Consider the following 144179-nt stretch of genomic DNA (forward strand, 5'->3'; position numbering starts at 1 on the left):
GGATTAAAAATGAATACTTTGGTTTTTTAGGCAGGGCTGCTTTTGAAGGTCTGCCAACACTTCACCTATTCATATCCAGTGGAAAACTGATACACCAGTGGGGATGGAACAGTGGTCCTTAGGTAGCGATAAAATTCAGGCCTTATTAGATATACAGGAGCAGCTTGACCAAGGACACTTACAACCTTCTCTAAGTCCTTGGAATTCTTCAGTATTTGTTGTAAGAAAGAAATCTGGAAAATGGAGGATGTTGACTGATTGAAGAAAGGTAAATGAACAGATGGAAACTATACGAACTCTTCAGCCTGGGCTTCCATCTTTCATTCAATTGCCTAGAGAATGGCCTCTTTGGGTTGTAGATATTAAGGATTGTTTCTATTCTATCCCTCTAGATAAGGAGGATATGAAAAGATTTGCCTTTTCAGTGCCCAGCGTTAACTTAGCTGAGCCTTATAAAAGTTATGAATGGACAATTTTGCCACAGGGAATGAAAAACAGCCCTACTGTCTGTCAAATGTATGTTGCTGTTGTTCTTACATCAGTAAGAAAAGCATTTCCAAAAGTTATGTTATTACATTACATGGATGATATATTGGGATGTGTACCTGAGGAACAAATGTTAGAAGCATGTCTACAAAAGACCATAGATATCTACTAAGGAACTACAAATTGCCCATAGCTCCAGAAAAAAATTGAAAGACATGCTCCTTTTCAATATTTAGGATATGAATTATACCCTAAGATGCTTACAGTACAAAAATTTTCCTTAAGAACAGAGAAGCTAAAGACCTTAAATGACTTTCAGAAACTGATAGATATCCAATGGATGTGTCTAGTGTTAGGCTTGACTACCTATATTGCAACCATTATATATTTTAAGGGGAGACAGTGCTTTAAACTTACCACGTCAGCTTACAAAAGAATCTCAAGAGGCTTTGAGAGAAGTTGAACTGGCTTTATCCAATGTGTTTGAAAGAGTCACTCAAAAACCCTTAGAAATACCAATTTTAGCTACACAAGAGGCACCCACAACAGTCCTTCATCAAGGAGACAGTGTGATAGAGTGAGTGAACCTCTCAGCACAACCAGAACCAAGTCTTACTCCTTAGCCAGTGCTTGTATCTAGAATTATATTAAAGGCCATTAAGTGAGCAGTACACTTATCTGGGATAAGACCTGACAAGATATACACCTTTTATACTAATGCACAAATTAATGTAAGCTGTGAAACCATCCCAGAGTGGCACATTTTATTAGCCACAGCTCCATATTTTACACATGGGGCTCCCTTAAAGATAACCAGACCATTTGATAATTGGCCATAAATTCTTGAAGAAAAAGTTTCTAAAGTTCCTCTTAAAGAACCAACTGTCTTTACAGATGCATCAAAACATAATATTTGTGTTGTATACTCTCGTGACTTAACTATAAAGAGAATAGTCAGAACTCCTTTTCACACTCAGCAGAATGAATTGTATGCTCTTATTATCCAGGAGATATAATTATAATATGATATTTGATTCGGCCTATTCAGTAGGTGTGGTACAAAGAATTGCCAGAGCCACAGCCAAAATAAAATTTGTAGCCTCTAATATATATCAGCACTTTAAGGAACTTCAAAAGCAATTGAGAAAACATCGAGATAAGATTTATATCTTGCATGTCCACTATCATAGTAGACTTCCAGGTCCTATTTTTGATGATAATTCAAAAACAGATAGCCTTCTAACTATGTTGGGCAATACTCCTTTATTTCAAGAACCCCAAGAACCTCATTTTAAATATCATCAAGCTGCTGGAGCTTTATGTTTACAATTTGGAATAACAAGAGAGGAAGTTAGGAGCATGGTAAAAGCCTGTACAGTTTGCCTTCCTTTCCACACTCCTACACTGCCTCAAAGGAAGAACCCTCGTGGTTTGAGACCCAATGAAAATTGGTAAATGAATGTGAGCCATTATAAGTCTTTTCGTCATCTGTCTTTTATCCATGTTGTGGTAGATACCTTTTCAGGATTCATTTTTGCAATACCAGCAGCAAAAGAGACAGCTTGAGTAGTCACTGAATTCCTTATACAAGCATTTGCGATTATGGGTGTGCCACAAGCAATAAAAACAGATAATCAACCTGCATATATTTCTAAACATTTTGCACACTTTTGTGCACAGTATAAGATTTTATACACCACTGCCACACCTTTTAATCCTCAAGGATAGGCAATAGTAGAGAGGAGAAACAGAGACATTAAGATGTTCTTTGAAAAAGAAAAGAAAGGGGGAGGCACTAACCCTAGAGAACTTCTAAATCTAGCTCTTTATACTATTAACTTCTTGATTTTTGACAAAGATGCACTCGCTTCTGCAGACAGGTTTTATGACCCACTGGGAGGGCAGTATCCAGTGTGAGCAGCTCCACTATCTTTAAATAATCACCAGGTGATGTGGAGAGACCCAGAAAGTAGTGAATGGAAGGGACCAGATAGGTTAACTGTTTGGGGGGAGAGGGATTACTTGTATCTCTACAGATGGAGAAGGAATCATATGTGTGCCAATGAGCTGTATTTGCCTTGGCCATTGGAAAGAAATGGAGCAGACCCTTGAAATGAAGGAGAAGACCCAAGAAATATTGGATGGTTCCATTGCTGACTGTGCCCACCACTGAAAGAGCGTGGTAGTTGTGGCATTTGACTGATGGACATCAAAAATTGTTGGACTTGAAAACCCCCAGGAATCATTGGATTCTCTGATACATGAAAAGATTGCTGTAGGATGTGAAAACCCTCAGGAACTATTGGATTCTCTGAGACATGATAAGACTGTTGTAGGACTTGAAAACCCTCAGGAATCATTGGATTTTCTGAGAAATGATAAGATTGTTGCAGGACTTCAAAATCTATAGGAATCATTGGATTCCCCAACACATAAAAAGACTGCTGCAGGACTTCAAAATCTTGTGGGGATCATTGCCTTCCCTGACACTTGAAGCAACAGACAATAGATTGGTTTTGAACTATCTCTTGGCTGCTGAAGAAGGCATATGTGTAACTGTTGTTTACATACCCTCCTTCTAGGACTTTTGGAAATCTTTTACAACACCATATTGTTTTATATTGTTTGTTATAGCACTACTTGCATGTATAATTCATGTTTGTTACATCACATTGAGCCTGCACTGGCTGTGAGGAGAGTCATTATTAAAGTCTGTGCTTTATTGCTATGTGCTTGTGTAATACTTTCCGTGGTGATGGGTTTGTGCATGCATGTTTCTAATAAGACCTTTCAGCCCAGAAACCGGTTAGCAATCCTCATTCCCTTTGGTGCTTTGCATCTCCTTTCCTGAGAAGTCAGGGAGGGTGTGATCACCTCCTTTTCGGGGTTCTCACCTCCCTGAGGAGTCAGGGATGGTGTGACCACCTGTGGTCTAAAACAAAAGAAAGTGGGAGATGTAAAGGCCTGAAACTCTGAATTGATGCATTGAGGTAGGCCAACCCAACACTTAAGGTGAATTACCGATTGGACAATACTCTATTAGCATATGCTTGGAAAATGGCCCTTCCCACTATTCTGTGCTGGTTCAATCTTTTGGTGTATACAGAGAGTTGTGGGAAGGATTAGGGGGTGGAGTAAGACAAGCCAGAGTCACTTGGAGGTAGAGGAGGAAAAAGGAGGTCATGGAGATCCTGTGTCCATCCAATTCACTCCTACCTCTAAATACCAAGAATAAAGACCAAGGACTTTTGTTTATCCTCATTCTGGCTCACTCTAAGGTATCCAGGGTGTTATCTTGTTCTTCACATGCTGTCTCTTTATCTCCCTCTACCTTTTGATGTTTTTCTCTCTGATTCTTTCACTGTTTCTTTGTAAATTATAAAGGAAAAATATAATTAAAAATCATTTCTGTACTTTCAACAATTCAAAAGTATTATGGGTTTACTTTGTATAGGAGATTCCTTGATTGGGAAGAGAAACAAGAGTGTATTTTTGAAGGCTTACTGGAAGAGTTGACATTTAAGTTAGATTTTAAAAGATAGATATAAATTTATCAAGCAGGGAGAGAATCTAGAATATTGGTGAAAAAAATGAGAAGAGATAGGAAAACAGCATGTGTATGGCACAGTGAGTAATCTACTTTTGGTAGAGTGAGAGGTATGTATTGTGTAGCAAATGATATAATTGTGTTGAGGTTGGGAAGGGACTCCAAAAGATTGGGGGTCACAGACACATGTTGTAAGGTGTTTCAAAAGAATTTGTAGGCTTTAACCCACATCCAAGTTAAGGGGCAAAGTTTATTGTAATTAGCCAAGAAACAGAAGCAAGGAGACACATTTATCTAGCTTGTCATGTTATTAATATACTAATACCAGAGGTAGACTTGAGGAATGCTCTCAGAAATTTGGTTATTACTGACTAAAAAACCTAGGATTATCCTTCAGAATTGTCTTCAGACAAGACTGTCAGATCAATAGTATTCTAAATTTAGAGAATCTCAGATTCACTAATAGATCTTCCCTGAAGTCTAAGGAAAAAATATTATTATATTCCTGGGCCAGAAGACTTTTATAACCATTGAAAGACATATTGCCAGTATAATAGCATTCAAAAGTTGGAGGCGGGGGAAGGGACCTTGGGATCACAGATACCAAAGCCAGAAGACTTTAGAATCACTGAACAATTGTTAGAACATAAACACCTAAGGACAGGGGACTTTAAAATTATTATAGTCTCCCCTGGAAGCTATATTTTGTCAGTTGGATGCAAAATTTAGGCTTTCTAATGCTTCCTTCTGTTGGAATCCTAGTGTCAACTCAACTTGAAACAAGGTGAAAACTCAAGGGAGATGTCAGAATCCTAGTGTTAACTCAATGGAATTGAAACAAGGCTGCAGAAATCAAAAGCATATTTGATGACAAGATGCACCAGAATGAGACATATCATTTTCAGACCTACCTGATTTGTTGACTTGTTTGGAGTGACTATATACATACATACATACATACATACACACACACACACACACACACACACACACATATGTATATATATATATATATATATATATATATATACATAATTTTTACAAGGGAAGTGTTCTATTTGGAAAAGATGGAATAAGTTAGTGGGTAGTAATTGATGTACAAAGAAAACAAAACAATAAAACATTTTGAATATAGAAAAGAAATCAAAACAAAACTCAGAAAGCAGAGACATGAGAAAATTTTGTCACTTCTATATTATATTTGATATATAATTTTAAAATGTAGGGACAAGTAACTATGTCTTATTGTGTGGGATGGGTGCTGGAATCCCCTCCCCAAATTAACTAATCAGAGACATCTTCAGATAAAAAGAGAAAACATTTATTTAGTCCTTGCAGATAGAGTCCCAAGCACATCTGGGAGGCATCTCAGCTCCCAATAAGTGCTAGAACAGACAGGCTGGAAGCGGTAAAGCTGGTTAAATAGCAAAAGACCCAAGCCTCTTCACTGGATAGACTAAAAAAAAGTAATCCTCATCAACCCAATGGTCATCAGTGTTGTCACTTCACTTATTGTCACTGACCTAGGGTCTTGGTCTTTATAGACCTCTAGGCCTAGAAAACATGTGACTTGCTGCAACCTGGGCCCAAGACCTGATCTTCTGGCTCTGCAGACCTCTGGGAACAGGGATCATATGATTTAGATCTAGTCTCATAGACTTCTTGAGAAAGCTTCATCTGTCTATCTCAGTCATTATTCTCAATGTTTTTGACAGTAAGTGTTTATGTGGACTCATAAAAAATATATTATCCAAAAGAAGTTTCTAATTTAACTTAAAGCCCTCTTTTATGTTTATCTTTAAAAACTAAAATGTTCCTATGCATTGGCATGTTTATTGTTCATAATTTAAGAAAAAAGAAATTCAAGAAAAAATTATTTGTAGTACAGTTTAATTCAGGTTAGTCTTTAATTCATGCTTTCCCTTAATTTACCAAAAAAATTAAATCAGACTAAATTAAGAGTGTAAATAACACTCCAAATTCCTCCTAAATTTTACAGTGATTAGGAATGTAAATTGAAGTGGAAGGAAACATTGGCATGAAAGTCCATGAAACATAAAATAGTAACATATGTAGTGGCACTGAAGCTCATGGTGGTTGAAATGAGGCTTATGGACTATAAGTGAAGAGAAAGTAGAATCTGACAAGTCCAGGTTTGCAGTAATGTAGAAAGACAGAAATCATTAGTTTGTAGTTATTTTCTTTGTTCCAATAAAACTCTTATTTGCCTTTCCTTGAGAGGTTTATTGCTCTGCAATTCACTGTCAGACAGCGAGTGAGGTCTGACCAAGAATCAGTGACAATCATGGATCTCAGCAGCATATATAATGAATATACTTGTTCCCCCAAAGGTTAATTTAGCTGAACCATTTTCTGTGGTGAGCCTTACACAATAACACTTCAGTTCAAGCTTATCAACAAAGACAATAGGCTACAGTGATTGATATGGAATACTATGATGATTTAGCCTTCAAAATTAATATCTGGTCATGTATTTGAAGTCAAAAGCCAAAGGAGAATGGTTATATCTTCTTATTCAAGTGGGTCAGTTGTCTGAGAGTTTATCAGTGAATAAGAGATTGTGTCTTTGAAGAGTTAATTAATTCCATCAGTAATTGATTAAAGCTTTACATGGCAGTCAAATTATTTATTCTTGATAGGACAATGATGATGCTAAGAATTATAAGGGAAATAAATTAATATATACATTTGATATATATTCTTGTAAAGATTATCTCCTGTGTTATAAATTACTTGGAATTAAAAATAATGGGAATTTTTTTTTAAAAGAGCAAAGATTTGTTACTCTTCATTCATGTCCAAGAATTTAAGGCAAAGAATTACTTTTGTTCTTTTAATACATCATTTTTTTGGATTAGAGACTAAGTGAAGTCAAAGATAATTGCACATTCCATTACAGGACATTAGAGACAATTTTAGGTGCATGTGGATAGTGGATGCATTATAAGAAGGTGCACATTTGCATAAAAATAGTTTTTACTTTTAAATTTTTTGTAATAGACTTACATTGATTCATTTCATATATTATTCTGGGAAGTGGATCTCTACCTTGTCTCCCTCTGTTTTGCTCTCCTATCTCTCTTATCTCCATATCTATTCTTTAATTAGCTAATATTGAGTAACATGTCAATATTTGGAAAAAAATGGATATAAACGCTTCCTGAAAAGTCTAGACTTCATATAAATAGTTTTCTCCTGTACAATTAGACCTATACATGGCACGTTTGAAAATGACATTAGAGAAAGTGACATATTTACACTCTCGCAAAGCATACAGTGAACTGAAAAGAATGAGATATATACCTTTGTTTACTTACTAATATTTTCATTTTTTCTGTATTCTGATTCATTATCTATTTGTGCATGTATATGTGTATGTGTATATAATATTTAATAGAAACAGCAAAGGTCAGGTGCATATCAGAGGGGTGGGAGTTTTTGCAGAATATGAGGTATTCCTTATTCTCTGTTATTCTTAATCACAAATCAAACTTATGTTCAGTCTATTCTCTTTAGAAAGTGATCAAAAGCTAATCAATGCTTTTTAGAAAATATTCACTTCTTAGATTAACATTTGGTTGAAATTGAATCTTTGGCTCTATGTTTCCTTTTTTGATAAAGAATTAGCTTAAATATAGTAAGAATTTTTATGCTTTATTATTATGCCTATTGAGGTACTAGATGGTAAGAGGAAATGTCAATACAGTGACAAAATGCTATCCCTCTCCATTTAAGGTTCTTTCTTGTAGAAATGTCACATAAAACAAAGAGACAGAGCAGCAGATAAAGCAGAGAATCTCAGTCTATCATGTACTTTGAACTATGAAAAGGATTAATTAGTCATAATTTTGACCATCTCAAATTAGAAGGTCTGAAGATGCTATTATTACGATCTCTGACAAGTTGGTGTCTTATTTAATTCATATTTTCTTAGCTATGAAATTGTTATAGTATGCATAAAGATAAATAGTTAGGTATCTATCTCTACATAAGAATATCATTATTATAATTTTTGTGTAATCCACTGAAAAGTATTGAAAAGACTATATTTGGGGGGGCGGAGCCAAGATGGCGGAGAAGACGCACGCGACTTTCTAAGCTCTTCTCTTACCCTCTTTATCAATATTATATCGAGCCTCAAAATAGTCTTGACTGCTACAATTCGTAAAGATAAGAAGTAGAACAACCACCGGCCGAAGAAAATCGCAGTCCCGCCAAAAAGGTTGGTTCCAGGGCCAGGGGAATCGGCGCAGACGGGGAGAAATTAGGTTGAGGAGATCCAAAACCGAGGGGAAAAGCAAGATCCAGCACGCCGGCAGCCCCAACCCGCATGGGCTTCCTTTGGGAGGGATCCTGCACGGCAGGAGGACACAGCCCGGGAGCCTCCAATCTGGCAGGGGGAGCTCGGCTTGGGGCCAAGATTTTCCAGGCGAGCATTGGGAGAGACACGCCCTTCTGGGGGTCTGCGTCGGGTCCGCGGTCAGCCTTACCAAGTCCCACAAGAGGCTCCGGCCTGGGGCAGTGAACTTTCAACTTAGTTTAGCGAGGGCAACCAATCCCCTCAGCCCTACTAAGCAGTTTGATAGCTCCCCAGTGCTGAACCACTTCCTGTTGGGGAAGGGAAAAACCACCAGAGCACTTTACCTGGGAGTGGAAATCGGACCTTTCACTGTTTGCAGAGGAAGCTGGAACCCCCTTGCCTAGAGACCACCCAAAGGCTTTAAACATGAATAAAAAGATGAAAAGAACGATGACAGCTTCTATGCAGAAAAAGAGCAGGTCAGCAAACCTGAAGAGACCCAAACAGCAAAAATGCATCAGGACTGTCCTCCTTTACATAATGCTCCAAGAAGAGACCATTAAAAAAGTCCAAAAGAGTTAAAGATAAATGGGGAAAGGAAAAGAGAAGCCTTAAAGAGAGCAACAACTTCCTGAAAAGAATTGGAAAAAGTAAAAAAAAATTGGAAAGTAAGAATTTGGGAATTGAAAAAATAAAGAATTCACTAAAAGTAGGATTTGTGAATTGAAAAAGACAAAGAACTGCAAGAAAGAGGATTCGTGAATTGAAAGACAAAGAACAGAAGAAAGTAGGATCTGTGAATTGAAAAAAATAATTCACTAAAAAAAATTAGTGAAATGGAAAAAATTCCAGACCAAAACAATACATTAAAAACCAATTGACATATAAGAAAGAAGTAAAAAAAGATAATGAAGAAAATAATTTTAAAAATTAGAACTAAAAATTGAAACAATGATGCATTGAGACAGCAAGAATCATAAGCAAACCAAAAATGACAAACTGAAAACCATGAATTATCTATTGCAAAACGACAGACTTAAAATAGATCTAGGAGAGATAATCTGAGGATTTTGGACTTTCCAAAACTATGATGAAAAAAGAGCCTAGATAATTTTACAAGAAATCACAAAGGAACTGCCCAGATGTAATAGAATAGAAGGTAAAATAGGATTGAAAAACATCGAAACCTTCTGAAAGAAACCCCTAAAATAAAACCCCAAGGAATATTGTGGAAAACAAACTATCAGATTAAGGAAAAAATTTTCAAGCAGCAAAACCATTTAAATACGAGGCCAATAAGGAACCCAAGATCTGGCTGCTCTACATTAAAGGAAAGAAGGGCCTGGAATATGATATCGAAAGGCAAAGAATTGGGATGCAGCTAAGAATAAACACCCAGTAGTGAGCATTTTCTTCCAGGGAAGATGGATATTAATGAAACAAATGAATTCCATTTGTTTCTGAAGAAAAACCGAACAAAACAAAATTTGATCTCCAAGAAGAACTCAAGAGATGCAGAAAAAGGTAAAAATAACTTGAGAATTGATTTTGGGATATACAAAAAAATACATGTAAAATTTGATTTTGATATAAATAAAAAGGGAAGGATATGGAAAAGGGAATGGCAGAATAAGGTGGGAAGGAGGGAAAAAAAGAGGGAAACCACATCCCCAAAGAGGCAAGGAAACTTATAATCTGAGGGAAAGAGGGGGAAAACTTGTGAACTTTACCATCAGAGTTGGCCAAAGAAAAAAAATTGAATTTGAGGAAAATTTCCCCCCCATTAAAAAAGGGGGAAGGAAAAGGAAAGAAAAAGAGAAAGGGAAGGAAGGGGGGGAAAAGGGGGAAGGGATTTGGGGAAATTTGGGATACAAGAGGGGTCATGAAAAGGGGGGAAAGAGGGGGGGGAGAATAAGAAAACAATTAGGGTTTTAAGGTAAAAAGTTAAGAATTTAACTTAAAGGAAGGGGGGAAAAAAAGGCAGATAGCAGACTGGATCAAAAGTCAGAACCCTACAATATGTTGTTCAAAAAAAATTGGGGGATACAATAGAGAAAGGTAAAAAGGCGGGCAAAATCTATTATGCTTCAGGGTGAAGCAAAAAGGGGTGATCCATCTCAGATCAACAAAAGTAAAAATTGATCAATTAAAAGAGAAAGGGGAAACTACATCCGCTAAAGGGTAGCATAAACAAGAAGCAAATCAAATTAAAATATATGCACCGTGGTATGGCACCAGCTTTAAAGGAAGTTAAAGGAGTTCAAAAGAAATAGACAACAAAACTTAAAGTAGGAGATCTCAACCTTGCCCTAGAATTAGACAAACAAACCACAAACAAATAAGAAAGAAATTAAAGAAGAAATAGAAATTAGAAAAAATTAGGTATGTTGGATCTTTGGAGAAAATTAATGGAGATAGAAGGGAATATACTTTTTCTCAGCAGTTCTGCCTATTCAAAATTGACCAATATTAGGACATAAAGACCTCAAATTAAAATGCAAGAAAGGAAATAGTAAATGCTTTTTTCAGATCATGATGCAATAAAACACATTCAACAAAAAATTAGGGGGAAATAGACCAAAAGTAATTAAACTAAAAACCATCTTAAAGAATGATTGGGAAGAGAAATTATAGATACAATTAATAATTTCATCAAGATAATGACAAAAGACATCATACCAAAATTTGGGATGGCCAAAGGGTAAAAGAGGGAATTTTAATCCCGAGGCACTTGAATAAAAAGAAAAGAAAAGATTAAAATTGGGTTGGAAACTAAAAAAAAACTAAAAAAAGACAAATTAAAACCCCAATCAAATACTAAATTGGAAATTTAAAATTAAAAAAGAAATTAAAAATATTGAAAGTAAAAAAAACCATTGAAAATTAAAAACAAGAGTTGGTTTCTAGAAAAGCCAATACAATAGAAAGCCTTTTAAAACTGATTAGAAAAGGAGGGAGGAAATGAAATTAGTAGTCTTAAAATAAAAGGAGAATTTCCAAGGAAGAGGAAATTAGAGAAATAATGGAGTTATTTTGCTCAACCCTTTATGCCAATAAATTTGAAACCTAAGGAAATGGATGATACCCCAAAAATATAGACTTCCCAGACTAAAGAGGAGGAAGAATTGTTTTGAATAGTCCCATTTCAGAAAAAGAAAAGAACAGGAATTAAACAACTTAAGAAAAAAACCCCAGGACCAGATGGATTTAATGTGAATTTTTACCAAACATTTAAAGAACAATTCCCCAATGCATATAAATTATTTGATCAAATAGGGAATAAGGAGTCCACCAAACCTTCTATGAAAGAACGGTAATTATACCTAAACCAGGGAAAAAGAGAAAGAAAATTATGAAGTTCCCTAATGAATATTATGCAAAATCTTAAATAAGATATTAGCAAAAAGACTACAGAAAATCATCCCAAGATATAAACCATGATAAGAGGATTTATACCCAGGAAATCAGGGTGGTCAATATTAGGAAAACTTTATAATTTGGCCAGAATAACCAAATTAACAAAACCATATGATATCCCAAAGATGAGAAAACATTTGATAAAACCAAATCCATTCCATTAAAAACACTTGAGATATAGGAAAAATGGACTTTCCTTAAAATAACCAAGCATCATTTAAAAACCATCAGTAAGCACATATGTAATGGAGACAAACCAACCATTCTAAAAGATCGAGGAAAAAGTGCCCATATCACCGTTACTATTTAATATTGATTTGAAACCTAGCAAGAAAAGATCAGAAAGAGATTAAAGGAAAAGAATAGGAAATGAGGAAGCCAAAAATTTGCCGATGACATGATGGTATACTTAGAGAACCCCAGAGATTCTCTAAAAAGTTTTAGAAATAATCCACAATTTAGGTTTGGTTATAAAATAAACCCACATAAGTCATCAGCATTTTAATATCATAAAAAATCCAACAGAAGTTACAAAGAGAAATTCCATTTGAAGTAACTACTGATAATATGGAAAATATTTAGGAATCTATCGCCAAGGAAAATAGAAACTTTATAAGCAAAATTAAGACCACTTTTCCACAAATTAAGTCTGATCTAACCCAATTGAAAAATATTAAATGCCTTGGATAGGGCGAGCAAAATAATAAAGATGAAATATTACCAAACAATCTATTTATTTAATACCAACGATCCAAAACTATTTTAATGACCTAAAAAATAAAACAAAGTTCATATGGAAAAACAAAAGGTCAAGAATTAATGGGAGTTAATGAAAAAAAAATCAAATGATGGTGGCTTAGCTGTACCAGATCTAAAATTATATTATAGAGCAGCAGTTACCAAAACTATTTGGTATTGGCTAAGGAATAGATTAGTTGATCAGTGGAATAGATTAGGTTCAAGGGACAAAACAGTCAACAACAAATATCGCAACCTAGTCTTTGACAAACCCAAAGATCCCAGCTTTTGGGATAAGAACTTACTGTTTGATAAAAATTGCTGGGAAAATTGGAAACTAATTTGGTAGAAACTAGGCATTGATTCATACTTAACGCCGTACACCAAGATAAGGTCAAAATGGGTTCATGACCTAGGCATAAAGAATGAAATTATTAATAAATTAGAGGAACATAGGATAGTTTACCTCTCAGACCTGTGGAAGGGGAAGGTCTTTATGACCAAAGCAGAACTAGAGATCTTTACTGATTACAAAATAGAAAATTTCGATTATACCAAACTGAAAAGTTTTTGTACAAACAAACTAATGCAGACAAGATTAGAAGGGAAGCAATAAACTGGGAAAATATTTTACAGTCAAAGGTTCTGATAAAGGCCTCATTTCCAAAATATATAGAGAATTAACTCTAATTTATAAAAATCAAGCCATTCTCCAATTGAAAATGGTCAAAGGATATGAACAGACAATTCTCAGATGAAGAAATTGAAACTATTTCAGTCATATGAAAAGATGCTCCAAGTCATTAATAATCAGAGAAATGCAAATTAAGACAACTCTAAGATACTATCACACACCTGTCAGATTGGCTAAGATGACAGGAAAAATAATGATGATTGTTGGAGGGGATGGGAAAACTGGGACATTGATGCATTGTTGGTGGAGTTGTGAACGGGTCCAACCATTTTGGAGAGTAGTTTAGAACTATGCTCAAAAAGTTATCAAACTGTGCATACCCTTTGATCCAGCAGTGTTACTACTGGGATTATATTCCAAAGAGATTATAAAGAAGGAAAGGACCTGTATGTGCATCGAATGTTTGTGGGCCCTTTTGTAGTGGCTAGAAACTGGAAACTGAATGGATGTCCACAGTTGGAGAATGGCTGAATAAATTGTGGTATATGAAAATTATGGAATATTACTGTTCTGTAAGAAATGACCAACAGGATGATTTCAGAAAGGCCTGAGAAACTTACACGAACGGATGCTGAGAAATGAGCAGGACCAGGAGATCATTATATACTTCAACAACAATACTAGATGATGACCAGTTCTGATGGATCAGGCCATCCTCAGCAACGATCAACCAAATCATTTCTAATGGAGCAGTAATGAACTGAGCTAGCTTTGCCAGAAAAATAACTCTGGAGATGACTAAAACCATTACATTAAATTCTAATCCCTATATTTATGCACACATGCATTTTGATTTCTTCACAAGCTAATTGTACAATAATTCAGAGTCTGATTCTTTTGTACAGCAAAATAATGTTTTGTCATGTATACTTATTGTGTATCTAAGTTATATTTTAATATATTTAACATCTACTGGTCATCCTGCCATCTAGGGAGGGGTGGGGTAAGAGGTGAAAAATTGGAACAAGAGGTTTGGCAATTGTTAATGCTGTAAAGTTACCCATGTATAAATCCTGTAAATAAAAGGCTAATAAATTAAAAAAAAAAAAAAGATAAATCCCACCCCTTGAGATTTCCACATAAAAAAAAAGAAAAGACTATATTTGAAGATAAAAAAGGAATATGGCAGATGAACCTATAACAAATAATCCTAATATGATATACAATCTGAATATGCTTATAAAATAAAGGTTTTTTTTTTCCAAAATTATCTCCTTTCCAATAGTTACCAGGGTAATTTGGCTGAAATTAAATTAGAAGTATAATTTAATTTTTTCTAAAACCTCTCTAGAGAAAAAATAGGACTTTTTCCACTTAAAATATGAATACAAGATCCTACAACATTGACTTAGAACTTTTATCTGTTATCAATAATAATTTAAATTTAAAATACAATGATGAAATCAACATTTTTTCCACAATTTGGTGTTTTATTAGCACACGCACATACACACACACATTCATGACAAAGCTTTCAGTTAAGATCTTTTCTGGAATTAGCAAAACTTTAGCTGAATTAGTTCTGAAATAATCCTGAAACAAAGAAACAATAATGTAATTACAGAAACAAGATATCTGCTAGTAATATCACATAAGCAATTTTCTATATGAATTCAGTAAAGTAGAAAGAATATTAGATTTGGAGTCAAAAACTTAGTTCCCAACTCTGGTGATGACTCACTGGTTGACCTAGAGCAAATCTTAAGGTAATGTTCCACATCTATAAAATGATACATTTGAACTGTTTGGCAACTGAAATTTCTTCCACATCAAAAATCTGACATGATAAAATGTTTTAAATGGACTCTTAAAAAATAGTCCCAAAAATCATTTGGAAGGATGAAAATTCAGGAATACCAAGGGAAAAAATAAAAACAAAAGATGAAGGTTTAGCAGTACCAACTCTTAAACTATATTTTAAGGCAATGATTATCAAAATTATCTGGTATTAATTATGAAATATAAAACTAGATCAAACAAACAGAGTATATAATTAAAGCAGCAGATAAATATAATAACTTTATATTTGACAAGTCTGAAGACTTATATTTGGGGATAAAAATTATTTGGTAAAAAAAAAATGGGAAAACTGATAAGTGGCATGGCAGAAACTGAACATACACCAATATCTTACATCATTTACCAAGATAAAGTTAAAATTTGGTACATGATCTAGATATAAAGAGAGAGATTACAAGAAAATTAGGAGAATCTGTAACATTATTGGGTTTTTTGTTTGCTTTTTGTTTTTCTTTTTTGTTTTGCTGAGGCAATTGGAGTTAAGTGATTTGCCTAGTCACACAGCTAGGAAGTGCTGAGTGTCTGAGATCAAATTTGAACTCAGGTCTGATTTCAGGGCTGGTACTCCATCCACTCTATCAGGCTCCCCCAATAATATGAAACATTATTTATCAGACTTACGGATAGAGTATCAATTTCAGAATAAACAAGAGATAGAGAGCAAAGTTAGATGTAAAACAGATAATTTCTATTATGTTAAATTAAAAAGCAATTTGTAACATGTAATTTGAACAAATATAGCCAAGATCAGAAAGAAAGGAGAATATTGTGAAGAAAAACAAAGGACAGTTTCTCAAAAAAAGGTGTAATATCTCAAATATTATAATAAACCTCATCAAATCTATAAGAATATAAATCTTTCCCTAATTGATAAATGGCAAAAAAATATAAACAGGCAGTTTTCCGATGAAGAAATTACAACAATTTTTAGTCATATAAAATGTACTAAATCATTATTGATCAGAAAAATGCTAATAAATACAAACTTGAAATATAATTTTAAACTTACAAGATTGTCTAAAATGAATGAAGGGGCAAACAACAAAAGTTGAATGGGATGTGAAAAAGTTGGGATAATTCGTTCATGGATTTGTGAACTGAGTGAACTATTTTGTAGTAGAAAATTAATTATTCCAAAGTTATTCAACTCTTGATACTCTTTTATCCAGCAATAGATTTGCTTTCTAAAGATTATTAGAAAAAAGGAAAAAAAAGTATATGTCAAACTACGGCCCGTGGGCCAAAAGCGACAGCTGAGGACATTTATCCCCCTCACCAAGGGCTAAGAAGTTTTTTTTTTTTAATTTAAAGGCCCACAAAACAAAGTTTTTGTTTTTACTATAGTCCGGCCCTGTAATAGTCTGAGGGACAGTGAACTGGCCCCCTATTTAAAAAGTTTGAGGACCCCTGTTATAATCTAAAATGTTTATTAGCAGCTTTTTGTGGTGACAAAGAACTGAAAATTATAGGAATTACCAATAATTGGGGAATGACTGAATAAGTTGTGGAATATGATTGTGATGGAATACCATTGTGCCATAAGAAATGATGAGCTCAATGATCTTAGAAAGATATGAAAAAAAAGTTGCAATAAATAGCAAAGAGTAAAATGAGCCAAATCAACAAAATGGTGAATACAATAACAGCAATATTGTTTTACGAATGACTTTAGGTAAATAAATCACTTTTACTAATATAAATAACCAAAATAACTACAAAGGACATTTAAAGGAAACACTATATCCAGAGAAAGAACTGATATATAGAAAAATGTATAGAATTATTTTACACATATATACACACACATAAACCTGTGTCTAATGTTAACCATTTGGGGCAGGGGAGGAATAAATGGGGAAAACCTATTATATATCTAAATGAAATAGCAAATTGTGCATAAGAGATGTGTATTTTCATGTGCATTCTTTTTAAAACTTGTATCCTGATTTGAAAATATTTGTTTGATCCCATAAATTATAAAACAAAATAAATAATAAAAAAGTTGTAGCTTAAATAAGGATACTTCTTTTATAAATATTTGCTTATATTCTCAAATACTAAAATAGATCTTTGATGTCATTTGTTTCAATATTCTCAACTTTTATAATACTATCTTTATAAATGTGATATTAAATCTTAGGTGTTACAAGTTACAAATGTTACAAGTATGACAGAAGGCACGAACAGATTAAAATCTTAGCAGAGCAGGGAGTCAATTTATGCACACATATAATGTAGTTTATCAAGGTTCTGTGATTTTTGTTAAAACAATTCTCTATTGCAAATCAAAAGCCATTTAGAAGTTATTGCCTTACTATTTAGATATAGTTTGAAGCTCAGAAAGCTTATGGGAGTCACAATGGCTTCACAGCTAATAAGTGTTATTTATTGGTGGGAAATATTTTAATAACTTGAAATTTTAGTCCTCAGTTCCAGCCAAGATGACAGAGAGGAGGCACGCCACTATATAAGCTCTGCGTTTTTTTTCAGAACTCATTTCATGACAAGTTCTGAATTAATGCTTGACTGAAAAAAACCCACAAATAGTTACCAAGAGAAGACATTTGTGAAATTCAGCAGGAAAGGTCTGGTTTTGCTCGAGGGCAGGGACGGTTTTAGATTGGGCACTGGCTGAGGGCAGTGGCAGCGAGAGCTCGGCAGACAGCTCACAGCAGAGCAGACCAGAGGGGGTGGGATGTGATGTCAACTGTCTCTGCGGGGAAAGCTTTGCTACAGGATTGGATGCTTTGCCCTGGAAGCAAGTCAGTAGCCCAGCAGAGAAGCTAAAAACACCAGGGGTGAAGAATACAACCCCAAACAGCTGGACTCTCTCCAAGACCTGGCCACCCCTCCCCCACAGTATATCTGCTAGTCCTGCTAGTGCCTCGCTGCTGTCCCCTCCCCATCCCTCTACCCTCCCTCCCCTTCCACCGCGCTGCCCGCCCCCCCCCCCCCAGTCTGTAGAGGAAGCTCGGTAACACCACCAAGCCCCTTCCCCCAAAAAAAACACATTCCATCTGGGATTTTTTCCTTTTTTTCTTTGCTAGTTTGTCTCTGATTCTTCTCTGACAAAAAGAGCAAAAAATTGAAAAGGACCTTAACCATTTATAGCTTCTAAATGGATAGAGAGCAGACTCTAAACCCTGAGGAGACTAAAAACAGACTGTCTCCAGGTGAATCCCCAAAGGAGGAGATCATCTGTTCCTCAGCATAGATGAATCTCATAGAAAAAATTTAAAAGACTCTCACAAGAGAGCTAGAAGGAAAATGGGAAAAGGAGAGGGAGACTTTGGCAAGAGAGTCTGGAGAAGTCATCCCACTCATTTAGAGACAGAGTAGATAAAGAAATCAAATCCTTGAAAAATAGGATTAGTGAACTGGAAACAGAAAATAGCTCTCTAAAAAATAAAATCAGCAAAATGGGAAAAAATTCCATAGAACAAAACAACTCAATTGGACAATTAGAAAAAGATATAAAAAAAGCGAGTGAAGAAAATACTTTATTGAAAATCAGAATCGAACAAATGGAATTGAATGACTCAAAGAGACAACAAGAATCAGTCAAGCAAAACCAAAAAAAAATCAAACAATGGGAAAAAATGTCAAATACCTTCTTGGAAAACAAAAACCTGGAAAATATGTCTAGGAGAGCCAATCTGAGAATTATTGGACTCCCAGAAAAATATGATGAAAAAAAGAGCCTGGACACTATTTTCCAGGAAATTATCAAAGAGAACTGCCCAGAAGCATAGAAACAGAGGGTAAAATAGACATTGAAAGAATTCATTGATCACCTACTGAAGGGATCCTAAAATCAAAACACCAAGAAATATAGTGGCCAAATGCCTTCAAACGAAGGAAAAAATACTGCAAGCAGCTAGAAAAACCCAATTCAAGTATAGAGGAGCCACAATAAGGATTACCCAGGATCTAGTAGCATCCACATTAAAAGATCGAAGGGCCTGGAATATGGTATTCCAAAAAGCTAAGGAACTCAGCATGCAACCAAAAATAACTTACCCAGCCAGAATAAGCATCTTTCTCCAGGGAAGAAGATGGTCATTAAATGAAATAAGCGAATTTCACCTATTTTTGATGAAAAAAACAGAACTTAACAAAAAGTTTGATCTACAAATATAGAACTCAAGAGAAACTTAAAAAGGTAAAAAGAAATCTTGGGAACTATATTTGTGCTATAAAGATGTATAAAGAATACATGTATACCTTGTTCTAGAAACTAGAGGTGGAAAGGGCATTATACCAGAAAAAGAGAAAAGTGGGGGTATTACATCTCACAAACAGGAAAAGGAAACCTATTATATCTGAGAGAAAGAATGGAGAGGGATGAATATAGTGGGCATCTTACTGCCATCAGAATTGGCTTTAAGAGAAAATTTTAGACATATTCAATATATGGTGAAACTTCTCCCACCGCATTGAAAAATGAGAAGGGAAAAGTGAAAGGGGAAGGAAGAAGCTAAGCAGAAGGGAATATGGAAACTGTGAGGGAAAGGAGTAAGATAGGGGGAGGAACTCTAAGGTGGGGAGGAGGGATACTAAAAAAGGAGGGCTATGAGAAGCAAGTGGTGCTCACAAGTTTAATACTGGAAAGGTGGGGAAGGGGGACAGAAGGGAGAAAAGCATAAACAGGGGTTAACAAGATGTCAAGTAATACAAAATTGGTAATTTTAAGCATAAATGTGAATGGAGTAAACTCCCCAATAAGGAAGGAAGGATTTATAGGAATACAATACCATACCTTGCTTTAGTGGGACTATGTTGTGTTATAAGAGACAGGTAAGTTAGAGAAGAGAATGAATTCAACTGTGGCCATGATCCATGATTTGTCGAAGGATTACCATCATCTGTCTTATCTTAACTACTGTTTCTGTTGACTAATTGTAAAGAGGATATATATATATATATATATATATATATATATATATATATATAAATACCTGTGTGTATATATGCATATATATGCCATATGTACATAAATACAAGCATGTATGTATACATATATATGCATACTTATGTGTAGGTTCAAATGAGTACACCATTTTTAAATGTACATTTTAAAAATTCTTCAGGCTAAATGTTTTTTACAGTTGCAATAGTTTACTTGTGTTTTAGATGTCATTTAGTCCTGTTTTCCTAAGAATTTGCAATATAATGTATTTGCATTACAATTGACATAGTTTAAGGATTTGATCCTTACTTTCCTCCTACCCACTCAGTAATTGTGGTACCACTGTGATCTTAGGGTAAATAAATGTATTGTTCTACAGTTGCATGATGAAAGTTTTATGTCATTTTGATAAAAGAAATGTAGAGGATATTAAGTATTGTATAGTCTACAAGGTATTAATATACACTTTAGTGTTGAAATAATTATTTTGATGTTTATTATGACATGTATTTTTGCCCAAATCCCAGTAACCTGACAATCTACCAGAAAGATATAGATATATCAATAATGACATTCTCACAAAATGATAATAATGCACTTTAAAGGTTAGAGAGAAGATTAAAAGGGTATTAGGAATGTGATATCTGATAGCCAAGGTAAATATCACTTTAAAACTTTTATCTTATTTGTAAAATATTTTAGGAGATTGTATTGCTGATTTTTAAAACCAGCTTATGCTTTTTTTAATGTAGGAAAGGCTCAGATAGCATGTGCCAGAGGCAAGAGTTAACACTAAATCTTGTTGACTGAGATTGTCTCTTTAAAAGTAGTGGAGGGGAAATTGAACCATGTCAAGAGATGAATTTACAGAAAGAAGTAAGAAGAGTTGAAAAAATAGATAAAACATAAGATAAAAGACAGGAGATAAAGGACATACATACTTATATATTTACATACTATTTATACTCATACACATATGTGCGTATACATATATACATATGTGCAGATGCATATAAATACAAATATATAATTGTTTTGCCATAGGACAATGAATCATAAAGGACCAGAAAGAATTAGAAGAATTAATACAATGCATAATTCAGAGAACAATCACAAATCAGATACTATCACATAATCTCAGTGTTGAAAGGAATCTGAGGCTTATTGAGTACGATCCTTACCAAAAAGAAATGAAAATATTTAAAGATGGTGACCCTTTTTCATCTCAGTTCATTTCACTTTTGGATTGCTCTAAATTTTTTGGAAGATTTCCTTGACATGCAGCCTCAATTTTCTGTTTGTCTATCTTCTATACATTTCTGAAATTTAAAAAAAAAATCATTGGTTTTTTTTTTTTTTTGTAATTGTTAATTGTTTTAGTCATGCCTAAATCTCTGTAACCCGATTCCAAGTTTTCTTGGCAAACTTTTATGTCGTGTTTAGCTACTTCCTTCTCCAGTTTATTTTATAGATAAAGAAACTAAGTTAAACAGGATTTTGATTTGCCCAGGGGTAAACATCTGAGGCAAAATTTGAACTTAGGAAGATAAATGTTCCTGACTCTTGTTAAGTGCTCTATCCACTGGACCACTTAGCTGAACCCAAAAGACTTAGTCATCTTTCAAATGGATAAGCATTAAGAGACTTGAGCATAATTACTGATTTTCATTTAAGTTTTTAGGTTAAAGAGATCTAATTATTTCAATCAATCTTGGCATAAGTTTGAGGCCTTATACCTTTCAGGTAGTTATCATTTGGGTACTTTGCTACTTATCAAATCGCTTCTAAGTTGTGATACATATAAGTGAATACAATATTCCAGACATGGTTTAGACAATATTTTGTAATTCTATTCCATCTCATTCCAGAAGATATGCATTTCTTAATGCAATCCAAAACCAAATTACCTCTTTTAAATGACACCTCACAGTGTGGAAAGATAATGATTTTCAAGTCCACTAATCCTTTGAAATTATTTTCAGACACATAATTATCTATCTATAACTATCTTGGGAAGATAATTTTTAATCTATCAGTTTAATAAATATAATTTAGCCCATTATTTCATCCTCTCAATATTTTTTCTAATCCTGACTATTTAATATTCCTCCCTAATTCACTGGAATGACACATTCCTTTAGAAGTCACTATTGGGAGTCTGAGTCAAAATGACACAGTAAAGCCAGGAAATAGCCAAACTTCTCTCCAAAACCACTTTAAATTTCTTTAAATAATAACTCTAAACAATTTTTAAAGCATCAGAACAACCCAAAAAGATGCAAGAGAACATTTTATAGCTGAAGGCAAGTTAGAAGGTCAGCAGAAAAGGTCTGTGGCACCAGGATGAGAATCCAGTGTGCAATCTTGATACAGTTCATACCAGCACACTCATAGCCCCAGTCTTGGTCCTGGCCAAAACTCAGTAAGGCAGGATCTCTAAATCAGAAACAATGCTGTAGGCTTCTGAATATCTTGACCCAGAGACACCAAGGAGGACTTGGAAGGTCAATAGAAAAAGTCTGTGGAACTAGGGTGGGAATCCAGCATGCAATCCCAGTGCAGGCTATACCAGCAAAACCCTGGTCCCAACCCTGAAAAATAAGAATTGGGCTCAGGCCATAGAAGAGCTCAAAAGGGATTTTGAAAATTAAGTTAAAGACATAGTGAAAAATTAGAAAAGGAACTGGGAGTGGTGCAAAAGGAAATACAAAAAGCTAATGAAGAGAAGGCTACTTTAAAAGCAAATCTAACCAATTGGAGAAAGAGGTACAATTTTGCTCATTGGGGAAAATAATTTCTTAAAAATTAGAATTGAGACAATGGAAGCTAATGACTTTATGGGAAATTAAGACACAATAAAAAAAACCAAAAACAAAATGAAAAAAATTAGGGAAAAATGTGAAATATCTCTTTAAAAAAACAACTAACCTGGAAAATAGATCCAGGAGAGATAATTTAAAAATTATTGGTTTATCTGAAAGTCATGATAAAAAAAAGAAACTGGACATAATCTTTCAAGGAAAACTGTCCTGATATTCTAGAACCAGAGGTTAAAAGAGAAAAAGGAAAAAAAAATCTACCAATCACCTCCTGAAAGACATCACAACATGAAAACTCTCAGGAATATTATGATCAAATTCTAGAACTCACAGGTCAAGGAGAAAATACTGCGAAAAATCTAGAAAGAAACCATGCCGTTAAAGTGGAGCCATGGTCCACTTTAATAACACAAGATTTGGCAGCATCTAGATTAGAGGACCAGAGAGCTTGGAATATGGTAATCCAGAGGGAAGTATAGCTGGATTTACAACCTGAAATCACCTGCCCCCAAAAAACTGACTATAATCCTTCAGAGGAAAAAGTAGTCATTCAGTGAAATGGAGGATTTTCAAGCATTCATGATGAAAAAACCAGAGCTTGATAGAAAATTTGATTTTCAGTCATAGAACTCTGGAGAAGCATTAGAAGGTAATCAGGAAAGCTATATCTTAAGGAATTTAATGAGATTTCTCTACATTCCTAAAAAAATAGAGAGAGGATGATACTTGTAACTCATTAGAACTTTCTCATTATTGTGGCAGTTAGAAGGACTATATATAGAGAGAGGATGCACAGGTGTGAGTTGAAAAGGGAAAGGGAGACATGAAATGGTGCAAATAATCTTCCATAAAATATATGCAAGAAAAAGCTTTTAAGTGGAGGGGAAAAGGGGGAGGTTAGTGAGTGAACCTTATCCTCATCAGAATCAGCTCAAAGATAAAATAATATACACATTCAATACAGGTATAGAAATTTATCTTATCCTGCCGGAAAGTAGGAGGGGGAAGGGATACAGAAAGAAGGGGGAGCTAAAAAAGAGAGGTATCTTGGGGGAGGGAAAGTCAGTAGTAAAACACTTTTGAGGAGGTACAGGGTGAAAACAGAGAGAATAAATAGATGGAATACAGTTAGCAATAATAATTGTAAAAAAGAATTTTGAAGCAAATTTCTTTGGTTAGGCCTCATTTCTCAAACATAAAGGGAACTGAGTCAAATTTATTAAAAAGAAATAAGAGCCCATGCCCAGTTGATAATCAAAAGATATGATCAATAACCAAAGGACTATAAATTCATGCATATCCTTTCACCTAATAATTCAACTAGGCATGAAGACAAAAAGAATTTTTTTTAAAAAAAAAAGGAAAAGGACCTATATGAACAAACAATATTTATAACATCTCTCTTCTCATGGGTAAAAAAAAGGAAATCAAAGGAATGACCATCAGTTTGGGAATGTTTGTGATGGAATATTATGGTTCTATTGAAAATGATGAGCAGAATGGTCTCAAAAAAACAAACAAATAAACTAGAAAGTCCTCAAGAAACTCAAGCAAAATGCAACATACTATGTACAAAGTAATAGCAATGTTGTGAGGTGATAAGTTGTAAATGACTTTGCTATTTTCAGCACTACAATGATCCACAACTACTCTAAATGACTTATTATGAAAAGTCCTGTCCATACCCAGAGAACAAACTAATTATGTTTGAATACAGAAAGTTTTCTATTTCTCTCTTTTTTTTATTTTTTTTATCTTGAGGGTTTATATTTCATTAGGGTGGGAGATTTATGTTTCACATAATTTTAAAAATTGTTATTATTATTTTTAAAGATAGAAACCACTTCTATTACCTTCAAATCCCTCCAACTACATTATGACCATTTAGTCAATTATTTTTCATTTCAGAGATGATGAAATTTATGTTAAAAATGGTTAAATGACTTATCCAAAATCATTCACTTAGTAAAATGGCAAAATTGTAATTGAATATTATATTCTGAGATCAAGAACAAGTGTTATACTTCCTTTTGTACTTATGTCAAAGAAAATACTAAAAACCTTATGTGCATATGATCAAAGAATATCTCTTCCTGCCTTGACATAATTACTTGAAATTGTTGATTTAGATTGCCCTAAATTAAAATTGTCACTTTTACTTCATAGCCTTGATACTGAAAAGACATTTTATTTCTTATTTAATAGTTTTTTATTTCCAAAATTCATGCAAAGATAATTTTCAACATTCACCTTTACAAAATCTTAGATTCCATATTTTTCTCCACCCCTTGTCTCCACCCCTTCTTCTAGACAGTAAGTAATCCAATATATGTTAAACATGTGCTATTCTTCTGTACATATTTCCTCATTTATCAAGCTATACAAGAAAAATCAGGTCAAAAAGAAAAAAAACAGTGAGAAAGAAAAAAAGCAAGCATCAATAAAAAATGTGAAAATATTATGTTGTGACCACATTCAATCCCCACAGTAATCCTCTTTCTGGATGCAGATGGGTCTCTCCATCACAAATCTTATAATTGGTATGAATCATCTCCTTGTTGAAAAGAGGCAAGTTTATCAGAGTTGATCATCATATATTCTACTTGTTGCTGTGTAAAATGTTCTCTTGTTTGTACTCACTTCACTTAGCAATACTTCATATAAGTCACCCCAGGCCTTTTTCTGAAATCATCCTGCTGACTCTTTCTTATAAAAGAAAAAATATTCCATAGCATTCATATTCACAATTTTTATTCAGCCATTCTCTAACCGATGAGGATCCACTAATTTTCAAGTTCCTTGTGACTACAAAAAAAGGTTGCTACATTTTTTAAAGATGGGTATGTTTTTTTTCTTTATTATGAGCTTTTTGACACCCAGTAAAGACACTGCTGGATGATGTGGTATCTATCTTTAAAATAACAATAATGACTTCTTTTTAAGTATGCAAAAACATTTCCATAAAAGTCATATTGTGAAAGAAAACATAGATGTTCCACCCCAACAACACAATTTGATAACCTTGTGGGCCTAGTTTACAAAATGGTTGGGTCATTTTACAACTCCATCAAATTTTACACCTCCAACAAATTAGGGCCTCAGGCTTTCCCACAGTCTCTCCAACATTTATCATTATCTTTACCTATCATCTGAGTCAATCTTAAAGGTGTGTGGTGTTACCTTAAAGTTGTCTTAATTTGCATTTCTCTAATCAAAAGTGATTTAGAACATATTTTCATATGACTAGAAATGGTTTTAATTTCTTCATCTTCAAATCGTCTGTTATAAGGGAGATACATACAGAGTAAAGGTAAAAGGCTCAAGCAGAATCTATTATGCTTCAGGTGAAGTCAAAAAAACAGGGGTAGCCATCCTTATCTCAGATCAAGCAAAAGCAAAAATTGATCTAATTAAAAGAGATAAGGAAAGGAAACTATATCTTGCTAAAGGGTACTATAGACAATGAAGAAATATCAGTATTAAACATATATGCACCAAGTAGTATTGCATCTAATTTTCTAAAGAAGTTAAGAGAGTTGCGAGAAGAAGTAGACAGCAAGATTATAATAGTGGGAGACCTCAATCTTGCACTTTCAGATTCAGATAAATCAAATCACAAAACAAATAAGAAATTAAGGCAATAAATAGAATATTAGAAAAATTAGGTATGATAGATCTCTGCAGAAAACTGAATGGTGACAGAAAGGAGTATACTTTCTTCTCAGCAGTTTCATGGAACCTACACAAAAATGACCATATATTAGGACATAAAGACCTCAAAATTAAATGCCGGAAGGCAGAAATAGTAAATGCTTTCTTTTCAGATCACAATGCAGTAAAAACTACATTCAACAAAAAGTTAGGTATAAATAGACTAAAAAGTAATTGGAAACTAAATAATCTCATCTTAAAGAATGATTGGATGAAACAACAAATTATAGACACAATCAATAATTTCACTCAACATAATGACAAGGGTTTGTGGGAATGCAGCCAAAGCAGTAATAAAGGGAAAGTTTTATATCTTTAGAGGTTTACTTGAACAAAATAGAGAAAGAGAAGATCAATGAATTGGGCTTGCAACTGAAAAAGCTAGAAAAAGACCAAATTAAAACCCCCCCATCAATTACTAAACTTGAAATTCTAAAATTAAAAGGAGAAATTAATAATATTGAAAGCAAAAAAAAAAAACTATTGAACTAATAAATAAAACGAAGAGGTGGTTTTATGAAAAAACCAATAAAATTGATAAACCTTTGGTAAATCTGATTTGAAAAAGGAGAGAGGAGAATAAAATTAGTAGTCTTAAAAATGAAAAGGGAGAACTTTCCCCCAATGAAGAGGAAATTAAAGAAATAATAAGGGGTTGCTTTGCCCTACTTTATGCCAATAAATTTGATAACCTAAGTGAAATGGATGACTACCTCCAAAAATATAGGCTTCCCAGACTATCAGAGAAGGAAGTAAATTCCTTAAATAGTCCCATTTCAGAAAAAGAAATAGAACAAGCTATTATCAACTCCCTAAAATAAAATCCCCAGGACTAGATGGATTTACATGTGAATTCTACCAAACATTCAAAGAACAATTAGCCCCAATGTTTTATAAACTATTTGAAAAAATAGGGAATGAAGGAGTCCTACCAAATTCCTTTTATGACACAGACATGGTACTGATAACTAAACCAGGTAGGTTGAAAACAGAGAAAGAAAATTATAGACCATTTCCCTAATGAATATTGATGCTAAAATCTTAAATAAGATATTAGCAAAAAGACTACAGAAAATCATCCCCAGGATAATACACCATGATAAAGTAGGATTTATACCAGGAATGCAGGGCTGGTTCAATATTTTAAAAACTATATGTATAATTAGTCATGTTAATAACCAAATTAACAAAAACCATATGATCATCTCAATAGATGCAGAAAAATCATTTGATAAAATCCAACATCCATTCCTATTAAAAACACTTGAGAATATAGGAATAAGTGGACTTTTCCTTAAAATGATCTGTAGCATCTATTTAAAACCATCAGTAAGCATCATATGTAATGGGGACAAATTGCAACCACTCGAATAAAATCAGGAGTGAAACAAGGTTGTCCACTATCACCGTTACTATTTAATATTGTTGTCAGATTGGCTACAATGACAGGGAAAGATAATGGAATGTGGAGGGGATGTGAGAAAACAGGGACACTAATACATTGTTGGTGGAATTGTGAATACATCCAACCATTCTGGAGAGCAATTTGGAACTATGCTTAAAAACTTATCAAATTGTGCATACCCTTTGATCCAGCAGTGTTACTACTGGGCTTATAACCCAAAGAGATCATAAAGAAGAGAAAGGGACCTTATGTGCACAAATGTTTGTGGCAGCCCTCTTTGTAGTGGCCAGAAATTGGAAACTGAGTGGATGCCCATCATTTGGAGAATGGCTGAATAAATTGTGGTATATGAATATTATGGAATATTATTGTTCTATAAGAAATGACCAACAGGATGATTTCAGAAAGGCCTGGAGAGACTTACTTTATGAGTAAATCTACAAAACACTTTCTACACAAATTAAGTCTGATATAAACAACTGGAAAAATATTAAATGCTCTTGGATTGGGTGAGCAAATATAATAAAGATAACAATATTACCTAAACTAATCTGTTTGTTTAACACTATACCAATCAGACTCCTAAAAATCTATTTTGATGACCTAGAAAAAATAACAACAAAGTTCATATGGAAAAACAAAAAGTCAAGAATTTCAAGGGAATTAATGAAAAAAAAATCAAATGAAGATGGCCTACCTATACCAGATCTAAAATTATATTATAAAGCAGTGGTTACTAAAACCATTTGGCATTGGCAAAGAAATATACTAGTTGATCAATGGAATAGGTTATGTTCAAAGGACAAAACAGCCAATAACTTTAATAATCTAGTGTTTGACAAACCCAAAGACACCAGTTTTGGGGATCAAAATGCATTATTTGCAAAAATTGCTGGGAAAATTGGAAATTAGCATGGCAGAAACTAGGCACTGACCCACACTTAACACCGTACACCAAAATAAGGTCAAAATGGGTTCACAAGGATAGGCAAAGGAAACTTATCATATCTGAGGGAATGTAGAGAGGGGGAAGAACATTGTGTGAATCTTCCTCTCATCAGAGTTGGTTCAAATAGAAAATAATTGACATATTTGTTTTACAGATAATCTTCTCTCACCTCATTAAAAAGGGGGAGAGGGAAAAGGAAAAGAGTAATAGGGGAATGGTATGAGAAAGGGGAAGAGATTCAAAAAGGGGAGAGAGGGATCCTAAAGAGAGTGAGCAGCGTGATACAAGTGGGGTGCATAAGTATAAAACTGGGAAAGAGGGTTGGGGGGGAAAGTAAAAAAAAAAACATAATCTGGGGATGACAAGATGGCAGGAAATACAGAATTAGTCATTTTAACTGTAAATGTGAATGGGATGAACTCTCACAGAAAGTGGAGGCAGATAACAGACTGGATCAAAAGTCAGAACCCTACATTATGTTCTTTACAGGAAACACATTTAAAGCAGGGAGATACATACAGAATGAAGGTAAAAGGCTGGAGCAGAATTTATTATGCTTCAGGTGAAACCAAAAAAGCAGGAGTAGCATCCTTATCTCAGAACAAGCAAAAGCAAAAATTGATGTAATTGATAAGGAAGGAAACTATGTCTTGCTAAAGGGTAGCATAGACAATGAAGCAATATCAATACTAAACATATATATACCAAGTGGTATAGTATCTAACTTCCAAAAGGATAAGTTAAGACAGTTGCAAGAATAGACAGTAAAACTATAATAGTGGGAGATCTCAACCTTGCACTCTCAGAATTAGATAAATCAAACCACAAAACAAATAAGAAAGAAATTAGAGGTAAATAGAATTTCATCTATTTCAGATGAAAAAATCAGAACTAAACAAAAAGTTTGATCTCCAAATATACAACTCAAGAGAAACATAAAAACATAAAAACAAATCTTGGGAACTATATTTCTGTTATAAGGATACATAAAGAATACATGTATAATGTATTTTTGAAATTAGTGGTGGAAAGGAAAGTGTACCAGAAAAACAGTAAAGTGGAGGTACTACATCTCACAACGAGGCAAACTTCAATAAAGAGGAAGTGGTTAGCAGACTGGATTAAAAGCTACAAATTAAGAGAGCTGCAAAAAGAAACAGACAATAAAATTATAATAGTGGTAGACCTCAACCTTGTTAAAGATATCCACTTTCATCAGAATGCATCCTCATACAGTATTGTTGAAGTGTATTATGCTCTCCTGGTTCTGTTCATTTCACTCAGCATCAGTTAATGTAAGTCTATCGAAGCCTCTGAATTCATCCTGCTGGTCATTTCTTACAGAACAATAATATTCCATAACATTTATGTACCACAATTTACCCAACCATTCTCCATTTGATGGCCATCCATTCATTTCCCAATTCCTAGCCACTACAGCAAGGGCTGGCACAAATATTTGGCACATATAGGTACCTTTCCTTTCTTTAGTATCTCTTTGGGATATAAGCCCAGTAGTAGCACTGCTGGATCAAAGGGTATGCACAGTTTGGTAACGTTTTGAGCATAATTCCAAAATACTCTCCAGAATGATTGGATTCGTTCGCAACCCCACCAATAATGCATTAGTGCCCCAGTTTTTCTGCATCCCCTCCTACATTCATCATTATTTTTTCCTTTCATCTTAGCCAATCTGACAGGTGTGTAGTGGTATCTCAGGGTTATCTTAATTTGCATTTCTCTTATCAATAGTGATTTGGAACGCTCTTTCATTTGAGTACAAATTGTTTCAATTTCATCTTCTCAAAAATTGTCTCTTCATATTATTTGACCATTTATCAAATGGAGAATGGTTTGATTTCTTAAAACATTAGAGGCAATGAGGCCTTTATCAGAACCTTCAACAGTTTCCCCAGTTTATTGCTTCCCTTCTAATCTTGTTTGCACTAGTTTTGTTTGTACAAAAGTTTTTTAATCTGATATAATCATAATTTTCTGTTTTGTGATCAATAATGATCTCTAGTCATTTGGTCATAAATTCCTTTCTCCTCCACAAGTCTGAGAGGTAAACTGTCCCACATTGCTCTAATTTATTTATAATCTTGTTCTTTATGCCCAAATCATGAACACATTTTAATATTAACCCTGATTTTACATGTGAGTACATGCCTAGTTTGGGTCATAGTAATTTCCAGTTTTCCCAGCAGTTTTTGTCAAATAGTGAATTTTTACCGTAAAAGTTGGGATCTTTGGGTTTGTCAAACCCTAGATTGATATAGTTATTGACTATTTTGTCCTGTGAACCTAACCTATTCCACTGATCAACTAGTCTACTTCTTAGTCCATACCAAATGGTTTTGGTGACAGCTGCTTTATAATATAGTTTTAGATTACGTAGAGCTAGGCCACCTTCATTGATTTATTTTTCATTATTCTTGACGTTTTGTTCTTCTGTATAAATTTTGTTGGTATTTTTCTATATCTTTAAAATACTTTCTTGGGAGTCTGATTGGTATAGCATTAATTAATAGATTAGTCTAGGTAGTATTGTCATTTTTATTATATTCACTTGGCCTATCCAAGAGCACTTAATATTTTTTCAATTAGTTAAATCTGACTTTGTGTGGACAGTTTTGTAATTTTGCTCATATAATTCCTGACTTTCCTTTAGTAGATAGATTTCCAAATATTTTATACTATCGACAGTTATTTTTAATGGAACTTTTCTTTGTATCTCTTGCTGTTGGATTTTGTTGGTGATGTATAAAAATGCTGAGGATTTAGGTGATTTTATTTTGTATTCTGCAACTTTACTAAAGTTGTGCATTATTTCTAATAACATTTAATAGAATCTCTGGGGTTCTCTAAATATATGATCATATCATCAGCAAAGAGTGATAATTTGGTTTCATCATTACCTACTCTAATTTCTTTCATCTCTTTCTCAACTCTTATTGCCGTGGCTAGAGTTTCTAAAACAATATTAAATAATAATGATGATAGTGGGTAACCTTGTTTCTCTCTGATTCTACTGGACATGGGGACATTTATCCCCATTATATATGATGCTTAAATAGATGCTACTGACTATTTTAATGAAAAGTCCATTTATTCCTATCCTCTCAAATGTTTTTTATAAGAATGTATGTTGGATTTTATCAAATGCTTTTTCTGCATCTATTGAAATAATCATATGGTTTTTGTTAATTTGCTTATTGATATAGTCAATTATGCTAATAGTTTTCCTAATATTAAAGAAGCCCAGCATTCCTGGTATAAATCCTACTTGATTATAATATATTAACCTGGGGATGATTTTCTGTAATCTTTTTCTAATAGTTTACTTAAGATTTTAGCATCAATATTCATTAGGGAGATTGCTCTATAATTTTTTTCTTTGTTTTCAACCTAACTGGTTCTCCCTTTTCATTTTTAAAGTTAAGAATTTGATTTTCCTCTTTCTTTTTAAATCAGATTTACCAAGGGTTTGTCTATTTTTTAAATAAAACCAACTCAGTTTTATCAATTAATTCAATTATTTTACTTTCAATTTTATTAATCTCTACTTTTATTTTTAGACTTTCAAGTTTAGTGTTTGACTGGGGCTTTTTAATTTGTTCCTTTTCTAGCTTTTTTTAGTTGCAAGCCCAATTCATTGACCTTCTTTTTCTTTATTTTATGCAAGCAGGCCTCTACAGAGATATAAAATTTCCCCTTATTACTTCTTTGGCTGCATCCCACACATTTTGGTATGATGTCTCATTATTGTTGTTTTTTTGGGTGAAGTTATTAATTATGTCTATGATTTGCTGTTTCACCCAATCATTCTTTAGTATGAGATTATTTAGTTTCCAATTAATTTTTGATCTATTTTCCCCTGGCTTTTTAATTGAATGTAATTTTCCTGGCATTGTGATCTGTAAAGGATGCATGTACTATTTCTGCCTTTCTGCATTTGAATTTGAGGTTTTTATGTCCTAATATATGTTCATTTTTTGTATACGTTCCATGAACTGCTGAGAAGAAAGTGTACTCCTTTCTGTCACCATTTAGTTTTCTCAAAAAATCTATCACATCTAACTTTTCTAGTATTCTATTTACCTCTGTGACTTCTTTCTTATTTCTTTTGTGGTTTGATTTATCTAATTCTGAGAGTGCAACATTGAGATCTCCCACTATTAAAGTTTTGCTGTCTATTTCTTCTTTCAGCTCTCTTAATTTCTCTTTTAAGAATTTAAATGCTACATCACTTGATGCATATATGTTTAATATTGATATTGCTTCATTACCTATGCTACCCTTTAGCAAGATATAGTCCCCTTCCTTATCTCTTTTAATTAGATCAATTTTTTCTTTTCCTTGATCTAAGATCAGGATGGCTACCCCTGCTTTTTTGACTTCACCTGAAGCATAGTAGATTCTGCTCCAGCCTTTTACCTTTATTCTATATGTATCACCATGTTTCAAGTGTGTTTCCTGTAAAGAACATAATGTAGGGTTCTGACTTTTGATCCAGTCTGCTATCTGCCTCCGCTTTCTGGGAGAGTTCACCCCATTCACATTTATGGTTAAAATTACCAATTTTGTATTACTTGCCATCTTGTTAATCTCTGTTTATGCTTTTCTCCTTTCCTTCCCCTTTAGCCCCCTCCCCAGGTTTTAAACTTAAGAGCACCACTTGCTTCTCAGAGCCCTCCCTTTTTAGGATCTCTCTTCCCACTTTATAATTCCTTCCCCTTTTTTATCCCTTTTCCTCACAATTTCTGTATTTCCTTCAATTTGCCCTACCCCTTCCTGTGATGACTGTGTATTTTAAAATCAGCCGGAGTCAGGAATTCAGGTTAAGGGAAAATCTTTAATCTTTATTCTCAGCATAGGTGAGGAAGGATCGGAGGTGAAGGAGGATCAGAGGTGAAGTGAGGATCCCGATCGCAATGTGTGCAGCTGCAACAGGAAGCCAGCCAGTAGTCTCTCCCTGCCTCTCTTCCTCCCCTCTGCCTCCACCCACCAAAATCGTCATTTCCTATACAACACATCAGGACTTGCACAAAGAGTGGGCAGGGCCATTCTTTCTCCAAGCATATATATTAATAGAGTATGATCCAATTACTATTTAGCCTCATGTGCTTGGGACCTCCATACATCAACTCAAGCTTCAGCCCATTACACCTTTCCTTTTCACTTTTCCCTTCCCGGTTTTCAGTGAGGTGGGAAAATTTTCTCTGTAAATTAAATATGTCTAGTATTTTTCTCTTTAAGCCAATTCTGACGAGAGTAAAATACACACTATGTTCATCCCCCTCTCTTCTTTCTCTCAGATATAATAGGTTTCCTTTGCCTCTTTGTGAGATGTAATGCCCCTCTGTTCCTATAACTTCTGGGCAGTTCTCTTTGATACTTTCCTGGAAAATAGTGTCGAGGCTCTTTTTTTCATCATATTTTTCAGGGAATCCAATAATTCTTAGATCATCTCTCCTAGATCTATTTTCTTGTCTGTTGTTTTCCCAAGAAAGTATTTGACATTTTTTTCCATTGTTTCTTTTTTTTTTTTGGTTTTGCTTGACTGATTCTTGGTGTCTCCTCGAGTCATTCATTTCCATTTGTTCCATTCTGATTTTCAATGAATTATTTTCTACACTCACTTTTTTATATCTTTTTCTAATTGTCAATTTGAGTTTTGTTCTATGGAATTTTTTCCCATTTTGCCAATTTTATTATTTAGAGAGCTATTTTCTTTTTCTAATTCAGTAATTCTGTTTTTCAAGGGTTTCATTTCTTTATTCACTCTATCTTTAAATGAGTGGGATGACTTATCCAGACTCTCTTGCCAAACTTCCCTTTTCTTTTCCCATTTTTCTTCTAGTTCTCTTGGGAGAGCCTTTTAATTTCTTCTATAAAGGTCTTGTGTGTTGAGGGCCAGATGATATCCCCTTTTGGGGATTCCTCTGGAGACAGTCTGTTTTTAGTCTCCTCAGGTTTAAAGTCCCCTCTCTATCCATACAGAAGCTATCAATATTTGAAGTTCGTTTTAATTTTTTGCTCATTTTGTCAGAGAAGAATCAAAGAAGTCAAATTACCCAAAAAATGCAGTCTGCTTTTTTTTTGTGGGGAGCTGGATGATATTACGGAGCTTCCTCTACAGACTGAGGGGGGCAACAGTGAGGCACTAGCAGGACAGCAATGGCTGCACTGCATCTGTTCTCTGAGACTCTGAGATGCTGAGACACTCTGGGTGTGTCTGGCCCGGTCCCAAGAGATCCCAAACTTTTCATGTTTATAGTCTTTACCTTCTGTATTCACAGCTTCTCTGCTGGTCTACTGGCTTTCTGCCAGGACAAAGTAGGCACACTATGTTAAAGTTCTTTCCAAAGAAATGGCTGAGATCACACCCCACCCCACTCTGGTCTACTGAGTGTTGAGCTGCCTTCTGGACTCTCACTGCCTGCCCTCAACCTGTGCCCAATCTGACCATCCCCACCCGCAAGCAAAAACAGACCTTTTCTTGAGAATTTCAAGAATGTCTTCTGCTGGTAATTAATTGTGTTTTTTATCCAGTCAAGCACAAGGCCTAGTGATGAAATAAATTCTGAGAGCAATGACTGAGATTAAGTAGGTGTGTGTGTGTGTGTGTGTGTGTGTGTGTCTTCTCCACCATCTTGGCTAGAAGTCTTATTGCTCCATAATCAATTTTTGTGTAGGTTCCATGTACCACTGGAAAAAAAAGATTATTTCTTTCTGTCCCCATTCAGTTTTCTCCAAAGTTCTATCATACCTAACTTTCCTAAAATTTTATTTACCTTCTTATTTTCTTTCTTGTTTATTTTGTAGCTCGATTTCTGATAAGACATTTTACAAGAAACCTAAAATAAAAGTAAACTTTTCTTTAGAGGTCCAATGTGAAAGGTTTAAATATTTTTTGGGGAAGCAATATTTAACATGGTTTATATAGTGTTTTTAATGGTCAAAAATTAAAATTAGATGTAATATTTATGTCTAGATCAGGAACACTGATTAATGAGACTTACATAAATTCTCCACAGCAAAACAACAATAATAATTTAAACCTCTCAAAACATAGAATTAGAATTTTAAATTAAGAAAGACACTATTTTTTATAGCTATGGAGAACTGAATTTAATAAAGTTAGCATGTAAATTATTTCCATTATTATCTAAAATACCATAATGTAGGTGTTTCTTTGATTTCTCACTTACTTTCAATTATACCTGATAACCAGTGAGGTTCTCTTTTGCTTTCCAGAGCAAACAAAAAGTTATATGCCATTCAAAATCTTTCATAAGATTTTGATCCTTTCCTATATTCTTACACTTTATTCTCTATAATGTCCAGATTAGCTAAAAGTCTGGAGGGCCTCAGATTCTTCCAGAGTCAGGATAAATCAAAGTCCTTGGTTTTTAGGGGCAGAAGTGAAGGAGGCAAGAAGATGTATCCTGTATTCTGGAGTCTGGGCTCTCCAGTTCTTCTCCCTTCATCCTGTCTCCAAATGCCTCTGACTTCTCTCCCCCAGCCCTCCAGTCCTTCCTAGGATTACCTCACTACCAACCATTCAGCAGGTGCCAATCATAAGGAGAGCCATTATCTAAATATATACTAATTGAGCCATTATCTTACATCTAATAGGTACTTAGCCTTAAGTGCTCTCTTGTCTGATTCAAGCACATCTTTTTTACAGTATCAGCCCTGTTCTCTTTTGTTTTAGAAAACAGGTTCTCACTCCCTCCCTGATTTCTCAGGGAGGCAAGAACCCCAAAAAGGAGGTGATCATGCCCTCCTGACTTCTCAGGAAGGGAGGTGAAAACATTAAAAAGGAGATGATCACACCCTCCCTGATTTCTCAGGTAGAGAGATGAAAAACACCAAAGAGAAGTGGGGAGTCAAGCCAGATATTGTTAGCGGGTTTCTGGGCTGAAGTATCTTACTAGAAACAGGTATACACAAATTCACCTGCATGGGAGGTATTACACAAAGACATAGCAATAAAGCATAGGCTAGTAGTGATGACTCTCCCCACAGTCGGTGCAGGCTCAATATGGTGTAACAAACATGAATTGTACATGCAAGTAATGATATAAGAAACAATATGAATCAACGTGGTATTGTAAAAGATTTCCAGAAGTCCTAGAAGGAGGGTATGTAAACAACAATCACATATATGCCTCATTCAGCAGCCAAGAGATAGTCCAAAGTAAATCTATTGTCCATTACTTCATATGTCAAGGAATACAGTGATCCCTGGAAATTTTTGAAGTGCTGCAACAGTATCATCATGTGTCAGGGATGATCCCGGCAAATTTTGAAGTCCTGCAACAGTCTTATCATGTCTCAGGGAATCCAATGATTCCTGAGGGTTTTCAAGTCTTACAAAAATCTTATCATTTCTCAGGCATTCCAATGGTCCTTGAGGCTTTTGAAGTCCTGCATCAGACTTATTAACAATTTTTTTATGTCCATGAGTCTATTGCCATAACTGCCATGCTCTTTCACTGGTAAGCACAATCAGTGATGGAACCACCTGATGTTTCTTGGGTCTCCTCCTTCATTTCAAGGGTCTGCTCCTCCTCTCTCCAATGGACAAGGGGAATATTGCTTGTTGGCACCTATCTGCTCCAAGCAATTAACCTATCTGGTACCTTCCATTCACCATTTTCTGGATCTTTCCACATCACCAGGTGATTATCTAAAGATAGTGGAGTTGCTGGCATTGGATACTCCCCTTCCTGGGGGTTAAAAAACCTGTCTGCTGCAGTCAGTGAATTTTTATTAAAAATCAAGTCAAGTGTATAAAGAGCTAAGTTTAGAAGTTCTTTAGGTTTACCTGTGACTCTCCCTATCTTTTGTTTTTGGAGGAATGTCTTGACATCTCTGTTTCTCCTCTCTCCTATTGCCTGTCCTTGAGAATTAAAGGGTATGGCAGTGGTGTGTAAAATCTTATACTGTGCACAAATGTATGCAAAATGTTTAGAAGTATATTCAGGTCTGTTATCTGTTTTTATTGCTTGTCATTCATCCATAATTGCAAATGCTTATAGAAGGAATTCAGTGACCACTTAGGCTATCTCTTTTGCTGCTGGTATTGCAAAAGTAAATCATGAAAAGGTGTCTATTATAATATGGAAAAAAGACAGATGATCCAAAGATGTATAATGGGTCACATCCATTTGCTAAATTACACTGGGTCTCAAACCATGAGGGTTCTTCCTTGGAGGGAGCATAGGAGTGTGGAAAAGAAGGCAAGCTGTACATCCATTTACTATGCCCTTAGCTTCCTCTTTTGTTATTGCAAATTGCAAACTTAAAGCTGGAGCATCCTGATGATATTTAGAATGAGATTCTTGGGCTGCCTGAAATAAAGAACTATTGGCTAACATGGTTAAAAAGCTATTTTCCTTTGAATTATCATCAAAAATAGGACCTGGAATTCCACTATGTGAGTGAACATGCAAAATATAAATCTTACCTGGATGTCTTCTCACTTGCTCTTGAAGCTCCTTAAAAAGCTGATATATATTAGAAGCTACAAATTTTATTTGGGCTGTGGCAATTCTTTGCAGCATACTTACTGATTAGGCCGAATGAGATGTCACATTTATATCTCCTGCATAATAAGTAAGAACTAGAACGATTGCATACAATTTGTTCTGCTGAGTGGACTGGAAAGGAGTTCTGACCACTCTCTTTGTACATATACAACACATACTACTGGGCTTATATCCCAAAGAGATTATAAAGAAGGGAAAGGGACCTGTATGTGCACGAATGTTTGTGGCATCCCTCTTTGTAGTGGCTAGAAATTAGAAACTGAGTGGATGCCCATCAGTTGGAGAATGGCTGAATAAATTGTGGTATATGAATATTATGGAATATTATTGTTCTGTAAGAAATGACCAACAGGATGATTTCAGAAAGGCCTGGAGAGACTTACACAAACTGATGCTGAATGAAATGAGCAGGACCAGGAGATCATTATATACTTCAACAACAATACTATATGATGACCAGTTCTGATGGACCTGGCCATCCTTAGCAATGAGATCAACCAAATAATTTCCATTGGAGCAGTAATGAACTGAACTAGCTACGCCCAGAGAAAGAACTCTGGGAGATGACTAAAAACCATTACATTGAATTCCCAATCCCTATATTTATGCCCACCTGCATTTTTGATTTCCTTCACAAGCTAATTGTACAATATTTCAGAGTCTGATTCTTTTTGAACAGCAAAATAACGGTTTGGTCATGTATACTTATTGTGTATCTAATTTATATTTAAATATATTTAACATCTACTGGTCATCCTGCCATCTGAGGGAGGGGGTGGGGGGTAAGAGGTGAAAAATTGGAACAAGAGGTTTGGCAATTGTTAATGCTGTAAAGTTACCCATACATATAACCTGTAAATAAAAGGCTATTGAATAAAAAAAAAAGTAAGTATACAACACAAATGTTATGTTTGGATACATCTGTAAAGATGGTTGGTCCTTTAAGAGAAACTTTAGAAAAATTTTCTTCAAGAATCCATCACCAACTATGTAATAGTTGGGTAATATTTAATGGAGACTTGTATGTAAAACTTGGAGCTGTGACCAACAAAATGTGCCACTCTGGGATGGTTTCACAGCATACATTAATTTGTGCATTGGTATAAAAGGTGTATATCTTATCAGATCTTGCCCCAGAAAATTGTACTGCTTGCTCAACGGCCTTTAATAAAATTCTAGGCAGAAGCACTGTGTAAGGAGTAAGGTTTTGTTCTGGTTGTGCTGGGAGGTTCACCCACTCTATCACATTGTCTCCTTGATGAAGGACTGTTGTGGGTGCCTCTTTTGTAGGAAAAACTGACGTTTCCAAGTGTTTTTGAGTGATTCTTTCAATCACATTGGATAAAGCAAGTTCAACTTCTCTCAAAGCTTCTTGAGCTTCTTTTGTAAGCTGGCGTGGTGAGTTTAAAGCACTGTCTCCCCTTAAAATGTCATATAATGGTTGCAATTGATAAGTAGTCAAGCCTAATACTGAACGCACCCATTGGATATCTCCTATCAATTTCTGAAAGTCATTTAAGGTGTTTAGTTTCTCTGTTCTTAAGGAAAGCGTTTGTATTGTAAGCACCTTAGGGTATAATTCATAATCTAAATATTGAAAAGGAGCATGTCTTTGGATTTTTTCTGGAGCTATATGCAGTTTGTAGTTCTTTAGTGTTTCTATGGTCTTTTGTAGACATGCTTCTAACATTTGCTCCTTAGGTACACATCCCAATATATCATCCATATAATGTAATAACATTACTTATGGAAATGCTTTTCTTAAGAGCAGTAGCCTCATATATTTGATACAGTAGGACTATTTTCCATTCCCTGTGGCAAAAATTGTCCATTCATAACTTTTATAAGGCTCAGCTAAGTTAATGCTGGGCACTGTAAAAGCAAATCTTTTCATGTCCTCCTTATCTAGAGGGATAGAATAGAAATGATCCTTAATGCATATAACCCAAAGAAGCTATTCTCTAGGCAATTGAGTAGGAGCCTAGACTGAAGAGTTCCCATAGTTTCCATCTGTTCATTTACTTTTCTTAAATCAGTCAACATCCTCCATTTCCCAGATTTCTTTCTTACAAAAAATACAGGGAAATTCCAAGGACTTAGAGAAGGTTGTAAGTGTCCTTGGTCAAGTTGCTCCTGTACTATACCTAATACGGCCTCAATTTTACCACTAGATAAGGACCACTGTTATATCCACACTGGTGTATCAGTTTTCCATTGGATAGGAACAGGTGAGAGCATTGGCAGGCCTTCTACAGCAGCCCTGCCTAAAAAACCGAAGTACTCAATTGTAATCCTACCTGTTGTAAAATGTCTCTTTCCCATAGATTGATGAAGATTTCTTTAGCTATAAAAGAAGTAAAAACTCCTGTTTCACTTTCAAACATCCATCTGAAAGGGGTAGCACTAACTCCAGCTGCTATTGATCCTCCTGCATCAGACATATAGGTGCCTGCTTTAGTCTTTGTCTAGTGATTAGGCCAGTTGGCATTTCTAATGACTGTACGATTTGCATCTGTGTCTACCAATCCTTCTAATGGTATGTCATTTATATAAACAATGAGCATAGGATGGTCAGCTATCACAGCTACTGTCCAGAATATTCCTGGCTTCTGTTGCTGGGAGTCAGAATCTGGGCAACTATCACCAGATTGCCTATTAGGAGTCTATCATGAAACCTGATGATACTACTTCTCCTAGTTGATAAGTCATACGTTTACTAGTATTAGTGATTGGGATATAATCCCCACATTCCCCAGTTTCCCAAATTGTTTTGTAAGTACCTCAGGAAGGTGAAATGGTCAAGACTACTGTGCCTGGAGGCAAGGGATCCATAGGCTGGAAAGGAGCAGATTTCTCCTCTCCAGAGATTATCTCAGCACTCCCAGCTTCGTCCAACTCTATTCTCCCTCATTGTAATCCCTTTCTCCAATCAGGTTGCTTCTTATCTGATTGGTCATGTCTGAGTACTTAACTTCCAAAGACTCTCTGGGTGTAGCATCTGATGACATCATACCTCAAGGATTTTTTTTTTGCTTTGGGCCCTGGGGCTGGGCCCTGCTTCCATTTTGCTGACTCAATTCACATCCTGATGCCCAATGGCTGCCTTTGTTGCATTTTGGACATGGGGTTTTGGGTCTTCTTATCCAACCTTGTTTTTTCACTCTATCTTTATGCCACCATTGAACTTTCAAATGCCCTACTTAACCACATTGAAAGCATTGAGGAATCTCTCTGGAAGTCCTTTGCCAAAAGGGATCCTGTCTTCCTATGTTTGGATCCTAGGAAGTATAAAAGGTATTTGTGCCTACTGAGGTACAAAGTCTTATGATTTCTTCTAAAGGAGCATGCTTGTGTAGTCCTAGTATAATTCTTCTACAAACCTCATTAGCATTTTCTTTAGGGAGTTGTCTTATCATAATTTCTATTGATGCATTTTCACCAATAGTTCATATGACAGCTTTTTGCAGACATCTCACAACATCAGCAGAAGATTAATTTGGACTTTGCTTTATTTTCGTGAAGGCTTCTCCTCTGTTTTGTTTTCCTGGGAGGAACCCCTAAGCTTTGATAGCAACAGAAGCAATTTGCTCATATGCTGCTGTGGGGTAACTAATCCATGCTGAAGTATCTGCATAAGGACCTTCACCTGTTAGTTGGCCGCAGGTGATTAGTGTGTGAAATCCAGTTTGCCTGTTTTGCTGGGCTTGTATGCTAAAGAGTTCACTATATTCAGAAAGCCACAAGTTTTGTCCAGATTCTAAGCATGTCATTGCTATAAATTTCCAATCACTAGGGGTTAAAATTTCATAAGCCAAATTCTGTGATAACATCTTAACATAAGATGATGTAGACCCGTAAAAAGTGCAAGATTTTTTCATATCTTTGATAATTTCTAGATTAAAAGGAGTGTATTGTCTTTCTTGACCTGAAGAGTTAAGGTGTTCAATCACAGGATAAATTTCTATTCTCAAATCAGCTGTATTCCGCCCTTCCTTTTTGGCTTTAAGTAGTGTCTTTTGCAATGGAGTCATGGGGAGGTTGCTGGGGGAGAGGTTATTGTGATGTCACTGCCCTTCCCACTCCTTCTTCTCCCTCCACCCAGGAACGTGAAGTTGATGGGGGAGGATCAAGAGCCTGCTCAGGTGTAGGTGGTGTTGAATCTGGGCTTTGAAAGTGGGAATCACCATGCCCTTTAATTCACTTCACTCTTCATGCCTTTCAGCTATATTTTCATTACCCTCTCCCTTCTCTTCCTCTTCTCTTTCTCCTCATGCTTCCTTGTCTGGCTATTCTCCTTAGAACTTTTCTTTTTTCTAGAACTTGAAGGATTCTTTAAAGTCAATTGTATTATGTTGTATATATAGAATGTTTCCTTAGAAATCGAATCAAGACCATTATCATTATAATATTCACATAGCTGATCTCCTACTAATTTTCAATTATCTGCCTTTATTTCTTCCTTGAAGAACCAAGGGGAGGTGCATTCTAATATTTCCAAGAGTCCACCAATCTGCTTCCAAGTTACAAGCAAACCTTGCCTCTTTATTAGTCTAAGTATGCTTTTTTATAGAGCTCCGTTGGGGTGAAGGTGGGGGAGAATCTTTTCCTAACATCTACCCCATTTCAGCTAGTAAAGGAAAGTTCCTAATTTATCCCTTGACAAAGTTCCCTGTTTGACTATTTTAATACTCACCTATTTCTGGTTACAGGATCTTCTTCACTGATATTACGGTTCTTGGTTAACATTGGGCCGCCAAATATAATGTCCAGACTAGCTCTCTGGAGGGCCTTATGATCATCCAGAATCAGAATAAATCAGAGGCCTTGGTCTTTAGGGGGAGAAGTGAAAGAGGCAGGCAAGTTGCCATGTGGTTTGCCAAAGATGTATCCTGGATTCTGGAGTCCAGAGTCTCCACCCTCTCTTCTCCTCATTCTGCCACCATTTTGCATCTGACATCTCTCCCTCAGCCCTCCAATCCTTCCTAGGATTACTTCACTATCACCTATTCAGCAGGCGCCAATCATGAGCATGAGGAGAGCCATTACCTAAATATATGCTAATATATTTTACATTGAATAGGTAATCAGTCTTAAGTGCACTCTTGTCTGATTCAAGCATACCTTTTTTAGAGTTTTGGCCCTCTACAACTCTCTGACATATATTCTTCAATCTAGTGACAGTAGCACCCTGTCTATTCCCCAAACAATATAATCCATCTTTTTCTTCCAAGCATTTTCTCTGCCTCTTCATCATGCCTGAAATAGTCTACCTCCCTTTCTCTGACTATTGTCCTTTAAGCCCTAACTAAAACCCCACTTCTACAGGAAGTCTCCTAAACTCTTCTTATGTATTTCCCGTATTTTAATCATTTTCTATTTATCCTTCAGACTACTTGATTTGTATACCTTTGTTTTCATATTGTCTTATCCAATGGATTGTTAACTACTTTAGGACAGGGATTGTCTTTTCCCTTTTAGATCACCAGCACATAGCTCAGTTCCTGTCACATTATAGGTGCTTGATGTTTAATAGATTGAATATATGGGACCTATCTTATCATAGGTTTACATGCAAGATAACAAAGACTTAGGTTTCATCTGAGAACCAGCCAGGTTAAATTTAGAGAAATTCACAAGAATTTTGGCCATTGGAAGACGAAATCTTTGTATATCTCTCTCATTTTTATTTGTTATGCCATAAGGCATATTCATTAATTAAGCTTTGAATTACTGATTAATTATTATTGTTGGTTTTTTGTGATGACCGCGTTTAGCACCAAGAGTATATTAGAATCAGCCAGAGTCAGAATAAGGAAGAATGCTTGATCTTTATTCTTTGTGGAGGTGAAGGGGGAATGGCGATACAAAGTGAGAGCAGTCGTGACAGGAATCTGGCCAGCAGTGCCTCTGCTTCTCTCACTCCACCCACCAAATCATCTCTACGTCATTTCCTATACAACACATCAAAACTTGCACAGAGAATGGGTGCGGTCATTCTTTCTCCAAGCATATATTAATAGAGTATTGTCTAATTGCTATTTAGCCTCACATGCTTGGGACCTCATTGCAACAACTCAAGAGCTTCAACCCATTACATTTTCTTTTTTTGACAAGTTTGACAGGCAGATATTATGACTTTATTCCCATTTATATTTGAAATAATCTGACTAAAAAAATATAGGTTAGGTGACTCATGCAAAAGTAGTTATTGTCTGAAATTTGATTTGATTTTGATACATATTAAGATTTAAACTCAAGTCTGCTTGTACAGCAGCCCTATAAGCAGTGTTTGAGATCTTATTTCATTCATAGGAGAAAAAAACAGTGGTTACAATTTTGAAAGATGTTCTTTTCAGAATTTAGAACCATTTTCTTATATAGAGAGATATATTTATGTATTATTTATAGAGTATTGAATACAATTTTAATCGTTTATGCTTTATTCATTAAATTTTGGTGTCTCAAATGGAACTTTTATTCCTAATCCGTTAAATACTGCAGAATTCCAAAATTATTGTTCTTTGAAACTCTAGTCCTTTAGAACATACTATGTCTTTAAAGCTATGGAAAGGAAACTAACAGGGTTTGGGGATAAGAATAGTGAAGAGAGAGAAATAAATAAATGAGAGACATGTATAGAGAAAAACAGAGACAGAAGAAGATACTGACCAAGGGATAAAGAGGTAGAAAGGGATCCATAGAGAAAAAGTGGTCTCACACACACACACACACACACACACACACACACACACACAGAATGAAAGAAAAAAAGAGAGAGGAAGAAGAGGGGGAAAGTGAGAGATTCAATTGGAAAAGTGAAAAAAATGTACAAAAGGGAATGATTTGTTTTTACATTTGGGTTACATAAATATCATGAATCAATACTTACATATTTGAGCTAAGTAGTGTAAGTTATGATATGTCCTGAAACATCTTCTATCTTCATAGCAAAGCAAATCCAGTTAAGTGCTGATTGACTACTTTATTTCCTAAACTTATCCAGCAATGTGCCAGGCAAGAAGTATAATCAATTTCAACTGAAAATATTTCTAATAATAAGCTGCAAAGCTCAAACAGTCAGATGTAGAATCATTTATGAGACAGGCTGAATACTGATTCTGGATGGATAATGGTTTTTCAATTTTATGTCAAAAGGAGCACAGTGCATTTGGAAACATGCTTTTGTGCTTGTGTGAAGTGAAATAATTGAGAAACTTTCATGATGAATTATAAACATTTCTACAATATCTTTCTCTCTGCCTTTTTCTTTCTCACTGGTTATACAACATTCTTTTTCCTTTTCACATTTTCTTTTACCCAGTAATTTCCCTCTACTTATGCAAAATGTAGTCTGCAATATTTTTTTGTGCTGACATTAACCTATTTAATCATCACTTATTTTTGTTCTCGATATAGTAAGTTAGGAACTGAAGGTCTTTTCCATGACTGATTGTTTTGTGGAGGCAAAGTAAATCATTTTTTTTTCGCTCAATTCTTACCCAGCCTTTAAATGTTGAATGGATGTTGCCTTAGATAAAACAAGACTCAGGAAATATCTAAGCTTAAGAAAGTCAAGATCTTCCACTACATTCTGGTCATTGCCAATGATCGTGATGTATATGTTGCCCCTGGACTCAGATTACTTTGGAGGATAGAGTATAGAAAATAATTTTGCACAACTCTGTCACCCTTAAATATAATCAACTTGTAAGTCAAGATATTACCCTCCTGATGTCATTGGTAGTCTCTGAAAAAGAAAAATCAACAACAGGTTGTGAATAATAGTAGTTGTACTCCTGCAGAAAACAGACCACTTCCAGTTTTTTCCTCTTCTTCTTCCACTTCTTCCTCCTCCTGCGCCCTTTCCTCTTCCCTCTCCTTTCTCTTTTCATATAGGGAGTCACACATAGGTCATATGTCCAAATTAATATAATCTTTGATTAGTTGTACTTTATGTAACATCTTGGGTTTTGGAGGGTAGATTATTTTTCTTCCCTACTTATTGTATCAGGTTTTTTGTTTTTGTTTTTGTTTTAATTAGGATTGATTAATTCTTTGGTCTCTTGTAGTTTCATATATGATTTCTTGAAGCATAGCTCTGAAAAATCATTAGGATTCAAATTGATTGATTGGTTATTCTCCTGTGTTTTTGAAGAGAACCAAAATGAAATCATTATGCTAGAATTGGGTTATAGTGTGTCCCGCTATGTCTAATCAGACTGTTAAAAGCTCTAAGTTCTCTGCCACAGGTCAGCCAAAAAATAATCCATATTAACTTTTAGGGTAGTTTCTCTAATTTTGTGCATATCATGTTTCTTTGGGCTAATTCAATTCTAGTTTGCTCATAGTGCTCATAACACTTTTTCTGATGAGGGCATTTCATGCTAGGTCATTCTGAGCCAGTTCTTCCAAATCGTACAATAGATTCTAAAATTCTTAAAAGATATCTTGAACTTGAGATACAGAGATACATCTGCATCAAGAAAGAGGACTGTGGGGACTGAGTGTAGATCACAACATAATATTTTTCATTTTTTCCTGTTGTTTGCTTGCTTTTTGTTTTCTTTCTCATCTTTCCCCCTTTTTTTGTCTGATTTTTCTTGTGCAGTATAACTGGAAATCCTTATAGAAGAATTATGCATTTCAATGTAATTCTTCTAAGGAGGAAGAAAACAATTTGGAACACATGATTTTGCGAGGATGAATGTTGAAAACTATCTATACATATATTTTGAAAATAAAAAATAGCTTTTTTAAAAAAAGGAGAGATATTAATAACCTAGAAAAAATAACAACAAAGTCCATATGGAAAAACAAAAGGTCAAGAATTTCAAGGGAATTAATGAAAAAAAATCAAATGATGGTGGCTTAGCTGTACCAGATCTAAAATTATATTATAGAGCAGCAGTTACCAAAATTATTTGGTATTGGCTAAGGAATAGATTAGTTGATCAGTGGAATAGATTAGGTTCAAGGGATAAAACAGTCAACAAATATAGCAACCTAGTCTTTGACAAACCCAAAGATCCCAGCTTTTGGGATAAGAACTTACTGTTTGATAAAAATTGCTGGGAAAATTGGAAACTAATATGGCAGAAACTAGGCATTGATCCATACTTAACGCCGTACACCAAGATAAGGTCAAAATGGATTCATGACCTAGGCATAAAGAATGAAATTATTAATAAATTAGAGGAACATAGGATAGTTTACCTCTCAGACCTGTGGAAGGGGAAGGTCTTTATGACCAAAGCAGAACTAGAGATCATTACTGATCACAAAATAGAAAATTTCGATTATACCAAACTGAAAAGTTTTGCACAAACAAAACTAATGCAGACAAGATTAGAAGGGAAGCCATAAACTGGGAAAATATTTTTACAGTCAAAGGTTCTGATAAAGGCCTCATTTCCAAAATATATAGAGAATTAACTCTAATTTATAAAAAATCAAGCCATTCTCCAATTGAAAAATGGTCAAAGGATATGAACAGACAATTCTCAGATGAAGAAATTGAAACTATTTCTAGTCATATGAAAAGATGCTCCAAGTCATTATTAATCAGAGAAATGCAAATTAAGACAACTCTAAGATACCACTACACACCTCTCAGATTGGCTAAGATGACAGGAAAAAATAATGATGATTGTTGGAGGAGATGTGGGAAAACTGGGACATTGATGCATTGTTGGTGGAGTTGTGAACGAATCCAACCATTTTGGAGAGTAGTTTGGAACTATGCTCAAAAAGTTATCAAACTGTGCATACCCTTTGATCCAGCAGTGTTACTACTGGGATTATATCCCAAAGAGATTATAAAGAAGGAAAGGGACCTGCATGTGCACGAATGTTTGTGGCAGCCCTTTTGTAGTGGCTAGAAACTGGAAACTGAATGGATGTCCATCAGTTGGAGAATGGCTGAATAAATTGTGGTATATGAAAATTATGGAATATTACTGTTCTGTAAGAAATGACCAACAGGATGATTTCAGAAAGGCCTGGAGAGACTTACACGAACTGATGCTGAGTGAAATGAGCAGGACCAGGAGATCATTATATACTTCAACAACAATACTAGATGATGACCAGTTCTGATGGATCAGGCCATCCTCAGCAACGAGATCAACCAAATCATTTCTAATGGAGCAGTAATGAACTGAACTAGCTATGCCCAGAAAAAGAACTCTGGGAGATGACTAAAACCATTACATTGAATTCCCTAATCCCTATATTTATGCAAACATGCATTTTGATTTCCTTCACAAGCTAATTGTACAATAATTCAGAGTCTGATTCTTTTTGTAGAGCAAAATAATGTTTTGGTCATGTATACTTATTGTGTATCTAAGTTATATTTTAATATATTTAACATCTACTGGTCATCCTGCCATCTAGGGAGGGGGGGGGGGTAAGAGATGAAAAATTGGAACAAGAGGTTTGGCAATTGTTAATGCTGTAAAGTTACCCATGTATATATCCTGTAAATAAAAGGCTATGAAATAAAAAAAAAAGGAGAGATAGTTTGAGAATGTTCTTATATCACATTTTCTGATCACCTTGTGAGAGCTTACCTTGTATGAGTTCTCCATATATTTTTTTTTGCACAATCATACATTTGGCATCTGAGCAAGCTCATCTATCTGCGAACTAGCAGAGGATAAGGAACAGTTGATAATGGTGTTTACTGCCCAACAACTCCAGGAAAAATTGTAGGAGCTGAACAGAGATGTGTATATATACATATCAAAGACCAAGGCCTTTGATACCATCAGTTGAGGATTTATAGAAAATTATGTCAAAATTTGGTTGTCCAGAGAAATCATGTGTATAGTAAATCAATTTCATGATGGCATGCTTGCCAGAGTTCTGAACAATGCACAATGCTCTTGAGCTTTCCCATTCACCAATGGAATGAAGTAAGGTTTTGTGCTTGCTCCCATGCCTTTTAGCATGATGTTTTCAGTCATGTTGCCAAACACCTTCAGTGAGGACAAATATGGAATCAAAGTCACCTACTGCACTGATGGTAAATTCTTCAACTTGAAAAGGCTACAAGCCAAAATTAAAGTAGAGGGAGTTTTGGTGCATGAATTTTGGTTTACAGATGATTGTGCACTCGATATAGCTCCTGAAACTGAAACAGGACAAAGTATGGATCTATGGCTTATGTTAATTTTGGCCTAACAATTACCACCAAGAGAACATAGGTCCTTCATCAACCAGCACCACAGCATCCAAATGTGGAACCATCATTTACAGTAAATGGTGAAGTTTTGAATTTATTGATGTTTTCTTACTTTAGCTTTATGCTTTCCAGAGATATCTACATTGATAATGAGATTCACACATGCAACATCAGACCTGGCTCAGTGTTTGGAAGCTCCAGTAATAGTGTGAGAGAAGAAAGGTATTAGACTGACTACTAAATTGAAGGCCTACAGAGCCATTATCCTGACTTCAGTGTTGTATGCCTATGAAACCTGAACAGTATACAAGCACCATGCCAGGAAATTAAATGGGTTCCATTTGAATTATCTTAGGAAGATTCTGAAGATTACCTAGCAGGATAAGATATCAGATACTGATTTCCTTTTCAAACTAAACTGCCAAGTATTACATCTCTACTGCAGAGAGTACAGCTCCAGTGGAATTCAAATTGCTACTTGATTATGTCTCTACACAGACAATTCTAAATTTCACTGACTGGACAATAACAGGTCCCTGTCCTACTCTGACTTATTCATTGTTTGGGTTTTGAAGACTCAGAGGGAGGCTTCCCTTAATTTGTTTATGATATAGCACATTATATCTAAATTATGTCTAAATCATGTACCCATTTTGATGTTTTCTTAATAAACAATATGAAACTTTGGCCTATATCTAGTTTCTGTCAAATTGTTTTCCAGTTTTGTCAGTTTTTTTTGGGGGGGAGGTGGGGTGGGAAGTGGAATAGTAACAATTATCCTGGAAGCTAGGATTTTAGGATTTAGAAAAAAAAAGTTTGGGTTTTGATGGCTCAGAGTGAGTGAAAATAGCAATTGTTCCTGTTCTTGCTAGAAACTCTAAGGGTCTCACTACCCACCCACCCCCTTCATTGATTATTTTGTGAAGGCAAAGTAGAGCATCTTTTACCTCAATTGTGACCTAGCTTTTAACTCTGAATGGGTTTTTTTCTCAAATAAACTAAGACTTGGGAAAGAATTTAGCTTAAAAAGGTCAAGGTCTCCTAATGGATACTGGGTTATCACCAGTTATCTTAATCTATGTGTTGTCACTTTTCTCTGATGACTGACAGAGGAACTGATGACTTTGGACAGGTCTGACTTACAAATGAAATTCACTTGCAAGTCAAAGTATCATTCTTCTGTTGTAATTAGTCCTTTAGAATGAAGAATAAAGGACGATAATGATCTTTCTCCTTTTGGCATTTTCTTTTACTCATTAATTTAATTTTAATTATACAAATTGTCTGCAATATCATTTTGACTTGATTTCTACCCACTTTATGATTACTTATTTCTGGCATCAAATATAGTATTCTTAGAATTAAAATATTTTTGAAGGAAAAAATTTTCATGTTTACTCTTTCTTTATACTTGTAGAAATAAACATCATAACTGGCACATCATTAAGATGTAAGAAAAAATAACTTCATCCATTTACTCATTCCTATAATATTTCCCAACATTGTTGGTGGAATTGTTAATGGATCCAACCATTCTGGAGAGCAATTTGGAACTATGTGGATACCCTTTGACCCTGCAGTGTTTCTAATGGGCTTATAATCCAAAGAGATCTTAAAGGAGGGAAAGGAACTCATGTGTGATAAAATGTTTGTGCCAGCTCTTTTTGTAGTGGCTAGAAACTGGAAACTGAATGAATACCCACCAATTGGAGAATGACTGAATAAATTATGGTATATGAATGTTATGGAATATTATTGTTCTCTAAGAAACCACCAACAGGATGATTTCAGAGAGGCTTACATGAACTGATGCTAAGTGAAATGAGCAGAATTAGGAGATCATTATACACGGCAATAAGATTATACGAAGATCAGTTCTGATGGACATGGCTTTCTTCAACAATGAGATGATTCAAGTCAGTTCAGTGATGAAGAAACCTGTGGTGTTCTTGTTCTTTAAAATATAATGGTTCTCTCTGGGAGCAGGTTTCTTGGGGAGGTTTTCTGGAGGCAGCCTTAGTTTCAGTTCAGAGTAATAATCACTCCAAATACAGGCAGCTGATAAAATCCAAATGTTTATTTCTCCAAGAGCTCTTGCAGCTTTGTCCTTTGCTTCTGCCTCTGCTTTCTTCAGCCTCCAGCTAGCACAAAGGTGGAAGATAGAATGAATCTGACTCCACCCCCGAGAGTGGGCTTGTGGGCTTCCTCCCAGAGTGCTCCTCTCCGACTCCTGGAAATGTTCTGAACTGACTAACTGACTGATTCTCTGTCAGCTTCTTATATATGATCTCTTAAAGGTTGACTCCTCCTCTGAGGGAGGGATTAAGGGAGATGTGAATTCACAAAGTTACAAAGTTAACTTTGTGAATCTCCCATACTTGTGAACTCCAATGAGTACTTAAATACATTAGTGAGTTAGAGAATTTGCTAAGTACTGTGCTAAATTAGGCAACTGACATCACTTTGTAAGGATTTGCTCTAATGTGTGAACCACTAAGCATTGTATCTATTCCATTGAGTTAACACTAGGATTCTAACATCTCCCTTGAGTTATCATCTTGTTTCAAGTTCTGCTCATAACAGAAAGCAGAAAACAGAGAGAGGCCTGTGGGAACTGAGTGTGGACCATAACATAGCATTTTCATGCTTTCTGTTGATGTTTGCTTGCATTTTGTTTTCCTTCTCAGGTTTATTTTCTTTCTTCCTAGATCCTATTTTTCTTATACAGCAAGATAACTGTATAAATATATATATGTATGTATGTATATATGTATATACACATATATTGGATTTAACATATATTTAAACATATATACATAACATGTATTGGACAACTGCCATCTAGAGGAGGGGGTGGGGGGAAGGAGGGAAAAACTTGGAACAGAAAGTTTTGTACGGATCAATGTTGAAAAATTACCCATGCATATGTTTTGTAAATAAAAAGGTTTAATTAAAAAAAGGAAAGAAAGAAAAAATATTTCCCAGGTTTGCTTTTCTCCTGTAATTAAAAAAAAAAGATTTCATCTTTCCCATCTCAACAGAGACCAATCCTGAAATTTTCTGTCAGTGTTGCACAATATTTTTTTCTCAATTACATGTTAAAAAAGAATTAGTTGCTTTAAAAAAACAGCTTTGAGTTATGAACTCTCTTTCTCACTCCTTCCATTCCCATCTCCTTGATAAAGGCAAGCAATTTTTTATAGATTGTACATTTGAAACCATGAAAACTATATAGCCATATTATACATGTTGCAAAACAAACAAAAACCACAAGCCAAAACAAAACAAGAAGAGAAAAATAAAAGAAAAAGTATAAAGAAGAGAAAGGAAAAGAAAGAAACAAATATTTTAAAAATATGCTTCAATATGCATGCACAATCTACCAGTTCTTTCTCTGGAGTTAGAGTTTTACATTATAGGTTATTCAGAATTGTCCTGGATCATTGTATTGGGAATAGTGAAGTCAGTTTTGCTGTTTGATAATCATACACCATTGTTAAGCTGATCATATGCCATTTTGTTGTTAGTATGTATAGTGTTCTCCTAATTCTACTCATTTCAGACTGCATTAATTCAAGTAAGTCTTTCCAGGTTTTTCTAAGATCATCTTGCTCATCATTTTTAATAGCCAACAAGTATTCTATCATAACCAAATGTTGCAATTTGTTCAACCAGGACTCAGTTGGTGGGCATCCTCTCAATTTCCAATTCTTTGTTAGCACAAAAGAACTGATATATATATATATATATATATATATATATATATATATATATATCTTTTTGTACTATATATACATACATGCATATGTGTATATATATATATATATATATATATATTTTTTATATTATATATATATATATATATCTTTTTTATATTTATATATATATATATATATATATATATATATATATAAAATGTACAAAAAAGGTCCTTTTAATTTTCCTTTATTTAGCAGACCTAAAAAAGGTCCTTTTAATTTTCCTTTGATTTATTTGGCAGACCTAATAATGTTTTTGCTAGGTAAAATATTTTGCAAAGTTTGATGGTTCTTTGGACTTAGTTCCAAATTGATCTCCAGAATGGCTAGTTTTATGACAAAATCCTACCAACAGTGCATTAGTGGCCCAATTTTTCTGCATAACCCCCCCAAATTGGGACTGCTTTTTAAAAATTTCATATTAGCTAACCTGATGGCTTTGAAGTAGCATCTCAGAGTTGTGTTCGTTGGGATTTCTCCAAATCAGAAGCAATTTAGAATAATTTTATATGATTATGAATAGCTTTGAATTCTTTATCTAAAAGCTTTGATAATTTATCAATTGGAAAATGAACAACTGTGAGGAGCTGCCAACCATTATGTACCTTTGGACAACCACAGGGAATGTTATTCAGGTAAACCGAGGGTATTGCCATAACAATGAACAAGATGAAGCTGGGAGGAAGGAGCCTCATCCCTGTTGATAACAAGATGGCATTGAGCAGAAAAAGGGCTGTTTTAGATGGGCATGACAGTCCCTGGTAGTTTAGTATGATTAGTTTAGAGAACTCTTGCTATGCTGACGTAACTAAGGTTTTAAAATTGCTTATAGAAGCTGGAATAAATAAAGTTTGCACCACCTCAGCTCCCTATCTTTTCATTACTGAGTTTCTGCTGGTCAGAATAGGCCTCACTTATTTGTAAGCAAGGGGCCCTAGGGGGCCCTAATAATTGGCTCCCAAATGTAGTCAAGGACGATTTGTATTATTATGGAGCAAAGGGCAGTGTAGGGACACAGGCGTAGAGATTCTTAGCGAGGATACAGAAATATCCTACATTCCTCAGGGGTACCTTGTGGCTGGGAAGGGTCCTGTGTGGGAAGATTTGCACATCGCCCTCTGAGGAATAGATAAAGAATACTTTACAGTTGTGATAAGGAATACTTCAGAATTCTTGAGTAATATGCTGGCGTTAGCAGTGAGGCAAAGGTTTTGCCATGGAACACACACTCTTCAAGGGGGAGGTGGATGTAGGGAAGTATACACATTATTCACAGGAAAACTAAAGATTTAGGAGCTATTATTCATTTGAGGGTCATTTGGGAGTTTGTTTAAGAGGTGCAGAAAATATGTCCTTGGGAGGCTCACAGCCCCCCTAAGACATTGCATTCTTGGAAGGTAGTGGGAGAACAATTGACCCATTATAATTTAGAATAGCCAGGGGAATTGTCCACTGCCACCTTCTTCGTATACAAAGTGATTAAAGTGCTTTTTCCAACTGAGGAAGGGGGAGGGTATCCCATACAAAAGAGACAATTTATGAGTGGTACTCAAACTGAACACACCAATGCTTCTAGTTCTAGGGACATAAGTCCGGAGAGGTTGTGTTCCGACATCTCGGTAGAAGAAGAGAAATAGAAAGAAAAAGAAAAGGGAATGCAGATGCTAACTGCAATACACCCATTGGAAAGAAAGTTGCAATAATTGGAAAGTAAAAGTTTTCTTGTGGAAGGGGGAGATCTTCAGGAGGGCGTTGAGGATCAGAACTCACAAAAATGTAACTGAGACTTAGTAATAAGTTTGTGAAGGACAGGATAAAATTAGGTTTTGGCCTTGAGACAGTTACTGATGAGATAGTGAACACAGAGGAGCTTTGTGACTGTGAAGACTGTGAGACATCTAGCTACTGGAATAGTGAACAGTTTTTTTTTGTTTGTTTGTTTGTTTTTGTTTTTTTTTAATGCGGAGAAGTCTAGTAACTTTATAGAGAAGGAAAAGGAGACATCTAAGGATCTGCCTGAAGTAGAACAGAACAGAAAGGGCGACAGCTAGTGGTCTGCATAGAGACAGAATAAATTTGTAGGAGGCAGAGCAGCGCCACCTAGTGCACAAACTTCTGTACCACAGATGATTCAGGACTCGGGACCAAGGAGATCATGCATGGTACATTGGCAGAATTTGAGTTACATTGTTTTCCAGTTTTGGAGACTCAGGGAGATGGTGGTGCACCTCACAAGTTGCACACTGCTGTATCTTCGAGCTCTAGAAAAGAAATGAAAAGGGCAATTATGGAGCATGGTTTGAGATCTCCATATGTTAAGCTCTGACTGAAAGAATTGGCAACTTTTGTATTAATATCTAATGATTGGAAGTTAGTTTTTCAGGCTATTCCTAGTCCAGGAGAATATGTTACATCTCTCAGTTTATTAGCTGAAGAGTGAAGAGCAGTTGCACTTGCTCTTAACCCTAATAATGGCCCTAATGCTCAAAGATTCTATGATCAATTATTTGGACCTGGAGATTACTCTGGTGATGCTCAACAATTAAATTTTGCTGTAGAAACTTATGAAAGGCTTCCCTCTTGTGTTGAGAAAGCTTATGATAAATTTCCAGGAAAAGGACAAGGAAAACAAACGTTGACTTCTTTGTAACAAAGAAATGAGGAATCTTTTGTAGATTTTTGTAACCAAGATTATGGGGAATGTAGAAGGGACTATGATGATGATAAAAGATATTCTTAGCAATGGCTGTAATGCAGATTGTAAGAGAGCTATGGCAGGTTTGAAGAAGGAGGCGGATATTGAGATGTTACAAAGATGTGAAAACGTTGGGAGTGTTTGTTTATGTGGCATAAGTAAAGGCACAAGTGAAAGCATAAGCTTATCAGAAGGTTAGGGGTGATAAGTATACTGCTGAAAAAAAAGGTGGTTTAATTGTGGAAAAATAGGTCATTTAAAAGGGATTGTAGAGTAAAGGCATTCTTATATACAGATAGAAGAAGTAGGGAGTCACAAGGGAGTGCTGCTAGACCACAAACACCATGTCCAAAATGTAACAAGAGAGGACACTGGGCCTCAGAGAGTCAAAGTCAAAATATATATTTACACATGATGGTGGGTGTTGGAATCTTTACAAACTGTTAAGCCATTAGAGTTGATAGAAACAATAATTATCTAATTTAGCATGGTTCAATATGATTGATTTGCTCTTAGAAGGAGATATTTTGGGCCAGAACTTGAAACAAGGTACTAAGTACAACTGATGGAAACAATGCTTGTGTTCACACCTTTAGAGAGCTCATAGAAGCAAGAGATATTTAAGTACTCGTTGGAGTTCACATGTTTGGGAGATTTCAGGGATTAGAAAGAGATATCGGAATTCACACCTCCCATTGAAGCTCTTAGGGCCAGAGAGCATCCTGGGAGATATGCCACAATCCCACTCTCAGAGAAGTAGCATAAATACAGCTCTAGTGAGCCACTCGAGAGAGTTTTCTTGGGAACATTGACTGGGGTCGGGGAGGAGCACTCTGGAAAGAATTTCTCCAGAACATTGACTGGGGTAGGAGACAGAGCACTCTGGGAGATACAGAAGCCCACTCACCTCAGTTGGAGATTGAGAAGCCACAAGTTGGAGTTGAGCTGGAGGCAATAAAGGTCAAAGCTGCAAGAGAAGAGTTATTAGGAACATTCGCAGGGGTCAGAGAAAAGCACTCTGGGAGGAAGCCCACAAGCCCTATCTTCGAGACAAGAGAGATTTATTGTATCTTCTACCTTGGTGCTGGCTGGAGTCGTAAGGACAGACCTTTGGATTTGGAGACATTCAGAGGGAGCTCTTGGAACCAAGCAGAGAGATAGGCCTCTGAGCTAACCGGGCTATATTGAAGGACACAAGAAAAGATCTGAACTTTTATCACCTGGCTGTGTTTTGGAAAAAGAACACCACAGGCAGGCAACCCTCCAGCCCCAGGACAAAGGAGACAAAGGATGGAATTTCACAAGATATCCACTCAAAGTTGGGAGGATCATCCCAACGAAGCAACTGTGAGTCTGAGACAGTAATATCAGAACTTAACAGTTCTCAGACTTTCTTCCAAATTTTAGCACTGCCTAGCGGAGTATATTTTTGTGTTTTAGCTTTGACCACTACCATGGTGCCTTTACAATATAAACTTCATATACCTGATGACAGCATAGGACTGTTGATTACTACACCTGAGAAAAGATTATAAATTGTGGGTCATTGACATGAAAGATTGTTTTTACAGTATTCACATTAATGTAAAATATAAAAATAGATTTACATTTTCTGTAAATTCAATGGATCAGGCCAAACTTGGGTATTACTACCAATCAGATGGCATCTCTTTATGATATTCTGAGAGGTTCATCTGTGTTCATCCATTCCCTATGGAATGGATTCTAAAGGGGGCAATGCATTCAATTAATTGAAAGTTTATTACAGAATCAAATGACTGAAAGGATTCAAGAATGGAGTGATATCAAGATCTCTATACTTTTTACTATAGGATTGCCAATGGTGTTACACATCAAAAGGAAGTTATGTTAGAGTGGGTGCATTTGCCTCAAGTTAAGAATAAAGCTTGTCAAACTTACGCAGTATTGGGGGCCAGTATTATTCATAAGATTATTGGGAGAGTTTGTGCTTTAACTATTTATATACCATATACATCACAACAAATAAAACATCTTTATTGATGCCACCCAAGATAATAAAGCTGCTTTATACATCCCTGCATTGAAAAGACTGGATAAATTCCAGACAACTTTTATGTCTACTCAGCATAATGAGATTTTTGTGGTGATCAAAGTCTTATGTTTTGATCAGCCATGTAATATTATTACTGGCAGTTTGTACACTTTAGGATTGATTCCTCGCTTAGAAACATCATATGTCCCCAATGGAGGGAATGTCTTAACTCAATTAATCCTTGAAGCACAATTAATCATTCGAAATAGAAGATCTCATTTTCATATCATCAGATCACATAACGATTTACCCCGTCCCCTTACTGAGAGGCAATGCTATTGTTGATAAATCTCTTACAACTTTCTTTTTTGATTCTTCATCTCAATATGCCCATAATAAATTCAATTTATCTGTTAGGTCTTTAAGACACATTTATGGTATTGGTAGATAGGAAGCTAGGGACATAATGAAAAGATACTGTCATTGTATACCTTTTATGCCTCCTCTATCATATGGAGCCAAGAATTCAAAAGATGACAGTCCTAATGATATCTGGCAAATGGATGTCACCTGTTTCCCTACTTTTGGGAGGCAGAAATTTATTCATGTATGTGTTGATACCTTTTCAGGATTTATTATTGAAACACCTAGGAATGGAGAGGCCTTGAAGGACGTTAGGGCACATTTGTTATATTGCTTTGCTAACCATGATGTCCCTAAGATTTTGAAAACAGATAATGGCCCTTCTTATACTTTGAAAGGGTTTCAAGACTTTTGTTTTGAATTTGGCGTTAATCATATTACAGGAATTCCACACAACCCTATGGGTCAAGCTATTGTGGAAAGAACTAATCGGTCATTGAAGACTTATTTACAAAAAACAAAAGGGCTTCTCCTGATAATAAATTACAAAAAGCAAGTTATACTCTAACAAAGAGCAATTTATACTCTGAATTATTTGAAATTTGATGATAAAGGGCTGTCTTCAGCCATGAAATTAAAAAATTGAAACAAAATACCAAAAAAAAAGATCATAAAGCAAATTATTAATCATGATCATAAATTAGAAACTATAATGGACCATAGAAAGGTCATGTGGCAGTACGGGAATAAAGAATGGAATGGTCTAGACACTAAACCTGGGGAAAGGGTTATGTGTGTGTATCCACAGGTATAGAGGAGTGTTGGATCCTGATAAGGAAAATCAGGATTGTGGATGCTGGCGAAGATTTCACAGGGCCCTCAACAGAGAAGACAAAGATTCCTTAACAAGTTGCAGCTCTTCAATTAACCCATGGCAAAATGATAGTTTTCAATGTGCTAGTCTTGCTGACTATTGTGCAAATGGTACCAATTCATCAAAACAGTCAAAGATGGTCATTCATACAGAATCCTCCCTGGTTGAGAGTGATGTCATGGAACAAAAAGTTATCTAAGTTTGTTCTATATGGAGATCTCATTCATATGTTTAAGGATGAAGGGTTTCAATACAATCAAGGCAAAATAGAATGAACTTTAATAATACTATTAACTTTACAAGTTTGGTGTCTGGATTTCTAATGTGCCTACAGAAGAAGGTACAGGGAATGTGGACTGGTAAAACATGGAAGTACAAGAATATTGATCAAAAGGATACCTGGTGTGCTAACATTGTGGTTGGGATACAAATTCTGGTTTATAATGACTTGAATGATTTACCAGATTATACTGATTCACCTGGTTTTAGGGTGGTGAACAAAAGTATAGCCTCATTCAACCTCACGATTCACATGGATGTGAGATTTTTTCATCTTTGTACTTGGAGACTTGAAGTGATAGATATTTCTCTCAAGTATACCAGCCAAATGCAAAACTGTTCATCATTTTTGATAGGTAAAAAATACAATCTAACTGTTTATCCTAAGTATCCTTGGTTTTTGAAGTTTCAAGATTGTGATACATATCATTGTCATCAGATTATGCTTAAAGACAAGGAATATTCTGAAACACTTCTATCATGTCATAATACCTTGCTCTATCCACCTGATTCCTATGTAAGTGCTTTTTCACAACAATCGTATGTCACCAATAAGAGTGTAACAATTTGGATAATTTGTAGGGATAAATTGGATTTGGATAAATTGTTTCTAGTTGTAGGGAGACAGACAGTGCAGCTTATTCCTATGAATGTAAAAAATGGTGATTATAATAATAACATCTCTTTTACAGCACAGATATGTTCAGGAAAAGATCATGTGTTTTTAGTGGATTACATTGGAAACCAATCACAATTAATTGTGTATAAGACTGGAATATTCAGTTTTACTTGATGAATTGTAAAGTTTGGCTTTTTTAGCACATGAGATTACTGGTAAAGTTTTATATATATAAACAAGGCCAAAGTATGCTATGACTGTGGTGGAAGCAAAGGGATAGTTTCAAACTTCTGGAGATGAGATATTTGATAGACTGGCAGAACATATGGATCAATTACTTGTTAGAACAAAAATATGTATTTCATGTATTGGGAATTACATTGCTCATTGAAGCAATTCTGTCATCCACAGCCTTATCTATGGCTGTATCTACCACACAAAACTCAGTCAGGCAAGCAAATGAAGTACATGACCCTATTAAAAACGTGTCTGAAGGATTTAGAATACAGTTGAACATAGATAAAAAGATTTATGGTGCTATTCATACCTTATAGAAGGCCACACAATTGTTGAATGGAATGGGAATCAATTGGTCAAATGGAATGGGAAGAGATAAGAGCTCAGTAAGATGATGTTACCTTGGAATTATCTACATTAGCACAATTAGTGTCTAATATCAATTTGGAAGCTGATGCTCAGATGCGGCCTGATGTGATAGTCAACAAGATATTGAATTTCTTTCAGCAGGTAGACCCATGGTACTATGAAAATTCGACTCACTAGGGCTTCTCTCAGATTGTCCAGGTTCTCTTCACTGATCTGAATTATTTTCTTAGGAGTTTCATTTAAATCCCTGGGCTGTCCATTTCTTGGACTGGTTGTAGAATCTTGCCACAGTTGGGAAGGTTGAGCCCCCATTAGAGAGTTGTACAATAAGTCCTATTGTATTATTCTGTCAGCGTTGCTCTGGTATTAGGGTTTCAGCACAGACTGACCTCAGAGGTCATTTAATCTAATCATCCCTTAACAGGAATCCCCTCTACAGTATAATATCCCTGACAAGTAATCCTACAGCACTAATTTAAAGACTTCTAGTAAATGAGAACCCATTACCTCCCAAAGTGACTCATTTAATGATGGCTTAGCTCTTTTAGGAAATTGTTTCTTACACTGATCTTAACTTGGCCTTTCTATCACATACCCACTGTTCCTAATTCTGCCTTTAATGCCCCAAGAAAAAACCACTGATTCCTTCTGAACATACTTTAAGGCAGCTAACAGATTTACTACCTGAAATCTCATCTCCAGCATAAACACCCCCATTTTCTTCAGCAGTCCTGAAAAAGGTTTGGCTTTCAACCATCCTGTTCACACTTTTTCCTCTCTGAAAGATGCCTTGTTTGCCCCATTACCTGTCTTCTTGACATGGTGACTTTGGGCATGGTGAGAGGCCCAAAGGATCAAATCAAGTTAGAGCCTAGGTCTGGAACTGGAAATTAGAAAGGAGAAGGTGAAAGGGAAGGGATAGAACAAGACTAAAATGATTAGTGATGCAGGTGATGGCAACTATATGAAACACTAACTTAGTTCTTTAAAAGCACAGATTTGGGTGATGTCCATGGCCAGTGACAGTTCTGAAACTTGAAAGGATAAGCCTGTTGGGACAGGGAGAGGGAATGAGGATGGATCCCACCTTATGTGGGCAGAACATGAAATGTTTACTGGTGATGATGTAGCACACACTAAAATGCATATTCTTTCTTTAGTGAGGCCTATGGAAGACAGAGAGGAAACATTAAAAATCCTTAGTGATGAAAAAGAAAGGAAAAAAAAGAAAAGTTGGCTCACTCCAATAAGAACTAGTCTTGTCGAATGTTTAATTATTCTAACTAAATGCTTTTATGTTAATTTTGAAACATTCTCTGAATAGCCCAAATGCTTTATAAATTATTTGAAAAAATAGGGAATGAAGGAATCCTACCAAATTACTTTTATGACATAGTACTGATACCTAAACCAAGGTAGGTTGAAAACAGAGAAAGAAAATTATAGACCAATCTCCCTAATGAATATTGATGCTAAAGTCTTAAATAAGATATTAGCAAAAAGACTACAGAAAATCATCCCCAGGATAATACACCATGATCAAGTAGAATTTATACCAGGCATGCAGGGCTGGTTCAATATTAGGGAAACTATCCGTATAATTAGCCATATTAATAACCAAATTAACAAAAGCCATATGATCATCTTAATAGATGCAGAAAAACATTTGATAAAATCCAACATCCATTCCTATTAAAAACACTTGAGAGTATAGGAATAAATGGACTTTTCCTTAAAATAATCAGTAGCATCTATTTAAAACCATCAGTAAGCATCATATGTAATGGGGACAAGTTGCAACCACTTGAATAAAATCAGGAGTGAAACAAGGTTGTCCACTATCACTGTTACTATTTAATATTGTTGTCAGACTGGCTAGAATGACAGGGAAAGATAATGGAATGTGGAGGGGATGTGGGAAAACAGGGACACTAATACATTGTTGGTGGAATTGTGAATACATCCAACCATTCTGGAGAGCAATTTGGAACTATGCTCAAAAAGTTATCAAACTGTCCATACTCTTTGATCCAGCAGTGTTAACTACTTTGCTTATATCCCAAAGAGATCATAAAGAAGGGAAAGGGACCTGTATGTGCACAAATGTTTGTGGCAGCCCTCTTTGTAGTGGCCAGAAACTGGAAACTGAGTAGATGCCCATCAATTGGAGAATGGCTGAATAAATTGTGGTATATGAATATTATGGAATATTATTGTTCTGTAAAAAATGACCAACAGGATGATTTCAGAAAGGCCTGGAGAAACTTACTTTATGAGCAAAACTACAAAACACTTTCCACCCAAATTAAGTCTGATCTAAACAACTGGAAAAAATATTAAATGCTCTTGAATTGGGTGAGCAAATATAATAAAGATGACAATATTACCTAAACTAATCTATTTGTTTAGCGCAATACCAATCAGACTCCTAAAAAACTATTTTGATGACCTAGAAAAAATAACAACAAAGTTCATATGAAAAAACAAAAGGTCAAGAATTTCAAGGGAATTAATGAAAAAAAAAATCCAATGAAGATGGCCTAGCTGTACCAGATCTAAAATTATACTATAAAGCAGTGGTTACTAAGTCTGGTATTGGCTAAGAAATAGTTCAATGGAATAGGTTAGGTTCAAAGGACAAAATACCCAATAACTTCAATAATCTAGTGTTTGACAAACCCAAAGACCCCAGTTTTGGGGATAAGAACTCATTATTTGACAAAAATTGCTGGGAAAATTGGAAATTAGTATGGCAAAAACTTGACATTGACCCACACTTAACACCGTACACCAAGATAAAGTCAAAATGGGTTCATGACCTAGGCATAAAGAATGAGATTATAAACAAATTGGAAGAGCATAGGATAGTTTACCTCTCAGACCTGTGGAAGAGGAAGGAATTTATGACCAAAGAAGAACTAGAGATCTCTATTGATTACAAAATAGAAAATTTTGATTATATCAAATTGAAAAGTTTTTGTACAAACAAAACTAATGCAGACAAGATTAGAAGGGAAACAATAAACTGGGAAAACATTTTTACTGTCAAAGGTTCTGATAAAGGCCTCATTTCCAAAATATATAGAGAATTGACTCTAAGAAATCAAGAAATAAGAAATCAAGCCATTCTCCAATTGATAAATGGTCAAAGGATATGAACAGACAATTCTCAGACGAAGAAATTGAAACTATCTCTAGCCATATGAAAAGATGCTCCATATCATTATTAATCAGAGAAATGCAAATCAAGATAACTCTGAGATACCACTACACACCTGTCAGATTGGCTAAAATAACAGGGAAAGATAATGCGGAATGTTGGAGGGGATGTGATAAAACAAGGACACTAATACATTGTTGGTGGAATTGTGAATACATCCAACCATTCTGGAGAGCAATTTGGAACTATGCTCAAAAAGTTATCAAACTGTGCATACCTTTTGATCCAGCAGTGTTTCTACTGGGATTTATCCCAAAGAGATACTAAAGAAGAGAAAGGGACCTGTATGGTTGAGTAAATTGTGGTATATTAATGTTATGGAATATTATTGTTCTGTAAGAAATGACCAGCAGGATGATTTCAGAAAGGCACATTGTAGAAGGGATTTTTATTCACACATAGTTACATTGAATGATCTTATTATTACTTCTGATTCTAAGGTTCTTTTATTCCATGTGATAATTTTGGGGTGGACACAGAAAGTGAGGAACAATGCACCTAGCATGACCTCCAGGCAAAATTTAAAAGAATAGATTAATCTTAAGTGGTTTCCCTTGGACAGTGACAAGCAGAAATGCTTGATGATCTTATGGACCAATGAAAAGAAAACCTAGAGTCAATGATTGAGTTAAAAATGTTCAATTTTCTACTTATCCAGAAAATCACAGGAATGCTGATTTGTCTTGTAAGTGGCCACTCCTACCATGAGTAGTTCAACATCCCACACTAAGCCTTCACTCACAGCACATGATATATGTTGTCACTAGAAAGCCTTTGTTACAAAGTTCACATGAAAACAAAATTGTTTTTCAAAGTAACTGACAACCTGCCCTGGTGAAGTATTACAGTAAGCAAGGAATCCATGCGGAAGTGGATTTTCTCAGTCCCCAGATGTGGTAACTGCCAGCATCTTGGCTACCTACTCTAAAGAAGCATGTGAAAAAACTGAGGAATAGAGAAGGGACTTTGCTGGAGACCAAAGGATATGGAAATAAATATCAGAGTGGATTAATAATCAGAATCCAATAATATACTGTTTATATGAAAAAAAGTTTAAAACAGAGAGATACATAGCTAATACACAAAGGGCTGCCACAAATATTTTTGCACACACCGGTCCCTTTTTCTTCTTTAATATCTCTTTGGGATATAAACCCAGTAGTAGCACTGCTGGATCAAATAGTATGCACAGTTTGACAACTTTTTGAGCACAATTCCAAATTGCTCTCCAGGATGGCTGGATCCTTTCACAACTCCGCCAACAATGCATCAGTGTCCCAGTTTCCTCACATTCCCTCCAACATTCATGACTATCTTTTCCTGTCATCTTAGCCAATCTGACAGGTGTGTAGTGGTATCTCAGAGTTCTCTTAATTTACATTTCTCTGATCAATAGTGATTTGGAACACTCTTTGACCATTTATTAATTGGAGAATGGATTGATTTCTTATAAATTTGAGTCAAGTCTCTATATATTTTGGAAATGAGGCCTTTATCAAGAGCCTTTAATTATAAAGATGTTTTCCCAGTTTATCGCTTCCCTTCTAATTTTGTCTGCATTAGTTTTGTTTATACAAAGGCTTGTGAACTTGATATAATCAAAATTTCCTATTTTGGGATCAAGAATGATCTTTAGTTTTTCTTTGGTAACAAATTCCTTCCTCCTCCACAGGTCTGAGAGGTAAACTATTCTATGCTCTTCTAATTTATTTATAATCTCAATATATATGCCCGGATTTTGAACCCATTTTGATTTTATCTTGTTGTACAGTGTTAAGTATGGGTCCATGCCTAGTTTCTGCCATACTAATTTCCAATTTTCCCAGCAATTTTTGTGAAATAGTGCATTCTTATCCCAAATTTGAGGTCTTTGACTATGTCAAACACTAGATTATTAAGTTTATTGACTATTTTGTCCTTTGAACCTAACCTATTCCACTGATCAACTAGTATACTTCTTAGCCAATACCAAATGGTTTTGATGACTGCTGCTTTATAATATAGTTTTTGATCAGGTACAACTAGGCCAACTTCATTTGATTTTTTTTTCATTAATTCTCTTGAAATGCTTGACCTTTTGTTCTTCCAGATTAATGTTGTTATTATTTTTCTAGGTCATTAAAATAGTTTCTTTGGATTCTGACTGGTATGGCACTAAATAAATAGATTAGTTTAGGGAGTATTGTAATCTTTATTATATTTGCTCAACCTGTCCAAGAGCAATTAATATTTTTTTCAATTGTTTAAATATGAGTTTTTTTTATATGGATAGTGTTTTGTAGTTTTGTTCATATAGTTCCTGACTTTCCCTTGGCAGATAGATATGCAAATATTTTATACTATCATCAGTTATTATAAGTGGAACTTTTCTTTGTATCTTTTGCTATTAGATTTTGTTAGTGATGTATAAAAATGCTGATGATTTATGATTTATATCTTGCAACTTTGTTGAAGTTGTGGATTATTTTTAATAGCTTTTTATTAGAATCTCTGAGGTTCTCTAAGTATACCATCATATCATCTGCAAAGGGTGATGATTTGGTTTCCTCATTACTTTAATTCCTTTAATCTCTTTTTCATCTCAATACTGAATAGTAATGGTGATAGTGGGCAACCTTGTTTCACTCCTTATTTTATTGGGAATAATTCCAGTAGGTCCCCATTACTTATGAAGCTTACTGATGGTTTTAAATAGATGCTACTGGCTATTTTAAGGAAAAGTCAATTTGTTTCTATACTCTCTAGTGTTTTTAATAGGAATGGATGTTGGATTTTATCAAATGCTTTTTCTTTTTTTAATTTTTAATTTTTTAATTTTTTTATTTATTATAATAACTTTTTATTGACAGAACCCATGCCAGGGTAATTTTTTTTACAACATTATCCCTTGCACTCACTTCTGTTCTGATATTTCTCCTCTCTCCCTCGACCTCCTCCCCTAGATGGCAAGCAGTCCTATATATGTTGAATATGTTGCAGTATACCCTAGATACAATATGTGTGCAGAACCAAACAGTTTTCTTGTTGCACAGGGAGAATTGGATTCAGAAGATCAAAAATAACCAGAGAAGAAAAACAAAAATGTAAGCAAATTACACTCATTTCCTAGTATTCTTTCTCTGGGGTGTAGCTGTTTCTGTATATCATTGATCAATTAAAACTGAGTTAGATCTTCTCTTTGTCAAAGAAATCCACTTCCATCAGAATACATCTTCATACAGTATCATTGTTGAAGTATATAATGATCTCCTGGTTCTGCTCATTTCACTTAACATCAGTTCATGTAAGTCTCTCCAAGCCTCTCTGTATTCGTCCTGCTGGTCATTTCTTACAGAACAATAATATTCCATAACATTCATATACCACAATTTACCCAACCATTCTCCAATTGATGGGCATCCATTCATTTTCCAGTTTCTAGCCACTACAAACAGGGCTGCCACAAACATTTTGGCACATACAGGTCCTTTTCCATTCTTTAGTATCTCTTTGTGGTATAAGCCCAGTAGTAGCAAAGCTGGATCAAAGGGTATGCACAGTTTGATAACTTTTTGGGTATAATTCCAGATTGCTCTCCATCAAATGTTTTTCTGCATCCATTGAAATGATCATTTTTTTTGTTAATTTAGTTATTGATATAGTCAATTATATTAATACTTGTTTCTAATATTGAACCATCCCTGCATTGCTGGTATAAATCCTACTAGGTCATGGAGTATTATCCTAGGGATGATTTTCTGTAATCTTTTTGCTAATATTTTATTTAAGGTTTTTGCATCAATATTCATTAGGGAGGTTGGTGTATAATTTTCTTTTTCTGTTTTCATCATACCTGGTTTAGGTAGCAGTACCATGTCTGTATCATAAAAGTAATTTAGTAGGACTCCATCATTCCTTATTTTTTCAAATAGTTTATATAGCATTGGAGTTAATTGTTCTTTAAATGTTTGATAGAAATCACACATAAATCCATCAGGTCCTGGGGATTTTTTTTAGGGAGCTGATTAATAGCTTGTTCTATTTCTTTTTCTAAAATTTACTTCTTTCCCTGTTAATATGGGCAACTATAATTTTGAAGATATGCATTCATTTCATTTAAGTTATCACATTTATTGGCATAAATAAGTCTTAATTTTTGCTCTAATTTCCTCTTCGTTAGTGGAAACTTCTCCCTTTGCATTTTTAAGACTAACAAAGTGATACTCCTCTTTCCTTTTTCTAATCAAATTTACAAATGGTTTATCTATTTTGTTAGTTTTTTTTCATAGAACCAGCTGTTAGATTTATTTATTAAGTCAATAGCATTTTTGCATTCAATTTTATTAATCTCACCTTATGTTTTTAGAATTTCAAGTTTAATGTTTGATTGCAGGTTTTTAATTTGCTCTTTTTCTAGCTTTTTTACTTGCAAACCTAATTCATTGATTTACTTTTTCTCTATTTTATTCAAGGAGGCCTCTAGAGATATAAAATTTCTCCATATAACTGCTTTGGCTGCATCCCACACATTTTGGTATGTTATTTCATTATTGTCATTTTCTTGGGTGAAATTATTAATTCTGTCTATGATTTGCTGTTTCATCCATGCATTTTTTAGGTTGAGATTATTTAGTTTCCAAGTACTTTTTAGTCTATTTTCCCCTGGCTTTTTATTGAATGTAATTTTCCTGGCATCGTGATCTATAAAGGATGCATGTACTATTTCTGCCTTTCTGCATTTGAATTTGAGATTTTTATGTTCTAATATATGCATAATTTTTGTATATGTTCCATGGACTGCTGAGAAGAAAGTTTACTCCTTTTTGTCTCCATTTAGTTTTTTCTAAAGATCTATCATACCTAACTTTTCTAGTGTTCTATTTACCTCATTAACTTCTTTCTTATTTATTTTGTAGTTTGATTTATCTAGTTCTGAGAGAGCAAGGTTGACATTTCCAATTATTATAATTTTGCTGTCTATTTCTTCTTGCAGCTCTCTTACCTTTTCCTTTTGAAATTTATATGCTATACCACTTGGCACATATATGTTTGGTATTGATATTGCTTCATTATGCTACCCTTTAGAAAGATATAGTGCCTCTTTTAATTAGATCAACTTTTGCTGTTGCTTGATCTGAGATTGGGATGGCTACCCCTGCTTTTTTTTTTTTAACTTTATCTGAAGCATAGTAGATTCTGCTCCAGCCTTTTACCTTTACTCTGTATGTATTGTCCTGCTTTAAGTGTGTTTCCTGTAGACAACATATTGTAGGATTCTGGCTTTTAATCCAGTCTGCTATCTGCCTCAGCTTTATGGGGGAGTTTACCTCATTCACATTTATGGTTAAAATGACTAATTCTGTATTGCCTGTCATCTTGTTAACCTTAGATTATGCTTTTCTCTTTCCTTTTCCCCTTTCCCCCCTTACCAGTATTTAATTTATGAGCATCACTTGCCTTACAGAACCCTCCCTCTTTTGGAAATAACCCTCGTGTTTAGAGTCTTTGCCTTTTACTTAAAACTTTCCCTTCCAAGTTCTATATTCACTGCTATTTATCCTACCCCTTCCCTTTTTTCTCCTTGTACTTTTCAATGAGGTTGGAGAAGTTTCTCTGTCAAAGAAATATGTCTAATATTTTCTCTTTGAGTCAATTCTGATGACAGTAATATTCACACTAGATTCAGCACCTCCTTTTTTTCTCTCAGATATAATAGGTTCCTTTACCTCTTTGTGAGATGTAGTTTCCCTCTTTTTACCTCCACTTTTCCCTTTTTCTAGTACAATTTCCTTTCCACCTCTAGATTATTTTTATATTATAACAGTAAACCAAATTATACATATACTCTTTATGCATACCCATAAAAAGAAATACAGTTCTTAAGAGTTCTTTTTACCTATTTATGCTTCTCTTGAGTCCTATATTTGGAGGTCAAACTTTTTGGTTTTTTGTCAGAAATATATGGAATTCACCTATTTCATTGAATGTTCATCTTCTTCTCTGGAAGAAAAAACTCAGTTTGGCTGGATAAGTTATTTTTGTCTGCATACCAAGTTCCTTGGCTTTTTGGAATATCAGATTCCAGGCTCTTTGATCCTTTAATGTGGAAGCTGCTAAATCCTGAGTGATTCTTATTTTGGTTCCTCAGTATTTGAATTTTTTTTTCTGACTGCTTGTAGTATTTTTTCCTTGGTCTCATAGTTCTGAAATTTAGCTACAATATTTCTTTGAGTTTTAATTTTGGGATCTCTTTTTGTAGATGATTGATGAATTCTTCCATTGTCTATTTTACATTCTGTTTCTATGACATCTGGACAGTTCTCTTTGATGATTTCCTGAAATATAGTTTCTAGGCTCTTTTTTCCATCATATTTTTCAGGGAGTCCAATAATCCTTAGATTGTCTCTCCTAGATCTATTTTCCAACTTGGTTATTTTCTCCATTGGATATTTCACATTTTTTTCTTTCTTTCTTTTTTTTTTTTTGGGGGGTTACTTGACTGATTCTCTTGTTTGTTGCCTTATTGAGTCATTAGTTTCCATTTGTTCTGTTCTGAATTTTAGTGTGTTATTTTCTTAATTTACTTTTTTTTACTTCTTTTTGTATTTGTCCAATTCAATTTTTGAATGAGTTGTTTTGGTCTATAGAATTTTTTTCCATTTTACAAATTCTGTTTTTTAAGAAGTTATTTTCTTTTTCTGTTTCATAAATTCTGTTTTTCTGGGAGTTGCTTTCTTTTTCCAATTTATCAAATCTGTCTTTTAATGAGTTATATGCTTTTTCCAGTTCACTATGTCTATTTTATGTTGCCTTTTCCAGACTCTCTTGCAAGACTTTCATTTTATTTCCCCATTTTTCTTCTAGTTCTCTTTTAAGATCCTTTCTAAGTTCTTCCAGGAGAACTTTGTGTGATGGGGAAAGATTATTTCACCCCCTTGGAGCCTCATCTGGAGACAATATACCTATAATTTTCTCAGGGTTTGAAATCTGTTCTCTTGTGCCATAAATGCTGTCAATTGTTAGAGTCCTCTTTAGTTTTTTACTCATTTTTTTTTTTTAAAGTTAAGGTCTGCCTTCAGGGAAGGAGAGATTTTCCAAGCAAAGGCAGCTGAGCTGGGTCAGTGCTGATTCACTTCTGGTGCTGGCTCTGCCACATGGAGTCATTAACAATGCCCCAGGGCTCTATGCTGTCTGCCCTGGTGTTTGTGGTTCAGTCTGCTCAGTCACTCTGAGACTGTAATCCTCCAGGACTCTGAGCTGTCTGTGCTGGAGTTTGTGATAAGCTACTGCATCTCACTATCTCTCTCCTACTTCTCATTGAAGCAGACCTTTTCTGGTCCACTTCCTCCCACAAACACTCTCTCTGTGGAAGTCGCACTGAGATTGTTCTGCCCCAAGGCTCTGCTCTGTCTGCATTATTGATTTTGGTCAGCTTTTTCTGCTTCTCTGCCTCTTTCCCGTTTCTGATTGAAACAGATCTTGTCTGGTCTATTTCCTCCCATAAATTCTCTGCCCCAAGGTTCTGAGCTATCTGAGCTGAAATATGTATTTTGAAATTTGGTTGCCTCCCTCCTATTTCCAATTGAAACGCAACATTTTTTTGGAGATTTTTGAAATTATCGTCTACTGATAATTTGTTGCACTCACAATATTTGTGGGTTCTGCCCGTCCAGAGCTAATTCAGAGGCTGCTTTTGTAAATATTGTGAGGGTTATAAAGAAGGTCAGAGAGAAATGTATGTCATCTCTGCCATCTTGGCTCTGCCCCCTGGAAGGAAGGTATTATTTGATTTTTAAATCATTTTGCCCCCCTTTTCCTTGTTCTTTAGCTTTTCTAAAAATCCTTGTATCTAATCTGCATTTTTTTCCTTTGAGATTTCATTTATATATTTTCAAGTCATTGTATCCTTCTGACTTCCTTTCTTGAGCTTTTCAATCAAAAAAGGTTCTTCCTCCTTTCCTCCCTCTTTTCTTTCTTTCTCTTTCTTTCCTTGTTTTCTTCTTCCCGCCCTGCTGATAAACCACCCCCAAATTAAAAACTACCTAATGCCGTAATGATCACTAGAGATGCCGCGATATGAGGCCAAACAGCATAGTTACCATCACAAATGCCTCTACGAAAAGCATAGTTGAGCTGAAATAGGAATGAATGGGCCTGAAGTAGCAACCAGTAGCCAGTTGTAGGAAAGAAGGTTCATCCACAAGTTATGGGCTTGCTCTGAAGGATATTGTATCTTCAGATGGCGGGTTGCTGATCTCTCGTGAGTGGAGGATAAAGGTATTCTTAATGGTGATGATCTGCTAGAGGAAATAGCTTTGTTGATCTCGGTCCATGGAGTTGATGTCTATGTACGCCAACATTATATATCTTACGTAATATATACATATTATGTATTATGTACTATTATGAATTATATTAGTTAAAGATATGAATGTATTTATTAATGATTAGCAATATATTATATTAATGTATTTAGCAATAAATGATTAATATGTATATTAATATATGATAGAGGAATATAAATGTATGATCTATATACATAAATATATCTTAATACATTGATATATGTACATATATATAGATATATATTTTCACTTAAATTAAAAATTTGCAAAAATTTTACAAAAAAAATTTAATACTGGGATAGTATACAAATTAAATTTTGCAATAAAAATAATTTTTTTTTTTTTTAGGAAAGAATCCTTCTATCACTTTTCTTTTTTTTTTCTTTCCTGTTTTTTGCTAATTAATTTTTCAGGTCATTTCTTGACTTTGAATTTGTGTTGGAATGAGTGTGTGTTCACCTTTTGGAATGGTGGGATATCTTTCCTGAATTTCCAATTTTTTATGTCCAGCTGCTTTAATATTTATATCTGGTATTGTTAGTTTTTGTTTGTTTACTGCTTTAAAGGTGATGGGATTTAGTGAAAAGACTAATCATTGACCTCCTGGTCTGTGCTTTCATTCTTATCCATATAGAGACTGATTCTGTGTGACCATAATTGTTCCTTTTTACCTTGGATCTATTACTTGGAATTGAATGATAGGCAAAAGAATTGCCAGATATTTGCTGAAACTTATATTAACAAAGAGTTCTTGCTAGAATAAATTTTTTATCAGGTATTCATTACTCTTATCATCCCTGAATACTGGATGATCTCAACCCCATTTCGACTCCTGTCTCCTCCAAAATCTATAACTAGTGCCACTTCAATAGTACTAAGCTTCTAGTCAGCCCCTTTGTCAATTTCTGCAGAACTCTGTCTTCCTAATCTATCATAGGATGTAAAAATGATTCCTTGCTACTTTTGTTGGGTAACCCATTTAGAATTTGGTTTGATGTATTTTAAAGTTTTTTGTTTTTTGTTTTTTTTTGGATGGTGAAGGGAAGACAATCACTTCATTTTTGCTACCTAGTTAAGTATGTATCTAATGTGACCTTATTGATCTGGCTACCAGATAATAGCCAGAACCTGCTCTTAAGCATTATGAAATCATAAGAAATAAAGAATATTAATAATCCATTATGCAAATGTTTCTGTTCTTATTTGGTCTAACTCGAGCGTAATCTTTTATAAATAAATCAAGAAAATTGCTCTATTGTGGACAAGTGGAATGACAAACCTCTAGATAAAGGTAGGTCAAGAAGATTCAGGATCAATAAATATATGAGTATATATGCAAATTCATATATATGCATACATATATGTATTTGTGTAGACATATGTAGAAAAAATATGTGTATGCTCATATGTGTGTGAATACATATAAAAATATTTGTGAGTGTACTTGTTATTTTCCTAGGGAGGAAAATCAGCATTCTTTGGAAGTTTACAACATTCTTGTAATCAACATTCTTGATACATACCTAATTTCACAGAGACGGATATATCCTTATCTATTTTCTCCCAGAATCTTTCATAATAGGAGTCTGCAGAAAGAACACAATACTGCAGAACAGTGTGAAAAATCCTAATGAGTTATTGTAAGTACTCAAGTAAAGCAGTAAGATATGATGAAAAAGCAATGCTTTAGGAAGATTTTTCTGTCATTTGTATGTAGGATAGATGAGAATAAATAAGACTAGAACCAGAAAAAAAAACAGTTAGGATGCCTTACCCTCAGTCCTTGTAGGAGATGTTGAAAGAGTGAATTAAAATGATATCAAAGGTCAAAGTTGGACAAAATCTTAACATTTTATTTTTGATATCTATAGTCCTCCTCTGGTTTTCCCTTCTTTCTTTTTCTAGGGTTTATTAACATTCCACTATTAAAACATTAAAACAGTGTCTCTGAAAAAATTCTTGTATTAGCTATTTGCAACTCCGTGTGCATTTAGGCCTATTAATTCTCCTTCAGGGATACTTGTATTTTAAAAACATTTTATTCATGGAAGAAAAGATTAAGAGGATTTCAATTAACATGGGACAGGTAATAAAAGTGTCCTGAGGTAAAAGGGGCCTGACTTTTTACACCATGACTTCTCAGATAGGCAAATTTATACTACATCTATGCATAAATATAGACCTCCGGGTGACCAGAGGAAAAAGATTAAGGTAAGAATTGTACACTCACTCTGAAGAAAAGATTCTGAACTTGGGATACATGATCCTTTAAAACATTTCTTTGAAAACTATATTTCAACACAAATAGGTCTCATTGGAATGCTTATACATTTCAAATTAAGAAATTACAATTCTTTTTTTTTCTTGCCAAGATCTCCTTAGACTTTCCTACACTTCCAAAAGAATCCATGACACACACAAAAGGTTAATTGTACAGGTGTACTTGCTTTACTTATTCTATTGTACATGTATATTTCTCTTTATTCAATCATTTCCTCTTTTCTGTATTTAAATACTTAAAAGTTTATATTTTGCTTAAAGTAAAATTAATTTATCCAAATAATTTTCTATATGCAGAAATAAGGTTAGTCAGCAACTACTATTTCTTCATTACTTATCTTAAGAGTAAGATACTGTGCTAATTGATTTGAACAAAGAGATAAAAAAACAACAACAACTCTTACTCTCAAGGAGCTCCTAATCTAATGGGGGGAAGGAAACATATAAAAACAATCTGAAAGGCTAAGTATGAGATGTATAGATGGACTCCATACAGATTGGTCATCCCATTAAATCTGTTTCATCCTTTTTCTGGCACATGGTCTTTAGGAGGCTTGATAGTATTGAGGATTCTTTAAAAACTTTCTAGGCCTTAATGAAAGTGGCGAATTTGGACTCTGCAACCACTATTCCCTCCACTATTCTATAAGACTTCCCTAAAGTTCCTTGGAAAACCAGACATGCTATTTTAGGGAAATGGGAGGAAGAAGGGAAGTCCGTGTGAGGTTGAAGTTGGATAAAACAAACAGAAAATAGCAAAACAAATAAAATATAAAGCAAACAACACTGAAATCTAGAAAGTCATATTGATTAAGATAATTCATTGATTGTTTATTGAAAACAATAAACTAATTTTCATCAGTTTATTGGTACAAATAAAAATAAAATAAATAAATAATAAAATAAATAAATAAATAAAAATAAATAAATAATAAATAAAAAAATAAAAATAAAATAAAATAATAATAACAACATTTTCATTGGTCTAAGTAGTGCTGAAAGAATTTAAGAAAACTTGTTAACAAATATTGAATGAAAATAAACAATATGAAATAAATGCTATAAATAAAATGGGAACAGGCTAAATTTGCATTATTCCTTCCTGAGATGAAAGTGTCTGTATTAGAAGAACAAAACAAAGCAAATATAAATAAAGTTCATATTTTAAATGCATTTAATTAGGTGAAAATAAGTTTTTTTCTTTATGGAACATTCAATTCTAAACTAATTGAAAAAAACTAACATTTATCCAGCAGTTAGGTATTAATCTGCTTGTGGAATTCAAAGCACCATCCTAAGTTCTAAAGGATATACACAATTTTAAAGTATATATATATAAACCTTAAAGTATATAAATCTTAAACCTCATAACACTTGAAAAACTAGTAGGATATGATACTCCTCTAATATTGACCTAGTTTAGATCATTATACATGTTTAATGACTTTGAGAGAGGTAAGCAAAGGGTTATGCGAAATTGAAGGAAGGAATAAGGCATTAGTAATTAGAAGAAAATCAGAGCAAGCTATAAGAAAGCATTTAATTTTAAGACAAAATCGAAAAGTCAAAGAGAAGGTATAAAACATTTAAGTAATACATGAGAAAGGAAAAGTTGTTCCTATTTTCAGTTGCAAAATCATAGTATCATACATGTAGATACAGAAAGGATAGAACAAACGATTTAGTTCTAAACCCTCATTTTAAGATGAGGAAATAAAGACCATTGGAAGTTAAAGATCTTGTCCAAGATCATACAAGTAGTAATTACAAAGGCAGGATTTGAAACATCATCTTAATTTAGTCCCAGATCTTTCCACTATATTATTAGGAATCATAGAATTATGACCAAAAGTGTTGAGAAAAACCATAAAAGTTTATTCTGTCAACCACTTAATTGGATGAGAATCCCTTATATGACATCTTCAACCTCATTTGCCTAGCACAAAATTAAATGCTTAATGGATTGACTGACTGAAAGACCTCCAGGAACAAAATTTCATGTCTCCCAAAACAACTTGCTTCATTTTTAGATCTGCCAACCAATTCTTATTGAACCTTATGAAACTGGCATCTGCCTGCTTACAACTTTGCTAATTCTTTCCAGAGCAATGATTGTATATAGAAAACTACATATAAAATATGATAAAAAAGATAGGTTGACTAGGATAAAGCTCCCTCCTATTAACTATTCCCTATTATCTATATCAACATCATCTCTGCAGTGTCTCTATACCATATGAAGCAGTTAATGGGACTACTAGTACAATAATTGAAGTCATTAAACATAATTTATAAAGTATGTACTCAGCACTCATGATATGTTAAGAAGACCTGGATTCAAATCTTGCCTCAGACCCTTACTAATTGTGGGATTTTGGACAAATCATTTAAATAGTTTGTGTTTCAATAAAGTGAGACGGACTATGGTTCCTTCTCACTCTAGATCCATGAGCTTATGCACCTACTCTTCTCTCTCCTTCCATTGTGCCTTCTCAAGTACTTATTTCATTGAACCAATTTCCTATCGAATTAGAATTAAAACTTATATAGAAAAACAGCTTGTCAGAGGAACAGAAAGTCAGTTCACAAAGCCAAGAAAGTTTGCATTGAAACCTTACCTCTGAAAATATGCTGGCTGTGTGACTTAGGGCAAGTCAGATAGATAGATAGATAGATTCTCTGTTCTCTGTACTACTTTCTCAGCCTCTTAAGTTACTCAGAAAGTGCCAGTCTATATTGAGAGATTGAATTTGAGTCCTTCCTTTCAATGAAATCACAGGTCATATTCCTGCTGCTCTTGATATAAGGACCACCCATACTTCTCTGTCTTACTTTTTCTCTAGATGTGTCTTTCTCATGCATATACATACATACATACATACTTACAGGGTGCCAAGTCAGTGGAATTGATAAGATAATGATTCTCTAATTTATTTGTACTTAGTACTTAGCATAATTTCACAAGATTCACACCTTAAAGAGAGCATATATAAGGAGGAGCCCACTAAAGGACAAGCCCACTCTTGGAGGCGGGGAGAGATTCATTCCATTTTCCACTCCTGTGCTGGCTGGAGAGATTCGGAGGGAGTTAGAGGCAGAAGTTGGAAGAGACAAAGGACTAGTGGTAGGAGCTCTCAGAACCAAGGAGAGGGATAGGCCTCTAAAAAAGTTAACTGGGATATTTTGAAGAAAACAATAAAAGATGTGGACTTTAACTCCTGTCTGCATTTGGGGTGATTACTCTGAACTGAAACTAAGTCTGCCTCGCTCCCAGAGAACATTATAATTTAGAGAAGAACATTACACATACATATATAAGTAACTATATATGTATATACCCCTATATGTAACACACATGTGTTACCTCTATATATAGATACTTGTCTTTATATGTATATAATCAACTCCCTAAGAAAAAATCCCCAGGACCAGATGGATTTATAAGTGAATTCTACCAAACATTTCAAGAACAATTAACTCCAATGTTACATAAACTATCTGAACAAATAGAGAATGAAGGATTCCTACTAAATTCCTTTAAGGACACAGACATGGCACTAATACCTAAACCAGGTAGATTCAAAACAGAGAAAGAAAATTATAGACCAATCTTGTTGGAATCCTAGTGTTAACTCAACTTGAAACAAGGTGTTAACTCAAGGGAGATCTTAGAATCCTAGTGTTAATTCAATGGAATTGATACAATGCTTGTGTTCGCACCTTTAGAGAGCTCATATAATCAAGAAGTATTTAAGTACTCAATGGAGTTCACAAGTATGGGATATTCACAAAGTTAACCTATCTAATTCCCTCCTATTTACCACTTTTGGGATTTCCCCTCATCATCTGGCAATTACATTGGAGCTATTTGCACTGGACACTGTCCTGTTGGGTTAAAAGGCCTGTATTCTCCCCAACTGTAATCTCTTTCTGCCATGTGATTATTTTTAAGCTGACTGATCACATCAGAGTTCTGAACTTCTAAAGACTCTCTGGGTGTAACCTCAGCTGCTATCATGTCCCATCTGTCTTTTTGATTGATACCTTGGAGCTGGGCCCTGCCTCTCATTTCCCTGGGTCAGTCTACATTTAGAGGCCCAGTGAAAGCCTCAGTTACATTTTGGACATGGGGTTTTGGGTTTTCTTCTCTCAACCTGTCCTCTCACTCTTTATCTACACTGAGCTCTCAAATGTCCAACTTTTACACACTGAAAACATTGATGAATTTTTCTAGAAGTTCCTTGCCAAGAGGGACCCTGTCTTTCCATGTTCATCATACTTTGGGTATAATAAGCATTTGTGCCCACTGTGGCACAGCGTCTTATGATCTCCTCTAAAGGAACATCTTTGTCTAGTCCCCATAAAATTCTTTTGCAAACCTCATTGGCATTTTCCCTAGCCAGATGTCTGGTCATTATTTCTGTGGCAGCATTATCTCCAATGTTTCTTATTACAGCTGTTTGCAAACATCCCACAAAATCTGCCAAAGGTACATTGGGACCTTGCTCTATTTTTGTGAAAGCTTTACTTCCATCTTTTTATCCAGGGACAGAACACCAAGCTTTTATTGCAGCCTTAGAAATTTGCTCATACACTGGTATGGGATAATAAATTTGTTCTGAATTCTCTCCATACATTCACCAGCTAGTTGGTCAAAAGCGATTTGTACAATAGTTCCTGCATTGGGCTTGAATCCTACATAATTCACGAAACTCCAAAAGCCACAACAAATTTTGTCCAGGTTCTAAACATATTTTAGCTATGGATTTCCAGTCATTCAGGGTTAAGATTTCATAAGACAAATTATCTAGTAATAGCTCAACATAAGAGAATGTAGCCCCATAGAGTGCAACCCTTTTTCAAATCTTTATTTTTTTCCAAATTAAAAGGAGTGTATTTTCTCTCCTTCTGACCTGAAGAGTCAAGCTTTTCAATCACAGGATATGCATTTATAAAATCAGATATATCTTCTCCTTCATTTTTTGCCTTTATTAATGCCTCTTCTAATCTTGTCATATTCTGCTTCACAGGAGATGGTGATTATATTTTTGCCTGTCTCCCTCCCCCTTCTTCCTCCACCCATGCAGCATTAATTGATGGGAAAGGGTCATGAGATGTGGAATGATCTAATTTCTCCTGCTATGAAGTATCACACTCAGAATTGTACTTAACTCCATTCTTATCTGATTCTTCCTGCTTTTCACCCAGTTTAGTTGGCACCTCCTCTTGCTGCTGTTTCTTCTTTTTCCTTATTCTAACATTTGAATAATTTCCTAAAGCCAGTTGTATTAAATTATATGTATTAAGTGTGTCTTTCGAAATTGAGTCAGGTCCATTTTTATTATAGAATTGACAAAGATCCTCTCCTACTAATTTCCACTCCATTGAGTTTTGATTAGAATTGTAGTATTCATCCATCATTCATCTCTCCTATTAATTTCCACTCGTCTGGATCCAATATTTTTCTGTAGAGAACCAAGGACATATGTACTTTACAGTTTCTAAAAGTTCAGTGATCTGCTCCAAAATTATAATCAAACCTTGGCTTTCCATAACCTTGACAATGCTCTCTAAACATTTTCCTTGAACAGAAACAGAAGGCTGTTTTCTAAACATCTGTCCCATCTTGTGAATTCTACTTTAACACTTTTAACAAAATTTCTTTGTTGTACTCACCCTAATTTCTGGGTTGAGGAGATTTTTCCACTGGATTCAGGATCAGAGGCTTTACCACTGAGTTCAGAGCGCCAAAATGTGATGTTCTCTTCTTTTATACAATATAAGATGGTTCTCTCTGGGAGCAGGTTTCTTGGGGAGGTTTTCTGGAGGTAGCCTTAGTTTCGGTTAAAAATAGTAATCACCCAAATGCAGCCAGGTGTTAAAAGTTCAGATCTTTTATTACTTCCTCCAAAATAGCCCAGTTAGTTTTTCTTAGAGGCTTATCTTTCTGCTTGGTTCCAAGAGCTCTTGCAGTTGTCCTTTTCCTCTGCTTTCTTCAGCCTCCAGCTAGCACAAAGGTGGAAGATGGAATAAATCTATTGTCTCCTTGCCTGGGTCTGGGCAGTTTCTGGAGAACCTTTCAGACCAGCCTTGGTCTCAGTGGGGGAAGTGCAGGAGGCCAGCCACCATTTTTCAGTTGTCTCATTCACTGTCCCTATCTTTAATCAAAACTGGTCAACTACTGTAACATCAGCCCTCAGGCCAGATAATAATTGGGGATTCAGAAGACAACCCTGAAAAAGGAACTAGAAGACCAGAGTGATCCTAGGGTACAGTACCCCAATACATGAGAGAAAATAGGACTGTTTGTCTGACAGAGACTCTTCAGTGTGGTAGAAACAAAGCAAACACTTGAAATGCTTCCAGAGAATATTGCTCCTTTCCCCAACTTTGTCACTATCACAGTTTTGTTTTAGAACACACACATATAATTGGCGCTAAGAATTCTTCCTCATTTCTCTACATTCTTTACCCCCAAATTGCCTCTATGGAATAATTGACAACATTAAATGATATTAGCATGATAAAGTTGAAGAATTCTAGAGGGCTGCAGATAGTGGGAGAACTCTGGGTAAGGTATAAGATCCCTCAACCCAGAGGGAACATGCTAACAATGTATGGTTTGGCTCCCCATCTCCCTTTGGTGCCTCTCACCTTTTCTGAGAAGTCAAGGAGCATGTAACCACCTGTGTTCTACTTAAAGCAAGGTATACTTACAGTAAGAGGAATTTACATATCAACAGCAGGATGTTTATAGTTAGCACTTGTGCGGTATACTATCTATGGTGATATGGTGATGTAATGGTTCTATAGCTGACATGTTCAATGTGCTGTAGTGATGTAATCCTACCAAGGTATTTAATGGTTGAGAGGACTTGAAATAAAGGGACTCCATGTTTGACAATCCCCCTGGGTCTCTAGCTTCATCAGTCCTCCACTAAAACCAAGGACTTGGGCTGGTCCCAAAGTCCTCCAGAGAGCTAGTTTGGATGGTATATTTTGTCACCCCAGTGTGGGGGCTCTAGAAGAATCTCTATTAAAATATTTTATACTATTTTCTAATCTTTACTTCTGCTCTATTTTCTAAATAACATGTTCAGAAAGCTTGCTTTATTCAAATTGATTAAATTGAATTCTACAACAACAGTTATCCATACATTACATCTTACTTGTGGAAAAAATGGAATATTATTTGAAATAAAAATAACTATAGTTGCAAACTGAAACAATCCACAGAGCACTCTAATATCCAATTGGCAATTCATTAAATATTTCACAAATACTTGGAAGTTGTTAGATAAAAACCTTGAAATAAATCACTGCTAATGTAGAATCTTAAATAACTTTTAAAAATGAACTGGTAAATCTTTATTAAGCAGATTTAATGAGCAATTTAAGAGAAACATAGCACATATTCTTTTTGCTGTTTTTTCTTCCTTAGCTATTCTTTCCATCTTTATTGTTGCTGATTACATCACTGTTTAATCATTTTTATAACTGAAGGAATTATTTCCAATATGTGAATTGATATATTTTAAATCTTCAGGGAGGCTACTACCTACTCCAGTTAAAATTACAAAGTCTCCTAAGTCATCAAACAAATGGATTTCAAGAAAAAACAAACAAACAAACAATAATAACAACAAAAATTGATTTAAATTCTGAACCTCATACTTTGTGTTATTTGGAAGCAGGTCACATCACTTAATTGAATCTCAGTCTCCCCAATTTAATTTTTTTCTTTTGTTCCCTAGTATCTGAAATGTGATAAACTAGTTTAGGACTTTTGAAAGTTGAAAATTGCTGATAAAGCAATCATAAGTGATAGGAACAGTAGAAAAGTCGTTTGCATATTTTAATTTCATTTTAAAAAATGTTTAATTTTGAGGACCCATCCCTGAAGAATTGCTTGATGGACCCAACCTGGCAGTGTAGAAAAGTAGCCCCAAAGAGGGTATTATGTCCTATAAGGGATCAACTATTTTGCACCAAGAAGTGAAGATGGTCATAAAAAATTAGTTTATTTCAGTCACTTTAACTTTGAGCTTGATGCTCGCAAGGTCAGAGATGATAGAGGAATATGGACTTTTCATATAGAAATGTGTACTTCTATCATGGCTATACCTTTTAAGCAATCATGTATTTGTAAAAGTTAATTGTTGGGGCAGCTAGGTGGCACAATGGATAGAGTTCAAAGCCTTGAAGTCAAGAGGACCTAAGTTCAAATTTGGTCTCAGACACTTGATGCTTCCTAGCTGTGTGACACAAGTCACTTAACCCCAATTGTCTCAGTAATAATAATAATAATAATAAAGTGAATTGTTATAATTTGGAAGTATATCAAAGGATTTTAACCCAACAATATTATTACTAGTTCTGTACTCCAAAGACATCAAAGAAAAAGAGAAAAAAGACTTATATGCTTCATATGTGTGTATGCATACATAAATTTGTATATGTGTATATATACAGACATATATACATAATCATATTCGCCCCCACTCCACCCTGTGTTTCAGGCAAAGAATTGGAAATGGAAGCGATGTCCATCAACTGTATCATGTTTGAATAAGTTGTAGTATGATGATATAATGGAATGCTGTTATACTACCAGAAATAATGAGTGGGATGCTTTCAAAGTACCTGAAAAGAGTATCATGTGCTGATAATCACTGTAATAATACCATATGATGACCAGCTGTATGACTTAATTATTCTCAGCAATACTATGATCAAACCAGTTCTGAAAACTTCTGATAAAAATTCTATCTACACCCAGAGAAACTATTAATGACATCTGGATACAGATTGAAACTTTTTTTTACTATTATTATTCTTGTACAATGTCTTTTGCAACATAACTAATGTGACAATGGTTTGCCTGTCTGCACATGTATAATATTGAATTGCTCGTCTTATCAAGGAGGGGGAAGGGTGAAAGAGAATTTCAGACTCATTTTTTAAAATAATTTTGAATATTTTTGTTATATGTAATTGAAAAAATAAATGTTAAAAAGAGTAAAGAGAGAAAGACTTAGAATACATGAATAATACCTACCTTTAATAGATGGGAGAAGAGAGTAAGTAGCAAGTGAAAGAAACCAATAAACAACTAGAAAGGTAGATAAAGAATTGGGTGAAAAAATTTCCACAAAAATCAAAGGGGTTGAGAATAAACACATTTTAAACAAGATGTAATGCTGTCAGATTCTAGACAAAAAATGCCCTGTGTGAAAATGTTCTTTTATGAAATAATATAGTGCAATGAGGATTTTGAGGAAGAGTGATACAGCGTTTGCCCTAGAAAAGGAGAATTGGGATTAAAAAGGTGCATGCTTTGATCTTATCAACACAAAGTCAGACATCTAGAAAAAGATAGGGAATTATTGGAAAAATGTAGTTGTTTTCCTATATCATACATAATTTACTCCAAAGATGGTATAGATCAAAGAAAATTTATTGAATACTTCAGATATATTTCTTAAAGTTAGCATATGATGGTTGCAGCCATCAGTTTTGATTCAAAATGAGCTAGCTAACCAATAGATGGGTTCTTCAACATGGGGAATTCAACCTGGAGGAAACATCACCATACTTCCTTCCCTTCAGAATTTTAAACCTTTGGTTGACCATTTCTATTTCTGTCTCTTTATGGTTCTCAAATCTAGACAGCTTTTTCTAAACTCTCCTGATCTAAAGTCAAACATTGCTTTTTATTAGACATCTCCAAACACATAATGTATTTGTGTTTCTAACTAGATTTATTTTAAAATTAATTTCCTCATAAACCTGTTCTCTCAAAAGAGTTCTGCAAAATTACACCATAATTTAGTTATTCCCTTTCCCCTAACTCCACTATCTAATATTTGCCATGTTATATTAATTCTATATCTACAACTTCTCTTGTACCAGTTTCATTTTTTAACAAGTTCAATTCCTTATCTAGTTGAACTCCCTACATTACTGCCTCCTAGATCTAATTCATCTTTACCACATAAACCAAATTAGTTTTTTCTAAAATACAGATAAGATCATGAAACAGATCCCTTACCTACTCTTCTACTAAAAATTCTTCAATAACTCCCTTTTGCTTCTAGAATAAAATTCAAAATCTTCATCCTTCCAATCAAAATCCTCCACAATCTGATTCTAAACTTTTGAACTTTTTGAATAGCATTTCTCTTCTTTAATTGTCTATATTAATCACAGTCTTTTTATAGATGTTACCTACTCATATAATTCCATGTTTCCCACTGAACCTTGCACCTTTGCAGTAGATCTTGTGGCTATAATGTACTCGATTTCTCACCCCTGTATCTTAGAATTGCTAATTTATTTCAAAACAGATGCGACACCTTATACATACTATTCCTTAATCCTACTCCATCTCTGGTTATTATGTTCTTGAATGTTCTATATTTTTCTTTGCTTATCAATTTGTCTTTTTCTATCTGTCTCTGTCTCTCTGTGTCTTTCTGTCACTCTCATTGTGTGTCTCTGTTTCTCTCTCACTTTCTCTGTTTCTTTCTCTGTCTCTACCCCTTTCTCTCTCTGTTTCTACCCCTTTCTCTCTCTGTCTCTCTCTCTCACAGGCGCGCACACACACACACACACACACACACACACACACACCTCTATTAGACTCCACTAAATGGCTTATGTTCTTGGAGATTATTCTGGGGTGAAATTAATTTGTTAGTCAATATGTCTGAAAGGTAAAACCAGGTCTTTCTGACTTCAAAGCAGGTTCTCTATCCATTTTCTAAATTGCACCTTTCTGTTCATGAAAAGAACCAGATTCTTATAATAAATAACAAGCACCATTATTTTCCTTTTTATCAAGATTTAAACTTGACTACTTTTGAATATTAATGGATTCAGGACACTTGAGACTAGCTGTTATCCTCCAAATCCTAGATTGTATCTTTTCAGTAAAAGAACTTCTGAATTCTTAGATAATAGTAAGGAGGAAAAGAAGCCAAGTCTGACCCAACAAAAGTCTTTTTTTTTCCATTTTGAAGAACAAAAGATAGTTAGTTGCTATAATGGATATAGTGCTGGACTTAGAATGAGCAGTTCCTAATTTTAGATACATACTCACACACTGTCTGTAAACCTAGGTAGGTTATTTTATTATTTCCTGTCTCAGTTTCCTACATTGTAAAACTGAGTTAACAGCACCTACATCTAGGCATTGTTGTGATGATCAAATGAGATAATAACTAATAAGCAATTAGCATGGAACCTTATAAATTTTAGATACCACATTAATGCTAAGTAGATATAATTACTGTTATTTTTATTAACAAATAATATGTCCCGTCATGATAGACCAAATGTATGAAAAAGCTGATGAAAATTATTCAGGGTGTGACAATGAGATTATTTAACCAGTCAATATCTTAAATTTCTTATTTGAACAAATGCTTAAGAGAGAACCTATTGCCTATGCCTTCATAGGTAGTTTCAGGAAAATCAGTTTTCTAAATAACAAAGAAAGCTTAGGGAAAGATTGCTGTAAGATGCAAAGATGATGAGAATTTTAGGAAAAGAGCCTATTAAATAGCAATTCGGAGGAGAAACAATTCTAAGAAGCCTTGCCTTTGAAAGTCCAAGTGATTATTTTAAGGCTCTGAAAATTGCTAACTTAGGCAGAAAACAAACAAGTCATAAAAATGTCACCTTTGCTAAAAATCAAATGTTCTTCCCAAATTTCCATTGTAGTTGGAATCATTCTGCTATTTGAAAGGAAGCACAAAGTGCCAGAGGAAGCAGAAAAAGGTACATTTCAAAAGAACATGAAGAATAGTTTCAGAAAGAAAAACATGATTAGGAAATGTGCTCTGTCTTACAAAACTTTCAAGGCAGCTTTTAAGCATCCTGTGTCATTGAAAATGTTTGACTATACCAAATATTTAAAGTAGGAAATGATAATTATAACGATGAGAGATATTTACCTGTTTTTACTAATGCTCAGGTGTTATTTTGAGTCCATATTTGAGCTTTGTCACACAAAGGGAAAGGGACTTTGAAAAACTGTTTCTTGCTTCCAGATTCCCCTTCATTAATGCAACTTATTAAGCTAGGAAGGAGAAAATGCATACAAGAAAATCTTTCTGGAAAATAGGAACAAAGATCAAAGAACTAAAGATGTAAAAGTCTTCAGGGTCATTTAGTCCACATTTTACACATGTAAAAATCCAAACTCAGAGAGATTAAAAAACTCCTCTAAGATCATACAGCAAATAAGTAGGAGTAACAGAATTCAAATTCAGGCCCTGTGAGTAAGTTCAGTGCCACTTCCACCAAACCATACTATCTTTTATTTATGCTGTATTTCATCAAAATCTATAAATATATCATTTTTCTATATTTATACTTGCAAAGGTATATCTATAACAATATTTATAACAGTATCAATGATTTCCATATTTATATCTATATAAAAATCTCCATATATATGTATATAGAGATAAATGTGGAAATCATTACATATACATATATGTATATAGACATATATATGTATATGTGTCAACTATGAACCTTTAACCCATATCATCTTTTAATATCTTTCAATATCAATTCAATATCTATCTTCTATCTTTCTTTTTTAAAGATGAAAAATATGCTAGATCTTTTTACTTTCTTTTTATTTAATATTTTCCCCAGTTGCATTCAAAACAATATTTTTTTGTTTTTAATTTTATTGAGTTCTATGTCATCTCCCTTATCCCCACCCACAATTTAAAAACCACATGTGAAGTTATATACAACACTTTCATAAAAGTCAAGTTGTAAAAGAAAACATAGGTCTCCCACCCTCATAAAAAAATCCTCAAAAGAATTAAGTTTAAAATGAAGAGCAAGATGGAGAGAGAAACAGAGAATGCTTCAATCTGTATTCATACTTGATCAGTTCCTTCTCTAGCTATGAGAATAACAGGTGATCATGCCAGAACATTAATACTTTGTATACAATATATTTCACTTTTCTCATGGAAAACTTTCCAGGTTTGTTAGTTTGTTTTTTCTGAGATCCTCCTGCTCATCATTTCCTAGAGAACAATAATATTCCATCAGAGAAGCTTATTTGAAATTTTTTTTACATTTACTATTGCTAATTGTGTAATTGTATTGCTATTTGCAAATTGTACCATTTGTTCTCTCTCTCCTTTCACCCTTTCCCTCTTCAAAAGTGTTTTGCTACTGACCACTCCCTTCCCCAATATGCCCTCTCATTTATCATCCTTTCTTACTTCCCATATCCCTTTACTCTTCTATTTTCCTGCAGAGTAAGACAGATTTCCTTTATCCCTATTGAATTATTCCTATTTGAACCAATTCTGATGAAACTAAGGTTCATTCAGTTTCCTCTCCTTCCCCTCTTCCCTTCCACTATAAAAGCTTATTCTTGCCTGTATTTATGGCAGATAATTTGCACCATTCCATTTCTCCCTTTCCCTTTCTCCCAGTGCATTCCTCTCACCCCTTACTTTCATCATTTTTAAAAGGTATTATTCCTTTGTATTCAACTGACATCTGTGCCCTCTGTCTAACTATACTCCTCCTAATTGCCATAATGCCATTTTAATGAGTTACAAGTATCATCCTTCCATGTAGAAATGTAAGCAGAAAAACCTTAAGTTCCTTCTATCACTTTCCTGAATATCTCCTTATACTTCTACAGAGTCCTATATTTGAAAATCAAATTTCCCATTCAATTCTGTTCTTTTCATCACAAATTCTTGAAAAATCCTCTGAAGGATTATACTCACTTTTGCTGGGTAGGAGATTCTTAAACTGATATCCTAACTCCATTGTTCATCAGAAAGCCATGTTCTAGGCCCTCAAGGCCTTTAATGTAGAATTTGATAGATCTTGTGCTATCCTGGTTGTGGCTCCACTATACTTGAATTGCTTCTTTCTGGATGCTTCAATATTTTCTCTTTGTCCTGGGATTTCTGGAATTTAGCTATAATTTTCTTGGGAGTTTTTATTTTGCTACATCAGGAAGAAATTAGTGAATTCTTTCAATATGTATTATATATCCTATGAATCTAGAATACCAGGACAGTTTTCCTTGATAATTTCTTGAAAGATCATGTCCTGGAATTTTTTTTCACCATGACTTTCATTATTTAAAAATGATCTCATCTGGATCTATTTTCCAAGTCAGTTGATTTTCCAATGAGACATTTCACATTTTTTTCTATTTTTCATTTTTTGGTTTTGCTTTTTTGTGTCTTAATTTCTCATAAAGTCATTAGCTTTCATTTCCTCAATTCTATTTTTAATGAATTATTTTCTTAAGTGAACTTTTTTATCTCCTTTCACAATTGACAAATTTTGCTTTTTAAAGTATTCTCCTCATTACCTTTTTGTATATCCTTTTGAACCTCTTTTAATTCTTTCACTAACTTTTCCTCTAGCTTTCTTACTTGACTTTCAAAGTCCCTTTTAAGGTCTTCCATGACTTGAGCCCAATTCTTATTTTTCTTGGAGGTTTTGGATGTAGTAGCTTTAACTTTGTTATCATCTTCTGAGTATGTGATTGGTCAGAAACATTTTTGTTTGTTTTCTGCTCATTTTCCTAATATATTCCTCAGCTTTTAAGTCTTTGTTCAAGTACAATTTTCTTTCTATGGTGGATGGTACACTGTCCCAGACTTCAGGGGTTTTGTGCAGGTATTTTCAGAAATCCTTCTAGGAATCTGACCACCAGAAGTCTTTTCTCTTCCAGAGCTGCTAGATGTGTCCCTGCCCCAGTGTAGCTGTAAAATTTAGTGTGCTGGCTGGGGCTAAGACTCTGCTGACCTGGCTACACTGGGATTGTACACCAGACTCTCACTCCAGTGGCACAGATCCTGTCTACTGATCTTCTCAATCTTCCCTGGTGTCTCTGGGCTAAGAGGTGAAGAAGTCTTCAGCACTTTTGTTAATTCAGAGGGACCCTCTTCTGGGGTCTGGGTCAGACCTGGGGCCAAGACTAGGCCTGTACTGGGACTGCATGTTCGGTTCCCACTCTGGTTCCATGGACCTTTTCTGCTGACTTTCCAGCTCCTGTTTGGTATCTTTGAGGTGACAGTTTTGGAAGCCACCAACACTGCTGCTGATTCAGAAGTTGGGCAGGGCCAGGGCTGCATGCTGAGCTTCTAACTTTCCTTTGACTGGAAAATGTTCTACTCCATCTTTTAGGGTGTTCTGATGCTCTAAAATTAGTTTAGCATCATTATTTAAAGGAATTTGAAGCAATTTGGAGGATAGATTGGGAAATTCCTGTCTAGGAAAATGAAATTTGTCAGTGTGATATAATAGGTCTAAGGTATGAGTGCCAGGTTAATTTGGCCAACAGGAAAGACTTAACAACAGGCTCTCTTAGGATCAAAAGTACAGAAATAGAAAGCCAAGAAATGATTTATTTAGTGGATGAACATCTGGGTTCAGAAGGCCTAGCATGAATATGAATCACAGGCAAGGATTGCAACAATGGGCAATTTGTTACTAAGAATAAATCCAGTCATAAGGAGCCATGAAAAAGAGTAAATATGATGAGAAAAGAGCAAGGCAGAGCTTTCCAGGAATTGAAAGAAGAGAAACTTCTTTTTATACCGTGTATTTATTTTTCTGCATATTTATCCAAATATTCTTAGTATATTCTTTTTGCTTTTTCTTTTAGACTATGTTCTTTGTGTTTCATTTTTCAAACTCCAGGCATTTCTACTGTGAAGAGATACTGAAGATTTCCTCAGAGTTATTAGCATAAACTGTTAGTTTTCCATTCTGGGTAACTATTGTGTCCCCCTGATTCTAATAATGCATGGGTTAAATGTATTGTATCTGTTTATTTTACTATTTAAGTTCCCAGAGAAAGTAGGAGGGAGGAACATTGCTTCATCATGGTATGATCAGCGGATTTTGAATCAAAGTACCTGAGTTTAAATCCTAGTTAAGCCAATTATTTATGTGATGATATATAGATACAGAAATAGACATATATATGTGTTATATATGTGATATACATATATGCCTATCTATGTGTATATGTATAATTAATCTCTAAAATTCAGTTGTCTCATCTATCAAACTAGCAAATCCATATCTAAGATTCTTTTAAAACAATCAGTCTGACTCAATTCCTTACTGTAAGATAAACGCATCAAATTAAGACCCATACCACTTACAAATTCAGTTGTCTATGCTTGAAACGCCTTTACATTTTTATGTTGCTAATGCTATTTTATTTAATTTTTCAACCCCATACTCGAATATTTTGTTCCCCCCTAGTAGACTGCAGTATTTTTTTTTCCTTCATATTATAGTTCTGAAGTTTTCCAAAACATTTCTTGGTGCTCTTCTTGTGGGATCTCTCACAGGAAGTGAACTATGGATTATTTCCATGAGTATTTTGCCCTCTAGTTCTAGTATATAAGGGTGGCTTTCCTTGATGATCTCTTGAAGAATACCATCCAAAGCTCTTTTCTTTGTCATAGCTGTCACCATAGGATAATAATTTCTTTTATTGTTTCTCCCAGCTCTGTTTTGCAGGTCAGCTGTTGTTCCAATGAGATTTTTCACATTTTCTTCCTTTTTTCATTCTTTGTTTGTTTGACTAATTCTTGATGTTTCAGAATCCAGCTTCCATTTGCCCAGTTTTAGTTTTTGTTTTATAGTTTTCTTGAGGTGGTTTTTGTATCTACTTTTCCATTTGATTAATTCTAATTTTAAAGGTGTTGGTTTCTACAGCAGATTTTTGTTGCATTTAATCAATTTCATTTTTAAGGAATTATTTTCCTTTTTCCAGGTATGGCCACTCTTTTGCAGCACACTCATTTCTTTTCCTTAATTTTTTGTTGACCCTTATTATTTAATTTGTAAAACTTTTTCAAAAAGATTCATATTTCCCTTTGATGTTTTTCATGTTGTCATTTTGTACTCTTTTGAGGTAGTGTTGTTTTAATATTCCCTGTTATTTCCCTGTAGATTTTTAAGGATGAGGTTCTTTTCTGGGTTTTGTTCATTTTCTTTCTTCCCTCTCCCCTATTTTATTATTTTTAAAGTTGAGCTCTGTTCTTTTTAGTACAACTTTCAGCTTTGACTTTGATCAAGGGGCCCTTGTATTTGATATTTTGCTCTCAGCACTGGGGATAGCCCAATGTAGTTTTTCCTATTATTGCCTGGTTTCACTGATATTCTTATTTTGCACTTGGCCTGGAGGCTGCCTCACCTATGTCCTCTGATACTGACTTATTGAATCAGAAAGGAAGGTTTATGTTGTTGACCAGATGTGATTAAAACCCGCCCAATGGAATCAGGGGCTTAGCCAAGATGGCAGAGAGCAGAGGTGACTTTCTGTCTGACCTTATCTCAAACCAACAGCAGTTTAAGCCTCTAAACTGATCTTTGTGATGAGGACAGTACAGCCTTGTCCAGAAGAGCATCTGCATTCCCTGGGAAAGACTCTCTTCCCACACATTATGCACCTTTTGGATGCAAAAACTACATTCCCAAGAAAGGACTCTTTTCCCACACCCTATCTCAAGTATGTTCCTTTTGGATGCAAAACCCAAATTGTTTTGTTTCTGTATATAAATAAGCCCTGAGAAAATGTCTCTTGGCAATTCTTTGACATTACCCACTAAGACAACATCTTGGTGTCTCTCTCTTTAATAAAGTGCCTTTTCTTATCATAGCCTTTTGTGTAGTGTTTCTCTCTGCAAACCTGCCCTAACTTGGTGTTTTGGAGAACTAGGAGACCTACCCATATTCCTGCCACAATCCATACCTCATCATTTGGTGGCCCTGTCTGGGGATTTCTTTTTACTGAGGTAAGTAAGAAGCCCACCATAATTTCTTCTATAGCCGGGGTGGGGGGGGGAGCAGCTCTGGTTCCCCAGGGCTAAACCCTAAGCTGCTGACAGACTCCAGGAGTCTATTAAGAGGAAATTAGTTGCTCACTGGACGCTGTGAGGACAAAATCCTGGGGTTTTTTTTGGACGAATTGTCTTCTTACGAGAGGGCCTTTCGTTGACACCTTTCTTGAGATGTCTAGAAAGGTTATGCTATAGAATTGTAAAGCTGTTCGGGCTTGTGGCAAAAATGGGTCAGTTTTTCTCTTCCATCCCTAAAGATTCTCCATTGGGCTATCTCTTGAGAAATAGGAACAAATTTGGCTTGAAAGACTTAAGATGGAAAAGGCTTGTCCATTTTTGTAATATTGTCTGGCCTCACTGTAAGTTAGACAACCACAAGGAATGACCGATTAATGGCTCTATCAATTTCACTACTATTGGAGAATTGGACTTGTTTTGCAAGAAACAAGAGAAATGGATGGAAATTCCTTATGTCCAGGCCTTCATGGCCCTTTCCCAGGATTCTAAATCACAGTTAACTTGCAGGATGTTGCTGGCTAAGTCTATTGTGGAGGAAATAGAGAAAGAAGCTGATCCTCTGAATGACTCTGTCCTTCCTATTTCTTTGGAGGTGCAGGGAGCATCTGTCCCTCCGCAGGTCGCTCCTAATTCGCCTCCAAAGCCACCTCCTTACCAGATGGAGCACCCAGGAACACACGCTATCCGACCTTTCCCTCTTTCCCCTCCCCCAGAGCTGGACTCTGGGGCTGAAGCTTCTGTGTTGTTTAGCCCTTCTCCGATGAGAAGAGGCACTCCCTTCTCTTCCCGCTCCCTCCCACCTCCTTCTCCTCCACCTTCTTCTCCTCTATCACCTCCCCCAGCCACTCTGGCCCCAAGCCTCCACCCTCCTACCCCTCCCCCAGAACCTGATCGCATCACAGCTGTGGCTCAGGACTCTGGTTTGGGGACCTCTTCTAAACTTTGCCCCTTAAGGGAAGTGGCCAGCCCTGGGAGGCATGGGAGGGGGGGGAACACTTAGAGTGCAGATGCCCTTTTCCATGTTGGATCTTTCCCAGATTAAGGAGAAACTGGGCAGATATTCTGAAGATCCCACTAAGTTTACTGAGGGGTTTAGAGCTGTTACTCTCCAGTACGATCTGTCCTGGGAAGATGTTAACATCCTTCTCCCTACTTGTTGTACCATAGAGGAGAAAAAGAGGATCTGGGACCTGGCCCAGAAGTTTGGAGATGAGTTGGCTGTCACCTCCCCCAGTAGATATCAAGCAGGGGCTGCAGCAGTGCCTGTTGAAGACCCCGGGTGGGACTATCAGGAGCAGAGCGGGGATAGAGAGAAAAGGGATCATTTTCTAACCTGCCTCATTGAGGGTATGAAAAAGGGGATTAAAAAGCAGGTGAATTATGATAAGTTTAGAGAAATAACCCGAGCAGCTGACGAGAATCAGGGGCGCCTTGTAGAAGTCATTAAGAAATATACTAACCTAGATCCCACTTCTTCAGAGGGGACTGCTGTCCTTGGCATGCATTTTATCAGTCAGTCTTCCTCAGATATCAGACGGAAGCTGCAGAAATTGGAACTAGGGCCCCAGACTCCCATGAATCAATTAGTGGAAATCGCCTTTAGGGTATTTAACAACAGGGATCAGGAGGAGGACCAAAAAGTCAGGGCAAGGAACAGAAAGCGCGCCCAGTCTCTGGCTGTCGCTATTTCCAAGGGTCCCCAAAGCTTGTGCTTTAGATGGAATCAGCCCAGCCATTTGGCGAAAAACTGCCCTCAGAAGAGCCAGCCTCCAGGCCCTTACCCCAGATACAAACGGGAAGGACACCGGAAGAGCGACTGCTCAGAGAAGGACAGGACCACGGCCTCCAGCCTCGCCCTCCAGGCCTCTCCAGGCCGGGACTGACGGGGCCTTGGGCTTGGCTATGGACCCCCTACCTCCATCATCGAAGCTGAGCTTAGGGTGACCTTGGACATAGGAGGTATACCGGTCTCTTTCCTCTTTGACATTGGGGCTTCTTTCTCTGTTCTGCTTGAGCATTTGGGTCCTACTCGCCCCTCTCCCCACAAGGTGATGGGAATTGAAGGGAAAATTAGACATTGTTTGGAAACACCCCCCCTGCCTTGCCAGTTCAGGGACCTATTGTTTCCACATTCATTCTTAATTAACCCTTCCTGTCCCAGCCCATTGATGGATAGGGACTTGATGATGAAACTGGGAGCCCAGTTCTCTCAGGTGAGGCCTCTAGATAATCTCTGTGCACGCCTCTCCAGACCCCACCACATTCCCTGTGAAATCTGGGGGGAAATAGACTCTTCCGTGTGGGACTGGGGCATCCCTGGGAGAGCCATGCATGCCACTCCAGCCCTTATCAGGTTAAGGGATCATAGTGTATTTCCTCACAGGCACCAATACCCAATTAAGTGGGAAGATAGGATAAGGCTGCAGCCTTTAATTGACAAGTTCCTTAAATTCAGACTCCTGATTCCCTGCCACTCCCCTTGTAATACTCTGATTCTTTCTGTCACAAAGCCGAATAGAGATTAGGGCGATAAATGAAGGGGTTGTCCCAATCCATCCCATAGTGGCCAACCCATATACAATTCTCCCACAAATTCCAAAGAATACACAATGATTTTCCACCCTGGACCTTAAAGATGCCTTTTTCTGTATCCCTCTACAGGAGGAGTCGAGATTCCATTTTGCCTTTGAATGGGCTAAGCCAGGGGAACTTCCCCATCAACTAACTTGGACTGTATTGCCTCAGGGCTTTCGGGACAGCCCACATTTATTCGGCCAAGCCCTAGCTAAAATCTGCCAGACCTAATCTGTCTGGCAGCAGTTTTATACAATATGTGGATGATATATTACTTTGCAGCCCTACCAGAGAGGAGTCTTTGATAGCTGCCACAAAGACCTTAAACTTTCTAGCCTCAAGGGAGTACAGGGTCTCCCTACCAAAGGCCCACATTGCCTGCCACTCAGTCAAATATTTGGGTTACAATCTCACCCCCACCTCTCGATCTCTAACTGAGGAGAGGAAACAGGTTATTTTAAGCCTCCCAGATTCTGCCTCAAAAAAGCAACTGAGAACCTTTCTTGGCATGGCCGGTTTCTGCAGGATCTGGATTCCTAATTTTGGGATTATTGCCAGACCCCTCTATGATTTTATTCAAGGTCCTGACAACTTTCCTCTTGAATGGGAACTGGAGCAGGTCAAAGCTTTTAAAACTCTGAAAGCCAAACTGACCTCTGCTCCCACTCTTGCCCTGCCTAACTTATAGAAAGCTTTCACTCTATATGTAGATGAGAGGCTTGGACAGGCATTGGGAGTCCTTACTCAGCTTCTAGGGCCTGACCCCAGACCCGTGGCTTATTTTTCAAAGAAACTGGACTCTGTCTCCCTAGGATGGTCTTCCTGTCTCAGAGCAGTGGCTACCACAGCCCTGTTAATTAAGGAAGCCTCCAAACTGTCCCTGGGTCAGCCATTAGAGGTTTTAACCCCACTCAGAGTCCAAAGCATTTTAGAAACCAAAGGGCATCAGTGGCTCTCAAGTGGGAGACTTACTAAGTACCAAACTCTGCTGCTGGATACCCCTGACCTGTCCCTCCAAGTCTGTCTGTCACACTTTAAATCCTGCCACTCTTCTCCCTGACGTCTCTCAATCGGAAGAGATTGTCTATAATTGTGAGGAAGTTATAGACTGTCTACTCTAGCAGACCTGACTTAAGGGACAACCCCCTTGAGAACCCAGATGGGGAATGATTCACAGAATGGTCTAGCTTTCTTGAGAATGAAAGGTGGGCAATGCTACGGTGTCTCTTCACGGCACCTTGGAGGCCAAGCCATTGCCTCCTGACACCTCTGCACAGAAATTGGAGCTCATTGCATTAACCAGAGCATTAGAACTGGGGAAGGGGATGAGAGTCAACATCTACACTGACTCCAAATATGTTTTCCATATTTTGCATGCTCATGGAGCTATTTGGAAAGAAAGGGGCTTGTTGACAGCAAAAAACTCTCCCATTAAACATGCAGGAGAAATTATGCACCTATTGCAAGCTGTCTATGAATCTAGGGAGGTCTTGGTCATATTCTGCAAAGGGCACCAGAGGGGAGATTCATTTCAGGCCAAGGGAAACAGACTGGCAGACTTAGCTGCTAAGTCTGCTGCCCTTTTACCACTGACTGTGGCACCTTTAATTCCCCAACTGTCTGAGTCTTTTGTTCCTTCCTATAGCTCACATGAAACAGTTCTAGCAAAGGAAAAGGGGTACACCCTTTCTCCCTCTGGTTGGTTTCAAACGCCCTCAGACCACCTCTTAATCCTGGAGGCAAGTCAGTGGAAACTGATCTCTGGTCTCCATCAGGCCACACATCTGGGGAGAAACGCTCACCATTCCCTGGTGAAATGCTTTTTCACGGGCCACAAGCTGGGGGAAACAATCAAACAAGTGTGCCAGGCCTGCCTAATCTATGCCCAGGTAAATCCTGAGGGAGCTGTTAAGCCCCCACCTCTCCTGAAGCCAGTCCAGAGGAGAGGCATGTACCCTGGTGAGGATTGGCAGCTAGACTTCATGTATATGCCCCCTTGTAGAGGTTTTAAGTTGCTTTTGGTATTTGTTGATACTAATGTCCCAACTGATAGAATGCTTTGCAACTATACTCATCCATGGAGCCAAGCAACCAGGAGACTGCTTCAGAATCTAACCTCAGGTACCATCTGTGTGTTTAGGTATGGATCGAATGTTGAGGTCTAGATTTGGGATACCTAAATGAAATTAGGGTTTAGTTAAGGTCTAGTGGCAGGTTTGGGGTACAGGAAGTCAAGCAAAGCTCCCCTGCAACCCCCTTGGATTCGGCGCAAGGATACGGTGGTAAATGAGGTCTAGTAGCGGCTTGAGTTCCCAATAAAAGCATTTATTAGCCCGGGGAGCTAGATTGATAAAAGAGGTTTATTATTGAGTTTAGAAGTAGGAGATAGGTGAAGGTAGAGATAAAGAGGGCACTGGACAGAGGGTCCAGTGGGCAGAGGGTCCTCACATGGCGACCATGTTTGGAATCTCTGCAAAGAGGGGTTCCCAGCATGGCCCTTTTAAGTCGGAGACTTAGCTCTAGGGGCTTTTGGGTGTAGCCCCAAAGTTGGCTCAGATCCGGGTAGGGCTGGGACAGGTCCAGATCTTCTATTGGAATTTAAAGGTACCAGGATTTGTGAGTCAAAGGGTAATTTACATTAACTAGGGGGGGTTGGGAATCAAAGACTGGAATCTTTCCCACATCATGTGCACCTAAGGGATAGGCCTTTCTTTGCAAAGTAAATTCCCCATCCCCCTCCAGCACCTCTCAGAGGCCTATTAAGAGAAATGCCTCTGATTGGAACCCACTCCCACCTGTGATTCTCTCCACCCGGTGCTTGACGCCCTTCAAACACTATGGGTCTTGCACCTTAGGCCACTTGATTACCCCTTTCACTATATACAATGCCAGTGCCCCAGATGCAGCCCCCATTCCTCTGAGGAGACATAAGCGGGGATTTTGGGAAAACACTCTGTGGTACTTGAAGAAAGGGGATGGGATGCTATTTCCTTGGGTTGGATATTTAGAGCATGAAAGCATTCTCTCCAACCTGACGGCCACAATCCACAAGTTTGCCAATGAAACAGCTCATTCTTTGAGGGAGATTCAGGAATCTCTTGACTTGTTGGCTAATACGGTTTTGGATATTCACATGGCTTTAGATTATCTTCTTGCCTCCAGTGGAGGTGTCTGTGCTCTAGTCAACACCTCTTGCTGCATGTATATTAACAACTCAAGGAAAGTTGAGCTGCACACAGAGAGAATCTTACAGAAGGCTGCCTGGATGCAAGACATCCATGAGCAGTTTCTCACACCCCCCAAGTCCTCTGGGTGGGATTCCTGGATGTGGTCCCTACTGGCACCAATACTAACCCCTCTTCTGATTATTATCCTTCTACTCATATTTGGTCCTTGCGTTTTCAAATTGCTCGTGAGATTTATTTCTTCTAGGCCTACAAGCTGCAAACTTCCAACTTCTCCTGGGATCCGGGAACCTTGAGATAACTGATGTATAAACTCCGTATCCACTGGACACTGTGGCTGCCGCTTTCAGATCTCGCTTCTCTCTCCCAGGCACCACTTCCCCTTCTTCCCCCCGTTAGGTTGAGCTCTACGACCGACCATTTCCAGCAGGGAGTAGATACAGAAGACTTGAGACCACCAACCCTTTTCCAAAAGAATTTGTGTTTATTGTTTGAGGGGGGAGATGATGAGAACAATAGTCCAGAAAAGCATCTGCATTCCCTGGGAAAAACTCTCTTCTCACACATTATGCACCTTTTGGATGCAAAACCTACCTTCTGTGGGAAAGACTCTTTTCCCATACCCTATTTCAAGTATGTTCCTTTTGGATGCAAAACCCAAATTGTTTTGTTTCTGTATATAAGTAAGCCCTGAGAAAATGTCTCTTGGCAATTCTTTGACATTGCCCACTAAGACAACATCTTGGTGTCTCTCTCTCTTTAATAAAGTGCCTTTTCTTATCACAGCCTTTTGTGTAGTGTTTCTCTCTGCAAACCCGCCCTAACTTGGTGTTTTGGAGAACTAGGAGACCTACCAATATTCCTGCCACAATCCATACCTCATCATTTCAGTTAAAGAACCCTCAAATATTTGTGGTATAACACATTTCCAGAAGAAGATATCTTGGAAGAAATTCAGAACAGGTCTGTTTCAAAGGGGCAGGGGGACAGTCTTCCAAGCCCAGACTGGGCACAGGGAGACTGGGGCAAGGAGCTGTGTAGGTGAGTCAGAGAATTTCAGCTTTCACACACTTAGGAATCTTCTGTGAGCCTCTTAGGCTACTTTGTCCTAATTGCAATTTGGCAGATTTACTACAAAAGGCAAATTGTAAACCACTGAGCCCTAAAAAAACCCAGGACCTAGATGCATTTACTCAGCACAGAAAGTCAATCAGCAAAACTGCCCTAGGGCAAACTTAAGCAGCTGTCACTCCTTTTCTTTAAGAACAGAACTTAAGCCTTAAACAATGAATAAAAGGGGAGGCAGGTGATGCAGTGCACTAGCCTTGAAGTCTGGAAGACCTGAGCTTAAGTCTGGCCTCAGACACTTGACACTTCATAGATTGTGACTAGGTAAATCCCAATTGCCTCAGCAAAAAAACAAACAAACAAAAAAACTCTACCACAGAGAACTTTGTTCCTAAAAACAAATCAACTCCAGATGAAGCCCCAAAGGGAAATATGAGCATTTCATAAAACTTTTTTGAAAAAATGCATAAGAGAAAGTTAGAAAAAATGGGGAAAAAATGAGATCCACCTCATTAAAAGTGGGAGAGGAAAAGGAAAAAGAGTAATAAGGAAAGGGTACAAGAAAGGGGAAGGGATTCTGCATGACACAAGTGGGGCCCATGAATTTAATACTAGGGAAGGGGGGAAGAAGGGGCAAGAAAAAGAAAAGCAAAATCTGGGGATATATTACGGCAAGAAATACAGAATTTAATTTTAACCGTAAATATGAATGGGATGAACTCTTCCATAAAGCAGAGGCAGATAGCAGACTGGATCAAAAGTAAGAACCCTACAATATGTTGGTTTACAGGAAACACATTTAAAGCAGGGAGATACATACAGAGTAAAGGTAAAAAGCTGGAGCAGAATCTATTATGTTTCAGGTGAAGTCAAAAAAGCAGGAATATCCATCCTTATCTCAGATCAGCAAAAGCAAAAATTGATCCAATTAAAAGAGATAAGGAAGGAAACTACATCTTGCTAATGGGTACTATAGACAAAGAAGCAATATAAAATATTAAACATATATGCAGCAAGTGGTATAGCATCTAACTTCCTAAAGGAGGAGTTAAGAGAATTGCAAGAAGAAACAGACAGCAAACTATAATAGTGGGAGATCTCAATATTGCACTCTTAGAATTAGATAAATCAAATCACAAAACAAGGAAGAAAGAAATTAAAGAGGTAAAGAGAATATCAGAAAAATTAGATATGATAGATCTTTGGAGAAAACTGAATGGTTACAGAAAGGAATATACTTTCTTCTCAGCAGTTCATGGAACCTATACAAAAATTGATCATATATTAGGACATTAAGACCTCAAAATTAAATGCAAGAAGGGAGAAATAGTAAATGCTTTCTTTTCACAACATGATGCAATAAAAACTAAATTCAACAAAAAGTTTAAAAATTGTAAGTTGTAAATAGAAAAAACAGAAAAATTGTAAGTTGTAAATAGACCAAAAAATAATTGGAAACTAAATAATCTCATCCTAAAGAATGATTGAGTGAAACAACAAATTCTAGACACAATAATGTCACTCAATATAATGACAACAATGAGACATCATACCAAATTTTGTGGGATGTAGCCAAAGCAGTAATAAGGGGAAATTTTATATCTTTAGAGGCTTACTTGAATAAAATAGAGACAGATAAGATAAATGAATTGGGCTTGCAACTTAAAAAGCTAGAAAAAGACCAAATTAACCCCCCCAATCAAATACTAAACTTGAAATTCTAAAATTAAAAGAAGAAATTAATAATATCAAAAATAAAAAAACTTGAATTAATAAACAAAACTAAGAGTAGGTTTTATGAAAAAAACAATAAAATAAATAAAATTTAGGTAGATCTGATTAGAAAAAGGAAAGAGAAAAATCAAATTGTCAATCTTAAAAATGAAAAGGGGGAACTTTCCACCAATGAAGAGGAAATTAGAGCAATAATAAGGAGTTCCTTTGCCCAACTTTATGCCAATAAATTTGATAACTTAAGTGATAATTACCTCCAAAAATATAGGCTTCCCAGATTAACAGAGGAGGAAGTAAATTGTTTAAATAGTCCCATCTCAGAAAAAGAAATAGAACAAGCTATTAATCAACTCCCTAAGAAAAAATCCCTAGGACCAGATGTATTTACAAGTGAATTCTACCAAACTTTTAAAGAACAATTAGCCCCAATACTATATAAATTATTGGAAAAAATAGGAATGAAGGAGTCTTATCAAATTCCTTTTATGACACAGATATGGTATTGATACTAAATGCTAAAGGGTAGCATAGATTATGAAGCAATATCAGTATTTAAGACATATGCACCAGGTGCTGTAGCATCTAAATTTTTAAAAGAGAAATTAAGAGAGCTGCAAGAAGAAATAGACAGTAAAACTATAATAGTGGGAAATCTCAACCTTGCACTCTCAGAATTAGATAACTCCAAACACAAAATAAATAAGAAAGAAGTCAAAGAGGTAAATAGAATTCTGGAAAAGTTAGATATGATAAATCATTGCAGAAAACTAAATGGAGACAGAAAGGAGTACACTTTCTTCTCAGCAGTTCATGGAGCCTATACAAAAACTATATAAAAACCTCAAACTCAAATGCAGTAAGACAGAAATAGTAAATGTATCCTTTTCAGACCATGATGCAACAAAAATTACATTCAATAAAAAGGCAGTGGAAAATAGACCAAAAAATGATTGGAAACGAAATAATGTCATCCTAAAGAATGATTGGGTGAAACAGCAAATCATAGACATAATTAACAGCTTCACCCAAAAAAATTATAATAATGGGATGTCATACCAAAAAGTGGTGGATGCAGCCAAAGTGGTAATAAGGGAAAATTTCATATATCATATTTCTAGAGGCCTACTTGCATAAAATAGAGAAAGAAAAGGTCAGTGAATTGGGCTTGCAACTAAAAATGCTAGAAAAGGAATAAATTGAAAACCCCCAGTCAACACTAAACTTGAAACTCTAAAAATAAAAGGAGAGATCAATAAAATTGAAAGCAAAAAAAAAAAACTATTCAATTAATAATTCTAAGAGTTGGTTCTATGAAAAAAACAACAAAATAGACAAACCCTTAGTAAATTTGATTTAAAAAGGAAAGAGGAAAATCAAATTGTTAGTCTTAAAAATGAAAAGGGAGAACTTGCCACTAATGAAGAGGAAATTAGAGCAATAATTAGGAGTTACTATGCCAATAAATTTGACAACTAAAAGAAATGGAAGAATACCTTTAAAAATATAGCTTGCCCAGATTAACAGAAGAAGAAGGAAATAGACTAAACAGTCCATTTTAGAAAAAGAAATAGAACATGCTATTAACCAACTCCCTAAGAAATAATCCCAGGACCAGATAGATTTACATGTGAATTCTACCAAACATTTAAAGAACAATCAACTCCATGCAATATAAAGTATTTGAAAAAATAGGGATTGAAGGAGTCCTACCAAATTCTGTATATGACACAGACATAGTACTGACACCTAAACCAGGTAGGTTGAAAACAGAGAAAGAAAATTATAGACCAATCTCCCTAATGAATATTGATGCTAAAATCTTAAATAAGATATTAGCAAAAAGATTAAAGAAAATTATTCCCAGGATAATACACTCTGACCAAGTAGGATTCATACCAGGAATGGCTGGTTCAATATTAGGAAAACTATTAGCATAATCAACCATATCAATAAATAAACTAACAAAAACCATATGATCATCTCAATAAATGCAGAAAAAGCATTTGATAAAATGCAGGATCCATTCCTAATAGAAACGCTTGAGAGGATAGGAATAAATTGACTTTTTTCTTAAAATAGTCAGGAACACATATTTAAAACCGTCAGTAAGCAACATATGCAATGGGGAAAAAACTGAAAGCTTTCCCAGTAAGATCTGGAGTGAAGCAAGGTTGCCCACTATCACCATTATTATTCAATATTGTATTAGAAACACTAGCCTGGGCAATAAGAGTCTAGAAAGAAATTAAAGGAATCAGAATAGGCAATGAGGAAACCAAACTATCACTCTTTGCAGATGATATGATGGTATACTTAGAGAACCCCAGAGATTCTACTAAAAAGCTATTAGAAACAATCCATAACTTTCGCAAAGTTGCAGGATACAAAATAAAGCAACATAAATCCTCAGCAGTTTTATATACCACCAACAAAATCCAGCAGCAAGAGATACAAAGAGAAATTCCATTTAGAATAACTGTCGACAGCATAGAACATTTGGGAATCTATCTATCAAAGTCAGGAATTATATGAGCAAAATTACAAAAAATGTTTCCACACAAATAAAATGAGATTTAAATAATTGGAAAAATATTAAGTGCTCTTGCATAGGCCAAGAGAATATAATAAAGATGACAATACTCCCTAAATTAATATACTTATTTAGTGCTATACCAATCAGTCTTCCAAGAAAATATTTTAATGATCTAGAAAAAATAACAACAAAATTCATATAGAATAATAAAAGGTCGAGAATTTTAAGGAAATTAATGGGAAAAAATATCAAATGAAGGTGGCCTAGCTGTACCTGATCTAAAACTATATTATAAAGCAGCAGTCACCAAAACCATTTGATATTGGCTAAGAAATAAATAGGTTAGGTTCAAAAGACAAAATAGTTGACTATAGAAATCTAGTGTTTGAAAAACCCAAAGATCCTAACTTTTGGGATAAGAATTCAATATTTGACAGAAACTTCTGGGAAAACTGGAAATTAGTATGGCACAAATTAGGCATGGCCCACACTTAATAACATCTACCAAGATAAGATCAAAATGGGTCCATGATTTAGGCATAAAGAACAAGATCATAAATAAATCAGAGGAGCATAGGATAGTTTACCTCTCAGACTTGTGGAGGAGGAAGAAATTTGTGACCAAAGATGAACTAGAGATTATAGTTGATCACAAAATTGAAAATTTTGATTATATCAAATCAAAAAGCCTTTGTACAAACAAAACTAATGCAAACAACATTAGAAGGGAAGCAACAAACTGGGAAAATATGTTCACAGTTAAAGGTTCTGATAAAGGGCTCATTTCCAAAATATATAGAGAATTTACTCTAATTTATAAGAAATCAAGCCAATCTCCAGTTGATAAATAGTCAAAGGATATGAACAGGGGGTCGGAGCCAAGATGGCAGAAAAGGCACACATGACTTTCTAAGCTCTTCTCTTACCCTAACTATTTATATTCAGCCTCAAAAATAGTGCTTGACTACAACAACTCATAAAAATTAGAAGTACAACAACTCACCAGCTGAAGATAATCTGGAATTGCGCCAGAAAAGGTTTGTGCTGAGGGGCTTGGGAGATCAGTGCAGGCACAGAGAGAACTAGAAGCAGACAGACTGAAGCCCAAACCAGAAGTGAGAGCACAGATCACAGCACAAGCTCACAGCCCCAACCTGCAGTACAGGGCTTTTCCTTGGGGTAGTTGGGAACCTTCACGGCAGGGGGGCACAACCAGGGGTAGCCTCTAATCTGCACAGTGGGGGGCTTGGCTTGGGGCAATAGAGCTTTCACAAGGCGATTTGCTTCTGGGCAGAGACTTCCTATCCCAGCGAGGCTATTGGCTGGTCAGATGCTAATACTCACAGCCCCACAAGGGACTCTGGCCTTGGGCAGTGACACTTTCACCTCATAGTCTCTAGCCTTAGGGCAGTTGTGAAACCACACAGCTCCACTGGGCATTTCCATAACTGGGCCAGTGCTAAATCACCTCAGGTTGGGGGAAGGGGAAACTTTCACTCAGAACACTCCCATACCTTGGAGCAGGAAGGCTGTTTACATCTCTCCCTGCTCTGCAGAGGAAGCCAGTAAGCCCCTTGCCCTGAAGGCAAACCCTAAATGCTTTAAAAAAATGAATAAAAAGTTTAAAAAAGACAATTGATAGCTTCTACACAGAAAAAGAGCAGGTCTGCATCCCGAAGAAACTAATAGCAAGCAGTCACCAGACAATACCCAAAGGAAGAATGTTACCTGTCCCCTTTTACATAACACTCTCATAGAAGAGACCATTAAACGTCTCAAAAGAGAGTTAGAAGAAAAAAGGAGAAAGGAAAGAGAATCTTTGAAATATGAATTGGAAAAGGTAAAAAATTCCCATGAAGTATAGGGAAACAGAATTTGTGAATTGGAAAAGATAAAAAAATCCTTGGAAAGTAAGATTTGTGAATTGGAAAAGGATATGAACAGACAATTCTCAGTTGAAGAAATTGAAACTATTCCTAGCCATATGAAGATGCTAGAAGTCATTATTAATGAGAGAAATGCAAATTAAGACAACTCTGAGATAACACTACACACCTGTCAGATTGGCTAAGATGACAGGAAAAAATAATGATGAATGTTGGATGCGGGGAAAACTGGGACATTGATGCATTGTTGGTGGAGTTGTGAATTAATCCAACCATTCTAGAGAGCAATCTGCAATTATGCCCAAAAAGTTATCAAATTGTGCATACTCTTTGATCCAGCAGTGCTATTACTGGGCTTATGCCCCAAAGAGATACTAAACAAGGGAAAGGGACCTGAATGTGCCAAAATGTTTGTGGCAGCCTTGTTTGTAGTGGCTAGAAACTGGAAAATGAATGGATGCCCATCGATTGGAGAATGGTTGGGTAAATTGTGGTACTTGGATGTTATGGAATATTATTGTTCTGTAAGAAATGATCAGCTGTATTCATCCAGCGAGGCTTGGAGAAACTTACACGAACTGATGCTAAGTGAAATAAGCAGAACCAGGAGATCATTATATACTTCAACAGCGATACTGTATGAGGATGTATTATGATAGAAGTGGATTTCTTTGACAAAGAGAAGATCTAACTCAGTTTCAATTGATCAATGATGGACAGAAACAGCTACACCCAGAGAAAAAATACTAGGAAATGAGTATAATCTGCTTACATTTTTGTTTTTCTTCCCTGGTTATTTTTACCTTCTGAATCCAATTCTCCCTGTGCAACAAGAGAACTGTTCAGTTCTGCATACATATATTGTATCTAGGATATACTGTGGCATATTTAACATGTATAGGACTGCTTGCCAGCTGGTGGAGACGGTAGAGGGAGGATGGGGAAAAGTTGGAACAGAAATGAGTGCAAGGGATCATGTAAAAAATTACCCAGGCATGGGTTCTGTTAATAAAAAGTTATAATTATTTTTTTAAAAAAGAACTAGATAAATCGAACCACAAAGTAAATAAGAAAGAAATTAAGAAGGCAAACAAAATGTTAGAAAAATTAGGTATGATAGATCCTTGGAGAAGATTGAATGGCGAAAGAAAGAAATTAGCTTTATTCTCAGCAGTTCATGGAACCTGTACAAAAATTGACCATGTATTAGGGGATGAACACATCAAAATCAAATTCAGAAAGGCAGAAATAGTAAATGCATTAATTGGTAATTAATCTAATCCTAAAGGGTGAATGGGTGAAACAACAAATCATAGACACAATCAACAATATCATCCAAGAGAATGACAATAATAAGACAACAATACCAAAATTTGTGGTATGCAGCCAAAGAGGGTATAAGAGAAAAATTTACATCTCTAGATGCTTATCTGCATAAAATAGAGAAAGAGAAGATCAACTTGCAACTAAAAAAAAGTTAGAAAAAGAACAAATTAAAAACTCTGCACTGATATCAGGACTGCCAAGTGCTTGAGGCTAACTTCTGATTGGAAGATACTCTATGGGCATATGCTTGGAAAATGGTCCTTTCCACTATCCATATTGGCTCAATGATTGGTGTATAGAGGATTGTAGGAGGGACTAGGTGGTGGAGTAAAGTTAGCCGGGCACACACTCTTGGCAGTACACGAGGGAGAAGGCAGTCAGGTTGATTCTGTTTCCATCCTGTTCAATCCCACATCTGTGGACCAAGAATAAAGATTAAGGACTTTTGCTTATCCTGACTCCGGGTGATTCTGGGCTGTCCTGGGTGCTAGCACGGTCATTACATTTGGTCCCCAAGCATGCCAACCGAGGACCCTAACTTCACTGAAGAAGTCTCTGGTGACTCAGAAATAGGGTGAGTATTTAAATAAACAAACAGGGAACTTAACTTTGTTAAGGACTAAACTAATATCCTTTTCTAGCTACAATGGGGCAGATATTGGGAAAAGATCCAGCTCCAGCCCCAGCCACACATCCACCCCTGCCCCAAGCAGGTGCTATAGAAAGCATGGTTAAGCTGATCAAGGGACAAGGATTAATTGTAACTTGGATGCAGATGGCTAGACTGTTTGGTACATTAAAATGTACGTCCCCTTGGTTCTTAAAGGAAGAAGAGATAAGGCTAGATAATTGGAATCTGGTAGGAGAGCAATTATGCAAATACTACAGTGATCATGGTCCTTGTTCAATTTCCAAGGAGACATTCTATATATAATGCAATTGGCCCTAAAAAAAAAAAATCCTGCTAGTTATAGAAAAAAGAAAAATTGTAAAAATGGCTAGCTGAGGAAGTATGAGGAAAATGAGGAGGACAAAGGAGGGATTAACAGCGATATCACCAGAGGGCATGGGGAGTTAAGTGAGGATGAAGGGCAGGGTGAAGAGCATGGTGATTCTCTTCAACCATGCCTACAATGGAACTGATTCTTGACACGCCCCCATCAACTTCACCTTTTGGGATGGATGGGGAAGGAGTAGTGAGACAGGCGGGCTGTGACACCACCAGCACCACCAGTACAGGAACAACTTGACCAAAGACATTTACAACCTTCTCTAGTTGTGGCCACTGACAGGTGGGCATATAGATCAGGTGGTCCAGAACAACTTCCAACATTCATCATTATATTTTCCTGCCATCTTAGTCAATCTGAGAAATGTGTAGTGGTACCTAAGAGTTGTCTTAATTTGCATTTCTCTGATCAATAGTGATTTAGAGCACCTTTGCATATGACCAGAAATGGTTTCAATTTCATCATCATGCTTATAGAACATGCTAACAGAAAAATAAAATTATATAACATTCTTATACCATAACTTAACTAGCCATTCCTCAACTAATGGACTTCCATTCAGTTTCCAGTTCCTTGCCACTACAAGAAAGGCTGCAACAAACATTTTTGCACATGTGGGTCCTTTTCCCTCCTTGAAGATCTCTTTGGGATACAAACCCAGTAGAAAAACTGCTGGATCAGAGTATGCACATTTTGATAGACTATTGGGCAAAATTCCAAATTGATCTTCAGAATGGTTGAATCAGTTCACAACACCATCAATTATTATTATTATTATTGTGTCCCAGTTTTCCCACATCCCTTCCAACATTCATCATTATGTTTTCCTGTCATCTTAGCCAATCTGAGAGATGTATGGTGATATCTCAAAGGTGTCTTAATTTGCATTTCTCTGATCAATAGTGATTTAGAGAACCTTTTCATAAACCAGAAATAGTTTCAATTTCATCAACTGAAAATTGTTTGTTCATATTCTTTGCCCATTTATCAATTGGAAAATGGTTTATAGTATAAATTTAAGTTAATTTGCTATATATTTTAGAAACTGGAACTATGAAAACCCTTGAATGTATAAAAAATTTCCCAGTTTATTCCTTCCTTTTTAATCTTGTCTGCACTGGTTTTGTTTGTTTAAAACAAATTTAACTTGATATCAACAACATTATACATTTTGCACTCAATAATGTATTCCAGTTTTTCTTTGGCCACAAATGCCATCCTTTTCCAAAGATCTGAGAGATAAACTAACCTTTGTTCTTCTAACTTGTTTATAGAATCACTATGTCTAAATCATGAACTCATTTTGACCTTATCTTGGTAAAGGGTGTTAGGTAAGGCTCAATGTCTAGTTTCTGTCATACTAATTCCCAATTTTCCCAGCAGTTTTTGTTTAAAGAGTGAGTTCTTTTCCAAAAAGCTGGGGTTTTGGGGTCGATTTCTTTCCTTGGGTATATTCATTGTATGCCCTTGGGCCTGCAGAAATGGACCATATTAGACATGGTAAAGAATGCTGGAATACATGTTTTTAATATTCAAGAAATGAATTATAGTGGTGGATAAAATCTCCAGTGCAAAAGCAGAGAAACTAACAAGGATCTGACCCTTGGGATACTTATCTTTAATCATTCCATTTTCTAAAATACAAGTAATACAACACTGTTTGGCATCATTTTCTACTGTTAAAAAAAGTAAGATTTCTCTGAAGAATATTATGATGTACAAAATGAGTGAAACAAAAAGTACAATAGAAAGTGGTTCTCCTTTGTGTATTTTTTATAAGAAGAAAATAAAAGATATGATCAATTATTCTAAATTCTCAATTTATCCAAACCTTATAGCAAATGATAGAATAATTATTTCCATTAACATCATATACATTTTCAAGAAAGATAAAATAGTCAATGCAACTTAATTCTGCATTTTGTTAGTGACCTTTCCAAAAGTAAAGATCCAAATTAATATTAAGAGTAGCATGATACCTTAGTCTATCTAGATAATTAGAAAGGAGAAATGGAATTTTGATTAGAACTTTTGATATTCTGCCAGCAAAACTGTTAATGTCAAAAGATGATGGACTGAAATTTGACATTCAAAAATTTCCATTTATAATGATGTGAGTCAATGTGCATTTATTTTAAATCCATTCTTTCAAAAATAGACTTGGGCAAAGGAATGTTCTTTTACATGTTTCACTTAAATACTCTTTAAAACTATGAATCCATTAATCATAAAATAAATAAGTAATTTGAATATTGGGTGAAGAGAGTTTTAGAATCACTTTAATGTCAGTAATGAAAATTTCCTTCTTTACATGGAAGACAACCACAACTTATTTTCACGAATTGTTGTAATTTTTAGGTAATTCATAGGTAGGCATTCCATATTCAGTTGATATTTTTATTTTTTTTTCTTTTTATTATAGCTTTTCATTTACAAGATATATGGATGGGTAATTTTTCAGCATTGAATTTCCCAATTTTTCCCGTCTTTCCCCTCATCCAATCCCCCAGATGGCAGGTTGACCAATACACACTAAATATGTTAAAGTATAATTCAGATACAATATATGTATACATGTCCATACAGTGATTTTGCTTTACAAAAAGAATCAGACTTTGAAATAGTGTGCAATTAACCTGTAAAGGAAATCAAAAATGCAGGTGGACAAAAACAGAGGGATTAGAAATGCTATGTAGTGGTTCACACTCATTTCCCAGTGAGTATAGCTGGTTCTCTTCATTATTGAACAAATGGGATTGATTTGGTTCATCTCATTGTTGAAGAGAGCGACACCCAAAAGAAATGATCATCATATACTATTGTTGAAGTATATAATGATCTCCTGATCCTGCTCATTTCACTCAGTATCAGTTCATCAGTCTCTCCAGGCTCTTCTGAAATCTTCCTGCTGGTCATTTCTTACACAACAATAATATTCCATAACATTCATATACCACAATTTATTCAGCCATTCTCCAATTGATGGGCGTACATTTTATTTCCAGTTTCTACACACTACATAAAGGGCTGCCACAAACATTAATGCACGTACTGGTCCCTTTCCCTTCTTTAAGATCTCTTTGGAATATAAGCCCAGTAGCAACACTGCTGGATCAAACTAACAGTTTGGTAACTTTTTGAACTCAGTTCCAAATTGCTCTCCAGAATGGGTGGATGTATTTATTCCCAATTCCACCATCAATGTATCAGTGTCCCAGGTTTCCAATATCCCCTTCAACATTCAGCATTATTTTTCCCTGTCAATCTAGCCAATCGAAGAGGTCTGTAGTGGTACCTCAGAGTTGTCTTAATTTGCATTTCTTCGATTAATAATGACTTGGAGCATCTTTTCATATGGCTAGAAATAGTTTCACTTTCTTCATCTGAAAATTGTCTGTTCATATCCTTTGACCATTTATCCATTGGAGAATGACTTGATTTCTTATAAATTAGAGTCAATTCTTTATATATTTTGAAAATGAGGCCTTTATCAAAACATTTGACTGTAAAAATGTTTTCTCAGTTTATTATTTCCCTTCTAATCTTGTCTGCATTAGTTTTGTTTGTACAAAAACTTTTTAATTTGATATAATCAGAATTTTCTATTTTGTGATAAATAAAGATTTCTAGTTTTTCTTTGGTCACAAATTCCTTCCTCCTCCACAATTCTGAGAGGTAAACCGTCCTATGTTCTTCTAATATATTTATAATATCATTCTTTATGGCTAGATCATGAACCCATTTTGACTTAATCTTGGTGTATGATGGTAAGTGTGAGTCAATGCCTAGTTTCCGCCATACTAATTTCCAACTATCCCAACAGGGTTTTTTAAATTTATTTTTTATGTTTTTTTATTAAAGCTTTTTATTTACAAGATATATACAAAAGTAATTTTTTAGCATTGACAGTTGCAAAATGTTTGTTCCAATTTTCCCCTACTTCACCTCAACCACTACCCAAGATGGCAGGTAGACCAATACATGTTAAATATCTTGAAGCTTGTTAAATGCAATATATGTATACATGTCCATATAATTATTTTGCTGCACAAGAAGAATTGGACTTTGAAATAGTATACAATTAACCTGTGAACAAAATAAATAATGCAGGCAGACAAAAATTGAGGGATTGGGAATTCTATGTAGTGGTTCATACTCATTTCCCAAAGTTCTTTCACTAGGTGTAGCTGATTCAATTCATTACTGGAACTGATTTGTCTCATCTCATTGGGGAAGAGGGCCACATCTATCAGAATAGATAATAATATAATATTGTTGTTGAAGTATATAATGATCTCCTGGTCCTGCTCATTTCACTCAGCATCAGTTCATATAAGTCTCTTCAGGCCTTTCTGAAATAATCTTGCTGGTCATTTTTTACAGAACAATAATATTCCATAATATTCATATACCACAATTTATTCAGCCATTCTCCAATTGATGGGCATCCACTCAGTTTCCAGTGTCTGACCACTACAAAGAGACCTGCCACAAACATTCTTTTAATATTCAGGGTCCCTTTCCCTTCTTTAAGATCTCTTTGGGTATAAGCCCAGTAGTAACACTGTTGGATCAAAGGGTATGCACAGTTTGATAACTTTTTGAGCATAGTTCCAAATTGCTCTCCAGAATGGCTGGATGTATTCACAATTCCACCAACAATGTATCAGTGTCCCAGTTTTCTCACATTTCCTCCAGCATTCCGCAGTATCTTTCCCTGTCATTCTAGCCAATCTGACAGGTGTGTAGTGGTATCTCAGAGTTGTCTTAATTTGCATATCTCTGATTAATAATGACTTGGACCATCTTTTCACATGGCTAGAAATAGTTTCAATTTCTTTGTCTGAGAATTGTCTGTTCACATCCTTTGACCATATATAAATTGGAAAATGGTTTCATTTCTTATAAATTAGAGTGAATTCTCTATATATTTTGGAAATGAGGCCTTTATCAGAATCTTTTACTGTAAAAATGTTTTCCCAGTTTATTGCTTCTCTTCTAATCTTGTCTGAATTAGTTTTGCTTGTACAAAACTTTTCAATTTGATATAATCAAAAGTTTCTATTTTGTGATCAATAATGATGTCTACTTCTTCTTTGGTCATAACTTCCTTCCTGCTTCACAGGTCTGAGAGATAAGCTATCCTATGTTCTTCTAATTTATTTATAATCTCTTTCTTTATGCCTACATCATGAATCCATTTTGACCTTATCTTGGTGTACGATGTTAAGTGTGGGTCAGCGCCTAGTTTCTGCCATACTACTTTCCAATTTTCCCTGCAGTTTTTGTCAGTGAATTCTTATCCCAAAAACTGGGGTCTCTGGGTTTGTCAAACTCTAGATTATTAAAGTTATTGACAATTTTATCCTTTGAACCCAACCTATTCCACTGATCAACTAATCTATTTCTTAGCCAATACCAAATGGTAACCGCTGCTTTATATTATAATTTTAGAACTGGTACAGAGAGACCACCTTCATTAAATTTTTTTTTCATTAGTTCCCTCGAAATTCTTGACCTTTAGTTCTTCCATATGAACTTTGTTGTTACTTTTTCTAGGTCATTAAAATAGTTTTTTGGGGAGTCTGGTTGGTATAGAACTAAATAAATACATCAGTTTGGGTAATATTGTCAACTTTATTATATTTGCTCAACCTGTCCAAGAGCACTTAATATTTTTTTTATGGTTAGATCTGTCTTTATTTGTGTGGAAAGTGATTTATAGTTTTGTTCATATAGTTCCTGAGTTTACCTTGGCAGATAGATTCCTAAATATTTTATACTATTGACAGTTATTTTAAATGGAATTTCTCTTTGTATTTCTAGGTATTCAATTTTCTTAGTGAAATACAAGAATGCTGATGATTTATGTGGATTTATTTTGTATCCTGCAACTTTGCTAAAGTTGTGAATTATTTCTAATAGCTTTTTAGTAGAATCTCTGGGGTTCTCTAAGGATATCCTGATATCATCTGCAAAGAGTGATAATTTGGTTTCCTCATTACATTCCTCATTCCTCATTCTAATTCCTTTAATCTTTTTTTTTTATTTTGTATTGCCAAATCTAGTATTTCTAATACAATATTTAATAGTAATGGTGATAGTGGGCAACTTTGTTTCACTCCTGATCTTATTGGGAATGATTCCAATTTATCCCCATTACATATGATGTTTACTGATGATTTTAAATAGATGCTGAGATGATCATATGGTTTTTATTAATTTATTGATATAGTCAATTATGCTAATCGTTTTAATAATATTGAGCCAGCCCTACATTGCTGGTATAAATTCTACTTGGTAATGCTGTATTATCCTGGGGATGATTTGCTGTAACCTCTTTGGTAATGTTTTATTTAAGATTTTGGCATCAATATTCATTAGGGAGATTGGTGTGTAATTTTCTTTCTCTGTTTTTATCCTACCTGGTTTAGAAATCAATGTCGTGTCATAAATTTGGTAGGAATCCTTCATTTTCTATATTTTCCAAATAGTGTATATAGCATTAGAGTTAATAATTGTTCTTTAAATGTTGGTAGAATTCATGAGTAAATACAATTAATCCTGGGAAATTTTTCTTAGGGAATTGATTAATAGTTTGTTCTGTTTCTTTTTTCTAAAATGGGACTATTTAAACAATTTACTTACTCCTCTAATAATGTGGGCAACTGAGATTTTTGATGGTATTCATCTATTTTATTTAAGTTATCAAATTTATTGTGAAAAGGTTTAGTAAAGTAACTCTTAATTATTGCTCACATTTCCTCTTCATTAGTGGAGAGTTCTCCCTTTTCCTCTGTAAGAGTAAAAATTTGATTTTCCTCTTTCATTTTTCTAATCAAATTTACCAAATGTTTATATATTTTGTTGTTTTCTTCATAAAATCAACTCTTAGTTTTATTTATTAATTCAATACTTTTTTTTACTTTCAATTTTATTAATCTCTTCTTTAATTTTTAGAATTTCAAATTTAGTATTTGGTTGAGGAGGGGTTTAATTTGCTCTTTTCCTAGCTTTTTCAATTGCAAACCCAATTCAGTGATCTTCTCTTTCTCTACTTTATGCAAGTAAGCCTCTACAGATATAAAATTTCCCATTACCAATTTGGCTGCATCCCACCAATTTTGGTTTGTTGTCTCATTGTTTTCATACTCTTGAGTAAAATTATTAATTGAATCTATGATGTGCTGTTTCACCCATTCATTCTTTTTTATAGGTTTTATATACAAAACATGTGCATGGGTAATTGACCCTTGAAAAATCTTTTCCCCCACTTCTCTCCATCCCCTCTCCTAGATGGTAGGTAGTCCCATACATGTGAATATGTTAAAGTATATGTTAACTACAAAATTTCATATATATTTATATAGTTATCTTGTTGCACAAGAAAGATCAGATTTAGAAAAAATATAGAAATAACCTGAGAAGAAAAAACAAAAATGCAGCAAATACTAACCAAAAGAGTGGAAATGTTATGTTGTGGTCCATATTCATTTCCCAGTGCTCTTTCTGTGGGTGTACTTGGTTCTGTTCATTAGAGATCAAATGGAATTGATTTGGATCCTATCACTGTAAAGGGCTGCCACAAACATTTTTGCACATACGTGTCATTTCCCCTTTTTTAATATCTCTTTGGGATATAAGATTAGTAGTAATGCTGCTGGATCAAAGAGTATGCACAGTTTGATAATTTTTTGAGCGTAGTTCCAAATTGCTCTCCAGAATGTCTGGATGTATTCACAATTCCACCAACAATACATCAGTGTCCCAGTTTTCCCACATCCCCTCCAAAATCCATCATTTTCTTTTTGTGTCATCTTAGCCAATGTGAGAAGAGTATAGTTGTGTCTCAAAGTTGTCTTAATTTGCATTTCTCTGATCAACAATGATTTGGGACAGCTTTTCATCTAACTAGAAATAGTTTCAATTTCTTCATCTGAAAATTGTCTGTTCATATCCTTTGACCATTTATCACTTGGAGAATGGCTTGATTTCTTATAAATTAGAGTCAATTCTTTATATATGTTGAAGATGAGACCTTCATCAGAACCTTTGCCTATAAAAATGTTTTCCCAGTTTATTGCTTCCTTTCTAATCCTGTCCACATTAGTTTTATTTGTATAAAACCTTTTTCTTTTAATATAATCAAAATTTTGTATTTTGGGATCAACAATTACCTCTAGTTCTTCTTTGGTCACTCATTCCTTCCTCCTCCAGAGGTCTAACAGGTAAACTATTCTATGTTCTTCTAATTAATTTATAATCTCATTTTTTTATGCCTAGATCAGGAAACCATATTGATTTTATCTTGGTGTACTGTGTTAAGTAAGCATGGATCAATGCCTAATTTCTGCCATACTAATTTCCAATTTTCCCAACAATTTTTGTCAAATAGCGAATTCTCATCCCAAAAGCTGGGATGTTTGGGTTTGTCAAACACTAGATTGCTATAACTATTGTCTATTTTGTCCTATTAACCTAACCTATTCAGATAGTCTATTTCTTTGCCAATACCTGACCACTGCTTTATAATATAGTTTTAGATCGGGTACTGCTAGGGCACCTTCAATTTATTTTTTTTTTTAATTTTTTCAATTGAAAATCTTTACCTTTTGTTCTTCCGGATGAATTTTGTTATTATTTTTAAAATAGTTTGATGACAGTCTGATTGGCATATGACTAAATAAATAGATTATTTTAGGTAGTATTTTCATCTTGGCTCAACCTATCAGGAGCACTTAATATTTTTCAAATTGTTTAGATCTGACTTTATGTTTGTGGAAAGTGTTTTGTAGTTTTGCTCATATAGTTCCTGACCTTTCCTTAGTAGATAGATTCCCAAATATTTTATACTATTGACAGTTATTTTAAATGGAATTTATCTTTTTATTTTGTATCCTGCAACTTTGCTAATGTTGTGGATTATTTCTAACAGCTTTTTTAGTAGAATCTCTTTGGTTTTTGAAATATACCATCATATCATCTGCAAAGAGTGATAATTTGGTTTACTCATTAGCTACTCTAATTCTTTTAATCTCTATTTCATCTCTTATTTCAGAAGCTAGCGTTTTTAATACAATATTGAATAGTAATGGTAAAAGTGGGCAACCTTGTTTCACTCCTGATTTTATTGGGAATGGTTTCAATGTATCCCTATTATATATGATGACTACTGATGGTTTTAAGTAGATGCTACTGATTATTTTAAGGAAAAATCCATTTATTCTTATACTCTAGTGTTTTAATAGGAAAGGGTGTTGGATTTTATCAAATGCTTTTACTGCATCTATTGAGATGATCATATGTTTTTGTTAATTTGGTTATTGATATAGTAAATTATGCTAATTTTCCCCTAATATTCAACTAGCCCTGCATTCTTACTATAAATCCTACTTGGTTATTGTGTGCTATTCTGAAGATGCTTTTCTGTAATTTTTTATTAAGATTATATTTAAGATCTTTGCATTGATGTTGATTAGGAAGATTGTTCTATAATTTCTTTCTCTGTTTTCATTCTACCTTGTTTAGGTATCAGTATCATGTCTGTGTCATAAAAGGAATTTGGTAGGACTCCTTCATTCCGTATTTTTTTCAAATAGTGTATAAGCATTGGAGTGAAATTTCTTTAAATGATTGGTAGAATTCACATCTAAATCAATCTGGTCCTGGGGATATTTTTTAAGGAGCTGATTAATAGCTTTTTGCATTTCTTTTTCTAAAATGAGACCATTTAGCCAATTTAAATAGTCATCCATTTCATTTAAGTTATCAAATTTATTTGCATAAAGTTGGCAAAGTAACTCACACTTATTGCTCTAATTTCCTCTTTATTAGTGGACATTTCTCCCTTTTAATCCTTAAGACTAACAATTTGATTTTCCTTTTTCTAATCAATTTTTCTTGGGTTTTTTTTTTTTCATAAAACCAACTCTTTGTTTTATTTATTAATTCAATAGTTTTTTTTAAACTTTCAATTTTATTGATCTCTCCTTTTATTTTTAGATTTTCAAGTTTAGTGTGTGATTGGGGGGTTTTAATTTGCTCTTTTTCTAGCTTTTTTAGTTGTAATCCTAATTCATTGATTTTCTCTTTTTCTATTTTATGCAAGTAAGTCCCTAGAGATATGAAATTTCCCCTTATTACTGCTTTGGCTGCCCTCCACACATTTTCATATGACTTTTCCTTATTGTCATACTCTTCAGTGGAATAATTAATTGTGTCTATGATTTGCTATTTCACCCAATCATTCTTTATGATGAGGTTCTTTAGTTTCCGATTACTTTTTGGTCTATTTTCCCCTGGCTTTTTATTGAATATAATCTTTATTGCATTGTTATTTGAGAAGGATGTATTTAGTATTTCTGCCTTTCTGCATTTGAATGTGAGGTCTTTATGTCATAATATATGATCAATTTTTGTATAGGTTCCATGAACTGCTGAGAAGAAAGTGCCCTCTTTTCTGTTTCTATTCAGTTTTCTCCAAAGATATATCATAACTAACTTTTCTAGTGCTCTATTTACCTCTTTAACTTCTTTCTTATTTATTTTGTGGTTTGATTTATCTAGTTCTGAGAGAGCAAGGTTCTCCCACTGTTATAGTTTTGGGGTCTATTTCTTCCTGTAGTTCTCTTAACTTCTCCTTTAGGAATTTAGATGCTATCCCACTTGGTGCATAGTAGATTCTGTTCCAGGCTTTTACCTTTATTCTGTATGTATCACTCTGCTTCAAATGTGTTTCCTACAAACAACCTATTGTAGCATTCTGCCTTTTAGTTCAGTCTGCTATCCACCTCCGCCTTATGGGTGAGTTTACTCCATTCACATTTATGGTTAAAACTACTAATTCTTTATTTCCTGACACCTTATTTTCCCCAAATTATGTTTTTCTCTTTCCTTTCTGCTTTACCTTCCTCCCCAGTATTAGATTTATGAGCACCACTTGCCTCACTCCTCCCTCTTTCTTTAGAGTCCCTCCCTCCCCCTTGAAGTCCCTCCCTTTTCTTAAACCTTTTCTTTACTATTTCTGTATTCCCTTCTATTTCCCCTAACCCTTCCATTTTTGCTTTTCTACTCTCACTTTTCAATGAGTTGGGAGAAGTTTCTATGTAAACCAAATATGTCTAATTTCTCTTCGAGCCAAATTTGAGTGGAGTAAAATTCACACTATGTTAATTCCCCCTCCCTTCATTCCCGCAGATATAATAGGTTTTTTGTCTTCTTTTTATATTTTGTTTTTTTGCCTCTTCATGAGAAGTATTTTCCCTCTTTTTCCCTCCACTATTCCCTTTTTCTTGTACAATTTCCTTTCCACCTCTAGTTCCTTTTTTAATATTATGACAGCAAAATCAAATTATACATGTACTCTTTACAATATACCCATAAAAGAAATACTGTTCTTAAGAACTGTTTTTCCTTTTTATGCTCTTCTTGAGTCCTATATTTGAAGGTCAAATTTTTTTGTTTATTTCTGGGTTTTTCATCAGGAATAAATGAAGTTCACCTATTTCATTGAATGTCCATCTTTTTTCCTGGAAGAAAATGCTCAGTTAGGCTGGGTAAGATATTCTTGGCTGGGGGGGCGGAGCCAAGATGGCGGAGAAGACACACGCGACTTTCTAAGCTCTTCTCTTACCCTCTTTATCAATATTATATAACCTCAAAAAGTCTTGCTGCTACAATTCGAAAGATGAAGTAGAACAACTCACCCGGCCAAAAAATTCCGTCTTGCCAAAAAGTTGGTTCCAGGGCCAGTGGGAGATCAGCACAGACAGGGAAAGTGGTTCTGAGGAAAGCCTCAAACCAAAGGAAAGCACAGATCTCAGCACAAGCACACAGCCCCAACCCAGTACGGGCTTTCCTTGGGGCAGTTGGGTTCCTGCACAGCAGGAGGCCCCAGGTTAGCCTTCAATCTTAGTGGGGGCTCGCGGGCCATAGAGCCCCAGGCCCCATTTTGGGGCAGAACACTGGGGCAGAGTTCCGGCAGTCTGCAGTCAGCTCTAAACTCACAGTACAAGGCCCCGGCCTGGGGTGAATTTCCCTGTCTTAGCCAGGGCAATCCCTAACCCTCAGCCCAACTGGACACTTTATAGCTGGGCCAGTGTGAATCACTTCCTGTTGGGGAAGGAAAACTCTCCTCAGGCACTCCATACCTCGGGCCTGAAATGGTTTACATCTCTCCCTGCTCCAGAGGCTGTAACCCCTTGCCTGAACCACCTAAAAACGAAAACAGAATAAAAAAGATGAAAAAACGTCACAGCTTCTATGCAGAAAAAACAGGAAAAACCTGAAGAGACCTCAAACACAAAAAATCATCGACTGTCCTCCCCATATGCTCTCATAGAAAGAACCATTAAAAGTCTCAAAGAGTTAAAAATAAATGGGAAAGGAAAAGCCTTACAAAAGAAAACAAAACTTCCAAATTTGGGGAAAAAGTAAAAAATCTCGGAAAGTAATGTGAAAAAAAAAAAAAAATTCACTAGAAAAGAGATCTGTAATTGGAAAAAAAATAAGTCATAAAAAAAATTATGAAATGGAAAAAAAATTCCACGACCAAAACAATACTTTAAAAACTCAATTGGACAAACAGAAAAAGTAAAAAATAATAAAAAATAATTCTTTAAAAATTAAACTGAACAATTAAAACAAATTCATTAAGACACAAAATCATCCAAACAAAACCAAAAAAAACAAACAAAAACCATTTATCTCCAAAAACAAACTTAAAAAATTAAAATAATCAATTACTGGACTTTCCAAAACAATGAAAAAAACCAAACTATTTAAAAAATCATCAAAAAACTCCCAATTAAAAATCAGAATAAAAAAAGGCTGAAAAAAATTCAAACACCTTTAAAAAAACCCTAAAATAAAAACCCCAAAAAAAAATTTCAAACTATCAATTAAGGAAAAAAAAAAACAAAAAAAACCAAAAAGGGCCACAAAAGGATACCCAAAACTCTGCCCTACATTAAAAAAAAACCAATAAATTTTCAAAAAAACGGGATCCCAAAAAAACTACCCAACTAAGCACATTTTCTTCAAGGAACAAATGGACATTTGAAACAAAAATTCCATTTTTTCAAAAAAAAACAAACAAAACAAAAGATCTCCAAACAAAACCAAAATCAAAAAAAAAAACTCTTAAATTGACTTTGTATATAAAAAAAAAACATTATAATTTTTTACAATAACAAAAAAAAGAATATGGAAAAGGGATGATGGCAAAAAGGTGGGAAGGAGGGATAAAGAAACCACATCCCACAAAAGGCAAAAAACTTATCATATCTAAATTTGAAGGGAAACATTGGGAAAAATTACTCTCATCAAAACTCAAAAAAAAAAATTACTTTTTTTAAAAAATTCCTCTCCCTAATTAAAAACGGAAAGGGAAAAAAAAAAGAAAAGGGAAGGAAAAACTCAAAAAGGCAGGGGAGTTATAAAATAAACTCGTGATACAAAAATTTAAAAATTTAAAAAGGGGAAAAAAAAGGCCAAAAAATAAAAAATTGGGGTTAAATGGAAAAACAATTTATAATTTAACCTAAATTAAAAGGGATCCCCCCATAAAAGGAAAATACAAATCAAAAAGTAGAACCCTACAATATTTGGAAAAACACATTTAAAAGGGAAACATATAATAAAAATAAACACAAAATCTTTAAATCTTATGAAAGTCAAAAAAAACAAATTTCCTTATCTCAATAAGCAAAATAAAAATTATCTAATTAAAAAAAGAAAACTTCATCCTCTAAAGGGAAACATAAAAACAGTAATATCAAAAAACATATATCCGTTACATCCCAACTTTAAAGGGAATTAAATTGCAAGAAAAGAAAAAAAAACAAAAATAAATCTCATTCACTCTCAAATTAACAAATCAAACCACAAAACAAAAAAAAATTAAAAAATAAAATTAGAAAAAGGTATATTGGATCTTTGAAAAAAGAAAATAAAAAAAACCCTTTCTTCTCAGTTCATAAACCTATTAAAATTACCATATAAACAAAAACCTCAAAAATTTAAAAACAAAAGGAAATGCCTTTTCAAAATCAATAAAAACACTTCAACAAAAGTTAAAAAGCCAAAAAATGGAAACAAACAATCTCTCAAAAAAATTTAAGCACAAATTATAAACAAAATAATTTCACTCAAAAAACTAGGGCAAAAAAACAGCCAAAACAAATAAAATTTTACAAACTTTGGAATAAAACAGAAAAGAAAAATTAAAATTGGGCCAACAAAAAAAAAAAAAAACCAAATTAAAACCCCCCAATCAAATACTAAATTAAACTAAAATTAAAAGAAAAAAAAAAAAGAAAAAACATTAACAATTAAAAAAAAAAAAAAAAAGCCAAAAAATAATAAGCCATTCTGATTAAAAAAGAAAAAAAAATTATAGCTTAAAAAAAAAACTTTCCACCAAGAAAAATTAAAAAAAAAAATTATTTTTCCAACTTTATAATAAAATCCTAAGGAAAAAGAAACTACCTCTAAAAAAACCAAACTAACAAGGGAAATAAATTGCGAAACCCTTTTCAAAAAAAAATAAAACAATTAAACAACTCCTAAAAAAAATCCCAAGGGAAAATGGTTTACTTAATTTTCCAAACATTTAAAAACAATTGGCCCCAATATAAATTATTTGATAAAAAAAAAATCACCAAACCTTCTTCAAACATGGACATACCAAACCGGACAAAACAAAAAAAAAAACCAATCCCCAAGAAAAGCCAAATAAGAAAGCAAAAGCCGAAAATATCTCAAGAAAATTATACAAAACCAAAAGGGGTTTCAATAAAAACTATCCCAATAATTGCCATATTAATAACCAAATTAACAAAAAAATCATCTCAAAATGCAAAAAACAGAAAAATCAAACATCCATTTCCCTATTCACTTAATGGAAAAAGGACTTTCAAAAATAATCCGCATCTTTTAAAACCACATAAGCATCAAAACAAAACCACCTTACCAAAAATCAAGGAAACAATTTACACCTTTAATTTAAATTTGAAAAACAAGCACAAAAGACTAAAAGGTTAAAAAGGAATAAGAATAGGCAAAAAACCAAATTATCCTCTTTGCCGATGACATGATGTATTTGAGAACCCCAAATTCCTTAAAAGTTATTAGAAATATTCCACAACTTTAAAATTTGGTTATAAAATAAACCCCATAAGTCTTCACATTCTTTTATATAACAAAATCCAACAGTCAAGTTACAAGAAATTCCATTTAAAGTAACTACGTTTAAAATATTTAGGAATCTATCTGAGGAAAAATCAGAAACTTTATGAGCAAAATTAGACCACTTTTCACCAAATTAAGTCTGATCTAACCAATTGGAAAAATATTAAATGTCTTGGATAGGGGACAAAATAAATAACATACAATATTACCTAAACTAATCTATTTATTTAGCTCCAATCAGAATCCCCAAAACTATTTTTTGACCTAGAAAAATAACAACAAAGTTCATTGGCTAAACAAAGGTAAAATTTCAAAGGAATTAATGAAAAAAAATCAAATAAGGGGCTTAGCTGTACCAGATCTAAAAAATTATAGGCACAGTTACCAAAAGTATTTGGTATTGGCTAAGGAATAGATTAGTTGTATGGAATAGATTGGTTCAAGGGATAAAACAGTCAACAAATATGAACCTAGTCTTTAAAACCCAAAAATCCCACTTTTGGGAAAGAAATTTTGATAAAATTCTGGGAAAATTGGAAGTAATTGAGAAACTGGTTGATCCATACTTGACCCTACACCAAGATAAGGTCAAAATGGTTCATGACCTAGGATAAAAATCAAATTATTAATAAATTAGAGGAACACAGGATGTTTACCCTCAGACCTGTGGAAGGGGAAGGTCTTTATACCAAAGCAAAACTAGAATCATTACTGATCACAAAATGAAAATTTCGATTATACCAAACTGAAAGTTTTGTACAAAACAAAACTAATGCGACAAGATTAGAAGGAAGCAATAAACTGGGAAAATATTTTTAGTCAAAGGTTCTGATAAAGGCCTCATTTCAAAATATATAAAATTAACTCAATTTATAAAAATAAAGCCATTCTCATTGAAAAATGGTCAAAGGAATGAACAGACAATTCTCAGATGAAGAAATTGAAACTATTTCTAGTCTATGAAAAGATGCTCCAAGTCATTATTATTAAAAATCAAATTAAGACAACTCTAAGAACCCACACACCTGTCAGATTGGCTAAGATGACAGGAAAAAATAATTTGATTGTTGGAGGGGATGCAGGAAAACTGGGACATTGTATTTTGTTGGTGGGTTGTAATAATCCAACCATTTTTGGAATAGTTTAACTATGCTCAAAAGTTATCAAACTTATACCTTTTACAAAGTTTACTACTGGGATTTATCCCAAATAGTTATAAAGAAGGGAAAAGGACCTGTATGTGCATGAATGTTTGTAGCCCTTTTTGTAGTGGGTAAAAACTAAACTGAATGGATGTCCATCAGTTAGAGTGGTTAATAAATTTGGTATATGAAAATTATGGAATATTACTTTCTGTGAAAGCCAACGGATAATTTCAGAAACCTGGAGACTTCATGAACTGATGCTAGTGAAATGGCGGACCAGGAGATCTTATATCTTCAACAACAATACTATATGATGACCAGTTCTGATGGATCAGGCCATCCTCAACAACGAGATCAACCAAATTTTCTAATGGGATAATAACTAATAGCTATCGAAAAGAACTCTGGGAATGACTAAAACCATTACATTGAATTCCCAATCCCTATATTTATACACCTGCATTTTTTATTTCCCTTACAAGCTAATTGTACAATATTTCAAGTCTGATTCTTTTTTACACAAAATAACTTTTGGTCAGGATACTTATTGTTTATCTAATTTATATTTTAATATATTTAAATCTACTTCATCCTCCATCTAGGGGTGGGGGTAAAGGTGAAAAAAATTGGAAAAAAGGTTTGGAATTGTTTCTGTAAAAGTTACCCATGTATATATCCTGTAAATAAAAGGCTATTAAATTAAAAAAAAAGATATTCTTGGCTGTATACCAAGTTCTTTTGCCTTTCAGAATATCAAATTCCAAGCCATGCAATCCTTTAATGTGGATGCTGCTAGATCCTGAATGATTCTTAATGTGGCTCTTCGCTATTTGATTTTTTTTCCTGGCTGCTTGTAGTATTTTTTCCTTGGTCTTTTAGTTCTGGAATTTAGCCACAATATTTCTTGGAGTTTTCATTTTGGAATCTCTTTCAGTAGGTAATCAATGAATTCTTTCAATGTCTATTTTGCCTTCTGTTTCTATAACATCTGGGTAGTTTTCTTTGATAATAGCATGTAAAATTATGTCTAGGCTTTTTTTTTTTTTTATCTTCATGATTTTCAGAGAGTTCAACAATCGTTAGAGTATCTCTCCTAGATCTCTTTTCCAGGTCTGTTGTTTTCTCAAATAGGTATTTAACTAGTTTTTCTATAGTTTCATTTTTTTTTTTTGGTTTTGCTTGACTGATTCTTGTGTTTCCTCAAGTCATTCATTTCCATTTTTCTGGAAAGTCTCATTTTTATTGAATTATTTTCTTCATTTACTTTTTAAATTTCTTTTTATATTTGCTGAATTGAGTTTTTAAATGATTTCTTTTGTTCTATGGAATTTTTTTGCATTTCTCCAATTTATTTTAAAGAATTATTTTCTTTTTCCAATTCACAAATTCTGTTTTCCTTGGAATTGTTTATTTTTTCCAATTTGAAAATTCTGTTTTTCAGGGAGTTGATTTATTTATCCACTCTATCTTTTTAATGAGTAACTTAATTTACCCTGCCCCTCTTGCAAAGCTTTCCTTTGCTTTCCCCATTTTTCTTCTAGCTCTCTTTTAAGATCCTTTTTAATTTCTTCTATGAGAACCTTGTGTGATGGGGACTAGATCATATCCACCTTTGGATCTAGAGACAAACTGTTTTTAGTCTCCTCAGGGTTTGAAATCTGTTCTCTTTCTGTATAGATGCTATCAATAATTAGAGACTGCTTTGTGTTTTTGCTCATTTTGAAAGAAAAAAAACCAAAAACAACCTACTCTCTACTTATCAGGGACAGTGGGGTATTTCCAAGCTTCTTCTACAGACAATAGGAAGTGACAGTTAAGGTCAATGGGACAGCACCCACTTGTGCTGAAAGCAGCAGCAGTGGAAAGGCAGCTACTATGACTGCACTAGGGTCAACTACTGTGGCTGTGCTTTGATCATGCTGAGTCACTCCTGGGGCTGGGTGGTATGGCCAGGTCCTGAGAGAATCTAGCATTTGGGGGCTATAGTCTTTACTCCCTGTGTTTATACCTTCTCTGCTGATCTACTGCCTTTCTGCCAGGGCAAAGTAGCTCACATTGTGGTAGAGTTATCCCCACAGATCACACCCCGCCTTCTCCAGTCTGCTCAGGATGAGCTACTTTCCCTGCTCTCACTGCTAACTTGCCTAAAGCTGCATCTGGCCTAACCATCCCTTCCCACAAGCAAAAACAGACCATTTCTGGCAAATTTTGAGATTATCTTTGGTTGGTAATGTGTTGTACTACCAATATTCGTGGGTCTTGGTAGTCAAGCAGTAATTCCAAGCCTGATTTTTTAAAAAATAGATTGAGGGGAAAGGAGAGTTTAGGAAGATGCATGTGTCCTCTCCACCCTCTTGGCTCTGACTTTTCATTCATTCTTTTTTTTTTAAGGTTGAAAATAATTTTACATGTATTTAGAAAATAAAATACTATTTAAAAAAGAAATTATTTTTATTTCAAAACCAAATGATTATTTTCATGTCCAAGTTGATCCCCTCACCTAAAGAAGACTAAAGAATGTTTCTCCATTTCTTTCCTCTTTTTTAAAAAAGTTTTGTTGATTTTTTCATCACTCTTGCTTCCTCAAAATTTCCATTCATAATTCAATTGATAATAGAATTCTTCCTAGTAAGATAGTATATGTGTTAAGAAAAACAAGCAAATATAAGGACTACCTCTGACAATGTATGTATTTTATTCCTTCTATATTCCTCCATCTCACTGAAAAGAGGAGAAATGTTTACTGCATTCCTCTTGACCAATGAATAATTCTGATCATCTTTAATATTTCTTTTACCCTTTTGTAGTTGTGATTTAAATTGTTCTCCAAAATCCTTAAAATCCTTTGCTTTAGTATGAATTATAATCTTCAAAAAAGTCTCTAATTTTCATTTTTTTATAATTATGAAAATAAATACCTCTTCTTGACTTCCACAATTTTAGTTTCTAATTAACTGATACAAGTCTCCAAATTCTCTGGATTTTTTTTTCACCTCAAACATTAACATGCTGTGTTCATCTATTTTTGGTTGTTTACAGTCATTTAATACAACAAAAAATTATTGCTATTAACATTTTAATTTACAAGTAGTGTTTATGTTAATCAAATGGTTTTAATTTCTTTATCTGAAAATTGTCTGTTCAAATCCTTTGACTATTTATCAATTGGAGAATAGCTTGTATTCTTATAAACCTTTATCAGAACCCTTGGATGTAAAATTTTTCCCCAATTTACTGTTTCCTGTCTAATCTTATCTACATTGCATTTTTTTGTACAAAAAATTTTTAACTAATATAAACAAAATTATCCATTTTGCATTCCATTATGTACTCTAGTTCTTCTTTGGCCACACATTCCTTTTTTCTCCACAGGTCTGAGAGATAGATTACCTTTTGTTCTTCTAATATGATTATATTATCACTCTTTTTTTTTCCTTTTTTTCTTTCTTTTTTTAAAATAACTTTTATTGACAGAACCCATGCCAGGGTAATTTTTTACAACATTATCCCTTGCACTCACTTCTGTTCCAATTTTCCCCCTCCCTTCCTCCACCCTCTCCCCCAGATGGCAAGAAGTCCTATACATGTTAAATAGGTTACAGTAGATCTTAGATACAACATATGTGTGCAGAACTGAACAGTTCTCTTGTTGCTCAGGGAGAATTGGATTTAGAAGGTATAAATAACCCGGGAAGAAAAACAAAAATGCAAGCAGTTTGTATCCAAAGAAAGAACACTAGGAAATTATTGTAAACTGCTTGCATTTTTGTTCTTCTTTTCATTCATTCTTTAGGATGAGGTTATTTAGTTTCCAATTACTTTTTAGTCTATTTTACCCTGGCTTTTTGTTGAATGTTTTATTGCATCATGATCTGAAAAAAATACATTACTATTTCTGCCTTTCTGCAATTAATTTTGATGTCTTTATGTCCTAATATATGGTAAATTTTTGTATAGGTTCCATGAACTGCTGAGAAGAAAGTGTACTGCTTTTTATCTCCATTCAGCTTTCTCCAAAGATCTATCATATCTAACTTTTCTAATATTCTGTATACTTCTTTAACTTCTTTCTTAATTTTTTTGGTTTGATTTATCTAGTTCTGAGAGTGCAAAGTTGAGATCACCTACTATTATAGTTTTGGTATGTATTTCTTCTTGCACCTCTCTTAACTTCTCCTTTAGATATTTAGATGCTATATCACTTGGTGCATATATGTTTAGTATTGAAACTGCTTCATTATCTATACTACCCTTTAGCAAGATATAGTGCCCTTCCTTATCTCTTTTAATTAGATCAATTTTTGCATAATAGATTCTACTCCAACCTTTTACCTTTACTCCATATTTATCAACGTGCTTTAAATGTGTTTCCTGTAAACAACATATTGTAGGATTGTGGCTTTTGATACAGTCTGCTATCCACCTGCACTTTATGGGAGAGTTCATACCATTCACATTTATGGTTAAAACTACTAATTCTGGATTTCCTGCCATCTTATTATCTCATATTATACTTTTTATCTTTCTTTTCCCTCTTACCCCCTCCCCAGGATTAAACTTATGACATCACTTGCCTCATACAACTCTCCCTCTAGAATCCCTCCCTGCCACTTAGATTCCCTCCCCCTTTCTTATAGCATTCCCTTAGTATTTCTTTATTTCCTTCAATTTAGCCTACCCCTTTACTTTTTACCTTTTCCACCCCACTTTTCAATGAGCTGAGAGAGGTTTCTCTGTAAACCAAATATGTCTAATATTTTCTCTTTGAGTTAAATCTGATGAGAGTAAAATTCACATAATGTCCCGCCCCCTCTCTTCATTTCCTCAGATACTGAGCTGTGATCATGCTGAGTCAGTCCTGATGCTAGGGGGCCCAATGCCTCTTCCTGTGAAACCTTGGCATTTTGGGGTACACGCTACCTTTTGTGTTTATGGAACTTCTCTCCTGATCGAATGCTTTGCAACCAAAGAAGAGCAGGCAAGACTGTGTTAAAGTCCTCCCCTTAAAATCTCCACCCACAGAGACTGCACCATACCCCCTGTCCACTCAGCATGTGCTGGCCTCCGTGTTCTGCTTGTGCTGGCCTCCTCCTGTACCCAATAAAGACAGACTTTTTCTGGCACTCTTCCAAATTATCATCTGCTGGTAATTTGTTGTACTCCCAATATTCATGGATTCTACCAATCAAGCACTATTTCAGAGGCTGAATTTTGTAATCAGTAGTAAGGGTAGTAGGGGAGTTCTGAATGAAGCATGTGTCCTCTCCACCATCTTGGCTCTGCCCCCAGCATGGGGGCATCGACTCTTTCAAAAACTTCTGTTCCAAATTTTTCCTCTCCTTCCCCTAATCCTCACCCATAGAAAGCAGATCATTCAATACATGTTAAATCAAATATATATATATATATATATATATATATATATATATATATACATACTTATACATACTGTTATCTTGCTGCTGAAGAAAAATTTGATCTAGAAAGAAAAAGAAAACTGAGAAGGAAAACAAAAATGCAAGCAAACAATAATAAAAAGAGTCAAAATGGTATGTTGTCATCCACACTCAGTTTCATAGACCTCTCTCTGAGTGTACAGATGGCTCTGTTCATCACTGAACAATTGGAACTGGTTTGAATCATCTCACTGTTGAAGAGAGCCATGTCCATAAGAATTCATCATTATATAGTCTTGTTGCCATGTATAATGATCTCCTAGTTCTGCTCATTTCACTTAGCATCAGTTCATGTAGGTTTCTCTAAGCCTCTCTGAAATCACCCTGCTGATCATTTTTTTTACAGAAAAATAGTAGTTCATAGCATTCATATACCATAATTTATTCAGTCATTCTCCAATTGATGGGCATCCACTCAGTTTTTACTTTCTTGCCACTACAAGGAAGGCTGTCGCAAACATTTTTGCACATGTGGGTCCCTTTCCCTCCTTTAAGGTCTTTTTGGGATATAAGGCCACTAGAAACACTGCTGGATCAATAGGTATGCTCAGCTGGATAGACTATTGGGCATAGTTTCAAACTACTCTCTAGAATAGTTAAATGTGTTCACAGTTTCACCAACAATATATCAGCACCCCAGCTTTACCACACCTCCTCAAACATTTCTCATTATCTTTTCCTGTCATCTTAACCAATCAGACAGGTATGTAGTGGTAACTCAGAGTTATCTTAATTTGCATTTCTCTGATCAATAGTGATTTGGAGCACCTTTTCATATGACTAGAAATAGTTTTAATTTCTTCATCTGAAAATTGTTCATATCTTTGACCATTTATCAATTGGAGAATGGCCTGATTTCTTATAAATTTGAATTAATTCTCTATATATTTTAGAAAATATTCTATGTTCTAATGTATTTATAATCTCATTCTTTATGTCTTAAATTGTGAACCCATTTTGACCTTAACTTGGTAACACTTGTTGTGCAGGTCAATGTCCAATTTCTGACATGTCAATTTTCTCAGCAAGTTTTGACAAATAAGGAATTATTGTCCCAAAAGCTGGAGTCTTTGGGTTTTTCAATGATAGATTGCTATTGTTATTAACTATTTTGTCCAGTGAACCTGACCTAATTCATTGATCAACTAATCTATTTCTTAGCCAGTACAAAATGGTTTTGATGACCAGTATTTTATAATATAGTTTTAGATGTGGTGCAACTAGCCCACCATCATTTGATTTTTTTTATTAATTCCCCTTGAAATTCTTGACATTTTGTTCTTTCAGATGAATTTTCTTACTATTTTTCTTGGTCAATAACATAATTTCTTGGGAGTCTGATTGGTATAGCACTAAATAAATAGATTAGTTTAGGTACTATTGTCATCTTTATTATATTCACTCAACATATCCAAGAGCACTTGCTATTTTTCCAATTTTCCAATCTGACTTTATTTGTGTGGAAAATGTTTTATAGTTTAGCTTCTATAATTCCTGGGTTTCCCTTGGCAGAGAGATTCACAAATGTTTTATACTATCAGCAGTTATTTTAAATGGAATTTCTCTTTGCATTCTTGCTGTTGGATTTTGTTAATGATGTGTAAAAATGCTGATGATTTATGTGAATTTATTTTGTATCCTGCAACATTGCTAAAGTTGTGGATTATTTCTAATAGCTTTTTAGTGGATTCTCTGGGGTTCTCCAAGCATACCATCATATCATCTGCAATAAGTGATAATTTGGTTTCTTCTTCACCTCTAATTCCTTTAATCTCTTTTTCTTTTCTTCTCTTATTGCCACAACTAGCATTTCTAATGAAATATTGAACAGTAATCGTGATAGTGGGCAACCTTGTTTCATCCCTGGTCTTACTGAGAATGGTTCTCAATTTATCCCCATTACATAGGATTCTTACTGATTGTTTTAAATAGATGCTACTGACTATTTTAAGGAAAAGTCCATTTATTCCTATCCTCTCTAATGTTTTTAATAGGAATGGGTGTTGAATTTTATCAAATGCTTTTTCTGCATCTATTGAGATGATCAATAGATCATCAAAACTATATGGTTCTTGTTAATTTGATTATTGATATAGTCAATTAGTTTTTCCTAATTTTGGACCAACCCTGCATTTTTAGTATAAATTCTACTTGATCTTGCTACAGCAAGATTATCCAGGGGAAAATTTTCTATGATCTCTTTGCTAATATTTTATTTAAGATTTTTACATCAATATTCATTAGAGAGATTGGTCTATAATTTTCTTTCTCTGTTTTTATTTTACCTGGTATAGGTATCAATACCATGTCTGTCATAAAAGGAATTTTGTAGGAATGCTTCATTCCCTGTTTTTTTTTTTCAAATAGTTTGTATTGTATTGGAGTTAATTGTTTTTTAAATGTTTGCCAGAATTCACAATTAAATCCATATGGTCCTTAGGATTTTTTTCTTAGGGACTTGATTAATAGCTTGTTCTCTTTTTCTAAAATGGGGCTATTTAAGCAAATTACTTCCTCTTCTGTTAATCTGGGCAATCTTTATTTTTGTAGGTATTCCTCTATTTCACTTAGTTTATCTAATTTATCAGCATAATGTTGGGCAAAGTAACACTTAATCATTGCTGTAATTTCCTCTTCATTAGTGGAAATATCTCCCTTTTCCTTTTTAAGACTAACAATTTAATTTTCCTTTTTCCTTTTTCTAATCAAATTTATTAAAGGTTTATAGATTTTGTTGCTTTTTTCATAAAACCAACTCCTAATTTTATTTACTAATTCAACAGAATTTTTTTTACTTTCAATTTTATTAATCCCTCTTTTTCTTTTTAAAATTTTAAGTTTGCTATTTAATTGGGGGTCTCTCATTTGCTCTTTTTCTATCTTTTTTAGTTGCAAGCCCAATTCATTGATCTTCCCTTTCTCTATTTTATGCAAGTAAGCCTCTAGAGATATAAACTTTCTCTTTATTGCCACTTTGGCTGCATCCCATAAATTTTGGTATATTATCTCATTATTGTCATTCTCTTGGATGAAATTAATAATTGTGTCTATAATTTTCTGTTTCACCCATTTATTCTTTAGCATGATATTATTTAGTTTCCAGTTATTCTTTGATCTATGTTCCCCTGGCCTTTAATTGAATGTAATTTTTATTGCAATGTGATCTGAAAAAAATGTATTCTTTCAAGGCTATTTTACCTTCTGATTCTAAGATATCCATGTAATTCTCTTTCATGATTTCCTGTAATATAGTGTCTGGGCTCTTTTTTTCATCATGCTTTTTAGGGAGTCCAATAATCCTTAGAATTTCTCTCCTAGATTCATTTTCCAGGTCAGTTGTTTTCCCAAGTAGGTGTTTTACATTTCTTTTCTTTGTCTTTCTTTCTTTTTTTTTTTTTTGCTTTTGCTTGACTGATTCTTGATGTCTCATCAAGTCATTCATTTCCATTTGTCCAGTTCTGATTTTTAGTGAATTATTTTCTTCATTTACTTTTTTTTTACTTCTTTTTGTATTTGTCCAATTGAGTGTTTAAATGAGTTTTTCCCTATGTATTTTTTTCCATTTCACAAATTCTGTTTTTTAAGGATTTATTTTCCTTTTCCATTTCATAAATTCTCTTTTTCATGGACCTGTTTTTTTTCTTCCATTTTGTCAAATCTATCTTTTAATGAGTTATGTGCCTTTTCAAACCTTCTTGCAAAGTTTTATTTTTCCCATTTTTCTTCTAGCTCTCTTTTAAGGTCCTTTTAAATTTCTTCTAGGAAAGCCTCGTGTAATGGGCCCCAGGTTATACCTCCTTTGGGAGCTTCATCTGGAAACAATCTGCTTTTAGTCTCCTCAACGTTTAAAATCTATTCTTCTCTTTCACCATAAAAAACTACCTATGGTTAGAGTTTTCTTTGCATTTTTACATATTTAAAAAAATTGGGATCTGCTTTTAGGACAAGGGAGGTTTTCTAAACTTCTTCTACAAGCTGCAAAGGAGCAGGACTGCTCTAGGATCATGCTGACTCACTCCTAGTGCTGGATAGGCATGGCCAGGTCTCATGAGACTGGTGATTTGGAGTTCTCGATTTACCTTTAGGTTTTGTGTGAAATGTTTTGTAGCTTTTCTGCTGATCTACTGCCTTGCAACCAGGACAGAATGGTCAACCCTGGTGTATATTCCTCCTCATAGATTCTTCACCACCCTGTGGAGCCTGCATTCTGCTTCAGATATGCATAGTGTGTGTTCACACTCTGCCTGGCCACCTCCCATTGTGCCTGAATGAAACAGACCTTTTTTTTGTTGATTTTTGAAATTACCTTCTGCTAGTAATTTGCTGCTCTCCCAATATTCATGGATCCTGCCAGTCTAGAACTAATTCAGAGGCTGTATTTGTTAATTAGTTTAAGGTCATTTGAGAAGGTCAGAAAGAAGTGTGTGTCCTCTCTGCCATCTTGGCTCTGCCATGAGGATAATGTTGTAGCCTGTATTAAGTATAAGGTTTTTAATCTACTATGGCAAGATAAATGGCCATTATTATTTTGAACTTCATTCAAAATAGTTTTATCTTCTGGCATAACAAATCAAAAATTCCTTGATGTATAACTCTTTTAGGGTAATCATAGGCTTTGCTTTCAAAAATGTAATTTCCTATCATTGAATTAATTTTCCCACTGTTTATTTATGTTTTCCTACTTGGCTGCCAGAGGCTTGTTAATTTTTAACATTTTATTAAACCCTGATTAATATCTCTATGTAGAAGAATTAACATGGTTATAATGAAATTAAGCCCTCACTCTCAATCATAATTTAGAGATGACAAGAAACAAAACAAACTCCAGAGATAAAATAAGAGGAAAGTATAGGACTTCTCTCAAGAGCAATTAATTGCAATAACCACCACTACTAAGACAACAAAACATTTACTGCTTTTCTATTCTACATCAAAAGTTTGAGATAAAATTTCATTAAGGTAGAACAGCTTTTTATCAATGATTCCTCTCTATGCTCAGATGATAATAACAAGAATTACAATAACTATTAGAGTTCATATTGCAATGATTAGGTTTTTTTTTTTGAATACAGATAACCTAAATGGGTAAATCCCTTCTACTAATGTAGATTTATACATTTTGCAAATCACACTTTTAATGCATTGTTTGGTAGCACTGAGACATTAAGTAAGTTGCCCAAGGTAAGACTGCATCTCCCTGACTTCTCAGGAAGACAGGTGAAAACACCAAAAAAGGAGGTGATCCAGCCCTCCTTGACTTCTCAGGAAGGGAGGTAAAAACACCAAACCATCAAGTTTCTTCTGGGCTGAAGGATCTTACTTGAAAAAAGTATACATAAATCCATCATCATGGGAGGTATTGCACAAGCATATAGTAATAAAACACAGGATAGTAGCGATGTAACAAACAACATGAATCAACCTGAGGAATTATACATGTTTGTAAGTTTTAGAGAGTCCAAAGCCAATCCATTGCTTCATGTGTCAGGGAATCCCATGATTCCTACAAGTTTTGAAGTCCTGCAAGAATCTTATCTTGTCTCAAGGAATCCAATGTTTGCTGCTGATTTTAAAGTCCTATAATAGTCTCATCATGTTGGTCAGGGAATCCAATGATTGCTGCAGATTTTGAAGTCCTGTAACTTTCTTATTAACATTTTTTGATGATTAACATAAACAATTATAATAACTGTCATGCTCTTTCAGTGGTGGGCACAGTCATTGATGAAACCACCTGATATTTCTTGGGTCTTTTGTTTCAAAGACCCAAGTTTCAAAGTTCTTCTCTGTCACTCTCCAATAGGCAAGGTGGATATAGCTCATTAGCATCCATCTGATTCCTTCTCCATTTGTAGAGATACAAGTAAACCTTCTCCCCCAAGCAATTAACCTGTCTGGTCCCTTCCATTCACCACTTTCTGTATCTCTCCACATCACTTCGTGATTAGTTAAAGATAATAGAGCTGCTCACACTGGACACTGCCCTTCCATCAGTTTATAAAACCTGTCTGCCGGATCCAGTGCATCTTTATCAAAAATCTGAAAATTAATAGTGAAAGAGCTAAATGTAAAAGTTTTCTAGGGTTACCTGTGGCACCTCCTCTCTTTTGTTTTCAGAGGAGCATTCTGATGTTTCTGTTTTTCCTCACTATTATTGCCTGTCCTTGAGGATTAAAAGGTAGGCCAGTGGTATGTAAAATCTATACTGTGAACAAAAGTGTGTAAAATGTATAGAAATATATACAGGTCCATTTTCTATTTTTATTGCTTGTGACACACCCAAAATTGCAAAGGCTTGTATAAGAAATTCAGTGAACACTTGGCCTGTCTTTTTTTTTTTATTTATTTAATAGCTTTTTAATTGACAGAACCTATTCCAGGGTAATTTTTTACAACATTATCCCTTGCACTCACTTCTGTTCCACTTTTTCCCCTCTCTCGCTCCATCCCTTCCCCTAGATGTCAAGCAGTCCTATAAATGTTAAATATGTTGCTGTATATCCTAGATACAATATATGTGTGCAGAACTGAACAGTTCTCTTGTTACACAGGGAGAATTGGATTCAGAAGGTAGAAATAACCCAGAAAGAAAAACAAAAAATGCAAAGAGTTTACATTCATTTCCCAGTGTCCTTTCGTTGGGTGTAGGTACTTCTGTCCATCACTGATCAATTGAAACTGAGTTAGGTAAAGAAATCCACTTCCATCAGAATACATCTTCTTTTTTTTTTATTTTTTTTATTTAATAGCCTTTTATTTACAGGTTATATGTATGGGTAACTTTAAAGCATTGACAACTGCCAAACCTCTTGTTCCAATTTTTCCCCTCTTACCCCTCACCCCCTCCCCCAGATGGCAGGATGACAAGTAGATGTTAAATATATTAAAATATAAATTAGATACACAATAAGTATTCATTACCAAACCATTATTTTGCTGTACAAATAGAATCAGACTCTGAAATATTGTACAATTAGCTTGTGAAGGAAATCAAAAATGCAGGTGGGCAAAAACATAGGGATTAGGAATTCAATGCAATGGTTTTTAGTCATCTCCCAGAGTTCTTTCACTGGGCGTAGCTGGTTCAGTTCATTACTTCTCCATTGGAAATGATTTGGTTGATCTCATTGCTGAAGATGGCCAGGTCCATCAGAACTGGTCATCATCTAATATTATTGTTGAAGTATATAATGATCTCTTGGCCCTGCTCATTTCACTCAGCATCAGTTCGTGTAAGTCTCTCCAGGCCTTTCTGAAATCATCCTGTTGGTCATTTCTAACAGAACAATAATATTCCATAATATTCATATACCACAATTTATTCAGCCATTCTCCAACTGATGGGCATCCACTCAGTTTCCAGTTTCTAGCCACTACAAAAAGGGCTGCCACAAACATTCATGCACATACAGGTCCCTTTCCCTTCTTTATGATCTCTTTGGGATATAAGCCCAGTAGTAACACTGCTGGATCAAAGGGTATGCACAGTTTGATAACTTTTTGAGCATAGTTCCAAATTGCTCTCCAGAATGGTTGGATGTATTCACAGTTCCACCAACAATGTATTAGTGTCCCTGTTTTCCCACATCCCCTCCAACATTCTGCATTATCTTTCCCTTGTCATTCTAGCCAGTCTGACAGGTGTGTAGTGGTATCTCAGAGTTGTCTTAATTTGCATTTCTCTAATTAATAATGACTTGGAGCATCTTTTCATATGGTTAGAAATAGTTTCAATTTCTTCATCTGAGAATTGTCTGTTCATATCCTTTGACCATTTATCAATTGGATAATGGCTTGATTTTTTATAAATTAGAGTCAATTCTCTATATATTTTGGAAATGAGGCCTTTATCAGAACCTTTGACTGTAAAAATATTTTCCCAGTTTATTGCTTCCCTTCTAATCTTGTCTGCATTAGTTTTGTTTGCACAAAAACTTTTCAGTTTGATATAGTCGAAATTTTCTGTTTTGTGATCAGTAATGATCTCTCGTTCTTCTTTGGTCATAAATTCCTTCCCCTTCCACAGGTCTGAGAGGTAAACTATCCTGTGTTCCTCTAATTTATTTATAATCTCATTCTTTATGCCTAGGTCATGAATCCATTTTGACCTTATCTTGGTGTACAGTGTTAAATGTGGATCAATGCCTAGTTTCTGCCATATTAGTTTCCAATTTTCCCAGCAATTTCTGTCAAACAGTAAGTTCTTATTCCAAAAGCTGGGGTCTTTGGGTTTGTCAAAGACTAGGTTGCTATAGTTGTTGACTGTTTTGTCCCTTGAACCTAACCTATTCCACTGATCAACTAATCTGTTCCTTAGCCAATACGAAATGGTTTTGGTAACTGCTGCTCTATAATATAATTTTAGATCTGGTACAGCTAAGCCACCTTCATGTGATTTTTTTTTCATTAATTCCCTTGAAATTCTTGACCTTTTGTTTTTCCATATGAATTTTGTTGTTATTTTTCTAGGTCATTAAAATAATTTTCTGGGAGTCTGATTGGTATAGTGCCAAACAAATACATTAGTTGTTGTTGAAGTACATAATGATCTCCTGGCCCTGCTTGTTTCACTCAGCATCAGTTTGTGTAAGTGTCTCCAGTAGGCATACTCTTTGATCTACCTGTATCACAAAGAAATGCAAGTCCTATGAGAAAATACTTCAAGCTCACCAGAAAGAAACAATTCATATATTGTGGAACCATAATCATCCTCTCACAAGATAATCAGTTTCCACTTTAAAGACCAAGAGGTTCTGAACTTTGTTATTCCAGAATGTAAAGAGGTTGGTATCACAACCAAGAATCTGCTTCTTTTACGTCTTCATGTTTTTCCATCAGTGACAAAGAGAAAGAAATTAAATACAAATTAATATTCTGAATGACAGTTGTAAAGGCCTCCCTATGTTTTTGAATCCATTGTTTTCCAGGAAATTCTCTTACTATATACATACATATATATATATATATATATATATATATATATATATATATATATATATAATTTTTACATTTTAAATTTTAAATCTCCTCCATATTTCTATTCTCAGGAATTTTTAAATTGTTTTGGATTATCAATTGACTTTCTAAAAATGGACTGATTTTAATTCAATAAAATTAGCTAAAAGAAACTATACTGAAATAACCAGTTGAAAAACTAGGTACAAATAACAGAACATAAACTCCCATTTAAATAATCTAATAAGAAAACTTAGGTTTTCTTTAGTCACAAATCTACAAGATGTCAAAGAATTTGGAAAGACTGAATAATCAAGTTTTGACATTTAGATAAATTCTATCTAGCCAAACTTCTGATTACGGTTTATCACAGATGTGAGGTACCCTTTATGATAAGGCAGTCAGGTAGTGGAGTAGATTTAGTAGTAGATCTGGAGTCAGGAAGGTCTTAGTTCCATGGAGCCTCAGATGTTTCTTTTTAAGTGAAACTGGATAACTCATTTTAAACTGTCCACTCAGTTCCTTCATTTGTAAAATCAAGAAAATAATCGTCCTACATTACAGAGTTATTAGGATGATTAAGAAATTATTCTTTATAGTCTTTGAAAATTTTCAAGTGCTATATCAATGCCAACTATATTAGTTGTTCTTATTGAAAACAGATAATTAAAGTGTTTCACTGTAAAGAAAAAGGAGTCAACTTTTGGAAAGAAAAATAGAATAATTATGTTTTCAAAACAGGCAAGCAGTTTGATGTTTGAAGGAGCAGAAATTTAAGAAAAAATTTTAAAAATACTGTGTTTAAGTTTTCTTATAACTTATATTTGTTTTCCAAAAGCACAGAAAATGAGCTTTTTTATTAAAAAAAAAAAGAAAGATTAAGTTACTTGTAAAGGATGGAGAGAAATGATGGCCATTTTACAAATGAAGACATTGATGGCTGAAAGGGATTTGAGTGAAACATATTTAACACTAAAATAATAAAAAAGTATTTAGAAGCAGTTTTTGGTAATTTAAGTTACTAAATGAATGCATTTTTAAACATAGAAATGGCTAAGAATGCCAACTTTTGAAATATTTCAATTCATTTGTACATAACTATTTTTCAGATTTTGAAAGCTAAAAGAATCCAAGTTTTTAAATCATATATAAACTGTATGATGCTTCAGGAAGGACAGTGTATAAATTCCATCAGCAATATTCTGTGATGTTTTTAATGTAATGGAGTTACTGAGTGTAAAGAGTTTCAGATTTGAACCAATGCAAATCATGAAAAACTAGCTAAAATCAAGAATACCTCCAAAAGCATCTATCAGATTGACAAATATGACAGAAAAGGAAAATGATAAATGTTGGAAAAGATATGAGAAAATTGGAGCTATAATACAATATTGGTAGAAAAATGAACTGATTCAACCATTTGCTGTATCAATTCCACTATTAGGTTATTCCAAAAAGATCATAAAAAAGGGAAAAGGAACAGCAATTGCAAGAGTATTCATAGCAACTCTTTTTGTGATAACAAAGAATTGGATTGAGGGAATGGCCATCAACTGGGGAATGTCTAAAGAAGTTATGTTGCATGAATGCAACAGAATATTATTTTTTTTACCAGAAATGATGAACAGGTGAATTTCAGAAAAAAAACTGGAAAAAACTATCTGAACTAATGCTGAGTGAAGTGAGCAGAACCAGGAGAACCTTGTATATACTAATGACAAGACTGTGTGATCATTAACTATGATAGACTTAGTTCTTCTTGCAATACAATGGTCTAAGACGAAATACTTGTAATGAAAAGTGCTATTCATATCTTGAGAAAGAAATATAAAGTCTAAACATGTATTGAAATATAGTTTTCACTTTTTTTGTTTTTCATATTTCCCTTTTATTCTGATTCTTATTTCATAACAGGACTAATGTTGAAATATGTTTAACTAAATCATACATGTATAATCCATATCAGATTGCTTTATATCTTAGGAAGAAGATAAGCAAGTAAGGGACAAAAATTGGGAACTCAAACATTTCAACATCCAAAGTGGATGTTGAAAAGTTTCTTAACATATAATTGAAAAAAATGCTATTAAGTGCAAAAAAAAAAAAAAAATAGCCACAACAGCCCTGTTTGTAGTGGCTAGAACCTGGAAACTGAGTGGATGCCCATCAATTGGAGAATGGTTGGGTAAATTGTGGTATATGAATGTTATGGAATATTATTGTTCTGTAAGAAATGACCAGCAGGATGAATACAGAGAGGCTTGGAAAGAATTACATGAACTGATGCTAAGTGAAATGAGCAGAACCAAGAGATCATTATATATGTCAACAATGATACTGTATGAAGATGTAATCTGATGGAAGTGGATTTCTTTGACAAAGAGACCTAATTTAGTTTCAATTGATCAATGATGGATAGAAGCAGCTACACCCAAAGAAAAAACACTGGGAAAAGAATGTAAACTGTTTGCATTTTTGTTTTTCTTCCCGGGTTATTTTTACCTTCTGAATCCAATTCTCCTTGTGCAACAAGAAAACTGTTTGAATCTGCACAAATACATTGTATCTAGGATACACTAGGACATATTCAACATATATAGGACTGCTTTCCATCTAGGGGAGTGGTTGGAGGGTGGAAGGGAAAAATCGGAACAGAAGTGAGTGCAAGGGATAATGTTGTAAAAAAAATTACCCTGGCATGGGTTCTGTCAATAAAAAATTATTATAATAAAAAAATAGCCACAAAAAAGACCATTATGAAAGTAAGTTAAAACAGTTATAGAATTAATTGGCACACTTAGAAAAAAAAGTTGATATAGTTTCAATCCTTAATTCCTTATGATTGGAGAAAAACAGACTCTCATTGAAACATAGAAGAAATGCCCTTTTTCCTCTTTCTACAAAATTAGAGGTGAATCCTCCAGTTCCCCGTTGTTTTTTGTTGCTCTTTTTTGTGAAAGGAGTAAAGAAAAAAAAGAAAAAAATTTGACTTTAAAGATGAATTTCTGTTTATTTGGCTAACTAACAGTGTGATGGATTTATTGAAATTTTAGTAAGTGAAAAGATGATTGGGCTTGTTTACTCAATAATCAGAGAGTCACCCTGATGAACATGACAGTTCTGTGAAGGGGATCAACTAGCCAATACAACAGCACAACACTTTATCCATTTTTTTATATTTAGTTAAAAGAGCTTGCCAATGCTTCATTAGATTGAGAATAGAAGAAAGACATATTCCTTGGGAAAATAGTAAAGATCAGAAGCAGAATAGTTATCAGAGAAGCAGCTTTGTGTGAATAAACTCATAAAATTGATATTTATAGTGTATAGTTTTGAGTTTTCCTCAACAAATACATTTCCCTTTTTATATGCCTTACTAAATGTGTAGTTTACAAGTGATGCGGAAATTGATACAAGTGGGTAGAATCAAGATGGCAGAGAAGACACATGTATTTTTCTGAGTTCTTCCCAAGACTCTCAGACTAGCTAGCAAATCGAGCCTCTAAATTATTTCTGGACTAACAGAATCACCAAATATTGTGAATGTAACAAATTACCAGCACAAGATAATTTCGAAGATCTTCAGAAAAAGTCTATTTCAATTGGGCATGGAGGGAGGTGGGCCAAGTGCAAGTAGGCAAAGCACAGACACCAGTGCAGATAGTGCACACTCCAAGTGCAGTGTGGGCTCTACATGATGGAGAATCTACAGGAAGGAATCTATAGCTATGTTGTCTACTCTGCCCTGGTTGAAAGCCAATAGATCAGAAGAAAAGCTATAAGACATCCAACAAAAACATAAAAGGTAAATACTAAAACCCCAAACAGACAGAATTTCAAAGGACTTGGCCACACCCATCCAAAATTGAAAATCAATCAGCACTGACCCAGTGCAGCCTCTGCCACTACTTATAGTTATTTGGACATTCTCTCTTGCTCTAAAAGCAGATATCAACTTTAAAAAAAATTAGCAAAAAAGAAAAATACTCAGACCATAGATAATTTTTATGGTGAAAGAGAAAAACAGATTTCAAACTCTGAGGTCACTAAAAGCAGATCATCTCCAGATGAAGCCCCAAAGGGTGAAATAAATTGGTCCCCATCTCACAAGGCTCTCTTGGAAGAAATTTAAATGGATATTAAAAGAGAACTAAAAGAAAAATGAGGGGAAGAAATGAGAACTTTGCAAGAGTGTTAGCAAAAGGAAATATTAGAATTATCTGAAGAAAACTACTTACAAAATAGATTTAGTGAAATGGAAAATTAGAAAGAAAACTACTTACAAAATAGATTTGACTACTGGAAAATGGAAATAGAAAAAGAAAACAGATCCTGAAAAAATAGAATTTGTGAAATGGAAAAAAATCATATAATAAAACAATTCATCTAAAAATTCAATTGGCCAAATACAAAAATAACTAAAAAGGGAAATAAAGAAAATAATTCACTAAAAATCAGAATACAAAAAAATTAAATGAATGACTCAATGAGACATGAAGAATCACTCAACCCCCCCAAAAAATTTTTTTAAGTAGGAGAAAATGTAAAATACCTACTTTGAAACACAATTGACTTGGAAAATAGATTGATGAGACAATCTAAGGATGATTGGATTTTCTGAAAACCATGATTAAAAAAGAACCGAGACATTATCTTACAGGAAACCATCAAAGAGAACTGCCTTGACATTCTAGAATCAAAAGATAAAATAGTCATTGAAAGAATTTACTGAACAGCTCCTGAAAGAGTCCCCAAAATGAAAACTCCAAGAAATATCATGGCTAAATTTCAGAACTGTCAGACCAAGGGAAAAAATATGATAAGCAGCAAGAAAGAAATAATTCAAATACTGAGGAGCCACAGTAAGAATTACTCAGGACCTAGAAGCTTCCATCTTAAAGGATCAAAGGGCCTGAAATCTGATGTTCTGAAAGACAAAAGGAACTTGTAATGCAACCAAGAATAAACTACCTTGATAAGCTGATTACTTTCTTTCAAGGGAAAAAGATGGACATTCAATGAAAGAGGTAAATTTCATTTCATAAAGAATATGTAATTCACTTAATTTTTCCTTTAACAACTTGGTACATATATGTTTAATATTGATATTATTTCACTGTCTATGGTACTTTTTTGCAAAATGTAGTTTCCTTCCCTTATCTCTTTTAATTAGTTCTTTTTTTGGTCTTTCTTTTTCTTTTGGTATATCTGAGATCAGAATAACTACCATTGTTTTTGTTTTTGTTTGTTTATTTTACCTTAGATAAATCATAATAAATTCTGCTCCAGTCTATGACCTTTATTCTGTGTGTGTCTCTCTGATTCAAGTGTGTTTCCTGTAAATAACATACAATAGGATTCTGTTTTATGTTCTACAACATAAAACAGGGGAAAGTTTTAGGGGAAAGTTTATTCCTTTTACTTTTACATTTATGATAACTAGCTGTATATTTCCCTCAGTCTTATATTTTTACCTCCTTTTTGTGTCCTCTAATCTCTCCTTTCACCCTTTCTCTCATCACTAGTGTTTTTATTCTATCTACCATTTCCCCTGATTTGCCCTTCTTTCTTTCATTCTCCCTCCCCTTAACTTAATTACCCCTTAAACATCCCTCATGTTTATTTCCAACTGATTGTGTATATTATTCTTTTATTCT

This window comes from Sarcophilus harrisii, chromosome 6 (assembly GCF_902635505.1).
Source record: "Sarcophilus harrisii chromosome 6, mSarHar1.11, whole genome shotgun sequence".
NCBI classification, from domain to species: Eukaryota; Metazoa; Chordata; class Mammalia; order Dasyuromorphia; family Dasyuridae; genus Sarcophilus; species Sarcophilus harrisii.